This window comes from Miniopterus natalensis, chromosome 7 (genome assembly GCF_054644295.1).
Source record: "Miniopterus natalensis isolate mMinNat1 chromosome 7, mMinNat1.hap1, whole genome shotgun sequence".
Lineage (NCBI taxonomy): Eukaryota > Metazoa > Chordata > Mammalia > Chiroptera > Miniopteridae > Miniopterus > Miniopterus natalensis.
Window position 1 is genome coordinate 75,696,634 of NC_142087.1, and position 127,358 is coordinate 75,823,991.

At 49.0% G+C, this 127,358-nt stretch overlaps 1 protein-coding gene across 1 annotated transcript; it reads right to left on the reverse strand.

The window, feature by feature from the left end:
- Positions 1-37,087: 37,087 nt before the first annotated feature.
- NFATC2 (nuclear factor of activated T cells 2) lies at positions 37,088-107,003 on the reverse strand. Its single transcript, XM_016214417.2, has 7 exons — positions 106,813-107,003; positions 105,655-105,827; positions 91,963-92,103; positions 75,176-75,231; positions 74,655-74,781; positions 71,788-72,477; positions 37,088-37,810 (listed from the first exon to the last, which is right to left on the reverse strand). The coding sequence occupies exons 1-7, from the start codon at positions 107,001-107,003 to the stop codon at positions 37,755-37,757; spliced, it is 1,434 nt and encodes a 477-aa protein (XP_016069903.2). The 3' UTR covers positions 37,088-37,754.
- Between the last annotated feature and the right edge of the window lie 20,355 nt (positions 107,004-127,358).

Below are 127,358 nucleotides of genomic sequence, written 5' to 3' on the forward strand. Positions count from 1 at the left end.
GCTGGCCAGGAGCTGTACTCACAAACTTGACCAATTAAGGGCATGGCTTCCAGAGCCTTAGACACAGTTGACATTCAAAATGACACTTCACCTTGGGAAAGCAATGAGTCACAAGGCCCCAATGCCTGATGGCAGAGCTTCTGATCTCCGTGAGCCCCAGGGCGTTTCTGTCCTGAGAAAGTCCACTTGGCTGATGTTGGCTGCTTCTGCCAAAATGCAATGAGGCATCTTGTCCTGGGAGCTCACCTTGCTGGGGAGAGGTCAGCTTCCTGGGGATGACCTTGGGATGATATAGGCGCTTAGCATCTTGAATGGGTCTTGGCTGGTCCCAGGTGTGGGGTGCCCAGTGGACACTGGATCCATATATGAGAATAAATCTTGTTGGCATGCAAAGGTGAGGCCAGGGAGAAGCAGACAGCAGAGGGCCAGGAGGGATGGGGGGAGCCTACCTCTATTTCAACTTGTACCCGCCAACAATGGCACTAAGATTGGAACAGCCCCATTCCAGACTGAGCAGGAAAAAGCTCTGTTCCCTGTTTCTTCTCCCACACACACTAGATGTGTGGGTTTTCCATACATCCAACAATTCTTGACGGGTAGGGGCAAGAATTCTTTTCCTAAAAAATATGTTTTATTGATTTCAGAGAGAGGAAGAGAGAGGGAGAGAAACATCAATGATGAGAGTGAATTATGGATCGGCTGCCTCCTGCATTCCCCCTACTGGGGATCGAACCTGAAACCTGGGCATGTTCCCTGACCTGGAATTGAACCATGACCTCCTGGTTCATGGGTCGACACTCAACCACTGAGCCACACTAATTGGGCACATCCAACAATTCTTAACACCAGCTGGGTGTCCTGCAATTCCATTCAATTCTGACTCTAACCGGAGTTAATGCAGACCCCACAAGGTAAGGGCTCAGTCCCACAAGACCATCCTCCTTCAGTGCCAATCGCCACATCCAGGTTGTCACTTGTGCTTCTGACCGACCAACAATACATGGGGGTTCTCACAACCCCTCTTCAGGTTTGATAATTTACTAGAGCAGCTCAAAGTACCCAGGAAGACAGTTAAGTTACTATTTCCAATTTATTATAGAGGTTATTTTAAAGGGTATTAATGAATAGCCACATGAAGAGATAACATAGGATAGGCCCAGAAGGACCCTGAGTGCAGAGGCCTTGGTCCCCATGGAGTTGGGGTACACCACCCTGCTGGTACCTGGATGTTTTTGCTAACCCTTAAGCTCTCTGAATCTCATACTTTTGGGATTTTTTTTTCACTTTAAAAAATATATATTTTTATTGATTTCAGAGAGAGGAAGGGAAAGGGAGAGAGAAATAGAAACATCAATGATAAGAGTTATTGATGGGCTGCCTCCTGCATGGCCCCTGCTGGGGAATCGAGCTCACAACCTGGGCCTGGGCCCTGACCTGACCAGGAATCGAACTGCAATCTCTTGGATCATAGGTCGGTGCTCAACCACTGAGCCACGCCAGCTGGGCAAAAGCTTTCACTTTTGTACGCTGGCTACTACTAGGGGCTATCACCATATCTTGTGCTGTTATACTAGAATGGATGTACAGTAAGCCCTCACCTAGTGATAGGTTCTTCGACTATAAGTGAAATGATGTGTGGTGAAACCAACTCTACCATAGGCTAATTGATATAAACAAGTTAAGTTCCTCTGGCATCTCAATGTTATAATAAAATGTTGAATGAAACAATGTTATTCAAGGACCTTCTGTGAATCCTCTAATATCTGCAAAGTAGGACCCCAACTGCAATTCTCTTGTGTGTTACTTTTCCAAAAAGCACAGGATACATAAGGTCAGTGTAGCAGCTGCCACAGTCCCACGATATTTAGAAAAACTGATATTTAGCAGTTATCACAAACAAAGATGACATTCCCAGATTCCAGAACAATCCAAAACTATATTGCAATTGCCAGGAAGTTGGTTTAGGGTTATCTGAGGGTGGAGAAAAGCTTCTTGTCAGAGCTTGTTAGGACCTATCAAACTGTGCCAGTTGGCCATGGTCTGTGAATTAACCTCAACTGGGAAAATCTTTTGTAAAGAGGTTAGCTCTGTTCCCATGTGCTCCCAGGAATCTTTTATTTTTCTCCCCACCCACTTCCCCCTCCTCATCTTCCCTCTGAGATCCCTCAGTCTGTTCCATGCTTCTATGTCTCTGGATCCACTTTGTTCATCGGTTTATTTTGTTTATTATATTCCACATATAAGTGAGATCATGTGGTACTTGTTTTTCTCTGACTGACTATTTCACTCAGCATAATACTTTCTAGTTCCCTCCATGCTGTGCCAAAGGATAAAATATCCTTCTTTTTTACAGCTGCATAGTATTCCATGGTGTGAATGTCCCACAGCTTTTACCCATCATCTACTGATGGGCACTTGGGCTGTTTCCAGATCGTAGCTACTGTAAATTGTGTTGCTATGAACATAGGGGTGCATAAATTCTTTGTGACTGGTGTTTGGGGTTCCTTAGGATATATTCCTAGAAGTGGGATTACTGGGTCAAATGACAGGTTAATTTTTAACCTTCTGAGGAAACTCCATACTGCTTTCCATAGTGGCTGCACCAGTCTGCGTTCCCACCAGCAGGGTACCAGGGCTCCCTTTTCTCCACACCCTCGCCAGCACTTGTAGTTTGTTGATTTGTTGATGGAGCCATTCTGGCAGGTGTGAAGTGATACCTCATTGTGGCTTTAATTTGCATCTCTGATGATTAGCAACACTGAGCATTTTTTCATATGTCTCTTAGCCATTTGTATGTCCTCTTTGGAGAAGTGTCTATTCAGGTCCTTTGCCCATTTTTTAATTGGATTGTTTGTCTTCCTTTTGTTAAGTTGTATGAGTTCCTTATATATTTTGGATATTAACCCTTTATCCAATGTGTCATCGGCCAATACGTTCTCCCACACAGTGGGCTCCCTTTTTGTTTTGTTGCTGGTTTCCTTTGCTGTGTAGAAGCTTTTTCTTGTGATGCAGTCCCATGTGTTTATTTTCTCCTTAGTTTCTCTTGCCCTAGGAGATGTATCAGCAAACATATTGCTATGAGAAGTGTCTGAGATTTTGCTGCCTATGTTTTCCTCTAAGATTTTTATGGTTTCATGTCTTACATTTAAGTCTTTTATCCATTTTGAATTTACTTTTGCGTATGGTGTAAGTTGGTGGTCTAGTTTCATTTTTTTGCATGTATCTTTCCATTTTCCCAACACCATTTATTGAAAAGACTGTCTTTACTCCATTGTAGGTTCTTGCCTCCTTTGTCAAATATTAATTGACCATCATGTCATGGGTCAATTTCTGGGTTCTCTGTTCTGTTCCACTGATCTATATGTCTGTCCTTGTGTCAGTACCAGGCTGTTTTGATTACAGTGGCTTTGTAGTATAACTTGATATCTGGTATTGTGATCCCTCCAACTTTGTTCTTCTTTCTCAAGATTGCCATGGCTATTCGGGGTCTTTTTTGGTTCCATATAAATTTTCGAAGTGTTTGTTCTAGATCTGTGAAATATGCTGTTGGTATTTTAATAGGGATTGCATTGAATTTATAGATTGCTTTGAGTAATATGGACATAATGATGTTAATTCTTCCAATCCATGAACATGGTATATTTTTCCATTTGTTTATATCTTCTTCTATTTCTTTTTTCAGTGTCCTGTACATTTCTGAGTAAAGGTCTTTTACATCTTTGGTTAAGTTTATTCCTAGGGTATTTTATTTTTTTAGTTGCAATGGTAAATGGGATTGTTTTATCAGTTTCTCTTTTTTAGAATCTCGTACTTTTGGGATTTTTATAGAGACTTCCTCACTAGGTATAATCAACTATTAACTAATTTTCCAGCCCCTCTCCTCTCTCTGAGCAGGGATGGGGAACATATGGCCCATGAAATCATTTGATCTGGCCATGACAAGGTAACCATAGGCAGGACCCAAAATTCAATAAATCTAATAGCTTTTCTCATAGCTAATTTTTAAGTTGATCATTTTGTATGGCCCGCAAATTATGTTATAAATATCCAAATGGCCCTTGGCAGAAAAAAGGTCCCCCCCCCCCCCCACTCTAGAGGATGAGTATGGGGCTAAAAGTCCCAAGCCTCTAATCATGGCTTGGTCTTTCTGGTGACCAGCCCCCATCCAGGAGCCCACCCATAGCCACCTCATTCGAACAAAAATGCTCCTATCACCCAGAAAGTCCCAAGGGAGTTAGGATCTCTGTCAGGAACCAGGGTTAAAGACCAAACAGTAAAACAAAAGGTGTTTCTAGCAGCCCCAATCACAAGGGTTTTAGGAGCTCCAAGTCAGAAATCAGGGGAAGAGACCAACATATATCTTTTCTATTATTGCACACTATTAATAATCTTTTCTATTATTCCAACTCTACCTAAGCACTCTGCAAACCTCTCATCTCTCTCCAGAGGTGGAGAGAGAGGGAAAAGCAGGTGGATGGAGGAAACCCAGGCTGAAAACTGTATTCTCTAAGTTGTTAGGGGGCCTTGGGCAACTATAGCGATGACAATGACCACAGTAGTGATGACCCCACTCATTGAGCACATGGCCCATGGCACATGCCAGCGGCTGGGCTAATGACCTTGAACATGTTACTTAACCTTTGGCAGTTTGAAAAACAACCATTTATTTATTCATCTCATAAATCTGAATTCTGGGCAGGGCTCGGTGGAATATCTTATCTCTACGTGGTATCAGCAAAAGTAGTTTACAGGAAAGCTGGCATCCTCAAAGGCTCATTCACTCATAGTTGATGCAGATGCAGATGCAGATGCTGATACAGATGCAGAGCTGATGCAGATGGAGAGCTGAGGCAGCTGCAGATGCAGAAGCTGATGCAGATACAGAAGCAGAAGCTGATGCGAATGCTGGCTGCCAGCTCAAATAGCTGGGGCTCCTTGGCAGCTTTCTCTATCTCTGGGTGATCTCTTTTCATGGTATGTCCAGCCTGGTGGCTTTAGGGTGGCCAAATTTCTTATGTGGGAGCTCAGGGCTTCAAATTTCCTCTCTCATCCCAGTGCCTTTGGATGTCCTAATTTTGCTACACTACACATGCGTTATGAGTAAGAAAAGCAAGCATGTTATCAGGATCCACTTCATGGCTATGCAACTTATGCCATTGCTCATGTCCTCGTGCCCCCAAAAGGCTTTAACTTGGCACTCCCATCATCACGCGCCTGAGCAGAGGAGGTACACATGATAAGCACGCCTGTGATTCTTTGCCATCCTTTTGTGTGTAGCATTCTCTGTTCCCCACAACTCCAGAATTCCCGGATACCTGCCATGCATGGGAGCTCGGGGCCACTCAGCGCAAGTCCAAGGTGAGCGTGCTGCTTGTACCACTGAGTCGTAACCGGGCGCTGACGGCCCCGGGGGGCCAGGCTGTCTGTCAGAACCACAACTGGCTTTGAATGTAAGAAAAGGGCAACTGCAGGAAGAAACAGACACCACCAAGGAACCTGCCCTTACAGGCCTCGCTTCCCTGTGGCGGTCAACCGTCTACACAGCCTGCGATTCCTCCCCTTCCTACGCATCAGCAAGAGGACAGCGGTGTAGGTGCAACGGGCGCGTATCAAGAAGGGAAATGCAGAGAGTTCTGTTTGGCGTTCCTGCTGTCTGGTGAAGATGGAGTGCGTGGTCTGTACGAGACGAAATACAGTCGTGTGATTTTAGTGATTCTGTGTGTGGATCAAAGGCTCTCAGATTTGTATTTAAAATCAGAGTTGTGCAGCGCAAAGATGGACAGTACAAATGCATGCTAATAATTTATAATTTAAATTTTTCTATACTCGGGAAAACATTAAATAGCAAGTAAAAAAACCACCACAACCAGTCGAGAGAGATCGCGGAAGAAAGGAAGACACTTTATATTTTAGGACCTTCAGCCCCATTTTAGTCCTGCTTTTTGAAAAAGGACCCTGCGTTTTCATTTTGTGCTGGGCCCCACGGGTTAGGTAGCGAGTCCCGTGGACCCTGTAGAAAGAAACAAGAGAAGAAATGAGCAGGGCACTGAGTTGTGTTTGGCGAGGGAGGGGCTGGCTCTGCGCCCAGGCCTTGCCTCCTTCACCAATTTGCAGAGAGGAAGGAGCTGGGAGATTTGTTTGCACTCAGTTCAGTTAATCAAGTGGCCCGAGTAGGCATCAGCAGTAACTTAGACTTTATCACAATATTTTCTTTGGCTCCTGGCTTCACCTTGAAGGTGAAGTTTGGTTGTGGGGGGGAGGGGAGCAGCTGCTCTGAGCTCACTCCCCTGAGTCCTTCTGGAGGCCCAAGCACACAAAGAAAGCTCATTCTCTGCTCTTAAAAACAATCAGGCCCTTTCCCTCTCTTATTTATTTTTTCATTTTTAAGTCCAATTTAGAAAGGGCTGGGGGCCGTGACTCAGTCCTGCCTCGTGCCCCTCGGAGAGGCATCGAACGGGAGCAAGGGGCCCTGCTAATCTGCAGGAGCAATATTTATGACCCGCTGGGAGGTGAAGGCACACATTGCAGGTCTTCCTGTTGGAGCAGCCAGGAGCCGTGATGTGGGGGCCCCCACCACCGGGTGGCCCTGGGGTGGCCTGACACTCTCCCATAGGGACAGCCACACCATCACAGCTTAGCTTCTCCAAAAGGCTTCTAGGCTTCTAGGGCTGGTAAAGGTAGGAAGCCAGGGTGAGGGGTGGCCAGTGGCCTTTCCTGGGTCTGAGTGAGGGGTGGTGGCACCAGAACCCTTAGGCACCTTCCACTGTCATTGGCCCGAGGACCAGACTGCGAGAAGCATGCTCTGGAGGAAAGCTTTGTGCCTGGTGGACCCTCGGTGATCAGGAGGAAAGGAACTGTGGGGAGGGACTTATGGAGTTGACTCCTTGGGCCATTCTGAAGCTTTCCCTAGTACAGCCACCCAGCACGCAGGCGGAATGGGTGGGGAAAGGGCTTGGCTTCGCCATCACTTGGGGGTGAACTTGAATGCCAATTCAGTTTCTGACGCACCCCCCTCTTATGGCTGATGCGATAGAAGTGCTCAGTGCCTGTTCTACTCAAAATCAATGTGTACCAGAACCAAAAATCTCCTAATGTTTAAGTTTCAGTGTGTCAGAGACTGCTCTTTGTCCCCAAAATTGATAACAGTACTTCTGGACTACAGCTGGGCTTGTGGCTATACCAAATAAACTATACCTCCAGCAATTGCTTGTGGCCAAACGACCAAGCTCAGGCCTATGGGCTGAGCAGAAATGACGTAGGCAACTGCCAGGCCTTGTCCTCAAGAGACAGGCATGCCTGCCCTGCCCTTCTGCTGCTGGCTGAATGCAGACCCAGTCGACGTGATGGTGAGCCACCGTGGACCTCTGGAAGTAAAGGAGATAGCAAGAGGGAGGGAATCTGTGTCCCCAGCCCCATGGAGTTTCCACGTCCCCCTGCGTGTCCTCGAGCTGTTCTGGGAGAGAGATGTAAAATTATCTCTTCTTTAGGCTGCTGTTGTTTGGGGGGGGGGGGGGTCTCAGGTCATCAGCTGGACCTGGACCCTAACTAATTCCCCTGGCAACTATCTCAAGTTTTAAAATAATTATGTGGGCGACCCCCTGGTGTGCCAAATAAAACACATGAGTGGGCTAGGCACAATTTGTGGGACCACTAGCTTACAACCTTGGCCTTAGATTTGGAAACCTGACCTGAAAGCATGGCACAAGAAAGAAATCAATTTTGTTTGAGAGCATTAATGTATAATAGTAATAATAATTAAAAGCTCAATAATATGTTGTGAGCTGTGTATCCAAGACTGTACTCAGCCCTTTTCCTATGTTATCCAGTTGAATCCTCAAACAATCCTATGGGCAGGCACTTTTAAAGATGAGGGTACTAGGGTTTATGGCATTAAGTATGGACCAAGACATGCTTTGCCAGTCGTCAGTGAGAACCTCTGGGAACCTAGAGCCAGCAGGACGTCACAGGGGCCTCTGATATGATGTGTTCTAATTGTCCCCACCCCAGAGATGAGGCTGAGTCTGGGGATAGAGAGGAAAGATGGCCCGCCCCTGCACAGACACTCAGGTAGTGGCACCTCAGGAGAGACGGCACTGCAGGTAGAGAAGCAGAAAGGGAAACATGCAAGGGGTTCCTTCGCTCACAGGCTGGGTATGAGAACTCCCTCCAACTCCTTTGTGCATGGCCTTGACGGGAGAGATGCCCTAAACTTCCCCAGGGTGCGTTGGGATGGGGTGGGGAGCTTCTCAGGTTTAGAGGCGGCCCCCTTCTATGGCTTCTGGAGCATGGTTGCTTTGGGAAGTCCTGCCGCCCCAGGCCCCCATCAGTACCCCTGACTCATGTTCCGTCGCCCCAGGAGAGCTGTTCTCCCAAAGAAATCGAGGAGGCCTGCGGTGTTCTTATGGGCAGCCACAAATGAGGGGTCTCGGAGCCATCAAACTGTAGCAGAGCAAAGATTATTGTTTAACCAGAAGAGAGAGGCGTAGGGATTAGAAGTATATCCTGACACGTTGGAAAAAATAAGGCATTACTTCCCGTGGCATGGGTTTCACCCAACACTTCCCTTCGGAACCTTATAAGTTTTTGAAGACAGAGGCAGAAGAGCAATATGTAGGAACGTATCCTGGCTTCACTGCCACTTACTAGCTGTGCGACCTTGGACAAATTACATAACCTCTCTGAGCCTCAACCTCCTCATCTGTAAAATGGGAGTGATAGGAGTAGTTCCCTTGCAGGACTGTGAGGATTAAATGAATTATGCAAATAACTCATTTTCATTATGAATTTGCATTATGAATGTTCGACGAAACTGTAAATGGCTACTTCTATTTTCTTATGGGCAACATCCTTAGCTAGTGTATCTGTTTCCTATTGCCATTGTGACAGATTAACACAAACTTAATCACTTAAAACAACACACATTTAGCATCTTGAGTTCGAGAGTTCAGAAATCCCAAAGTCAGGGTGTCGTAAAGGCTGAGTTCCTTCTAGAGGCTTTTGGAGAGAATCCATCCCCTGGCTTTGTCCAGCTTCTAGAGGCCGCCTGCATTCCTTGGCTAATGGCTCCCTCCTTCATTTTTAAAACAAGCAGTGTCTTCAGATCTCTGTCTGACCTTTGCTTCTGTCCCCACATCTCCTTCTTTGACCCTATCTTTCCTGCTTCTCTCATAAAAGAACCCTTGTTTGTGTATCAGGCCCACCCATATAATCCAGGACCATTTTCCCATCTCAAAATCCTGCCATGTAAGGAAACGTGTTTATAGGTTCCAGGGATTAGAATGTGGATATCTTTAGGGGGCCATTATTCTGTCTGTGATAACCAGTGATTGAGATTTTTTTTTTTTTTTTAAATGGGCCTAAGAAGACATCTTAGGGTGGCTATTTGGACTGTCATTGTTTAAAATATATGCAACAAAGGCCCAAGTGACAGTGGCTGAAACAAGATAAATCTCTTTCTCCCAAAACTGGGCTGAAGTGGCCTGCCTAACCTTCTACCCGAGAAAAATGAACCCCTGGTTTGTTTAATCTTCTTTGCTTTAGCAATTTGGGGTCTCCCTGGCTGCCTGTTGGCTCTCTGCCCTGTACCCAATAGGGGGCCTTGCTGGTAGGTGTGCCCTGCCCAGGTATCCACAGTCCGTGGCTTGTCCCACCATTCCAAGGAGCCGCTGGTTGGAAGAGACCATATAAGTTACAGAAGAAACCTATGGCTCTTACAGATATTAACCAACTTGATCCTTTATTTGTAAGTGAGAAACAACATTCGAGGGATCTTAAGACACTGAGAGAAAACACACATCACAAAAGGAAAGGATCCAAGTGGAGAAACTGAATACTTTACTCTGGAATAAGCAGAGATAATTCAGGGAAGAGAAGAAAACTTATTTTCCCCTAGTTTGTATCCTCAGGAGGATTTGAGACTGTTGTATCAACAAGTGTAAGTTGTTGTGAAAACGGAATAGTCAGAGAAGAAGCAATCATTCTTGAGAATGAGAGCTATGATTGCATTTGAAAATTTCAATGAGTGGGCTGAGAAATAAAATAGATATGGCCGACGATAAAGTTAGTAATCTGGAAGACAGACTTAAAGAAATCTCCCAGAATGTAGAGACAAAGCAGGAAAATTAAAAAAAGTTGAGACAGAGAAGATAAATCCAGGGGTTCCCACTTCTGTAAAATGGAAATTTCAAAAGAAGAGAAGAGAGAGAATGAGCAGAGGAAATAATAAAAGAAACGAGAAGAACATTATGCCAGACATCAGGAAAGACAAGTCTTCACATTACATAGCTCCTGTTATGATGCATACCCACAGACATCAGGGGAAATTTTTAAACTTTTCAAATAAAGAGGCTGCCTTACACATTTTTGGAAATAATAATTTTGAAAGTGTTACACTACAAAAGACTGAGAAATCAGACTAACACCAGATTTGTCATCTACTCAGATGCCAGGAGATGATGGAGAATGTCTTCCCTGCTCTGAGGGTAACAGATTTTCAATCTAGGGTTCCTTATATAGCTAAACAAAACAAAGATGTCCTTAGACATTCAAGAATTCAACAATTCACTACCCATGTACTCTATATGACAAAAATTCCCAAGGGTCTATATTAACCTCCTGGAGAAGAATCTGAGAAAGGGAATGGCATACAGTTTTTTCAAAGTAGCAGTTGACAATTATACAGAAGAGGCAAAGAATACTGGAAAGAAATCAAGAGTATGTATTAGACGTGATACCTGGAAGATTCGCCTTTGAGCAGTGAGGGCCACTGACCGGGCTCACATTTCCTTCTCCCTGGGTCCATTCACCCTTAGTTCCTCAGTGGCTCCTCTTTACTTGGTCACATTGTAAGTGCTGTTGATTGGTTTTCATTTTTTCTAGTCAATCTATTAATAGTTCAAAGAAGACTTAGTTCTAAATTCTAGAACACAATCATGAGGAATAGTAGCTAACATTGATCGAGACTTCTTATATAGCGTAGCATGAATTAGGACATTTAATCCTCTGGCAACGTTATGAAGCAGAAACTGTCATTGTCTCCATTTGTACCAATGAGGAAACTGGAACACAGAGAGGTTAAGTAACTTACCCAAAGTTACACAGTAAGAAGTGGCATTTGAATTCAGACATACTAACCTCAGGGTCCATGAAGTAAAAATAATATAACTAACATTCGTGGGAGGCAAGGGGGAGAAGAGATAGAAGTCAGAGTAACTACACTCATATCCTATCTTCTAACGTTAGGAATCACTCGATACCATCAAAAGTTGATAAATCAAGTCTTAGGAGTAGGCATAGTAGGAAAGGTAAATGTTACCATGAGAAAAACTAGAAAAGCCAAACCGAGAATTGATACCATGGGCCAGTGGACTTGCAAGTACGCTGGTGGAAGACTTTGTATGTTATACTTTTATTATTGAAAAAAATGTTTTATCATGTGCATATATTATTGAAACCAATTCAATTTTCCAAAAAATTATTCTCTAAATGTGGCGAGTCATCCTGACAATCCTGAGCAGAAGTGACGCATTTTGGAATAGCGGCTATGATGGAGCCTGGAGCCTACCTCTAGCAGCCTGCTCAGCCTGCCCCTCAGCCTGTTCCGTCCAGCCTCCATCCAGCTCCTGGGAAAAGTCTATCTGGCAGAGTCTTCCAAGTTCAGAGCCTTGACAGACACCACATTCTGCAGGGAGCCCCGAGCTCCTGGGAAATGGCTGTCTGCCCTTCCCCCAGAGGCCAGCGGCGCTGGGTGATCGGGCCCTGGGGAAACCCCAAGGAGGCCTTACTGACATGGCCACTGGAATCATCACCGGGGTTATTCGGGACATTCGCGAACCCCTATCTAGGTCTGATAGCATCCTCCAGCTCCCTGGGAGATACTGTGGGGGCGGGCTTGCTCCAAATTTGGGGTGTCTTCCTGCTCACTCCTTGACTACCCCCTGGGTCTGCTCTCCGCAGGCCCCCCCAGTAATGCCAGGTTCCCAGAGGCCCTCCAGAGCCGTCGCCTCTGCCCCAGGCCCCTGGAGGGTCCCCCACTCCGCCTCCAGCGGCCACCTCTCCGTGGCCCTCGCCGTGAGTCATGGCGGGTGGCTGTGCCGTCGTCGCTATCTCGGAACCGGAGATCCCTTAATTCCCTCCAGCTGTGCCTCCGCGGCACTGAGGTCATCTGTTCTGGCGCGGGAGGAAAGCTGGGAGTTTGTTGTGTCTTTGTTTCATTCAAATGGTTTGGGTGATGACTCACTCCATTTCTTCTTTCTTTCTATTTAAACCAGGGCACCGTCTGGGAGTCGTTTTTGATTAGAAGTTGACCTCAGAAATATGCTCGCATCATTTTGAAAACATCTTCCAGCACCACAGAAACCGACTCTGCATGAAAAAGGGCGCAGTGGAGGCGGCCCGGCTGGGCGGGCGCCGCCCGGGTGCTCTCGGGGCAGCGCTGGCCCGAGCCCGAATTAGGACGCAGGACGCACACACGGACCGGGGCCAGCTGGCATCATGATGTCGTCATCGTCACCGGCCGTGACAGTAGCTAATACCATTGAGTACTCCTTATGGGCCATGTGGTTCCTAATGGAGTCACTTTGACTGAGCCCGGTTCATTCTCACAGCATCCTGTTTGAGGTCTGAGTGGCACTGTCTGGTTTGAGGTCTGAGTGGCACTGTCCGGTTTGAGGTCTGAGTGGCACTGTCTGGTTTGAGGTCTGAGTGGCACTGTCTGGTTTGAGGTCTGAGTGGCATTGTCTGCTACTGCTCAGGAGCTGGGAGGTTAGGGTGGAAGGTCAATGCCCTTGACCCACTGGGTCAGGACTGTGCAGTGGGTAGACTCAGAGATCTCGTTAGGAGCACGAAGCCCTGAGCAAGGCCTAGTCAGCCCTGAGAGAAGGTGTGACCTGGTGAGGGTGTGAGAGGGAGGTCAGAGGTGGTGAGCAGGGTGTCATGGGGTCAGAGGTCAGTGTTGATAGGAAAGGGGAGCAGGAGGTGGGCTTCACAGAGGCGGCGGGCAGCAGAAAGCTGCGGCTGACCAAGGACGTGGCTCCCCGTTTTCGTTATTTGCTACTCCAGGCCACGTGTGGAGACGAGACACGCGTGAAGTGTGCATTTCCCCAGGAGTCCACAGGCTATTGGAAGAGACAGGACTTGGAGAAGCAGAGTGGGAGAACTCCCTTCCAACCAGCCGATAAAGGAGGCGGCCTTGGAGCTGGGCTGGGTGGAGGGGAGCACCTGTGTGTTTAGGTGAGTTACACACCTGTGTGTCAGGGTGTCGCTCCAGTTGGCAGGGGTGTGAGCTGAGGGAAAGAGAATTCTAGGAAGTCCAAAAGGTAGGTTAGAACAGACAGTTAAAGTCTAACCATAGTGGCAGCGATGATGCTGGAAGAAAGGCCAGGTGCCCCTGCTCCTCCTCCTAGAACGGCTCATCGGATGGCGCCTCCTAGTGGCCTCTCGTGAGCCCTTTTGTGGGATGTTTGATTATTGATAAACCATCTGTGGCTGTCAATGTATGTTCCCCAGGGCTGCCATAAATTGCCACAAACTGAGTGACCTAAGACAACAGAAATTACTCTCTCACAGCTCTGGAGTGCAGAAGTTTGAAATCAAGGTGTTGGCAGGTCAGTGCTCCCCTCAAAGGCTCTGGGGAGGAATTTCCTTGCTTTTTCCAGCTTCTCTTCCACGGCTTGTGGCAGCAAACTCCAGTCTCTGCCTCTGTCTTCACATGGCTCCTCTGGGTCTGTATCTGTTCCTCTTCTAATAAGAACACTTATCATTGGGTTTAGGGCCCACCCAGATAATCCAGGATGACCTCATCTTGAGATCACCAATTTAATTACATCCCCCGAAGACACTCTTTCCAAAGAAGGTAACATTCAGTTTCCTAGGGCACATTTTTTGAGGAGGAGCCACCATCCAACCTACTACAGTCAATAAAGTCTGTTTCTCGCACTAAGTGGGAGCTTCTTGAGAACTGAAACAGTACATCTCCCTTCCTTCCTTCCTTCCTTCCTTCCTTCCTTCCTTCCTTCCTTCCTTCCTTCCTTCCCTCCTCCCTTCCTTCCTTCCTTCTTTCCTTCCTTCCTTCCTTCCTTCCTTCCTTCCTTCCTTCCTTCCTTCCTTCCTTCCTTCCTTCCTTCCTTCCTTCCTTCCTTCCTTCCTTTCTTCCCTCCTTCATTCATTTCACAAATATTCAGGGAGCACCTACCATGATCCAGGCACAGTGCTGGGCCCTGGGGATGCTGAAACAACCCCACAGATCCCATCCTGCCCTCACGGAGCTGACTTTGCAGGAGGGGAGGCAGACACAATGAAAAAGAACCACAGTTGCACATTGTGGGTGGAGCTGCAAGGAAACAAGGGAGGACCGAGACCAATAGGGTTAGGGGCAGGGTGGGTGGACCAGCTGTCCCTGAGGGACAAGGAAGGCTTCTCAGAAGATGTAACACACAAGCTGGGCCTTGGATGCTGAGAAGGACCAGGTTGGAACCTCCCCCTCCTCACTTCTTAGCTGTGTGATCTTAGGCAAGTTTCTTAATCTCTCTGTGCCTCTGTTTTCCCATACGTGAAACAGTGATGGGAACAATACTACAATCATAGAGCCCCCTGAGGACTTAGTGAGTGAGCCCATGGGGAGCCCTCAAAACTGCAGAGTTCCTATTACTTTGCCTTCAGCCCACAGTCGGGGGACCTGACTTGACCAGTGGGGCTCAGGGCCTCCTCTGACTTGGTGACTCAGCAGATGGACTGCGGTCAGGCTAACGTTGCCCTGGGGCCCTGTCCGGAGAGGGGCAAAGAGGTGCGGTAAGCTGCTCTTGCAAGGGTCCAGAGACAGCATCCCCAGCTGGCCTCTAGGGGGCAGTGAGGCTCCATTGAGAGTCCTTATCTGAGTCTCCCAGAGGCTGGGAAATGCCCCTCACCTTAAAAACACGCCTCAGCATTCAGCATAAAGGCAAATTTCTGCACAAACTTTGCCTTGGCTGGGCCCAGGGGCCAATCTTTCACATTCAGATGTTTGGGAGAGAAATGCTCATTGGGAAGGAAAGTATTTAGTGTCACAGGGACACAGGAATGTCTAAAAACAGAAGCCCAGCAGCTGTACCCACTTAGGGGGCCCTTTGGGGGTTCCAGCCATCACCCATCGGACTGGCCAGAGAAAGAAGTTGGATTTCTAGGGCTCCTAATATTCACATGGAGAAGACATGCATGTCCGCACTTGTGTTCATGGCCAGAGTCAGGGTTTTACACCCTAAAAACAAATCTCCATGACAGATTCTTCCTCACCCACCTTAGGGAGCATCTGCTCCCCCTCCTCTCTCTTGCTTGGCAATCAAGGGTGGCTCCTGGACTCGTCTTAGTGCAGCACTGTGACCCCAGACATCTGAGACTCAGGGCAGTGTCCTCTGTGGCCATGGGGTTCCCCTCCAGGGGCAAAGGGAGGGGTTATGAGTATATCTACTTTTGGCTCACACAGGCCTGGGTTCAATCCTAACTTTGCCAATTCATGTCCCGTGGTCATCAGCAAGGGTCTTCCCTGAGCCTCCCACCTCACCTGAAAAAATGAGAGAGACCTCCTCGTTTGCTGTGTGGCTGCGATTCCTAGACACGATTCCAGTGACATGATTCCTGGGACAGGCTTAGCATGGTGTAGGCATATCACAGAGACTCACTGTACCTGGGCCTGCCACCCCACCCCGCTCCCGCCCACCTTGCCTGTCCCACTCCTTCCACCCTGCCCAGCTACTTCCTAACATGGCACTTGTTACTTATCTCCTTCCGGCTTACTGTCTGCAGTCTGTCCTTTCTGCTGGAGCGTAAGCCTGGAGCTGTATCCAAAACACTCTGTTCTAGGCATATGTCGACATCAACAAATATTTGTGGAGGGCATGAGTGAATGAATGGGAGTTCTTATTGTAGCTACCTGGGCCTCAGTTTCCCCAGCTGTGCAATGGGATAATTGTATTAGAAGTATCAAAGATTGCTCTGAGTGGATTATATGAGCAAACTTGTATGAGAGCACCTGGCCCAGGCACTCAACAGATGTGAATTCATGTTCCTGGTTAGATTCTAAGGTTGTCCAAGGCTTTACAATGCAGTCAGGAGCATTGCCTCCCCAAGCCCTCGAGTACAGCTCAGAGCACCACCAGTCACATTTATACAGACTCAACCACTGAGGCCTGAGTGAGTTCTCTGCACCAGGCTCTCTCATGCTGGATCCTTCCAGATGTCAGGCCAGGAAGGTCCAGGTCAGGGAAGAGGGCCCAGAGGCTCAGAGAAGGGGAGTCACTCTCCTGTGTAAGTGGCAGCATGGAGCCTAGGACTGGCTCAGCTATTTCTCTTCTTGAAACAGCTGGGGGCTGTGAGTTTCCAAGGAGAGAGGTGGCCCATGGTGGTGACAGAGTACCCGTGGTGGCCACGGGAAGCTTCTGAGGCATGTGGGAGGATATGGGTGTGAGTCCCGGCTTGGCAACTTCCCTGCTGAGTGGCCTCTGGCAGGTGACTTCACACCTCTGAGCCTCAGCTTCTTGTAAAGTGGGGGTGATGACAGCCCTTCCTTCCCAGAGCTCTATGTGAGAATATAAGTGGCACAGTAGGTGGTCGTTGCTGTGCTGAGTTCAAAGTGGAGAGTAATGCCCCCCACAATCTCCATGCCCTAATCCTGGGAACCTGAGGATTTGTTATGTGGCAAGGGGGCATTAAGGTTGCAGATGGAATTAAGGGTGCTAATCAGCTGGCCTTAGGATGAGGAGACTAGCCTGGAGCATGCAGGTGGGTGCCCCGTGACCACGGGGGCCCTGAATAGTAGAAGAGGGCAGCGAGAAAGGCTCCATGAGAAAGGCTTGGCTGGCCACTGCTGGAGGAAGGGGCCACAAGCCAAGGAGTGAAGGCAGCTGCAGAAACTGGACAGGGCAGGGAAGCCCTAGAGCTTCCAGAAGGAGCACAGCCCTGCCCACACCTTGATTGGAGCCCAGAGATGCTTCCCAAATTGTAAGATGATAACTTTTAAAGTGCAAGGTTGTGGTGATGTGTTAGAACAGCCACAAGAAACTCCCACAGGAGGGCCGTATGAGGGCAATACTCCACCGGGGTCTCCCTCTGAAGAGCAGAATTTGGCAAAGTGAGGGGCAATCAGACCTGCTCACAGTGAATTAAAACTCAGAGAATCCTGGTCCTTTATAAATGGGAAGAGACCTTCAGGTTCATCTAACTCAGCACTTCAGAGTGGGATGTCGCCAAAAATAGCCCTAAACAACGTTCCAGACTATGGGCCAGTCAGTTAGGAAAGCTGCATTGGCTAGCCATGTTTTATTTTTTAATTTTTTTCTTCTTAATATCTTTATTGATTGCAGAGAGAGGAAGGAAGAGGGAAAGAGAGATAGAAACATCAATGATTAGAGAGTTATTGATCGGCTGCCTCCTGCACACCCCCTGCTGGGGATTGAGCCTGCAACCAGGAATCGAACCACGATCTCCTGGGTCCTCAGCCCCTGAGCCATGCCTGGCAGGGCGGATATCCATGTTTTAAACAGTCACAGTGTTCTTCAGCCTCTTAGAGGCTCTGAAAAGGCCTGCAGCCAAAAGCAAAAAAGGATCTCTAACTTTAACTCAGTAGTTCCAAACATACTGCATCATAAACCTACTTATCCCAACTCCCCCCGCCTATATAACACCTACTAACAACTCACAAAGCATGCATTTGGTGAAGGGACTGACCTCATCAAATCAATTTGTGTTACAAATGGAGAAACTGGAGAAGCAGTCGGCTTAATGGGAAGACGTAGGCATTAGAATCAGGAGACCTGGGTTCACAGCCTGACTCTCTTGCAGCCAGCCCCATGACCCTGGGGAAGGCATGCCACCTCCCAAAGCCTGTTTCCTAGTTGGTATAGATAATAAAAACTCCTTCTTTGCATGAATGGCTGTCTCAGTCCATTGGGCTGCCATAACAGGGTACCAGGGCTGGCTGGCCTACAAACAACAGAAATCCATTCTTCACAGTTCTGGGGGCTGGATGTCTGAGATCAGGGTGCCAGAGTGGGCAGATTCTGGTGAGGACCCCCTTCTCATTGTGCCCTTATGGGGTGGGGGGAGAGCTCTATGGGGCATCTTTTGTAAGGATACTAATCCCACTCATGAGAGTCCTACCCTCATGTCCTAATCACCTCCTCTAATACCATCACATTGGGGGTTAGGGTTTGAATATGAATTTTTAGTCCATAACAACAGCTGGCACCCACCTGGTAGTCAGGGAAAAGTATATATTACTATCAATATTTGTTTCCTATTACTGCCATAACAAGTCACCACAAACTCAATGGCTTAAAAAAACACATATTTATTATCTTACATTTCTGGAGGTCAGTTGTCCTAAAATGAAGATGTCTCAGGGCTGGCCTCCTGGAGGCTCTGGAGAACCATCTGTTCCCTGCCTTTTCCAGCTTCTAGCAGCTGCTCACGTTCCTTGGCTGACATCACTTTGTCCTCTGCTTCAGTCATCACATCTCCTCTAACCCTGACCCTCCTGTCTCCCTCATGTAATGACCTCTGTGGTTACATTGGGTCCACATGGAAAACTCAGGGTCATCTTATCTCATAGTTCTTCATTCCATTGCAGCTGCCAAGTCCCTTTTGCCCTGTAAGGTGACATATTTACAGGTGCCAGGAACTAGGATGTTAACACCTTTGGGGGCTTTTATTCAGCTGACCACACTATTCTTAGGATGCCTCCTTTCCTGGTACCCCTCCTGCTCCAGCCTGGACACCAAAGGAGTGATTTCCTTCTAATTTGGGGTTCTGGTTGGGTCAAGTGCAGGAAAGGTCAGCCTTTCTACCAGACATCCTCCATCATCCCCAGACCATCACCCTCAAACCATGCAGGTTGCAGCCAAGAATTCCAGGGAAAACCGATCGTAAAAATCATCCATTCTTTCATCAAATACTGGAGAGCCTCCTATATGCCTGGCCTTGGAGTCACTGTGGGTGCAGCCGTGGACTGAACGGACCAGGCCCTGCCCTCAAAGAGCTGACCTTCTCATGGGAGAGAAAGACAGGGGAGAGAGAGGTCATGTAATAGGCATGGAATAATAGCAGGTTATGGAGATGGAGGGTGGCAGAGGGGTGACCAGTTAGCCATATCAAGGCTGATCCAGGGGTTCTAGGTTTCACAGTGGGGTAGATGGTGATGTCATTTTCTGAGAGGGGTTCATAGGCAGAAAACATTTTGCAGGCATGGTGGTAGCTGGTGAGTTCCATTCTGGGTGTGACAGTGTGAAGGGCCTAAGATAGTTCCACATGGGGTTTCAGTGGGTCAGGCAAGATCGGGGCTGGAGCTGAGGAAAGTGCGATTATTAGTCTCAGGATGGGAATCAGAGCTATGGGTCCCCATGGATGAGAAAACGAAGGCCCAGGGCTGAGGCCTGGGGAGCTCCCATGTTAGCTAGAGAGGAAGAGGGGTCAGTGGGCAGAAACAGGGAAACAGGGTGTCCTGAAACCCAAGAAAAAGGGGACAGGTTCACTAAGAGAACTTGACAGGGCCAAGTGCTGCAGAGAAGTCCAGGGAGAGAAAGATGGGGAGGATTCCATTGATTCAGCTTGGGGGGTCTTGGAAGACTTGGGGTCAGCAGTGTGGTGGGGCATGGGGCAGGGGCTGAGGAGGGAGCTGGAGGAGAGAAGTGGGGCAAGACCTGTCAACAACTCTTCTAGAGCCTCACTGGGAGGAGCGGAGAGAGCCAGGCCAGTAGTTGGAGGTGGCAGTGGGGTCGGTGTCTTTTTCTATTTTTATTTATGGCCTATTTAGACAGGGGACCCCTAGCATGTTTGAATGTTGACAGTTGGGAGCCAGGAGGGTGAAGATAAAGTGGGAGAAGGGCTCCTCCGGAATTCTAAGGCGGGGGCAGGACCAAGGGATGAGATGGCGCTTCCTGGAGGAAGGACCTAGGTGCAGGGGGCCCATGAGCTAGTAGCAGTTGGTGACTCCTTGGGCCTGGCTTGTGCAGCAAACACTTGGGTACCAGCTCTGGGCAGAGCAGGGATGGGCAAGGCCTAGTTGTGGTGGCCCCGAGAGCCCCACGAAGGGATCATCCATCACGGGGCTTTAAATCTAAGATCAACAGGGTCTGATTCGAGCTTTAGAACCAATGTCTGGCAGCTGAGTGAATGGGTCGGGGAGGCGTGGAGACCAGCTCAGAGGCAGACGTGCAGGCCTGTTGGCCTGGTAAGAGCAGGTCTCACTGAGCATCCATCTGCTTTGTGGAAATTCTGGTGGAACTATTCATCTTAACTCAAGATGTAGAATATTCTGAAAGATGGTATGTTTTGCGTTTAAATAACAGAAGCTCTAGGGGACAGATTGGGCTTGGGTCCTGACTCCCTTCCAATTAGCTGTGTGATCTCAGGCTGGTTACTTGACTCTGTGTGTATTATAGTCATTGCTATTTAACAAATCACCTCCAAACTTAGCAGCTTAAAACAGCACATGTTTATGATCTCACAGTTTCTGTGAGCTGGGAATACAGGAGCAGCCTCATTGGGTCCCCTGTCAGGGTTTCTCATGGGGCTTTGATCAAGGTCTCAGCTGAGGCCAAAGTCCTCTGAAGGGTCCAATGATGTAGGACCCACTTCCAGGCAAGATAAGCAACTGCTAGCAGGATTCAGTCCCCCCTGGGCTGTTGTCTGAGGGTCTCAGTGCCTCACTGAGGAGTGTGCCAAGTAGACAGGTGGGTAACAGTGATACAGGCGTGGGATCCAGGCAGGTAGTAAAAATTTGGGACTCTTATGCATGTAGATGGTATTTAAAACCATGAGAGAGGATGAGATCACCAAGGAAATGTGTGCAGATAGAAAAGAGGTCCAAGGATGAGCTTGGGGTGTTCCAATGTTGGGGAGGTAAGAAGGGACCAGCAGCTGAGGGTGAGGAGAGGCCAGTGGGAAAGAAGAACCAGGGGCATGGGGGTCAATGGAAACCACGTAAAGCATACCCATCAAGAAAGGAGACAAAGATCTAGCTGGTTTTCTCAGTGGTTAGAGCGTCAGCCTGCAGACTGAAGGGTCCCAGGTTTAATTCCAGCCAGGAGCACGAACCTCGGTTGCAGGCTCCGTCTCCAGCCCTGGTCAGGGTGAGAGCAGGAGGCAACCAATGGATGTGTCTCTCACATCAATGTTCCTCTCTCTCTCCCTTCTACTCTCTCTGAAAAGCAATGGAAAGGATAGGATATTCTCTGGTGAGGGTTGAAAGAAAAAAAAAGAAGGGAGGAATGGAACCGGCTGCCACTGCTGATCAGTCCAGGGGGGCGACCACTGGATTTAACAATGACCTGGGGGTCATGGGTGACTTGACGAGGTGGTGTCAGGGGGCGTGGAAGCTGATGGGAGTGATTCAGGAGAGAATGGGAGGGGACAGGCATGGGAGAAAGTGGATACACAGCATTTCACCGGGGGGAGGGGCGGGGGGGGTTGCTGTAAAGGACAGAGAAACAAGCCAACAGCTGAAAGGGATTGTAGGCTCAGCAATTATTGTTAAGACAGGAGGAGTAATTGCACGTTTGTATGGTGATTGGAATTACCTGGTATAGAATGAAACACTGACGGGCCAGAAGAAAGAGGGAGAATGCTGGGTGATGTCTTGAGAAGGAGAGAGGGAATGGAGGGGGTGGCCTAAGACAGAGCAGGGCAATTACTGAGACTATCGGGAGGGAGGCGAAGCCGAGCACAGGGCCCCGATGCTGGTGGGGGCTCCCAGCCGTTCCCTCCTCATGAAGCAGGAAGCAAGGCCATCGGAGAGGCGCTGGGCGGGAGGAGGCGCTGGAGTTTACCGAGAAGGCACGAGGCATCCAGAAGGCGTTGAGAGGAGACGGACACGAGAAACGGGCCCTGGTGGCCAGGCAGTGACAGGAGCCCGTGCATCACGGGTGGCATGGGTGTACAGGGTGTCTATGGTTTTCTGCAGCCGCATCATGGGTGCAGGCGCAGAGGAAACAGCGTTGGCTTTGACCATCTTGGGCGAGATGCTAGTGCTTGGCTGTGGGACCTAAGCTGGGAAAGGGGCGGAGGGAGCTCGTCCAGCGAAAAGGCTGTAGGGGCAAAGGTGTGTGGCCACAGGGGGAGGTGCCATGATTGGAGCCAGGTGCTGGAGAGGTGGAAGATGGCATCAAAGAGTGAAGGGCTTGGAGGGGCTACAGTTATAGTCATTTCGAGGTCCAGGGCAACGGTTCTAGTGCTGCCCTGAAGCCAGGAGCCTGGGCTTCACCTGGGACCTTGGCAGAAATGCAGATCCTCTGGCCCCTCCCCGGACCTCCGGAATCAGCATCCCTGGGGGTGGGCCGGCAATCAGGGTTTTTACAAGCCCCTCAGCTTTCAGATACTACTGAGTTTGAGAGCCAGCGCCGTAGGGTATTATGGCTGCAGGAAGACAAAAACCACAGGGCAAGAAGAATTTAAGGAACTGAGAAGTCGGGATGTGGCAGATGAAACTGCGAAAAATTAAGACAGGTGTAAAGAAAACAATAAAGTGCCCTTGCCCAGAAGCTAAAATCACCAAGAAGTGACGCCAATGGCCGTGGGGTGGAGAACAGTCTAAAAGTGGGAAAAAGGAGCCAGGAAAACACCTAGCCCAGCCCCCCTCCCCTACATAGGGGCTGTGGGAGCCAGGCTGCCAGCTCCTGAGGGGCACAGTGGGCAGGACAGTGCCCCCATGTCCTCCTCTTAATCCCTGGCACTCGGGGATATGTTCCCTTCCTCGCAGGGACCGTGAAGGCGATTCCTAAGCCTCGGGTGGGAAGACTATCCTGGATCATCCAGGTGGGCCCAATGCTGAGAGGGAGGCCGAGCGAGTGAGCAGGAGCGGCAGAGGGGATGGGACGCCAGCAGCGGGGCCGGGAGGCGATTTCTGGCTTTGAAGACGGAGAAAGGACCCCGGGGCCAGGAAATGGAGCCTCCAGAAGGAACACAGCCCTGCGGACACCTTGATGACAGCGAGACTGTTTTGGATCTCCGAGGGGCAGAAGCCTAAGGTAATGAATTTCCGTTTGTGATGATTTACCGGCGCTGCGGGAAGCGGGGCCTCAGGGGTAGAGCCAAGGCGACAGGCCCCTGGGGGCAGCCTGAGGGGTGGGGGTTTGTTCGGGCGGGTGTGAGATGCAGGGGGCAGAAGGCGGGGCCTGAAGAGCCCCTGGCCTCGGGGTTGCGAGTGGAAGACGGGGCAAAAGGGGGCAGCCCTGAGGGCGAGGCGGTGGGCACGGAGGTGGGGAGGAGTGGAGTCTGGGACCCCCACTTCACCGCCCTGAGGGGGCCTGGACCTACTCCGGGCAGTGTTGGTCTAAGTAGGAAGCCAGGGCAGGTGCCATGGTGTAGGTGCCATGGTGTAGGTGCCATGGTGTAGGTGTCAGAAGGCCTTTCTGCAAGCCCTGTGCAGGGACATGAGTGGCTACCAGAGGGCGCCCCACCTGCAGGATCAGTGGGGGGACTGAGGGGCTGGGGGTGTATCTGGGGAGGACAGATGGAGAGGAGTCGGCTGTTAACACAATATAACGTGGCCAGAGGGCACACACTCCCGTCACTCACCTTGTCAGGCAGACTCCCCAAAGTCTCAGTTGCGTCACATTTGGCTTGTAAATGGCAGCTGGCCCGCCGCCCTTCTCTCACCTGTCCCCCAGGGGCCGTTGAGCCAGGGCAGCAAGATTTTCCAGGCAGGAGGGCCACGGGTGCCTGCAGGGCGCCTGGAAGCAGCCAGCCTGGCAGGCTCCAGGGTTCTAGGGCGGTCTGGCCTTTATTGCTATTTGCGACAAGGGGAACCTGCTGTTTGTAGAGACGGGCCGGAGTGCACTGCTGTGTCATTCGAAGTGGGTAAGCTGAGCCATGTGGGACAGAAGAAAGGTCTCTCTCGAGTCCGGTGTTTGGCTTCAAAAATGTGTTAAATATGAGGAAGTGATTAATTTTCCGTGCATCCGGATGAACCTGCTGTTCTCAATGTCGCTTGTGCTTATGAAACTTAGACACCTTGTGCATTCGACACACAGCTCCGGGGGCCTACTGTGCGTGCAGGGTCTGGGCGTGGGCCCTGAGCAAAGGCAAATACTGTCCTTGCCCTCACGGAATCGACAGGGGTGGGAGACAGACCGCGAACAAGCGATGGTTATCCAGACTGGAGGATTTTATGTCTGATGGGTATACGGGTGGGGGTGGATCCCACATTGCAGCTGGCGCTCAGGGACGCTCTCTGAGGCTGGCATGTTTGATTGGCTCCCGGGAGAATGAGGAGACCAGGTCTGCGAAGCCCTGGGGCGGGAGCATTTCCCGTATTAGGAGAGCAGAGGCAGGGGGGCAAGGGTTTGGCCTGGGCAAGGAACAGAAGAGAGGCCAGGGTGGGTCGTCCAGAAGTGAGTCTAGAGAGTGGAAGGCAGGGAAGATGGCCGGGAGCCTTGCTGAAATCTGGGTCATGCTAAATGCAGAGGGAGGCCTGTGACCAGCAGGACTCTGAGGCTCGTGCACTGCCGCGGACAGAGAGGCAGAGCTGCCTGCTCCAGGTTTGAAATTAAAAAGAAAAGTGATGTCTGCAAGATAGTGGACAGTTTTCTACTGTCTTTCCCTCACAGAATATTGATTTTTTTCCAGCTTTATCAAGGTATAATTGACCCAAAATGGAAGATATTTAAAGTGTTCGTTGTGATGAGCTGGTACAGGTAGAAGCTGTGGAAAGATTTCCTCAGCTAATCAACACATCCATTTCTTCACATATTGATGTACTTTTTAAATTACTTTTAAAATTTTTTTTGGTTTTTTTGATTTTATCTTTATTGTTGAGAGTATTACAGGTGTCCCGTTCCCGCCCCCAATTGACCTCCTCCACTTTGCTCCCACCCCCTCCCCAGGCCTTCACCCCATTATTGACTGTTGTCCATGGGTTATGCATATATGCATATAACTTACTTGGTTAATCTCTTCCCACCCTCCACCCCCCTTCCCTCTTTCCTCTGAAATATGATCGTCTGTTGCATGAGTCAGTGTCTCTGGATCTATTTAGTTCATCAGATTCTTTTGTTCATTAGCTTCTTCTTAAAGAAGACCCTTCAAATTTTCCTGTAGTGCTGGCCTGGTGGTGATGAACTCCTTTAGCTTTTTCTTATCTGTGAAGCTCTTTATCTGACCTTCAATTCTAAGTGATAGCTTTGCTGGGTAGACCAATCTTGGTTGTAGTTCCATGTTTTTCATCACTTTGAATATTTCTTGCCACTCCCTTCTGGCCTGCAAAGTTTCTGTTTAGAAATCAGCTGACAGTCATATGGGTGCTCCCTTGTAGGTAACTAACTGCTTTGCTCTTGCTGCTTTTAAGATTCTCTTTGTCTTTAACCTTTGGCATTTTAATTATGATGTGTCTTGCTGTGGGCCTCTTTGGGTTCCTCTTGTTTGGGACTCTCTGTGCTTCCTGGACTTGTAAGTCTATTTCTTTCCCCAGGTAGGGGAAGTTTTCTGTAATTCTTTTTTCAAATAGGTTTTCAATTTGTTGGTCTCTTTCTTCCCCTCCTAGCACCCCAATAATACAAATGTTGGGCCTCTTGAAGTTGTCCCAGAGGCTCCTTATACTATCTTCATATTTCTGGATTCTTTTTTGTTTTTGCTCTTCTGTTGATTCCCTGTAAACTATTCTTCATTCCAGTTCCTGTAGCCTTCATTTCAAATTAGTACTTTATTATGTTATTGATTTTCTCAGTTATTTCCGTAATAGTCTGCTTAAACATCCTTACAAACAAAATTCTGAACCCTGTATCTGTTAGCTTTTTTGGATCTATTTCATTTAGTTCCTCTTCTAGAGATTTCTTCTGTTCTTTCCTTTGTGACATGTTTCCTTGCCTCCACATTTTGGCTGCTTCCAGGTGTTTGTTTCTATGTATTGGGTAGAGCTGCTATGTCTCCTGGAATTTGTAGAGTGGCTTTGTGTAGTAGGTGTCCTGTAGGGTGCAGTGGCTCAGCCTCCCCAGTCACCTGAGCTGGGCCTTCTAGGTGTCCCCCTGTGGGCTGTGTGCACTGTCCTGTTGTAGTTGAGCCTTGGTTGCTGTTGGCCTCACTGGGAGGAATTGACCCCCAGGCCAATCGGCTGTGAGGACCAGCTGCAACTACAGCCAGAGAGCTGCTGTGCTGGAGACACCCCTATGGAGCAGGATTTACTTCAGTGGAGCTTTGGTGTTCACCAAGTGTGCGCCTTGAGTGTGTCACTTGTGGATATGGTAGGGTCATAGTCCAGCATGGTCGAGTTTGACCACCAGGTGCACTGTCTCTGGGGCCCCTGGGAGGTGCAAAGTCAGCCTGTGCCAGTGCCTTGCCCAGGGCCACCCAGCATGAGCCACACAGGAAACCGTAGTTGGCTGCTACTTGTGCTGGGCTTGGAGGTGTCCAGGAGAGAAAAGCTATGAACCAATGCAGCTGCCGCTAGTGCTGGGCCTGGGGCCACTTATCAAGCCATATGGGGCATGCTGAGGCCAGCTGCTGCTTGTTGGAGAGATTTTAGGAAAGTCCTAAGCATGAGGCTTGAGAGGCCACTTGCACAGAAAAGCCCCTGGAAATGGCCTGGATGAGCTGCAGGTGGGGAGGGCGGGGCCTCCGGGAATCACGGGGCGGGGCCAACGGTGTGAGTCAGGTGCTGGGGATTCAAACATGGCGCCCGCCTGCGGGCTGTGTGGGGGGAGGACTCGCCACAGGAGCCATGGCCTCCGCCAGCTCTTCTGCCCGGGAGGAAGCCGCCCCTCCACCTCTCGCCCGGCTCCAGGCAGGTTAGTTCCTCCCGAGTGTCCCGGGTCCTTTCCGGCTGCTCCCGGCGCTGGGCTCAGAGGGAGCGTCCGAGTGAGTCTGTGTCGGGCCCTTTAGGAGGAGCTGCTGGGGCTCCCGCAGCCTCCGCGACCCTCAGGACAGTCCCCGCTGGTTTCACAGCCCGAGGTTGTGGGAATTTCTCTTCCCGGCCCAGGAGCCCTGGGTTGGGGGCCTGCTGTGAGCTGGGACCCTCACTCCTTCAGGAAACCCCCCCGTCGAGATTCCCTCCCGGGTTTACCCTGCGGCACCGAGTGTGGGCCCGCGGCCTCGTCTCAGGGATCCAGCCCCGACCCGCCCGCGTCTCCGCCCCTCCTCCCGCTCTCGGTGCTGCTTCAGTTCCCTGGTCGTGGGGCTTCTGTTCAGCCAGATCTCAGGAGGCTCTGAGCGACGGTGGTTCTGTATTTTAGTTGTAATTTTGATGTGGTTGGGGAGGCGGCGGGCGCGGCTGTGACCTACGCCGCCAGCTTGTCTCTCCGGCGATGTTTTCATGTGTGTGTGAGCATTTACGTTGTACAATTAGCAATTTTACTTAGAGTGGACCCTAGAACAACATGGGTTTGAGCTGTGCAGCTCCACTTTTACGCGAATTTGTTTTCAATAAATACTATAAATGTATTTTCCTTATGATTTTCTTCATAACACTTTCTTTTCTCTAGCTTACTTTATTGTAAAAATATGGTATATAAAGCATATAACATACAAAACATGTGATAATCGACTATGTTACCAGTAAGGCTTCTAGTCAACAGAAGGCCATCGGTAAAATTTTGGAGGAGTCAGAGTTAATATACAGATTGCAAGGGGCTCAGCACACCTAAAGCCCCCGTTGTTCAAGGGTCAAATGCACACAACAGGGTTATCAACTATGGTAACCATGTTATACATTAGATTCTCAGGACTTATTCATCTTATAGCTCAACATTTGTACCCTTTTACCAAACTCCCCCAATCCCTAGTAACCACTTTTCTACAGTTTCTGTGGGTTTGACTTTTTCCCCTTAGATTCCACATATAAGTGGTACCCTGCAGTATCTGTCTTCCTATATCTGGCTTATTTCACTCAGCATAATGCCCTCAAGGTCTGTCCACGTATCACAAATGGCAGAATATCTTTCTTTCTCAGGGCTGAATATCTTATTGTCTATACAGGGTGTCCCCCCAAAATGTATACACACTTTGAATGATTATAAAGTCAGCATTGATTAACATACAACTCATTTTCAAAATTTAAAAGAATCTACAGAAATGAATAATTTTTTTTTTTGTCAACACCTGTTTGCAAACTGATAACCGTTCTGGTCCAGGCACTGCTGATAACGTGAAGCAATGGAATCGCAAACATCAAAAATTATTTAGTTCTGTATTTGTGCGCCCTCGATTTGTCAACTATTGTTAGTTTTTTACCGTAAACTTTATCTTTTATGTATCCCCATAAAAAAAGTCCAGTGGCACTTTAGCATAAATTTTCTTTGTTCAAAGCTTAGTCTGGCTTCATCCATTTTTTCAAATCAGTTAAACCTGAAAAGAAGTAAAAATTAAGTGAGTTATCAGCTGTTAAAGTGTGTGTACATTTTGGGGGGGAATACTCAGGCTGTCTCTGTGTCTTGGCTACTGTGACCAATGCTGCAATGAACACGAGAGTGCAGCTATCCCTTCGAAATCCTGTTTTCATCACCTTAAATATATACCCAAAGGTGGGATTGCTGCGTCATGTGGTAGTTCTATTTTGAATTTTTTGAGGAACCTCCATACTGTTTTCCATACTGGCTGCACAAATTTGCATTCCCACATCCTCACCAACACTTAGCTCTTGTCTTTTTTTTATAAAAGGCATCCTATCAGGTTCCAGACAATATGTCAGTGCGGTTTTGATTTGCATTTCTCTCATGATTAGTGAAGCGGAGCACCTTTTTGTATACTTGTTGACCACTTGTATGTCTTTTTTGGGAATACGTATATTCAGTTCTTTTGCCCATTAAAAAAAAAAAATCCAATTGTTTGGGTATTTTCGTTTGTTTGTTTTTGCTATTGAGTTTTGAGTCATTTATATATTTTGGATGTTAAACCCTTGTCGGATTTGCAGATATATTCTATTTTATAGCTTGCCTTTTCATTTTGTTGATGGTTCCCTTTGCTGTGCAGAAGCTTTTTGAGTTTGATGTGGTCCCACTTGTAGACTGCTTTTTGTTTATTTTTTCGCTTTTGTGGCCTGTGCTTTTTGTGTCATTCATGAAACCACTGCCAAATCACTGCCAAGGCTGATGTCAAGGAGCTTACCTATATTTTGTTCTGAGATGTTCATGGTTTCAGGTCTTGTGTGTAAGTCTTCAATCCATTTTGAATCGAGCTTTGTGGATGGTGTAAGATAAGAGTCCAGCTTCCCCACCACCATTTTTTGAGGAGACTGTCCTTCCCGCATTGTAACCTTGGCTCCTTTGTCATAAATTAATTGACTACATACACATGAGTTTATTTCTGGGCTCTCTGTTCTTTTCCATTGATTGTGTCTGTCTGCACGGCTGTACAATACTGTTCCGATCGCTATGGCTTTTGTAACGCAACTTGAAACCAGGAAGGGCGATGCGTTCAGCTTTGTTGCTCTAGCTCAAGATCGCTTTGGCTCTCTGGGGTCTGGGGGCTGCATACCAGTTTCAGGATTGTTTTTCTGTTTCTGAGAAATGCCATTGAAATTTTGATAGGGATCCTATTAAATCTGTAGATCACTTTATGGCAGTGCTTTTTACAATGTGGATGAACCTGGAGGGCATTATGCTAAGTGAAATAAACCAGACAGAGAAAGACAAATACTGCAGGGTGTCACTTATATGAGGAATCTAAAAAAGTCAAACTTGTAGTAACAGAGAGCAGAATGGCGGTTACTGGGGATGGGCCTGGTGGAAATAGGGAGATTTTGGTCAAATGGTACAAACTTTCAGTTATGAGAACAATGAGCTCTGGGAACCTAATGTCCATCATGGTGACTAGAGTTAATAATGTATATTTGAAAGTTGCTAAGAGAGTAGATCTCAAGTGTCCTCACCACACGCACATATAGCGCACACACACACACACACACACACACACACACACACACACACACAGGTAACCATGCAAGGTGATATATGTTAAATAGCTTGATTTTGGTAATAATTTTATAATTTTTTCATATAACAAGGTACCATGCTGTATACCTTAAATATATAGTTTTTATTTGCCTATTATACCTAGATAAAGTGTGGGGGGGGGATGAATGTAAAGGGAAGCTATTGGCAGTCTTTAAGTATAGGGGTAATGTGATCTGAATTTTCTTTAAGCCCAACCTGGCTGCTATGAGGCCAGGAGGGAACCAGGGCAGCAGAGGGCCACTCTGTCATCCAGGCAGAAGATAAAGGTGGTCCAGTGAGCAGGAGGCCAGGAGGTGAGATTTCAGAGGTGGACCCACCAAGACTTGCTGGTGTGTGGGGCCTGGGGACAGGTTATTGACTAAGCAACTGCTTAGATGGTGTTGCCAAATGGGGAGACAGGGTGTGTTTGGGGGGGGGGGGTGAGGAGACTGGGAATTAAGAAGACTGGGGGCATTTTGAGCTAGAAATGGCTTATGGCAACCAGAGAAGTCACACAGGCAGGTGCCTATGAGCCTGCAGAGTGTATACGTGAAAGTGTATGTAAGACTGTCCTATGAATGCTTTCACTGAAGGGTCGTCCTCATGGCATTAGTGGCAGAGGGCTCTTGATCCCATCTCCATAGCTGTCCTCTGATACTTTGGGGACCAGAAGCAATGGGGTGCTTTTTGGGAAGTTTCATCAGTATCTCATAGAAGGCTGTGATCTCCTCTGCCCTCTCCGCTTAAAAAAAAAAAAAAAAAAGGTTAGGATCAGATTATCACTGTACCTTGTATCCAGAGTTCAGTGCCGAGCTTCAGAGTTTGAAATTTCTAGTAAAGCAAGAATTCCTGGAAATTGTGGCCTAGGGCAGGGATTTTCATCTCTTGGTGGTAACTCCGACTTTTAAATCTACCAGGAGGGTGAAGGGAGAGACTGTTTGGTGCAGAAAGCCCTTTCTGCAGGTTTGGTCCAACCCCACTCATCTTTGTGCCATAAAATGACCTAAAGTTGGCAGCAAACTCATCTAGCTGCTGACGGCTACCAGGGTTCCTCAAACCAAAGGAACATCTTGGCTTTCATTTCATTTGATCCCTCTTGTCTGTGCCTTCTCCTCACTGTTACTTTACATTCAACCAGCTCCTGCCAAAAAACCCAGTTTCCTTCCAATGTACAAACCTGAAAAGGCTGTACAGGAGCCAGCATTTTGTTCTCTCTTGTAGATCTCATTGCTTCTCAAAGTCCCCTCGTTACTAACCCAGTGTCCTACCTCAGCTCCAGTACGAAACTGCTGTTGCACAGAGCGAGCAAGGGATGATCTCAGATTTGCAAAAAAGCCCCAGGCTGGAGAGGTTTCCCTTTCCATTCAGGATTTGAAAACTGGATAAGCTCACATTTTTGTCTTGAACAATCTGGTTACAAAAATCCAATACCTGTTGTCAGAGCTCTGAATCTTTACTTCAGATACTGGGAAAAGGAACTCCAGCCTTGGATGAATCTTAAATCCATTTGCTAAATGATGGGGTATCAGATCAATAGTTAACGTTCGTTATTAAACACTCTATACCTGTGAGGTGGGACCACTCTTATTCTCATTTTACATCTGGGGAAACTGAGGCACGGGCTGGGTTTGATTGTGTTTACCAAGTGTGGCTCACATATAAATGTTGAACACAGACTTGTTATCTAAACGGCTGCATAGTTGTATCCTTGTTTCCTGTTTAAGATGATTCTGGGTTTCTGCCCGGCCGGGCGTGGCTCAGCGGTTGAGCATTGACCTAGGAACAAGGCGATTGGGGTTCGATTCCCGGTCAGGACACATGCCCGGGTTGCAGGCTCGATCCCCAGTCAGGGGTGTGCAGGAAGCAGCCGGTCAATGACTCTCATCATTGATGTTTCTGTCTCTCTTTCTCCCTCTCCTTTCCTCTCTCTGAAATCAATAAAGATATTAAACAAAAAATTTAAAAAAAGATGGTTCTGGGTTTCTAGTCAGGAAAAGCGGCATAAGGTTTTAAGAAAGTGAGTTAATTTAAAGAAAATCCATTGTACGCAGAGGCAAATATTTGTGTGGGGCTCCTATCTACATAAGCCATTTGAGGCATCCTCAGATTGGCGTCTCAGCCCCATTCTGGCTGCCCCAGTTTCCCATGACACCCCCCCCCCACACACACACACACAAATAAGTGAGAGTACAGTGGTACCTCGGTTTTCGAACGTCTCTATTGACGAACATTTTGGGTTACAAACGCCGTAAACCCAGAAGGAAATGCTTTGGTTTTCGAACACACCTCGGAAGTCAAACATGCCACAGGGCTTCCGCTGAGGGCAAGATCCTGAGGCCCAGCTGTCGGCTGTGGATCCCTCGGTTTTCCAATGTTTCAGAACTGGAACGGTCTTCTGGAATGGAGTACCTTCGAAAACCAGGGACCACTGTACTTATGAGCTGGCCATCAGGAGCACTCTGCTCACCAGGAAGCTCTTCTGGAACCCGGCTTGGACCCTTTAGGTGTAGGTTCTGGAGTTCTTTGGGGCATCTGGTTGACCTTCTGCCCTGAAGGGAAGCATGGGAGCTAGCTGGTCCCAGCCACCAGAGGGGACTCGGGGCCTTTCAAGGTAGGTGCTTCTAGCAGCCAGCACCTATGCATAACCCTGTATGTGCTTTGGACACCCCACCCATATGGGAACGCTGGCTGCAGACATTGGAGGGGGGCTTGGAAAATCCCCAAGAAGGCATTCCAAGAGTAGGGTCAAGTGGTCCCAGAGGCACAGGGTCTGGGGCAGGCACCCTGCTTGCCTGGGGTTTAAGGGTAGCACTGAAGAGTGGGATGAAGGTTGAACAATATTGTGTTAAGACATAAGTAGCAATGCATTTCAAACCTCTTAGGTGCTTTAGCTATAAGGCAGGGGTGTGTGTGTGCTATTGTTTAGGAGTAAGCCACTGGAAAGTTTTAGTCTTTGGAATATCTGTTTGTGGGTGGACAATAGAAGCTATCCCTCCCCCCCTCCTTTGGAACTTTGGAAGATGTTCCAGCAGATGCCTGCTTTTGCCTCCCGAGTGGCCAGCTCAGCCCAGCTGGCTGTAAATGCTCTGAGACCCTCTATGAGGTGCCACCAGGACAGATATTATCAATCTAAGTTACCTGGGTGCTCCTTCTAAAGAGGTCTAGACACTCGGTGATGGCCCGGCTGCAGGGGACAGAGCAAGAATCAGACAAAGGCAGGTTGACCGCATGGTTCTGTCACGTTGGGCAAGTGGCCTCTGAGCCCTAGTGTGAGATGAGCAATGAACGATCCCCCCACCTCACAGGGCTGAGATGAGGTGTGTGCACCCAGAAAAGGCTCCCTGCTGTATGAACTCCACACGGAAAGGGGATATTTGAGCAGCCCACCCTGCTAGAGAAAAAAATACACCAAAGCAGCCCGTGCTTTCAACTGTTTTATTGCTAAACTATCATGATACAAGCTGTATAAAAATACTTTACATATAGCAAAAATAAACTACAGTAAATGGGAGGTTAAAAACATTTTGCATAGGAATGTGATGTATTCAAACTCCTTTAACAGTCAAGATTTTCAAACCCTAAGCCTCCCAGCACCACGCAGTTGGAGAGACGTGGGTTTGCGGTGGATCTCGTTAGGGCTTTCTCACCGTTCTCTCCCGTCAGGGCAGCAGAGCAGCCGGGGCAAGTGAGGTTCCCTGACAATATGTGCAGGACGCTAGACTCTGCCCAGCCACAGCCCATCAGAATGCTGGAGGCACCTTCTCCCGCGGAAGCAGCAGCATTTGCATCCAGTTCACGCAAACCCTGAACGAGGCAGGTGGAGTTCGGCCTCCTCGGGCAATAGCTGCACCAAGGCAGGGTGCTCAGCCTTCCTTCCGGCACCCTACACCCTGTCTCAGTTTTAGGGGGGCTTGTTTAGGGAGCACCTCTAGCGCACGAGGCACCAGGAAAGTTTGTTTTTGAACAAACTGAGTTAAGACAGTGATGTTGGCTATAACTCAAGGCACATGGGAAAGCTGGGGGAGGAGATTGGTGCTCGCCATCCCGTTTTCTGTGGTGCTTCCGTTTTGCTTAAGTATTTAATTGGGATGCAGGAAAACACGGGCATTGGCTGGTTGGGCTCCAGGAGACCGAATGCCCAAGCCTCAAGCTTGGAAGACCCCAAGGTTAAGAAGTGATGGGTACCTGCTAAAGGGCTGTCCCTCCAAAAAAAAAAAAAAAAAAAAAAAGTTTGGGAAAGTTTATACCCCCACTTGTCAAGAATGTCACAACCCCATGCTTCTTGTAAACTCGAAGTGAGCAGTTGTTAACCGGACCCCAGACATCCTTTCAATTTTGAACGACAGAAAGCTCTTGGGAAGTATCTTTTGATGTGAAAATAAACAAATTCTGCCTCCCTTTAGTCCAGAGTGACAATTAGAAACACATCGGCTTCCGATCTGTCTCGATGTGACAGCTGCCGCACTGGCTGAGGCTGGCTTCCTGGGACAGCTGTAAACAGGAAAGGCTACTCTAGCGCTTCCCAGTTCTTAGAAGGAATCAACTTGTTTCATCCTAGGCTGCGTCTGTGCTGGAAAAGTCTGGGTGTCCTTTGGATAATGTGTGTGTGGGGGGGGTTATCTATCAGGATTCAGTCAGCTCTGTAAACAGCCTGCACTTAGGTTTCTGTGAACACAAACGCTTCTAGAATCCCATTACAACACAGGCAGGATTTTTTATACCACCTACTTATTGGGGATCTAAACACTTGACAATTCTCCTCGGTGACAAGATCGAGGCTCAGAGCTAAAGTCAGGCAGCATCAGTCTCAAGCAAGAAATACGTGGTTCCTTCTGCCACAAAGCCATGCCCCCCCGTGCCCGTTCTCCAGAGAGGCTTCGTCTAGGAAACAGGTGACTGACCAACAGGCTCTGCGGTGGGATTTTGCTTTGTTTTCTGGAATGATTGACACATTTTCAAGAATACATCATTTCTCTTAGGGGGGGAAATATCAACATATATGTTAAAAGAGACACCTGAAAAAGACTTCTGACCATTTATAAATATTCTTCCAATTCCAACAGGGGTGTGATACTTTGAGGACAGATAAAAAGCATAAAAATACAGATAAGAAAATAAAATTTAATAACATACTAATTAATTTGGATTGCTATTATATATTATCAAGCAGCAGTATTTTTGTACAATGCAGGAAGACTGGCAAACGTTGGAAACAGACTACATTCAGCAACACGGTAGGCTTCTGGTGGAGGTGCTACATGCGGGGAATTGACCTTGGATGTAGCAAGTGCAAACCTCCACCTAACCGAGGTCCTTCTAACACATGTGCAACACACACCTTCACCACTTAGACGTCCTGGCTTTCTACTTCTCTCGGAGGATTTGGTGGCCTCTTCCCATCCTGAAAATAGTTCATGGGCATTCACTCCTGGCAAAATCTCCTCCGGCATTTGTAACTGACAAACTTTCTCATAGCTGTCGGTTCCTAATTAACATGTTCTCTTGACTGTTTATGTCTTGGAATGAATGCCTTTGTTTCTCTTTCCTTTGCCATTTGGTATAGTTGTTTTATGGAAGTGCTTCCTATAATATCCAGCTAAGATGTCTTAGAAAAAGAGGGTTTGGGTGCGTATTACACACACACACACACACACACACACACACACACACACACACACACGGACAGATACACATACAGGAGTTTGAACTCACAGGAGGCCCTTGTAGCTAACATGGTTAGAAGATGGATGGAAAATGCATTAGCCCTTTTTCACCCCATGCTCAATGAAGCCGAGCGACTTCGCTACAATAGCAGGAAGGCACTTGGGTAAAACATTCAGATAACTGAGGAAAGGCCAAATTCCCTCATGTGCAAAAAAATGGCTCCTAGCCAGGTCAAGCGAGAACAAATCACTTGCCAAACACTTGAACGCTTCCCTGGTGACGTCAGTATGGCTGGAGAGAAAGGTCTTTGGGTAAAGCTGCTTGTTGAAGGAACTTTTTATTAGGGAGAATTTTGCATCCCTGAAGCTTTGCAGCAGTGGTCACCTTACTGGCATTCTGTTTGTTTAAAAGAATTTTTGCTAAACTCTGTGCTTGAGTGGATGGAGGAGAGGGCCCCTGTCAGGGAAAAACAGTTGCTAGATCTTGGGCAAAAGGTTATAGACAGGAGAGTGCAAAGGCCCCAACCTGGGCACACTGTCCTCTATCTGGGACACCAAACACACCAGGGCGTGGTCACCAAGTGCTGCGCCCTGGCCCGGCTCTCAGGGAGGGTTTACTTCTGGGTAACCTTGATGAAAAAGCCAGCACTTAGAAAAGCCACAGTGGACCCTTAACTGCCATGATTCCCTTCCTAGTCTTTCTGCCTAGCAGACTTGATCAGAAACCACTGGATGTGCAGCCTCCCGCAGAGTGTGAGGCATCCTTACACTCTGTTCACTACTGAATGGCTGAAAATGAACCCCTAGCTTATCCTGGGGTGTCTGCAGCAAATGCAAACAAAACACATCTTTGTGAGAAAAACTCACCTGCTAAGAACTTTGAGGGTTTTGTTGGCAAAAATTGCACCAAAGGAGGGAAGTTCTGGAGGACGCTGGGTGGGCTCAGTGGAGAGAAACAAGTGGGGGGATCACACATACCACTTACGGGGTGCACCTGTGGGTGGACCTGCTCCTATTCAGATGAGTCCTGTGCTGGACAAGGCAGCTAATGCAGAAGGGTCTTTGGGGCTGAGCAGGGCTTTCAGTCGGTTCAGATAAAAATAACCAATGACCTTTAGGACCAAATCCTGAGCTTGAGTATCCCATTTTGAGTCTAGGCCAGAAAGAGGGAATTCAGCCCTTTTCCCCTGCTGGGGGGAGCCCACCCACAGAAACACTTAGGCCTGGCAATTGCCTCATTTCACAACCACTTAACAAAAATACCTGTACTGTTGTCTGGGGGGCTGGGAGGGGGGCACTGCTTTAGCCTTCTGCCATTCCTTCTGAAAATGCAATGCACATGCTTGGGATTCTTAACTACTTTACAGAAAAGCGCTCTGGCTGTTAGGAAGCAAGCAAGCAGGAACATCGCAAGCCGTCAGGTTGTGGGCTGCAGCCAAGGAGCTCACTCCGCAGCCTGGGTCACCTTCTCCAGTCCGCTACCACGTGCTGCGGGGTGGGGAGCAGCTGGCCAAGAAGGCTCTGCCTCCAGCCGCCTTGGCCAGCTTTCCAAAGCAGGAAAAAAAGTGAATACATGTCATAACTTAACACCAAGAAATTTTACCAGGGGATCGTGTGTGGGCCAGACAGTTTTGCTTCCCGATGAGAATTCCGAAATGACTGTTAGGTGGGGTCCCACCGTGGCAGGACCAGGTGATCCGGAAGGACAATGGTCTGGCCTCTCTGTGTTCCTTCAGCCTGTGAGCTAGACTCTTTGCTTGCTCTGCCTGGAAACTCTGTTCCTTCAGAAGGTGCCCGAACCGGGAAAATGACCGAGGTCTGGGGTTTATTCCCAGGGCTTTGTCTTCCATCGTCCACCCAGCCCGTGCCCAGAGCTGCCATCACCCTGCTCTCAGGTGTGTTCCAGAGTGCTGTCTTGATCAGAATATAGTTTTGGTCAGCAGGCACTTACGGTTTGGATGGGACACCATGAAAGTCCACCGAGATGCTCTTTGGGATTTAAAACAAAAAAATCAAAAGGCAGAGTGTCCTCGCTGGTGTTTCCAGAGAGAGGTGGCAAGCTCCTGGATGTAGAGTCAGCTATCTGCCAGAACACTGCCCCGTGTGTGGGCTCCGGGCTGGGACAGGTACAGTCAGGAAAACAGGCGAGGGGCAGTGGAAGGCTCCGAGGGGACAGGTATGGAAGGTGTCTTGCTAATGGCTTCTTCTACGTCTGATTTCTGGTGGGAGGTCCTGAAAACTCCTTCCTGATGATTTCATTAACTACAAAAAAGAGAGAGTAGGGGCGAGTGAGTGGGCACCAAAAACACAGATCAGATTTGCTTTCTAGAACCTAAAACAATCGGGCTTTCTCCCCCCACCCCCCAAAAAAACCACATTTCTGTTCTCTGCATAGAGATAATACGTTTGACAGTTTTTAGCATAAGAAACACCTTCTTATGGATGTGTTGGTGAAAGTTGTCCAAATGGTAACCTAAAAAAAAAAAAATCATGGCAGGAATGGAGTTGGTCCATGTGGCATGTTTTCAGTAAGTGTCTGTCCTCCTGTCTTTTTATTTAATGCACTGTAGGCTCTCTACTGTATACCAAGCTCCTCCCATTATTACAACATCCAGAAAATGCCTACTACATGTCTAAAATACAGTTCCTTGACCTGCAAAATGGACAGCTCTCAAAAGAGGCCTTTAAAAGGACAGTAGGTAGGAACACCACAGACAAAGACTAGCCACCAATGTAAACATAATCTCTGTTTCCTTCAGCATAACCAGGACCCCCACCCACCGGCACCGTGTGAGTCTTCTGAAGTAGGTGGTGTCCTCAGAGGGGCCTTGGAAGAGTTGGTTGCCTCTTTCTCCAGGAAGACGTGTGGAATTCCTAGCAGGGAACCAAGATTGCAATGCCAGCCACTGGCAGCAAGCGCTAGCTCTCCTCTCCCATTTTGGCCTCTTATCTGGGACTCTAGTTCCTGGAACCAACGTAGCGAGGTCTTAGAATAGCGGGCCCTGTGGAAAGGCTTCCTTCAACATTCTTAGAAAGCAGCAGCTGCCATCAACAGTGGCCCACAGGCCCAGACACAGGGAGTGCACCTGCCCTAAGGTGTGTGCACACCTGCGGGTTGGCAGCTGAACTGTGTTGTCTGGTCTCAGGGGCTGGTCCCATCACAGGTACATGAACCTGCCCTCTCCTGGTTCTGACACTGAATCCTTCCCACAGCCGCCTCCTATTTTCTCATCTTAGCCTTATCTACAGTTAGAGATGGAAAACTCACAGTGAGGATCACTGTGGAGATTTGCTCAAAGTGTCTCCCTGTGCAAGCTGGGTCCTCCTAGATCCAGGCTGTTTTTCCCAGGAAAACCCTGCCTGGATGAGTCTACAACCCCCGTAATAAGAGAGAGACTATAAGCTGTGTTAGAACTGGACAAGCCAAGCGTGACTCTCAGCTCCCTCACGAAACTGGCCGTGTGACTTTACCTCTCTGTGCCTTGGTTTTCTCATCTGTAAAGGGGGGATCACAATGGTGTGTGCCCTTCAGAGCTGTTGTGAGGATGAGAGGCCGCGGCAGACATACAAGCTCCTAGCTCATGCCTGGTGAAGTGGACTCTATCACTGCTGCCTGGGAGGGTTGGCAATACCCCTGTGCTCTTTGCTGGACTCTGGACTGGTGCTTTCTTTTGAGCCAGCAACCAGTCCGGCAGGGCTCGCTGTTCTTCAGAGGGACACTGAGAGCATGTGTGAGGTGACGGTCCAGGTTCTAGAGCCTGACAGCCAGGGTTAGAGTCCCACCTCTGCCTCTCCCTCGCTTGCTGAACCTTGCCTGAGCGATACAAGTGCTCTGTGCCAGTTTCCCCATCTCTAAATTGTGTATAAAAATGTTACCTTCCTTCTAGGGTTTGTTAAGGAGCTTGGATGAGATAATACAAGTGACGAAGTTACCACAGTGCCCAGTGTCTGGCAGGTGTTGGTTTGTAGAGCAGTAGGTATGTATGTGATATGTATGTATCTATTCAAATGATACATGTATGCTAATGTATGTATTAGAATAACAAACATTTCCAAAGTATGGAAAGAGATCCATGGGGTGGGAACTCAAGAGGATGGACAGATTCAGCTAACCAGTATTAACTGGGCACCTACTGTGTGCCAGGTGCCAGTGGATTCCTGGGGGCTCTAAACCAGGAACCAATGGCGACCGGCTGCCGAGCCCCGCCCCGCGAGCCCTGTGGGGCCTGGTAAGCCAGGGCCTTTGTGAGGCCCTGAAAGCTGACTGCCAGGGGAGGTGGGGTCAGCGCAGCTTCAGCAAAGCTTTTCAAAGCCCGGATTCTGAAGGGCTTCCTGTTTTCTCAACCTAGGAAACGAGAGGAGTCGATCCTCAGTGGAAACTTTCCACCGCCTTGGCTTTCTAAAAATAGCCGTAGGCAGAGCCGTTGGCATCAGGGCACTCACAAAGGGTCGTTTCCCTTGTCAGAACACAGGCTTGGTGGGGCCAGGGCAGGGGGTGGGCGTTGGGAGACAGGGCGGCTTCCCCTCCTGCTGTCTGAGAGCCACCTTCAGGTGGAAGCTCCTAGTTGCATCTGGAAAGTTCAGCGAGCTTGGTGCTCTTACTTAGACCGTCCCGCCGTTGGGGCGGAAGGTGGCTGTGCAGTGAGGCCCACTCAAACCCCACCGAAACCTCCTGGGTAGAGGAGCCTTCTCTCTGAAACCTCAGAGCTTGTCCCCTGGCTGTGAAGGAGGGGACGTTCTAGCTGGGTGGTAGCAACGACTGTGCGGGACATGTCAGTCTGAAAACTAGGGCTCGGAGCACTGAGAGAGGGTCTCTGCGTGACCACTTCATCTTGTCTGCAGGAGCCCCACCTTTGCAGACTCGGGTATCCCAGTAGAAAGGAACAGAGAGAGGGAGATGTCACTGCCCTCTGCATCAACTCCCCGATGTCCACCTGGTATCTCTCCCTTTGTCTTTCCTGCCTTTTGTCCTTTGGGAAAGTGAGGGTCCTCTTTCTCAGCCCTGCTGTCGCCTCATTCTCACATCTTTAGTCTCATTCCCTGGCTCTGAGCCTGGCCTCCCCGCCTCCCTGCAGGCCTGTGATCTGGCCCCTGCCCCCCCCCGCACGCCAACCACACCAGCTTCCTGTGTTCTGCGCTCGCTCGGCCATAGCCAAGTGGTGCCTCAGAGCCTCTGCCCTGGCTGGTTGTCCCGCCGCCTCCAGTGCTTTTCTTCCTCACTTCATTTCATTCAAGGCTCTGCTTGAACTGTCTTCTGAGAGCCTGCCCTGGTGTTGGCCTGCGGTCCCTGTGCCCCCTCGCCCCCCATTGTGCTGTGCCCTTATCTCCTCCATTTATCAGTTCCTGGTAATTCTCTAGTGGTTTATATTCTGCCTCTCCCCCCCCCCCCCATGTATCCCTAGCTCTTCAACAGTGCCTAGGCACACAGGAATACTCACATTTATTAATGAATGAGAATAGTTAAGCTTAGAGAAGTTAAGTAGCCTCAGGTCACACTGGGCTTTGCCCCCAGGTCTGACTCTGAGGTCTGAGTCCAGAACCACTTTTCCATGTCATTGCCATCAGCATTTCATTTACTCAATAAATGTTTTGAGCATCTATCCTAAGCCAACCTTTCCTCCCAGCTCTTCCTAAATTGGCCACATGCAGTTCTCTGACTAGCCCCTCTCCTTGTCCAAAAATCCTAACTTCTCCTGCCAGGCCCTACAGGCCATCTCACATTCCTACCATGGAGCCCTCACTCCCTCCAGAAGCAAGTACAGTTTACCCTTGAACAACACGGGTTTGGAGCACCGACCCCCTGCGCAGGTGAAAATCCACATATAACTTTAACTCTCCCCAAAATTAAGTACTAATAGCCTACTGTTGACCAGAAGCCTTACTGAATAAGTTAATTAACACATTTTGTAAGCTGTATGTATTGTATATACCCTATTCTTACAATAAAGTAAGCTGGAGAAAATAAAATGTTATTAAGAACATCATAAGGAACAGACAATACATTTACAGTATTTATTGAAAAAAATCCACATAGTTCAATCCCGTGTTATTCAAGGATCAGCTGTATTGAATTCTCAGAATGCTTTGTGTGCCTCTCCTCTGCCAGGTTATTGGAGTCACCTGCATCCCTGCTGTACTATGCACACAGCAGGTGCCTAATGCATGTGTCTTAGCCCACCACACGGACCCCACACCATCAGCCTAGCTCACTTGTTTTAGGGAAGCTGATTTTCCTTTGTCATCCAATTGACAAGTAGGTTGCCTGTCTGTGACTTGTCTGACCCCTTTTCTCTACAAAATAATATAAGTCATCACACTTATTGAGGGCTGTGTGCCAGGTACTGTTCTAAGGGTTATTTCTCACACCAAACCTAGTAATGCAATCATGCTTGTTTAACAGATGGGGAAATGGAGACAGGCAGTCCCCTGCCATAGCAGGTGAAGGGAAGGGATCAGAATCTGAACCCAGGGCCCATTTTTATGAACAGGTACACTACCTGGAGGGTGGTACAGAGATTGTGCTATTAAGCTCAGAAATCATCACCTTGCTTATGGGGCCCTGGAGTCATTAGTGTCTTTTGTGTGAGTCAACAGCAGAGAAAGCCTTGTGCTGAGTGGTTAAGGTGGTCACTAAGTATCACTTTCTCAGAACAGAATTGAGGCCAGCGGTGTTGGGTCTGCCACAAGCACCCCTGACCTTTTATCACCCTTAGAGGCACCGTGATGAAAACACTGAGGAGGAATGTGTCTACAACCTCAGAGTGACTGCTAAGCCTGACACTTGAGGCTGAAGCCAGAAAGGAAAAGACAGACAGATGTGAGTACATACAAGTTATACATTTTTCTCTTGAAAGTTCCAAATATTTTCAGTATGTGACAAAAAGTCATTCATATATAAAGAGGTGTAACAAATCAACAAGAAAATATATGAGGGGTCACCAAACTTTTTCTGTAAAAGGCTGGATAAAAATATTTTTAAGGGGCCATAGGGCCCCTTAACTCCTCAGCTTTGCTGTTGGAGCTTGAAAGCAGCCCTAGCCATAGACAGTTGTGTGAGCAAATGGGCATGGATGGCTGTGTGCCAATAAAACTTTATTTACCAAAACAGGCCGGGGGTCAGATTTGGCCCGAGTTGTCGTTTAATGACCCCTAGTATATACCAATGGCAAAGAAGAAAGGAAAGCAGTGTTTTCTTCACCTTCTTTTGGGGGAGCCAATGCCTCTTCCCAGTATTGTACATCAAGCAATTCTGGGTTGGCTGAGGGTTAAATTTCTAAAAAGGGAATGGGTTTCTGTGAGCATCCTGCTCTGCCCCAGGAATGTTCTGGTTCACTGGAAGGCCCAGACACCTGCATGCTGACTTCCTTCTTTTAGCTGAGCCCAGAGGCTCTCAGCCTTCAGCTTGCAGGGGAATGGCCGTGTAGAGCTGCATACAGAAAACCACACACATGAACTTTTAGGTACACTTGAAGAGACTTACAAGGGTAATTTTGACTATAGGCTTTTTCCCCTTAACTGCTGACTTTGGAACTTAATCCCCTGAGAAAGAAGCAACAGGAAGGGAGTGGACAGACCCCATCCTGCTTCTCTCCCAAACCTCAGGCATGTTTTCTGAAATCTGGTTAGACCATGTGAGTACCCAAGAGAGCTTGGGGCCAGCCACAAAGGCCACGGCCAGAAAGACACTGGAGCTTGGGTGGGAATCGAGGCGGCTGCACACTCTGGGCCAAATCAAAGAGTCCAAGAGCCAACATGGGTGCAAGGCCTGCCCACTGCCCTTCTGCAGCACCTTGCTGAATTCACTCCCAAAACCCATGCATGGGGCAAGATGCGATGGAGGAACCAGAAAGCACAGGGAATGTTCTCTGGGTGCTCCTGCCTTTTGTTTCAGCTGCTTGTGGGTAAAGCTACTCTGAAGGCCAAGGGCCAGCTCCAGGCCTGTTTCCCCCATGAGCAGGTGGAAAGGGGCTTTGGGCCCTCCTCTGCGACTTTGGTTTCAAAAGTGAAATGATCTGTTCCCTCCCAGCAATCTCTACGTGCTCTGGGGACACTTGGGAAGGTAGCTTTCCAGAGGGGCCAGACTTTTGAGGCTCAGTGGAAAGCACAAACAGCCCTTGGTAAGCCTGGAGCCCTGAGCTATAGGTGGGGTCTGAGGAGCAGCTCTTCGCTGGAGAACCCTCTCTAAGCCTATGCGCAGCAGACCTGCCGGCCAAAGTCCCCAAGCCCCTGCCAGTCAGAAGCATCGTCAAGTGCTAACACCAGGGAGGGAAAACACACTTTTTAAAAAGGCCTGTTTTTTTACTTCTCTAAGTGGCTACACTCTCAGCACTAATATTTCAGTTGCATTTTTGTCGCCCTGACTCCTCGGATATGAAGTCCTCGGGAGGGAGTCTGGCACCTGGTGGGTACCCAGCCAAGGAGCACTGGTGTTGATGTTGCCTGTTGACAGAATTTGATAGTCACAGTTGGGGATGTGCCAGAGAAAATGCCCTTCTGACTCAGGATTCACACTGCCTTTGGTATCACAGCAGGTCCCACACTCTGGGGAACAGGGTCCTAGGCTGTTACCTCCCCTGCATGTGCTAGTAAGCGTGGCATCTGAGAGTTGTTTTTACTGTTTTTGAGCGTGGGCCACTGGCGTGCTGCTGCTGAGGACTTCTGGGTCTGGCCTGTGAAATCACGAACCCACTTTCACTGACAAAGGGACCATTTAAAAGCCACAGCCCGGCAAGCCAGCAGATGTCAGGAGCACGGAACCCCAGTGCTGAGGCCGGCTGACTTCCGGTGAGTGCTTACCATGTGCTGGGCACTGCGCACTAACGGTCTGATCAGAATGGGCTGGGGATTAACTAACAGCAATAGCATCTGGAAGCTGAGGCACAGAGAGGTAAAGCAACGTCCTTACTGTCCCACGTGGGCTCTATCCCCACAGAGCCTCTGCCACCTGCCTCATGAAGTCTGTTAGCTGCCAGGCTCTTCTGTGTAGGCCCAGGATCCAAAGTCGACTAAAGTGAATCCATAGCTTAAAGCTCAATGAGGGGCTGTGCTGAGCTCAGTAGGAAAACCACAGCTCTGCTGTGGACTGAGCAGCCAGTTAAACTGATGAGATCAAGACTGGAAACAGCCTGAGCGTGGTGAGAGAGTAGTTGCCTGGGTTTTCTTATATACCTGCCCTTTCTCTTTACCCAACGCCGAACACTCCACCGCTGATGGAGAGCCTGCCTAACTGGATACACCAAGCGAAGCAGACAAAACCCGAAAGGAGGTGGCAAAGTACAGGAGCAGAAATTTCAAATAGGAACATGACATAGCTGCATTCCCCTGGGATAGGGTGATGGGGCCCCTGGGAGAGCATGCAAATTCCCAGAGCCTCATCTCCCTCCTTCCCGCCCCAACCTCGAGCTCCAGCCTCACAGACCCAGAGCATCCCAGGGGTGTCCCCCAGGAGGATCCCCTTACGAAGTGGTGGGGCCAGCCCTTAAGAGCAGGAAATGGTGTCTGTGAGGATGGACTTCAGGCTGTAAAGTTTTCTTTTATTCAAGTTAAGGAAACACACAGCTGGAAAACAAAAGGAGAGGCAGAAGATATGAATTACCTTTAACTTTGATTTCTCGGATCAAAGATCACAGTCATTCTGTTTCATAATATGTTTTGTATCCAGCTAAGGTTTGTGTCTATCAGCTCTGAAAAAGATTTGCAAAACCATTTTTGAGAAGAAGAAAAAACGTCATCTTCGACCTCTATTATGCTTCCAACTCATGCTCACATCAGCCATTTAATGAGTCTCTCTTAAACTAGGGCCGCGTGGAACCCAGGATAGGACTTAACCCTCTGCCCAAATTCAGTGTCATCTTAACATTGGTGCCAGAATTAACCCCAAACCAAGGTAACAGTCACTGAGATGAGGGACTTTGCGCAAAGAAATGGGGATCTCTAGATCAAAGTTCATGAGCAAGGTTATGGCATTTTGTTTGTTGAGCTAGACCAAGCAACCCTGCTGCGGGTTATGTCATGGAGTTTCAAATCATGGCCAACTAATGAGGTACAATTTTAGAAGCTAGCTTCTGCTGCACAGAATGTCAGAATTTCATGAGGGATGTACTCAAACGTAACCCTCCTTCAGGTTCTCATATATGCTAAACTGGATCCCTGCTTTCTTCTTAGTGGTGATATACCCTCCGTGGGCATGCAGATTTCTTCCTGTTGCTTTGGTCGACAATATTTTTAAAAGTGACTATTTTCTAGCCCCTGCCCAATCCGAGCACTGAAGGCACTTAAAAAGGAGTGATGAGCAGTCTACTTTATAAACCATTCCATTATATTACATTTTCTCTTCATTTTTTAAATCACAGTAAACTCCCCTCTATAGCTGTATAATGCCTACAGCTTTCAGAACATTTATTCTCTCAATCCCCTTTCAATGGCCAAATTACAAGGCCAGGATCCATCCTGAGTGCTGGATTTAGAAATAGTTTCTGTGATTAATTTCTCCAGGGACTGATCCAGCTTTTACTAGATGCCTGTTTATTAGCATCGTGAGATAAACCAGGATGTCTTTCAAGGAGAGGCACTTCAACACATTGAACACTCAATTAGCTCTTTTCTGCAGTTAGAGGCCTAAACTCCCAGATGTTAGGCCCCAAGAAGGTTTGTTTGGGGTTCCTCACAGCTGCTGCAGCCCAGGACAAAATAACTACCTCCCTTCCCTCCTTAGTAGCTGCTGTAAACACAGTTTGGGCCATGCAGCTCAGGCCATCTCCTGAAGCAAAAAGATCCCACTCTCCAAAATTCCAGGTGCCTGTGGCCCTAAGGCAGCGCGCTCACTGTACTCCCTGCCTCTGCTACACGTTGGTTTCTTCCAACCCCAAGGGCAGAAGGCACCGCGAGATCGTTCAGAGCCTTAAAATACCACCTGTATCCTGGCAATGATCAAATGGATGTTTTTCAGCCCAGACCTCACACCTAACTTCAGACTCAGACACCTAACTGTCCACTGGGCCTCTCAGATATGCCCCAAACCAATCTCCTGACTCACTACCACCCCATGGCCCCCCTAAAGAACAGCCCTGTTCTACTTGTCCCCATTATAGGAAACACTCCCTACTTCCGGTTGCTCGGGCCAATCTTGGTCACAGCCCACATCCCCATCATATACAAATGTTTCTGGATCTACCCTCAAAATGCATCCGGAAACGAAAACCTCCACCACCTCCTGTGTACATCACAGGTTCCTCACCAGTCTCCCTGCCTCTGTGCTGGGACCCCTGGCCTCTGCCCAACGGCAGGGTGGATCCCATTGGAATTTAAAGTAGAGCATTTGGCTCAGCTGTTACTCCTAGAAAAATCAGCTCCAAGGTGCTATAATGGCCAAGACGTTTTCACTTTGCCCATATGTGCCCGTTCAGGAAGCACTGAGCAGGGATCAGGTGCCAGGCACATTCCACGGTCACAGCCGGTGGCCTGTACATGGGTGCTTTGAGGGGGAGTCTCAGTGGACTCAGAAGACTGGTCCTCAAGGAGCAGAGACTGATCTGTCTCCACTCCCCACCCCTCGGCACCAGAGTGCAGAGAATTTACAAAGCATCAAACCCATCAGTTCGTCTGTGGCCTTTTGGGGTGCAGCTTCCTGTTTAGTCATGAAGTTTCACTCTTTAGTTGCCTGTCTCTTGGTAGAAGACAGCAACAAGAGCCAGAGGAAGGGATTGTTTTAATTCAACTAAGACTCAAAATTCAACTCAAGACTCAGACCCCACCAACCACTCCTCATGGCCATCTCGGGGTTGGTGGTGCAATGCCTATTTCTCAGGTCAACTTGCTGAGGCAGAGAGAGATGAAGTGACTTGTCCATGAGCAGCCCTCTGGTGCTGAGCAGAGCCAAGATCAGGTCCCAGCTCCACAGCACCCCAGTGTTTGGAGTTACCATATGCCACCTAGGTGATGAGACAAACCCTCCCAAAGACGGGGAGGGAGGCCTCTGGTCCTAGAATCTCTGCCCTACTTGGTGGTGGTTCCCAAAGCTGAAGACCTATCTAGTGAGGTTGCATTTTTACAACCCTAGGCATAGACTGGTGACTCATCCCACTAGTCTTGGGGATGAATTTAGGATACAGATTAGAAGAGGTTCACAGATTAATCAGTAATGATAATTAACAGGAAAGCATAAGGTATCAACGGATAAAGCCTTTACACACGAAACACAGACCCCAGAATCTGTCACCTTGACTAATTATACAACTAGCAGTCCTTTGAAGGCACGGGCATGGATGGGATTAGAGGGGGACACCTGTGCGCACCTGTGTCATGGAGCTCATGGGACTCAGAGACTGGCCTAAGGGACATCCCATTTGATGGTTCTACACTGAAAACACCGATCTCCCTCTCAACCAGTATTGAGTGTGCTACCATCTTAACCACTGCCCACTTTTTTCATAATTACACATCGGCTTAAATCAAGGGAGAAACAACTTGGACTTTCTCCAAGCTACGCTGCCCTGCAAGGAAGGACTAACCAACTGTGTAAACTCAGACCGGAGCCGAGCCTACCCCTCTGCCCAGTCCTTTTCTCCAGTTCAGCAGAATTTCTGATTACATGCAGCTTAAGCTGCACCTCTTGATCAGGCAACCACAGCTCTAAGCGGCGACCACAGGCAGGAAAGCAGTCTACACACACTGCTGCTTGCTTCCTTGGTCTTCAGCCACCTCACCAATGCCTCGACCCCAAGCCTCTGCCGGGAGGCCTCAGCTGCAAAGCAAGTACTGCAAAATAAGTTGTTGGCCTTTTTATTTTTTTTTTAACAAAACAGAAACAAAAGAAAAGTACTTATTACTACACCCAGTTGCCATTCTGGAAAGAAACAGTGATCCAAACCCACAGAGCGGCCTGTGACCACAAATGAGATGATAAAATAAATACCTAATTGTTTGGGAAGCCATCTTTGTCTTTGGGGATTGGAGGAGTGAACCAAACATTTGTGTTCTGACATTTGAGTTTACTTATCTTTGCTCAGGCGTGAAAGAGGGAGCCGAGGCAGGGGAAGGCAGCTCAGAACCCCAGGTGCTTTAGCATGTGGAAACCGGGAGCAGCAAGGTCCTTTTCCATCCTGAGCTGCTTTCCTACATCACAGAGTCACACGTAACGGCCTCGTGGCCTCTGGGATGAGATCCAAACCCCTCCTGCCCCAAGAGACCTTTCCTTCAAAAACCGCCATGGGCCCTGCTGCTTGGCAACGGTTCACCGGGTATTTATTGAAACTTCCAGCCCAGCCTCCACCTCACCCTCCCATAAGTTCGCCTTCCAGATCATTCTATGTCCTTCCACGTGTCCTGGCCAGACCAGCTAAGCACACACACACCCTTCCTAAGTCCAGCGTGAGCCCGTCCCGGAAGGAAGCATCCTGACCCCTTCCCATCTGTCTTATGCACTGTCTACAATTCCCCTGCTCCTGAAAGGTTACAACCATGTCTGCCCCCTCCCGAGGCCCTTGGGTGTGAAAACCGATAGACCTGCAGACTGCCTGGGAGTATAGGCTGTTCCCACATGTACTTGGTAAGACCTCACCATGGGGTCCAACCCTGGATAAGCCAACCCACCCACCTGCCTGGGGGGAGAGGGAAAGGTCAAGTGCAGGGCCAAGCACCCTCCACCTTTCTTGGTCAGCCAAGAGCCTGTGAGGAGACAGAAGATAAAGCAGGAACCCCTCTGGCCACCCAACCTGTGCTTCCAGGAAAGAAATTCCACCAGGACCAAGCAGGGACCAGGTCCCAGCAGGGATCAGACCTCATTGTAAATTTCTCCAAGTGAGACTCATAGGTCTGACCCCTGACACTTACTGCTCTCAACTCAAAGGCTGCCCAGAGTGACCGACAAGGACTGAATGTGAGTGATACTACACCAGGTGTCCCTAAGATACAGGAACTCTCCCAGGACATGCAGACAGAGCCTCAGCTCCTGACTCATCCCCTTGATCAAACCTTTCACCTGCACAGTCCCTGCTGTGGACCCAATTGTGTTCCCCAAGTTGCTGTTTAAGCCCTGTCCCCCAATGTGATGATATTTGGAGACAAGGCCTTTGGGAGGTGATCAGGGTTAGATCCCGCCTCACAGATGGGGCCCTGATGATGGTGCCCTTTTAAGAAGAGACACCAGAGAACTGGTTAGAGCTCTCTCTGCCATGTGAGGGCACAGCGGGAAGGTGTCGATCTGTAGAGGGCTCTCACCAGAACCTGACCCTGCTGGTACCCTCATCTCGGACTTCCGGCCTCCAGAACTGTGAGAAAATGAATCCTACTTCTGTGTTCACATCCAGCCTCAAATGCTGCCTGGGTTCCTCCAGCCAGCACCCCTTCTCTGCCTTCCACTGATCTCACAAACAGCCTTTCTGTGTCTGCTAAGATTGTACGTCTCTGAGGGTGGGGGCCACAGATGGCTCAGTGCAGGGGATAAGCTCAGTGGGGGGGAGGGGGGCTCCCCCACCCTTGGAGGGCGCAGAGTCGCAGAGAAACGCACTGTTGGGAGCCAGGCTGCTGGGATCCAAATCCTAGCAAGACAAGTCCCACTGTTGAGGCAAGCCTGACGCCTCTGCACCTCCCCTGTCAAAGTCAGACAATGATTGTTCCTGACAATTTGAGGGGATGTCAACAACTTGAGGAAATCAGTAAGTCAACACATGACAGGTGCTTCTGACAGTGTCTGGCACCTAGTAAGTATGCCATGTGTATTGAGGGGATGTGAGCCAATCATTGGACTCTTTGAGCCTCAGTTTTCTCATCTGTAAAACGGGAATAATAGCATCTCAGATGCAATAGATGCAGCTGGCACAATGCCAAGCTAACAAAAATCGTATCAGCAGCTGCTCCTGTTCTCTTGGTTAAAGCATATTAAGCCAATCACAGAGAGAACAGTTGGTTAACAGACTGAATTGATTAGATGGCCAGGTCACCCTCCTTCACCAAAGCACTTTCACCTTGAAAGCTATTTCTGCATTTTCAGAGTGGGTGGGCCTGAGGTCGGCCAAGCTCTTGGGTGTGTTTTCACATCCTGGGGAGGGGCCCCTCCCCGGCCACCCTGCACAGTGCACTGGCTGCCCTCTGAGTCACCGACACACTACAAACCAGAGGCCTCCGGAAGCCAGCCCAGGCAGCAGGCCCGCACAGCACCCAGCCACCCAGACATCTTACTAGCAAAACCTATGAGTTTACGAGAAAAATGTACCACGTCGTGTTCCAAACTGTCCCCAGCTCTCGGGATGAGTAAACATGGCAGTTCTGAGGCTCTGGTTTCGAGTAAGAAGCCGAGGTGTTAACTGGGAGGAGGGCATGTAATTGGCAGGTGGGGAGGGCAGGTCAACTTGCAGCCAAGAAGGTGGCAAGAGGAGGTCACCTGCTCTGAGCTAACCTCCAGGGACATGTGTTTATCTTACTCTGGTTAAGCAACACAAGATAGGCCACATCCCCAAACACAGCTTCCTGGGGCCATATCCAGCATCTTCGCCCAGACCTGCCCTCCACCATTAGCCCTCAGGGTTCAGAACTCCCAATCCACATACACCCTGACACTGTGGAGGGGCTGAGAGAGCGGTGCCTGAGGGCAGGAAGCAGAGAGCTGCTCAAGGCCCCGGCAGGGATGCTACTTGGAAAGACAGGAGGCAGGTAGCTAGGTCCACAGTTTCTAAAGGCCGTGTGTGTACAGGCCAAGGAAGCGACATTTAGTGGGAGCCTTCTATGCTCTCACATATATTATCTCATTTATGAGGCACTGACAATATTCACAGGAGCTTAGCATTAGATGGACCAGGGCAAACCCCAAAAGTACACTAGTATAGGCACAGCGCACGGTTACCATGGCAATGGATCCTGGGTTTTGGGAGGGGGTAGCATGGCTCAGGCTATAAGGATCCTATATTGTTGGGTAGTAATAGCCCAGCGAGGGCGTGAAGGAACCTCATCTCTCATTCATCAACACATCACCAGCACCCAGGACAGAGTCCAGCACATAGTAGGTGCTCAGTAAAAATTTCATGGAAGGATGATTGAACGAATGAATGATGAAACAGGTAGAGAGAGATTAAGTCAAACCCCCAGGGGAGACAGCCACCAAGTAGCAGAACCTGGTTCAAACCTCATAGTTGGGCTCCAGCTCCTTGAAGATGGGGATTCTTTTGCAGTTATCATCTGGCAACCAAACCCTGCTTCTTTGAATGCAACTCTGAACAGACTGGTCCTTGGGAGGCCCACCTTGTATCAGGGTTACACAGGAGAAATCACCCATGTAGCATGTGAGCTAACACACGTGCTGCTCACTCTACTTACCTAGGGGATGAGACTGAAGAAGCAAAGAGCAGCTTGGCCCCGTTGGGACCATGAGCCAGGCCTGGGGTACATACCTAAGAGGTGAGGTGGTGCTAGTGCCTCATGAGACTTGGAACAGAGCCAAGGCTGGGGTTCAGCGAGAGATGGTGGCCCCCAGGTATGACGGGTGGCCTCCCAGCTCTCTCCCGTCGGCAACATTCTCCAGAAGAGGAAAGTTCAAGTTCGTGCTCTACCAAAGCACCAGCAGCCTGTTTCTAGACCCAGGGGAACCCGCCCTTTCTGTAGTGTCCACCTGGTTCTGGCTTGGGGTATGGGGCTCTGGTGGCCATCTGCAGAGCACACGGGCACCCTCTCTCCAAAGGAAATGTAACCATCTTGGTCTCCATAGTCAGGGGCCTGTCTCATAGGGAAACCAGGTTATCCCAGAGGGTGACAGGGGTTAATGGCTGCTAGACCACAACATCGGTCTCCTACTCAAAGTCCCATTTTGATGGACCAGCCAGCACAACCCACTGCTGGGACCCAGGGATCCCACTTGGCCTTGGGAAAGGAACTCCTTTAAAATGGACGCTTATGTACTTCTCTTCCTCACTATCCTCTAGACGCTCCCACGAGCCTTCCTTCCTACTCTCTATAAACACCACCAAGCATACTCGCACCCCAGGGCCTTTGCACTTGCTGTTCTAGCTATATTGTTCTTTCCTTGGATATTGGCAAGGCCTTCTCGTGGAGAGCTCTGCTCAGATGTCACCTCCTCTGGGGTGCTTCCCTCACCAGAACAGCAGGGCTCCACAGCCCCCACCACCACCCACTGCTGACTTCATCGTGGCAACACGTGGAGTTCCGTAACACTGGTCTCACAGAGCCGATCCAAGAGAAACGGTGGGAAATCATGCTCTGCTGTCATGAGGGAGAAACCAGGACCTCTGAGCTTCTGGGTACACTGTCATCTGCCTGCGTTCTTCTCTGGCTCGAGAAATCCTGGCTGCAAAGTGTCCCCCAAATCACTGAGCATGGAGCAGGGCACATGGCGGCACATTAAACCACAGGGGAGGACTGTGGACTCTGCAACCCTAAACCTTGGTTTCCAGCTCAGCTCGACTGAAAGGAGGAGAAATCATTTCTCCTCCTCTGTCCTGAGCCCATTTCACACGCCAACTGGATGTGGCTAGAAATTACCCATGAAGACGTCCGCAGGAGGCAGGTTTTAAGAGTAGTCCTCACGCAACCAGGGACGCTTAGAGATGGGAGGATCCGCTTTTCCAAAGAAAGCCCCATCACCCCAACCCCGAGCGTGCATCCAGGGGGCAGCCAGGCATCGAGGGGGAGACGGTTGCGGGGCCATCATGGTTCTTCAGGTGCATCCCAGCCCACACAGCAGGGTTGGTGGTGGCAATGACAGCAAGTCCCTGTGTGAGGTGGCTTATCTGTATTTCTGTTATGACAGATGACCTTGAGCAGGTTTTAGAAAAACCCACAAAAAGTTAATATTGTACAACGTCTGTTTTCCCCCATTTGAGAGAGATTCAGCGATCTAAAGTTGAGATAAAGACTCGACACCCTTCTGTGGGCCTGAGAGCTGACTCCAACGTGTCCCCAGAAAAGCAAAAAGCTGAGAACATCCAAGACACTTCTGGGGAACAAGCTGGAGACTGCACCGCCCAGGCATCAAGAATAGCTACAAAGCTGTTGTAATTAAGAACTGTTGCTGGGGACAGAAAAACTCATCTGTGGAATGAAGCCGAGAGACCGGGAAGGGGCCCACAGGTCTGTGGAAAGGATATTTCCAACACCGGTGGGTTATAGGCCCCTGGGGTAAGGAAGGACTTCTTAATAGGTGGCCTGGGGCCGTGCGTGAGCCATGCGGAAAGCAATGAAATGAGAACCCTACCTCACACTGGACACACAAGATCAGCTCCAGGCAGGTTAGAGCCTTGGCGTGAAAGGCAAGACTGTAATGTATTTGGAAGGTGATATAGGAGACGCTCTTTATGACACCAGGGTAGAAAAAAGATTTCCAAAACCAATACTTGACCTGAGGCCATCAACTCACCAGGAGGGCTTGTGAAAGTGCAGATTCCTGGGCCCAACCCCTGGCATTTCTGCTTCAAAATATACCATTTCACACATGAACTACACAAAACAATTAAAAAATCTCCCAGCACCCAATGTGGGGAGGGTGGAGAGCCAGGCGGTGACTTCGGTGTTGCTGATGGGTGTGTAAACAGGTACAGCTACTTTGGGAGACAATCTTGTACTGTCTACTAAACGGCGGACGTGGACGCCCAGAGACCAAGCACCTCCACCTGTAGGTACAACCCTACAGAAACTCCTCCGAGGTGTGTGTACACCAGGAGACAGAGAAAGAACATTCTAGAAAGCACTGTCTGTAACAGCTAAGGGGAAAGGCCTGGAAACAATCAGTAGCTGTCAATTTACCTGGCAGGTCGCAGGTGTGGGTAAATAACGCTGGCGGCTGGTGCCAGGTCCCGTCCCAGGAACTCTGCGAGCATTAACCACCCTATGTTCACGTTTTGCAGTTCAGTAGACCAAGGCTCAGGGAGCTGAGGGGACTTGCTCAGAGTCACATAGCCAGCAGGTGGCCAAGCCAGAATTTAAATGCAGGTGCGGAGTCCAGGGTGCGGACTTAAAACCACTTTCCCTGCTCTCTTGCCTTGGCAGTGAACACTGGTTTGATGGTAAAGACAGAAGCTTTTCGTTCAGGCCTAAAATAGTCAGTTAACCACTGAAGTTCAAGGAGAACCTGATTAGGCCAAATTATTTCTCCTGCCCATACCAGGGGCTGGCTGTGTGTGTGTGTGTGTGTGTGTGCACCCAGTGCCACATTGCAAACCACAATGCAAGTTACTAAATCAATGCTTTCTCTTGTTTTCTGCCTGGCACACAGTAGGCACTCAGCAAATGTGCTGAGCGGAACTGACTGAAGTGCAAAAAATTAGAGCCAGGATGCCAAACTTCACCAAAACAGAAACGAGAGTTGCCAAGTCCAAGTGACAATATCCCATTCCATTTCTCCCCGAGACTCGCTGGCAGGAACAGTGCCTCTTGGAAATTCAAAGCACCCACGGGAGGGACGCCAGTCTTATCAGCCACTCTCATTCCAACTGAGATTACCTTAAACAGGTTGCTTTCCTTCCTGCCCTTCTGCTGACGCCAGCCACACAGAAGGGACCCTGGAAGGCTAAGAACTCCCCAGGGTTATCATCTAGAGTTTGAATCTAGGAGACTTTCCAGGGTAGGCCCGCCACAGTCAGGCGGCAAGAGGCTGTCTTGAGGTGAACCCCTGAACTCGAGCTCTTGCACCAAGCAGCTGGGGGATTGGGTTGGGAAGGGGCCGGTGACCAACAGGGTGACAACTGTAGAAGGGGCAAAAGTCCATCCCTACAACCTTCTCCCTAATCAGACCAGGAAGCCAGTGTGGAGGGAGCGGGTAGCCCTTTCTCTGAAGGGAGGCAGGGGTGGGCAGAAGAGGGAGTTCTAGTTCCTGGGCTGAGGCCTGAATTTCTCAGAAGCCTGCCCGGCAGCTTGGAAAACACAGGGCTGGTTTCTGTTTTCTGGCCCCCAGAAATGCCTGGACCACAGCAGGAGGGGGACCCTGCTGGCCAGGAGGGAGAGCTCTGGCAAGGCCTGGGGTGCAAACACCGTGCTGTTTAACAAAGCCGGGCCAGCTTGGGTGCCCACTCCCGGAGTCCCCGGCCACCTCCCGCTCTCCACCAGCGGGGCCCAAGCAGACACTATCTTCAGGAGGAACAGGGAGCTGGAAGGCAGCAGCCAGAATGGGGGGGGGGGGTGCCAGCTGTGCTGGCCTCTTGGCATGAAAAGGGGGAGCAAGCTTGCAGGTCTCCCTGCAAAAGGAGCGCCTCTGGGTCCAAAGTGAGCCTTGCCAAGCATAACAGAATAACGGGGAATGGGAGTAGAAACAGAATGAACACCGAGCTGAGCAGAGAGCCTGCCCTGCTCTCCAGGCAGCCTGCTCCTGGGGTTGCACAACCGTTTCCATGGCACTTGGTTTTGCTGTCACAACAACCTCAGGATGGCCGGGCCCCGGGCAGTGCTGCTGGCTGGAGGTGAGAAACTGATTTTCGAGTGGGCCCAGCGGCCAGCACATCCGAGGCCTGAAGAGCATGGCATTGAGAGGAGCCCAGGGACCAGCTGGAGCTTCCCTGCGCCATTCAGATGGGGATGCGCACCCTTCACTGCGACCTGCGGGGCTTTCAAGGCACCCAGCACTTTTACTTTTGGGAACTCCAGGCCAGGTCATGCCAAGCAGCTAACATGCCCCCATTGCTCGCAGTAAATATAATTTAAGTATTGCTGTAAAGGTTGAAGGGGACTGGATGGCATTTCATTAAACACTATCACTTCAGCCTTACAATTCTCTTCCTGGAGTTAGAAGTTTATCTGTGCAGCCCTGCACCCATACCCTATGTCTCTCAAGCTTATTTTTGAAAAGCTCACAGCCCTAGGTTCCACAGCTGCCCTGCTGAAGCCTGAATCCTAGGCCCAGGAAACAGGCTGTCCCCAGGTTTTATATGTTATCAAACCTTGCTAGCAGGTGCTACACGGTGTGTTTTTTAATTTTGTACTCCTGAACTCCAAAAGAAATGTCTGGCATCTTTCCTCAAAAAACAAACAAACAAACAAACAAACAAAATACCCTAGGTAAAGAGTATCTACAAATTTACTCACTGGCTGTGTGACCTTGGACCAGTTACTTAACCTCTCTGGGCTACCATTTCCTCATCTATAAAATGGGAATAATAACAGTACTTGCCCCATGAGGCTGTTATGAGGATTAAAAGGGTTAAATGCATTAAAACAGTAAAGTCTTAGAAGAGTGCCACCTGAGTGTTAGCTGCTATTACTAATGTTAAAAATAAGTATTATTGATGTTGTGTGATGATGAATAGCTTTAAATCATTTAAACTCTAGGTGGTATATGATCTCCATTTCATTCTTGGATAGTCATACAACCCCACAAAGATGTGGTGAGCATCTTGTGTGCAGGGAACTGGGCCAGGCTTTTAGCCAAGGGGGACATTAGCAAATGTTGTCAAGGGCCTACTAGGTGCAAAGTCAGCCCAGGGGCACTGGCGGCACAGACAAGTCAGAGGCATTAGTCCTTGCCACCCAGAGACTTGGACTTGAAAGAGGGAAGAAAAAAATAGAAACCCCTGAAAGCCATATGTGAGAAACAGCCACTTTGAGAAACCGTGTGTCCAGGACTCAGAGAAGAGAAAAGCCCTCTGGCTGCAGAGAGAAGGGAGCTTGTCAGAGCCTTGGAACATTAGCCAGACTTCAGAAGGCTGGAGAGGGAGGGGATGGCGCTGCAGGTGGAGGTGAAGGCCTGGGCAAAGGTTCAGAGGCAAGACAATCTCAGCACAGCTACATGTCTCCCTCCTGTCAAAGCTGAGAGGGGTGGGAGCAAGAACAAATACATCTGAATGGTGGGAAACACTCCCCTAAGCAAAACTGAAAGCTTTCTTTTTCTACACCCCCATTTTTTATACTAGCCTCTACGATAATTTCTAGAAGCTGACGTGTCCTTTTAAAAATGTATATTTCAAATAATGTGTGCAATGGCAAAGAAGCAAAGAAAATCCAAAATGTATAAAAACACAAGTAGGAAAAGGTCCCCTTCCACTCCTGTCCCCAGCTGCTCAGTACTCCCTTGTGTGGCTGTATTGATTAACATTTAGGTCGCTACTGGGCGTCTGCTGGTCCCAACAAGTCTGCGTCAACATCCCGCCCCCCACACGCGGCCGGGCATCTGGATGGCCCAGCCAGGGTCCTGAGCAAAGGGCCTCAGGCTAGGACTGGTGAGAAGGTATTGAAGAAGGGTTGTCACACCCCAAATGCAGAGACTGACATTTTCTCGGCCCTGGACAGCTGAAGATGATGCTGAGGAAGGCACTCAAGCTGACAGGCACTCTGTGGCGTGCTTAATATGTGGCCGACTCTGTCATACACATGTTCCATGTTTTGTTTCATTTAAATCTGAAGCACTGCTATTCTCCCTATTTGCAGGTGGGGAAACTGAGGTCACAGACATTAACTTGCCTAAGGCCACACCCCCAAGTTCCTTAGGCAGCTGTGCAGAGAAGGGGGATGGGAACAGAGCAGGGGGGCAAGGAGTTCACAGTAGCACCAGCTGAACTGGAGATGCCCAGGGGCAGGAGTGAAAACCCATTTTTTGGAGACTCATCAGACAGACGGAGGGAAAGGACCCAAGATAAGTGCTCTGTTCTGTTTACCACTTGAATCTAGATGACGTTCTCCACGTGCCTCTAACAGCTCAGCCTGCGGGCCTCTAGCTCTGTGACCCGAGACAGTCGCTGCCTCTCGGCCTGACTTCATGGCTGTGACCTGCGGTAATTAGTCTCTGCCTTCCACAGGTGCTCATTAAGGGGAAGGGACTCTTGTTATAATTAGTTCCTGCGCTTGCTGGCCTGGCAACCATACTCCCCAAACTGCAACCTTCCACCTGCCGGCCGCTTCCCCTCCTTCCCCGCAGTGAACCCAAACCTCTCGCTGAGGCCTGTGAGGCCCTCTGAGGTCCGGCCTGCCCTCCAATCCTCCCTTCCACTCATTCCCGGTCATACCAGGGAATTCTCGGCAACACCAGACCTCGTCCTGTCCCTCCACACTGGCTTCTCCCCAGCTCTGGCCCTTTGCACACGCTGTTCCCTCTGCCTGGAATTCCGCCCCCTGCCTCCCGCCTCCTCCTTCAGGTCTCAGAGCCAGGTGACCTCCTCAGGAGGCCAGCCCGGGCTGTGACCTCTGATGTTCCTCCCCGACCACCACATTGTTTATTTCATTCAGCGCCCTGAGCACCATCTGAAATTCTGACTATTTATTGGCTGACTTCTAATTAACAGCTTTTCCACCCTAGAGAGCTTTGTCGGGAAGAGGCCTGGTCCACTGGATTCACTGCTGTGTCCAGGCACCTGGCACAAGGCCCAGCACACAGTAGGTGTGCAGTGAATATCTGTTCTAAGAAGGGATGCATGCATGGGCACCAGGCGATCAGAAGCAAATCAGGAAGACAAACTGTGCAAAAAGGACGCCTCCTGGCAGTTCGCTGGGGCAGCCAGCGCGCCAAGGCCTTGCTGAAGGAGCTGCGGCCACGCTGCCAGCCCTCCCAGCGTTTGTGGGGCGCCTGACAATGGACAGATCCCTTTTCACAAGCACCTCACCCAAGGCCACCGGTAAGCAAGAGGCAACGCGAGGCCCCAAGTCCAGCTTCCTCTCACAGCCTCGCATGGGCATCTTTTCACCCTGAAGCCACCGCCCTAGGCACTCGCCAGGGAACACACAGTGCACAGCAAGAAACTAGCTTCTGGTGGCTTCACACAGCCAGAGAGTTCTAAGAATTGTCCAGTCTGCAAATAACAGGCCTTTTTCTGAGGTGGACACCCGCCCTGTTCCCCAACAGTCAGATAGTCTGGTTACCGCTCAATGTTATGAAGCTGCTGTTTTCACCAGAGCCAGGCACTAAGTCCTTCAGAATAGTGGCCTTTACCTCATGGCGCTTCTTCCCCCCAGGGGACATTTGGCAATATCTGGAGACATTTTTGGTTGTCACAACTGGGGTGGGGGTAGGGGGTGCTATTGGCATCTGGTAGGTGGAGGCCAGAGACACTGCTAAACATCCTACAGGACACAGCACAGCCCCCGGGACAGAGAATTCGCCGGCCCCAACTGTCAGTAGTGCCAAGGTTGAGAAACCCTGCTTCAGGGAAAAGAGTAAGAAAATGGAGAATCAGCAATAACTGGCCATTTAAGGCCTTTTAGATTTTCCTCATGGTGCTATTACCATCTGGCATTATATATATATATATATATACACATACACACACACACACACACACACTTTGCTGTTTGATAAGCTAGGAGGTAAGCTCCTTGAAGGCAAGGACCTCACCTGTTTCATTTACCGCTGTGTCCCCAGGACCTAAAAGTTATACTTGGTACATGGGACACACCAGATAATACTTGTGGAATAGGTAAGGAAACTCCTAAGAACATTCAAGAATACAAAATAGCCGACCGACCTCCTTTTGGAGCTACTCTCCCATTCTGCTCATGCTTCCTGCGCAGAGGCCCAAATCCATTTTCGCTGTCTTCTGTAAGAACAGGTTTAACTCTGCACGTGGCTGGGTCAAGTAAATACATAAATTACATTTCTTAGGCTCCTTTGCAGCTCAGTGTGATCACAGGACAAGGCCTGGCCAGTGAGGTCTCAGATGAGGAGATAAGTGTGATTAGACCCTTAGAGGCCAGGGGCATCCCCTGCTCCCACCCAGGAGCCACTCTGGACAGTGCAGGTGAAGGCGCCGCCCTAAGAAGGGTGGACAGTATACCAATGCTGGGGGCTTACGCCTGCACTGTTACAGGAGAAATAAATCCCCTGTCTAGCTTTAAGATACTGCTACTTTGGGGTTCAGTTTGAGCAGCCCCCTACATCCTAATCAATACATAACTTTCCCCTGCCCTGCAAACTCCAACTATTGTTAAATCACTTAAAGATTCCTTGATGTTATAGGTACACATGTAGAATCTTCTCCCCTGAAGCCTCAGAACATCTAAGTGATATTCTAAGTGAAAAGAAAGAAGTCATAGTATTTAGATCCATCCAATGATAATGACAAATGGAACCGCCAAAAAAAAAGTCCATCAAAATCTTAAAACATCAATTATGCTTAAATCTATGAGTTCATAACAGTACCAAAAGCTGAAAATAAAAACCCTAACTGATCACCACTGGAGGATGTTAATGAACCAACCCATTATTTTAAAAGCTGGTAAATAAAGGGAAAGAATCACGCATTCATCCTGCTTTTTCTATATGAATTCTGCCATTGTTGATGAAGGGAAGTCTCTCTTTATAGAAGTTTTCCAGCAAGCAGAGGAAGCGAAGACAGAATTAGAATAAAATACCACCATTTTGCAATTAATGCACCATTGAATTAATGGAACTAGGCATTGACTGTCAACAGACGTCACCCGGAGAGGTAACGTGACATCATAGGCTACCTGACAGAAGGAAATGTCACCACCTATAAGCAGTCTGCCCAAAGAGAATTAAACCTGAGTCAGTTATGCATCTAGAACAGTGATTTGCAGCCTTTTCCAACTCATGGCACATAAACTAATTACTAAAATTCTGGGCACATCAAAAAACATAATTTTTGCTGATCTCACACAAAAATGGGTGTAATCTTGTTTCATTCTCACTGGGTGGCTGTTGTCATTTTTTTACTTGACAATCTAAGGGAAAGGAGGTCAGTGCCCCTGACTAAACAGTCAGGTGCTGCACGTTTTACAAATTCTTGTGGCACACTGGTTAAGAATGGCTGCTCTAGGATCAACTGCCAATTTAGAGGAAATACAGAGGACAGAGGGACAAGCTAAACCTCACCGTGGGGACTAAGTGGTAAAAGCCAGAGTGTGACAAGTTTTACAGGATAAATAACCTGCTTTCTTCAACACATAAACTGCAAAATAACATTAATAATGATAAAACAAAAGAAAGATTATGCTGTTTCATCTAGAGGGTGCACCTCCAGATTAAAACAGACTCAGAAACCAAGCATCCACTTACAGTGTGCGGGCCTGGTCTGAATCTTGATTCAAACTGCAGATCAATAAAAACAAAACAGAGAAGGCAAAGTCTTTATTATATGTTTAAGATGTGGAAACTTCAACAGGGTATTTCACGGGAAATCTAGTTCCATGAGTAGTTGAAATACTATTTCTTAATATTAAGGAATTTTCATTTAGTTTCATGCATGCTCATGGTATGAGTATTTTCTGAATCCATTTTTTTACACATGAAATGATATGGTTTTGATAGCTAAGATTTTTGGTGTCTAGGATTTGCTTTGAAATATGACTGTGAAATGGAGGTGACAGATGATGGAGGTATAGAAAAAACGAAATTGGCAGGGAGTTGACAACGGTTGAAGCTGGGTGGTGGGTACATGGGTATATTGTGCTACTCTATATATATATTCAAAATATTTCATAATAAAAGGTTTTTATAAATCTTACTCCTGGCCACCAGGATGGGGGAGGAAGAAAGGTAGGAGGAGCTAACACCTCCAAAGCCCCCACTGTGTGCCTGGTGCTGGCTTAGGCAGCTGTGGATGTGAGCGACACTTCCAGAAGAGAGATCCCAAGTGCAAATGCCTAACAGGTCCAGATAGAAACCTTGACTGTGTGAGGTGAGCCAGTACAAGGGGAACAACAGCCTGAGCATGGTGGGAAATAACAATGGACCCCCATCCATCTCCAGGAGACCACAGGGAGTGGTGGGGACAAGGCCAGGCATGTGCTCTGTCTGAGGAAGTGGTCTCTACACGGGGCCAGCCTTGACTTCGACTCCTGGTAGCCACTCTGCAGAACGTGGGGCCCAGGGAAGCCAGATCCTTGGACTTTCCAAGGAAAGCCGGAAATCTGTATTTTTATGTGCAATCTCTTGGTTTTTAAACACTGGCACTTAGTCCAAATATTTTTTAAAATACTGTGTGGGCCAAACAAAATATCTGCAGGCTAAACGCAGCCCGTGGAACACCCGTTGGCCACCCCTGTTCCAAGTACTGAAGCCGACCACAACTCAATCCATCTGTAAGAAGCAGAGAGGGTGCATTAATCAACTTGGGGTCAATTCTTTTTTAGGCAGCCAGTAAAGCTGAGAATTCAAAAGGCACCATCAACTTCCAGAAATCTATAAGAACCGGCTGCTGCACATTTCAAACGAGTCCTCCACGTTGTCGGCTTATGCAACAGAACCTCCACTCCGTCTCGAGTTTTGGAAACTAACCACCAGGGAGTGTCCTCTCAGCTTTCCGGGATGGTGGAACTAACGGGCTTCAGATGAAACCCATTTGTTGGTGTGCAGAGTGCCTGGGACTTAAGACCAAACCGCCCGCAACAGACAACCTCGTCATAAAATCAAGTTGGGGTGTTCAACACCCGCTGTAAAATGACCGGAGAGCCCTCCACTTTGGTTGCCTGGCCACAGATCTGATTTCATGGCAGTTCAGAGGAATGAGGCAGGTGTCATCCTGAAACCTGAAGGACTCCTTCAAATTTAAGTCTCACTCTGCCTTTGACTTCACCCGAGAAAGACTCTGGACACCCTGGATGGGCAAAGCAGGCCTCAGCCCCCCTTCATAGACACAGTCTCAGCCTAGCCAGATCCTCGTCAATAACAAATTAAAGAGGTGTCAAGAATGCAGGGAGAAGAGCCAGAGAAATGGTTTCATCATTCCCCAAGAACAAAGCCTCTCTTTTTTCATTTTTCTGAAAAGGTAGAAAGTAAAGGAAAATCCATGCTAAAAGCAAGTTAAATAGGCTCAGGGCAAGAAAAGAGACCAAAACGATACTCAAAGGTGACAAAATGCACTCAGTTCTCAACTCTATAGAATAGAGTAGAACCAGGGCTATTTCATAAAAAGTGTGTGTTTTCTTCTGGAAAGTAAAGCTTCCCTGTTTATCCAAAATGGGTTTATTGGTGGGGGAGAAAGATCTAGTATTGAAGTAAGGTCTGATTCACTGTTCCCCATTTACTTCATTGCCTCAAATAACTAAATTGCTTCTCAAATTCTACTTTCCTAAAGAGAAAAATATTGCCCTGGCGTGAGAGTCAGCCTCTGCACTGAGAGGTCGCCAGTTCCACTCCGTCAGGGCACATGCCCAGGTTTAGGGCTCAATCCCCGGTAAGGGGGCACGCGGGAGGCAGCCCACTGATGGTCCTCTCTCACCGATGTTTCTCTCTCCCCCCCTTCTCTCTCTCTAAAATCAATAAAATGTATTTAAAATAAATAAAATAAAGGCCAGTGACAAGCTGATTCTATGTAATCAATATCACTGTATTATTTAAAAAGAGGGAGAGAGAGAAATTACAGCTAGAGCTGATATTAGGAAGTTATATATTTTTTACATAACTTTGGGTCAATTCTTTTTTAGGAATTCTTTTGGGTCATGTGTGGGATGAGTGAGGGCCCATTACAACTACAGTCCTGCACCCACTTGCAAGTCACCCTGAAAGAGCGACATCCCCAGCTCGTCCAGGTCGCTCACTAAGGAAGTGAGTGTCAGCATGCCTGTGCTCCGTGCTTGTAAGAATGAACACACAGGGCCTTTAAGGAAGGTTTGGATGCTCACCTACCCGTGAATCTTGTTTCAGGGGTCCCCTTATTCCTTCACAAGGACAGTCACTTGTTACCACAGGGGATAACTTCATCGGGAGGTGGAAACTGGATGCAGCGCACATGACTCAGAGTAGCTAAAAGCACAGGTTTTGGTGAGTGACTGTGGGGCCGTTGGATGACACCAAATGATGTCTCTCTTGGTCGTTTATTGGGCCCTGTCTGCTCTTTGTGGCTCAGATGCTGCTCTGGAATGAGGGCTGAGTGGACAGCAAGTCTGAGAATGGACTTTCTTGTGGTTTGGTAGCTTCTGACCTCAAAATGCAAGAGCACATTCCTTTGGGAACATCTGCTTTGCATAATTTAAAAAGATGGCTGAGCATTTATGGGTCTGGAGTCGGCTGGAAGGGGGCTCCTTATAGTTAACATACGCCAGCAACGCAGAGTACAAGTGCTTGGGGTGAAAGGACTGCTGAGCAGCGCAGCTAGAAAGTGAGGTTCTCCGAGGGCAGGAAAACACCAAGAGGGGCAAGATAAAGATGCCCCTAGAGACAGACACCTACCTGCTGCACAAGGGCTGCTGTGACAGCGAGGGATGCCCACGTCCCCACCCAAGGGGGCCTGTGTGTACAGTATCCTGTGCGATGTTTTGTAGAAGGAAGGGGGGGAGTAAGAATATATCTATTTGCATCTGTCTCACTGGGGGTGGTACCACCCCTCACTCAAGGGGTGAAAGCTGATTCTCCGGGGTGAAATTCTTACAGCAGATCTCTGGGGCTGACATTTCATGGGACATTGTTGCGTTTTTTTGACCAGGTGGACGTGTTGCCTATAGAAAATGAAACACTTTCAAATGAACTTTCAAACCGAATGCTGACCAAAGCCCTCAGCAGGGGCCTGGACTCTGCGGGTGCCCACTGAAGGCGGCACTGGCGGTTCCACACAGCCCCACACTCTGATGCCCGGATTGCGCTCTCCAGGTGCCCATGGCCTCTGGGCTGCTCGGCCAGGCAACCACTTCACTTGGTTCTCATCACAATGGAGAACCCCTGAGTTTCACCCTATATGAATGCCACTGTCCCCAGTCCCCAGGGAGGCTGCCAGGAGGCCAAGCCACATAGAGCCGATGTGGCAGCTGGGCACATGAGTGGCCTTCAGTGGCAGCCGGGCTGTCCGTGGGCTTTGCACGCCTCACCCAACAGGAGCTGCTTTGTCACAGGCTTGCCGTGGGCACTGCGCAGCCCAAATGAAAGATTCCTGACCTGCCAAGCAAAGCCGTGCTGGCCGCAGAATGCTGTTCCCTCCTCGGTTCCTCTCCCCCTTCCTGTGCATTGGAGGGTGTGCCCTTCTGTCCATTCTTCCCTGGCCTGACTCTCACGCACTGGCACATCCAGCTTCTGGGTAAAGAGGCTTTTCAAAGGACACCCTTGGCCCCGCTGCCAAGAGCACAACCAGCAAAACTTGGGCCACTGTCCACGATCTGCCAGGGGAGCACAGCAGGGGACACGCTCGCTGGACTTCCCAGCTGTCCCTGGGCCAAGGGCATCATCTCTTGTGCAGGTGAACATCCGAAAGGGCTGGAAGGAAGCGTGGGAAGGGAGTGTGGGCCTGTGCTCTGGGGCTTTGCCCTACACTTGTGCCCACATGGAAGACACAGAGCATGGAGATGAGTGGTCCCCATCTCCAAAGACCAAAAGAGCCCATTTTTTTATTCTCCTATAAAACTATATTTTAAAAATTTGAACCACACCCTACAAGAAGTCAAGTCAATTAAACTCATAAACAAACAAATATCGTAGCCAACATTTATGGAGGATACTTTGTGCCAAGCACTGTTCTAAGTGTGTGATTTGCAATCACTCATTTCATGCTTTCCACAGCCCATGAGAGAGGAGCTAGAATCATCTCCTCTCTACGGATGGGGAAACGGAGGCCCAGCAAGGCTAGTAACCTGCCCAAGGTCACAGGTAAGTGGGGCAGCCGACACTTAAGGCTAATGTCTTACGTCTTAGGGAGACACGGTGAGTAAATACTGAGAACTGAGGCAAGGGGAAGATTAAAACAAGACCAAGGGGAAAGGGCATGCATCGGGCCAGGCCACCACGCTGAACCGCACTGTCTCACGCAGAGGCCTGAACCTCTGCTCGAGCTGCCAGGCGGCCCAAGGCAGCTGGCCGCCCCCATGGAAATTCCACGTGGTGGGGTCAGCTCTTCCAAGGATGGAGAGAAAGCTCTCTGCTGCCACCCACCCTCCCTGGGCGACCTCGGTGGTGTTCATTTAACCTGCTGGTTCTTTCACTGGCAGAAAGAACACTGGCATCGGGGACGGGAAACGGGCTTGTTTTGGCCCCAAGCTGAACAGAACACGCACCCTGCTTCTTTGCTGCCTGAAAACCAGTCCCTGTGAGTCACAGATCAGTTCCTCTCTGGGGCTCTTTCCTACTTAATTTTCACAGAGAGTATTCTTGTCAAATAAAAAAGCCCAAAGTCTTGCCTGGCCAGAGTGGCTCAGCCTTGGTCGAGAGTCGTCCTGTGCACCAAGGGCTGCCAGTTCGATTCCCAGTCAGGGCACGTGCCCAGGTTAAAGGTTTGATCCCTGGTATGGAAGGCAGCCAACTGATGTTTGTTTCTCACATTAATGTCTCTCTTTCTCTCTCATCATGTCCTCGAATGAGGATTTAATAATAATAATAATAATAATAAAATGCTCAAAGTCTTAAAATAAAGGTCAAGTCCAGAGAAAGCACCACAACAAACTTGAAGGGAAGTAGGGTCTTATGGTCATCATGGTTATTACCAATGGAGCAAGTATTAATTGTGGAACATCTCTGAGGAGCCTTATGTTCTTGGCTGGCATCTCCAAGTTCAGTTCTTAATACGTCTTCAGCAGTTTGAGTGTCTGAACGGGAGGTATAGTTTTCAGTGGGGAGAAGACAGGGGCCTAGAGAGTTCAGGTAGGTGGCCCAGGCAGGGATCAGAGCAGCTCATACCCAAACAGCTTGCTGCCCCCTGGGTCTGCTGCCAGGATGCCCCGTAACTAGGCACATTTCTTAGACACGACGGCAGGTCCCAAGGTCAGAAGATATGAAATGAACTACACTTAAAACTACTTTGCATGACTCCCATGCACTGGCCCGTGGGCATGTGCACTGACACCGACACCCACCTGGGTCCCCTGCTCCTCAGCACCTCTCCCGCTGGCCTGGGCCCTGCACAGCACAAACACTCCTACCTGCTCGATCAAGGCACCCCGGGCCATCAAAGGCATAGTTGCCCTTCATTCCAGGCAACAGAAGTGACAAGAACTAACTACCTGTGGGTGGACCCCACTGTGGCAACTGCAGCCACATTTGAAATCACCGTGCTAGTGAAAGGGTGTACCTTATAAAATGTACTAACCCTCTAGCACATTCCTGCAGCAGGACTCACACACTTCAGACCTGACTTGGTCTAAAAAGAGGTCAACTCCTTCTTTTCCAACTCTTGCCTCCCTATAGTCCATTTTCCAAACGCAGCCAGAGCGATCTTTTCAAAGGGTAAATCAAATCACACAGGGCTGCAGTCAAAAATCCGCCAATGCTAGCCCTCTCCTCTGGCCTCCTAGCCTTCACGTGGGGCTGCTGTTCCCTGTCCCTAAAACACCCTTCCCTCAGATCTTCCCCAAGCACACCGCCTCAGAGCGGCCTTGCTGTGCACTTGGCCTGTGGGGGCCAACACCACTCTGTCCGCCACGCTCCAGCTCCTAGCCTCGCGTAACTGCCCTCAGTGCTTCCATTCCATCTGAAACACGCTCATCACCTTCCATACTGTCTCGCTCTACAAACAATACCCCAGGAGAGCAAGGATTTCGCTTGACTGGTGCACTGCTGTGACCCTGATCCCAGAACAGTGCTGGGCACAGAAGGCAGCCAGTGAATAAATACCTGTGGGTGAGAGGCGGGGTGGGCAGGACTAAGGACAGGGAGGGGTGGAGGAGAGAGGAGTGCAGGGAGGAAGGGAGAAGGGGAGAATCCATTTACAGAACCATGGGACTGCTAGGAGCCCTTGGTGTTTCCCAGGTGTAACCAGCAGCTAAATTTAGAAAGCATTAGTGACAGAAGGGGACAAGGGAGCAGAAGAAAGCCGAGTGAGTGTGTGCACAAAGCATACATTTCAGAACCAAGAAAAAGTGCCTGATTTGGGGTGGGCGGAGGAGCACAGGAGGCGGGAGTGAGGGTGCACGCTGCCCTGGAATATCACTTATTTTACTAGTTCAAAAAGAAGACTTTTTGAAAATGTCTCCAGCCCTTGGCGTGGAGAAAGCAGAAGTTGCATTTTGGAGTTCCAAGGGAAAACGGAGCCCAGACAGACAGCGTCTGTGCGCAGGAATGCAGTTTGGGGCGAGGAGAGAGAGATGAAAAGCAGACGGAACAGAGTGCAGCCAGGTGGGACCCCCAGACAAGACACTGGGCCGTTAGCAAAGGGCCAGGAAAAGATAACCAAACACCGGGGCTTCCCGGGACCACAGCCGAGCTTCATGGTCAACTTCTAAGACACCTGTTTGCATTTGGGCTGCGTCTGCTGGTGACCCTTCCTTTCCCATCTGTGGAACTCTCCCTGGGCCCTCGAAACACTAGTCCCAGCTCTCACAAAGTTTCCAAGGAAAGTCTACTTTGCCAAAATCCTAAGGCAAATGAATGGCACCTGAGAAATACTGACAAGCTAGAAGTATGCTGTGCTGGAGCTGGCGCAGCCAAATACGTATCTTTGGGGGAGACCGCCTTTGGAGTAATCATGACAGGGACAGAAAAGGATCTGACAAACCTAGGATGTCTCCCAACCAGGCTAGAGAAATGACCCACGAATTCACAGTTTACCTGTCAGCAATACACACTAAACAAACTGAGCAGTCGGAGTCCCCACCCATAAAGCCTACAGTGGAATCGGAGACTATCCCAGGGCAGCCAGGCCTGTTAGGGGGCCTGAATTCCAGCAGTTAGGAGACAAGGCTGCACCCACCTCTTCCTGGTGGCTACTGGGTGGTGCGGCTGGGCACTTACCACTGGGCACGACCAGCCATATGGGAACTCCCATAGTGTAGGGTCTTGCGTTGGGCAGAGCCTTGGGGACAATGCTGGCCATCTAACCAGCAGCCACACTGCTGCCCCTTGGGGGCCCCAGGATTCAGCATGAAGCCCAAGAACTGAGGAGCCTGCATATGACATATGGGATGGGGCAGTTCTGGGTGTCAGACTCTGACATTCCTTCACAGTCTTTCTCCCAGATGTTGGGGGAGGGGTGTTCCAGGCCCCAGTGGTACACAGCTCCAGGGCTCCCACTATGCGGGGTACAACACCATGTGAGTAGGACCCCTGGAGTCGTGCACTCTCTTACCTGTGATGAACTCATTTTGGAAAGTGTCACGTCCCCTTATTTTGGAGATTTACAATGTCCACTAGTATAGTAAAGGTCCTGAGAAGTCCCGCAGTACATGAGGTATTTTTAAAACTTGGTGTAAATGAGTTTTTTCAGAGTTTTAAATATAGCATAGGGGATATAGTCAATAATATTGTAATAACTGTGTGCGGTGCTTGGTAAAATATTGGGGAGATCACTTTGTAAAGTATATGATTGTCTAACCACTATGTTGTACACCTGAAACTAATATAAAATAATACCAAGTACCAACTGGAACTAAAAAATAAAATTTAAACTTAAACATGCCATGGAACCCTCACTTCAGACAACGGGGCTTGTGCAGAATGTGCTTAAGAAAAGGCTCCACTGGGGGAAGCGATTTCACTACACTCGGCTCTCTGAGACATACTTAAGGCCCACGCGTGCTCTTGACCTGCCGGGAGCTCCCTCTCACCATGACTTTGAAGCTGCCTTTGTTCAGAAAGACACTTAGGAGGCCTTTGAAGTTCTCCCTTCTCAGCTGCTTTCTCTACAACACAGGCTTCTGTGGAAATGGAAAGCACCTCTGTGGTCTGGGGCCAGGATGGACACGCAAAGGTGACTCCTGACCACCTCAGGCCCCGTGGATACTGGTGCGTCACGGAGAGCCAGGGCAGACTGACCGCCTCCTGCGCCCTCCCCAAGCTGCTCGCTGTCTTTCCTGTGGGAAGAGGGACAGGGTGGCAGGGCGGGCACGTCTCTCGCTCTGGACACCGAACCAACACCAGACACAGAGTCAGCAGGGGAAAGTTACCTGCCCGGCTCAGGCACTCATTTATTTATAAAGCACCTCAGCCCTGATACATGCCCCCGCCCGCACGTGGGGAGAGGTCCGGTTACAGCCACATTTCATTTATCCGATCGCAACAGGCACGCGTATCAGTTTAACTCTCTACGTGATGGTCTCCTTTAAAACAGGCATCAGACATTTATCTTAACCATTTTGGGTGTAAACTGTTCAAGAGTGGGTGGCACCTGGATCTGCCTTTCAAGGCCGAGCCTGGTGGCCCTGACCACCTGTGCCTGATTACTCGGGATTAGGCGGATCAATTATTAATGCAGCGAAACCCTGGGGTCGACCTTGGGAGGCACATGGGGCGGTCTGACCCTATACTAAGTGGCCCTCGAGATCTTTGCTGGATGCATCTGGGGGAAGTTTTTGATAGATAGTTTTACTAGAGAGAAGACACGGAAACTGCTAGAAGTCACAATATCCCCAGACAACTCATATCATTAAAACTTTGCATAAAGTAAGTCTTTTTGAGTAAGCACCAAAAAATTCCTGCCACTCAAGTGTCTGATACCTCGTACCTGGTCTCTGTATCTCTTCTGGCCATTTTGAAGCTTTCTGCCTTACTCCGTACTCCTTGGCTGGGTTCCTGAGAGTAAATTTTCCTAAATTATTGAGGTCTCGGGGCGTATCAGATGCTACTGTCCCTGAAGCGTGAGGCTGGAGCTGTGGATGGCAGCCAGCGGTGTAGCTTTTCCTGTTCCTGTTCATAAACCCCAACCACCTGTTCCCCTGTTTCTGGAGCCCCCAGGGGAAGGCCGCTCTGCCTGCCCCACCCTCTCCATCCTTCGGCGGCACCCGACCGATCCCAGGTGAGTGTCAAAGACCAACGTCACATACACAGCCGCTCCAACTAGACTACCCTCCAGCCGGGCCCCCGCCAATACACCCGGCACCTACAGCCTCACACAAAGCCGCCTCTGCACTTGTCCTTGGCCCAACCACAACGGAAGCCCACTGTTCCCCTCCCATCAATGTGCTTCTCTGTTCCACCAGCACATGGCAGAGAGATGCCCGCAGCCTGCCTGCAAGCCCCATTCATGCTCCCCTCTCACAGAGCCACTTTTCAGTGAACCTCTCCTTCCCTTTTCTCTACCCCCTAAATACACAAAAGAGGGCTATAAAGTGGGTTTCTTTTTCCTCTCTCTACAGAAATAAAAGGTTAGTTTTCCTTCCTTTCTGTTTTCCTATCCTTGGTCTAAATTTGGCAAATGGAAAGCTAGTGGAAGCAGTTAAACTGACCCAGTTCATGACCCCGGGATAATCCTGTGGCCAGAACATTTGCTCTTTCTCTTATGATGGTTATAGGGGGGCATCGAAAACTCCTACCACCCACCCCAAAAGTCCTGCTGGGAAACGATTCATGCACAGACTTGGGTGAGGCCTTAAGGGGCATCTTATTCAATCCCGGAAATTACAGAAGGGACACTGAGGCCCAAAGGGGTAAAGGAAGATCCCCAGGCCATACAGTGAATAGGGGACGCTTTGGGCACCGTCCTTAGGGACAATCAGAAAAACGAGCCTCTTACCGTCATCCAAGTAGGTCTGATCCAAGTTCTGCTCCTGTTTAATTGTCACTCCTGTGGGTAATACTTCCTTTTGGTCACTGGCCGGGGGTCCGTTTTTGGCGGCTCTTTGGCTTGTGGCATTCTGCTGCTGAATGACCGTGGGGTAGGACCCCGGGCTCAGCCGCTGACCTTGACTGACGGGGGGCGGGCCAGGCCTGGTGGCGCCCGGCGCGAAGTTCTCGCAGTACATGATGTGCTGGAACTCCTGGTGGCTCCCACAGCGCAGCTGCTGGTTGGTAGGCGAGTAGTGGATCACCGGCGAGGCCTGCTGACTGGCCGGAGAGGAGTGGAGCAGGGCTGAGCTTTGGCCCTGGGAGCCGGCATGTACCAGCACAGAGCGGTGGGCCTCAGCGAGGGACAGGGGGGCGGCCATGAGGGCCGGCTGCTGGTAGCCCAGCAGGCTGGGGCTCAGGCTCTTGCTCCGTTGGTACAGGACAGCCGCTGGGTTCTGCTGCTGGTAGCGGGCATCGGGGGACGAGAGCCCTGAGCGGAATTGCTGGCAGGGAGCCATGGTGGCCACGAGGCAGGAGGGTGACTCGGCCACCCTGGGGTGCTGTGGGTAGTAAGGCTGGCTCCCCAGGCCCCCATGGGCGGGACTGCAGATCAAGGTGGGGTCATATTCATCCGTGGGCTCTGTCTTGATGGCTGGGACTGCGAGAAAAGCACACGGGATGCACCGTTCTTAGTGAGCTGCAGATGTGCAGAGGGTTAGCCATTGGGAACATGGCCTTGGGAGTCAGAATGGGTGGATCAAACAGGCAGGCTCTGTCATTTGTTAGCCTTGCGCAATGGTCTTAGGTCAAAAACCTAACCCTGGGCAATGATTTGGAACTACAGGTCTAATAGCGGAAAGGTGGTCTGTGGACAGCAGGTCTGTCTCAGCCCTGGGACACTTGCAGCCTCTTTCCCCAGGAGAAGAGCTCAGAGAAGAATGTTTTTTTAAAACCACGCCTCTCCCTCCTCCCTTTGCCCTGCTGGTGCCTGTCCCCCTTCCCTGCTTGTTGCCCTTCATAATACATATCACCACCTGAAATACTCTGTATATTTTACATGCTTATTTATCTGAACACCTCCCACTAAAATGTCAGTTCCTCAAAGGGAGGGTTTTCAGTTTGCTTTTGTTTTTTTGTCTGTTTTGTTCAATGCTGGGTCCCTAGCACCTGAAACAGTGTCTGGAATTTAATTGACACTCAGATATCTTCTGGACAAGAAATGGCCAAATGGTGACTGTCACCCTCCTTAGTTCTACAGTACTTTGGGGGAATGAGACCTGCTGTCTTGGGCCTCAGTTTCCCCATCTGTTACTTGGCAGTAATTAGCACAGTTACCCTGTGGGGTTGTTGAGAGAGGATTAAGTGAGCCGTGTGTGCAAAGTACAACAGTAACTGGCCTACAGTAAGTGCTCAATGCCTCTCTTGTTGCTATATTATTATTATTATTACTAGTACTACTACTACTATTAGTGGTATTGTGGTTACTGTTCCTCTCTCCCCACCTAAGAGAGTCACCAGAATTTCTCCTGAGGAATCAGCTTTCTTTTCACTGGAGTATATGAATTGGTGACAGGGCAGTAATCACGTGTTAGGGGTTGGAGGAGGCAAGGAGGTCCAGCACTTAAAGCAAATACACAGCTTTGACACCAACCAGAGAAACCATTTCTCAAGATGCCATTCAAAGACCCTCCAATCCTGGCCCGACTGGGGGACTGAGTCCTGCTTCGGTCACGTTCAGACAAGTGCGTGCCAACCAGGCCCAAGGAGGCCTCACTACCACACGAGAGGTAAGAACATCCTGAAACATAACTGCAAACCTCTACATCAGCAAGGATCATGGCGAAGCAGCCTACTGCCCTCCCACAGATGGTCTCCACAGTTCTAGGTCCCATTAGGACATTGCCGCTCATGGCATGGCACGTCGGTCCTGGGCTGGGGCCACAAAGACCTGTGGACATACCCCCCAAAGCAGAACACCCCAAGGCCAGACTCTCAGGATTGCCTCTCAGGTTCATGCAGCCCAGAGACTCCCTGTGAAACTGTCTTAGGACAGAAATTGCACCCCGGGTGATAGTCTCAGATGATAGGTTTCCAGTCCTGGAGAGGTGGCTGGTGGGCCTGCCTCGAGCCTTGGCAAGCTGGGGGCCTGCTTCTGCAGCCCCTATTATCCCAGTCAGACATATCAGCAATATCAATACCACTTATTATGTGAGCCCCCTCTCTTAGGGCATCAGCTCCTCGAGGGCGGGGCTTTTTACCTGTTTTGTTCATTGCTGTGTCTCAAGCTCAGACCAGTACCTGGCACTCAGATATTTTCTGAACAAATGAATGAATGAAAAATGGCACTTGTCACCCTTCCTGGGACTGCAGTACTTTGTGGGAATGGACCTCCTGGCCCAGTTATCCACCCAGGAACTCCACCTGGCCACAGGGTAACTACTCACAGTGGGGTCAACTAAAGATGCCACAGGTTTTAGGGCACCTCTGCCACTCTGCCACTATCATGATCAAATCTAAGATAGTGACAGGAGTGACCAGCTTTGCAGCCTTGTGCTGAACAAATCCACACAGCCTCTCCCCTGTTCCACCCTCCCAAGGGAAAACATTAGTAACAATAACAGCGCATATCACCGGTATAAGTTTACTGTGCTAAGCTCTTTGGGAACATTTGATTTCTGTGACTCTCATAAGGAAGGTACCATTTGCCAGATGAGGAAACTGGGCTGGTTGAGTCACCGGCCCAAGGTCGCCCAGCTGGCAGCAGACGTCACGTGTCCTCCCCCACATGCTCCTGCTGCCTCTCCCACCACAGGGCCTTCAGGGAGAGCTCCTTACCTGGGTGGTAGGTAAAGTGCTGAGGCTGACTTCGTTTTCTTTTCCCATTAATGACGTAAAAGTTCACCTTCACCGACGTGCGAATGTGCTTGTTCCGGTATTCGGGGATCTCAACGAAAAGCATGTTCTGGAAGGAAGGAGTTGTCATTAATGTCCCCGCAACGATATCTAAATTCCCCTCCAAGGCCCCAGGCTCGTGAAGCCAGCCCGTCTACACGGAGTCATGACCTGTTCTGTACGTTTACAGGTGAAATTCCACTTAAAGGGAATTTGACTTTTCAGCCACGGCAAAGAAAGGACTGCCACTTACTCTATCAAAGTATATTAAGATGTCACCATTACAAATCAGAGGGCCTGGTGCTCATGGAATGTTTAATTCATTTGTCACTTCAATACCTACTGAGGGCCTGTTGGTCCAAAGCCCTGGGACTTTGGAGAAGAAAAGGAGAAAAGGAGAGAGAGCAGGGGGGAGGTGGCAGGAAACATGTCGGGGCACTAGGCCGCCTGGTCCGGGTGCTTACAGGTTGGCTCTTGTCTTTATCCACTGTGGCCTCCATCTCCCAAATCTGCTGCCCATCTGAAAAATTAAAAATGACAGACTTTGAAGGAACTAATAGAAACCAAAGACTTAAGTCCAAAGCTCACCAACTTCTATTTATCTTGGTTTTTCTATGACATTTCAGTACAGTGTACACGTATGTTTGTGTTACATATGTATATATGTGCACATATGTATTTTATTTTCATATATGTATATTTCTTTTTGCAAAGGAAATGCATGGTGACAACAGAAAACTTAGCGACAAGAGAAAATAAGGGGGGAAAATGCCCATCATTCCATCACCATTATTTTTCTCTACATCTGAATGCCTATATATCTTTCGTTCTTTCAAAATAAAAGTATTGTTATACATTATACTTTACTATATGCTTTGTTCCACCAAAGACTATTTCCAAAATGCCTTCTTGGTTGTCTGAGAAGACAGGTGGCTCACACAGTCTGTCCTAAGATGTCCTGGCTTATGAGTCACAGGAGAGAATGGAAACATAGGATCCCGCCCTCCACTTTTCAGTCAACAGACAGGCTGGATTTCACACAGCTCATTGCAACAGTCGATGAGAGGTTTTGCTCAATAGTAAACTCTCCTTCCTTGGAGCACAGCACTAGCTCCCCAGTTTGGGGCCAACAAGCCAGGCCAAATAAAACTCTGCATTTGCAAATAATAGATTTCTTTTGCTGACCACCTACATTGGCAGTTGGGCAGTTTTCAGCTCAAATAAACCATTTCCACCCGTGTTTCCAGGGTTTTTTGTGGAACACTGGCTCTGAAGATTATTAAATGGGTTTACGAGAATGAAAAACAAATTCTACAAGCTAATAAGCATTTGGAAAATGCCAAGTCAAAGTCAAATGGGTTTCTTTGTTGCAGGACTTCTCAGAGCCTTTAACCTACTCATGTGAAGCTTAATTCTCCAAGGTGGGCTGGGGTATGTACCATGTCCCAACATTTGGTGAAAACACCCTCCCCCCTTACAAAATTATATAAGTTTCAGGTGTACAACATTATAATTCAACATCTGCATATACTACAGAGTGGTCACCCCAAAAGTCTAGTTACCATCCATCACCATACAATTGCCCCTCCCCCACTTTCACCCACCTCCCAACCCCCTTCCCCTCGGTTAACCACCAATCTGTTCTCTGTATCTATGAGTTTGTTTTTGTTTTGTTTTGCTTGTTCATTTGGTTTTTTTGGGTTTTTTTTAAGATTCCAAAATGGTTTTTGTCTTTTTCTTTCTGACTTATTTCATTTAGCATTATACCCTCAAGTTCCCTCCCTAGACCCCCTTTATAAAGCACAGCTATTAGCATCTGTGATAGGTTAGCTTTGAACCAATATAGTCTTGGCTCTTAAGGGTCAACCAACGAAATCTGGTGTCAGTGTCTTATCTGGACTTAGTAGTATAGGACATATTCCCCAAAATAGTAACTAATAAAAAGCCTGTGAGTGCTACCAAAGCTGATGCAATCTAGATGATCTTAACAAGGAACAAGCAAAGACCAGCTAGAGCTTCTGTCCCAAGTCAGTCTGTGAGTCTTGGCCTGACAGTTCTATTAGGTGCAATTCCTGAAATGACTGAGGAAACTGTGGGTTTGTGTCAAATGGGAGAAGGAAAGGGTGATTAAAGCACTGGCTTTCACTGGTGTGTAAGAGCCCTGTGGGAGGGACCAAGTTATATCATCACCATCTCCCCAACGCCCAATGAACTGTAGGTGCCTAGTAAACGTCTCATGTCTGAGTAACAAAAGTGTCAGCAGTTCCAAAGCCTGTGATGGGGCCAAGAAAAAGCCAGAAGGTAACTTCAGTCACTGCTTAGAAAGAAGCAAGAAAAGATAGATAGATGATAGATAGATGATAGATAGATGATAGATAGAAATAGAGATAGATAGATAGATAGATAGATAGATAGATAGATAGATAGATAGATAGATAGATAGATAGATGATAGATAGATATAGATAGAAATAGATAGATTGATAGATATAGATAGATAGATGATAGATGATAGATAGATAGAGATAGATGATAGATAGATGATAGATAGATAGATAGATAGATAGATAGATAGATAGATAGATAGATAGATGATAGATAGATAGATACAGATAGATGGATGGATATCAAGGAATTTGAAGTCATAAACATGGTACTTTCTATGTCAGAGAAAATCCTTATTCCTTTGTCAAAAACAGGCCAAAGGTTATCCAGCAGAGACACGTGTGCCCCCCAGGCGGCTGCACCAGCTGGGGCTGGGTCCCTGTCAGAGCGCGCACGCATCCACTCAGGGCCATGTGAGCTCTAGGTCGGAAGATGACGTAGGAAAGGGGCAGAGGAAACGAGCGCCGTGCTGTGTCTGCGGCCCTGCCTCCTCCTCAACCTCTCCTTGGCTGCATCGAGTTCCCCACCGTTGGCACCACAGCCCCTTCGGTTGGCCCACTGTCCTGAGTCTGACCTGCTCTGCAAAGGAAGGACTGCTTGCAGAAGTCTCAGACCTCGGAGGAAAGGGAGAAGCACCCGGAAAGGTGATCGGGGAGCATGAAGCTGGGGCCATAAAGCCCCACCCCCAGCTCTCTGCCTTGACTCATGCCGGTAATGGGAGACGAAGCACAGAAAATCAAAACAACGGTGTGATGACAAGGGTGTCACCAAGAGCCGAGTTCTCATGGTCTAGGGACCAAGAGAAATGGGAGGAAACCCTTCTCCCTAAACGTTGCCCTTTTCTCCGTCTCTGCGCCTATATAAGCAAAACTCCACCCACCAACAACCTGAATTCCAGCGCCCAGCTGTTGGAGAGAATAGAAAAGAGCCAGCCCAACACCGCCAGATGGGGAAACTGAGGCCCAGAGAAGGAGCGGGGGCTGTACACAGGCATGCTGTGGACAGTTGTCACAGTCCTTAAGGAAGGCCTGGCACAGCCCAATAAGGAGATAGAGAATCTCAAGGTTATTTAGCAGAAAGACGATGAGCGGCTTCCTGGGAAGCTGGAGTAAGGTCCCACATATGCAGGGTCTTTCTAGGGTCACGGCCATCACGAAGGTTCATGCACATCTCCTCAAGCCCTTCCCTGTTCCCCAGCCTCCAGATACCACCAAGCTCCACAGTGGCCTTGAAGGCCCTGCACAGCCTGGCTGCTGCCTCTGTTCCAGCCTTTCCAGGCACCATCCTCACCTCTGCCAGTAAAAATGACAGCTCTCGCCTACAAGCGCTCACTATGTGTGAAGCAGGACTCGAAGCACCTCGCAGGAAGGACCTGTTTAATCTAGACGCCAACCCTAGGTCACAGGTCGGAATATCACCACCACCTGACAGGTGAGGATGTTCAGGCACAGAGAGGCAAAGGCACTGGCCCCAGGACACACCGCTAATGGGGAAGGAAGCTCAATCTGAGCCCAGGCACCTGGCTTTACAGCCAGCACGCCTTATCCCACCAACATGGTGTGGTTTCAGGTTCCTAGGCCGTGCAGCTCCTCTGCCAAGTTCATGAGGGAGGCGGGCAGGCGTTCCAGGTGGCTCGTCCTTCAAGGCTCAGCTGTGGTCTCCAGTTAGACCAAGTCTGTCCCCTCAGGGCTCGCATAGCACCCTGGGTACCCCACCATGGCTCTCACTGTCTCTCCGTTGTCTAGGACATTCTCAGAGGCTGTCTACCTCCTTGCATACCCTGGTGCTCAACCATTTGTCAACACGATTAGAATGAAAATCCCTGAAATCAGATATAGTCCCAGTCTAAGTGGTGGCCGGGGCAGGAGAGTGCTCCTTCAAAGAAAGCAGAGGGCCACTGGGTGGAAGTGGGCCAAGCGCCCATCAGCAGATGAATGGATAAACAAAATGTGGTCTAGACACACAAAGGAATATTATTCAGCCTTAAAAGGGAAGGAAATTCTGACACAGGCTACAACATGGATAGACCCTGAAACATTATGTTAAGTGAAATAAGCCAGACACAAAGGACAAATACTGTATGTTTTGTCCTACACAAGGTGCCCAGAATGGGCCAATTCAGACACAGGAAGAAGGGTAAGGTTACCAGGGCCTTGACGGAGGAGCGAGGGGAGTTAGGGTCTAATGGGTACAGAGCTTCTGTTTCAAAGATGAAAACATTCTGAACACAGATAGTGGTGATGGTTACACAACTGTGAGTGTACTTAATGCCGCTGCATTAGATCCTTACAAATGGTTAAGACGATCAATAGTATATTATGAGTATTTTACCACATTTTTTTTACAAAAAAAAACAAACAATTGGCCTCACCCCCAGAGGCCTGGCTTGTTTGGTGGCCTGCAGATTGGCTTAGAGGTCTTTTTGATTAGTTGCTGCCATTTCAAAATGAGTTTTCACCTAAAAATGCGGATTTTGCTCTTGAAAAAATTTCAGACAATCTGGCCATTCTGGGCACCCACACAGGAACTTGACTGTGGCAGCATCTTCAGACAGTGCCTGATCCCCACTTTACCATGGCACCCCCATCCTGACATGCACAGCTGTGTGCCCTGCCTCGGTGGGCCTCTGAGGGATGGAGACAGGCACCGCCTCCCGCAACCTGGTAAGGAGGACCGGTCAGGTTTCTGCAGGTTCTCTCAATTGGAACGGGCCTGATGCTATTCTCATGATTGCAGGACATCTGACCCCAGGCCAGCTCGGTCAGTGTCCTACCCTGCTGGCCGCCCCCCAACCCCAAACCAAGGACCCCTGGCCTGGCCCTCTGTCAGGACCAGAAACAACTCGTATTCCTTTCTCCTGGGGGAGGCCCCCTGCTCCCAGGACCTGACCCTTCCTTCTCTTCAGAAACACAGTCCCGTGCCCTGGAAAAGCTCCTGAGACACCACGCAGCTCAGCCTCCTCTGTGGGCCCCATTGTGCCCACAGGGGCCTCCCTACACTGCCACTCACTTAGAAACCCTCCCTTCCTCCCAACCCTCCTCCGGGCTCCAGCAGGGCAAACAGGACCTGCCAGGCAGTGCTTCCTCAGGATGCCCACTGCTCCCAGGGGCCCCAGGTCAGAAGAAGACGGTGGGGTTGGAGGAAATGCCTGCTCAGCCCTGTGTTCTCGCAGGCCTTCGGCGGCCTGTTTGCTGTATTTGCTGTAACCCTGAGCCTCCTTGGGCATGTTCTGCAGTCAGAACGAACTTCCCTCTGTGTGCCACCACAGTGCTCACCATTTCATTCCTGTGTACCCCAACTCTGGAGCAACAGACATGCTCCAAATCCCTGTTTTGCCCCCAATTAACTGTGTGAGCTTGGGTAAGATACTTCATTCACTTCTCTTGGCCTCTTATCCAAAATATGGGGAAAATCATAGTACCTATACCTCAGGGGGGTCATTCCAAGATAAAAGACACTCAGCAGAAAATAATGTTGAGTAGACATTGGCTAGTGGTGACAGATTATTGAAATACTACCTTTTTCATCTTTTTTGCACATATACCAAAGCATTGGAATAAAATGTTGGAAAAAAATCACAAGCATTTTTTTAATAAAAAAATAACATCCATTCTTGTGATTATAAATACTTTTGCCTGCGGGCATGGGCTAAGGGGAATTTACAAAGGGATAGTGTCTAATACAGAAGACAGGTGGCAGAGTGCCTGCTTTTCTTTCCTTTCAAAAATGGGTCCTGTTGCCCTAGCCAATTTGGCTCAGTGGTTAGAGAATTGGCCCTCAGACTGAAGGGTCCCGTGTTCGATTCCAGTCAAGGGCCGTACCTCGGTTGCAGGCTCCAGCCCTGGCCCTTGTCAGGTGAGTGTGGGAGGCAACCAATAGATGTGTCTCCCCCACATCAGTGTTTCTCTCTGCCTCCCTCTCTCTCTCCCTTCCACTCTCTCTGAAAAGCAATGGAAAAAATGTCCTCAGTGAGGATTAAAAAACAAAAACAACAAAAACATGGGTGTTATTACTATTATCGAGAGAGAGAGAGAGGGGTGGGGGGAGGGGAGCTCTCACAGGAATAAGAAATCAGAGCCTAACCCATGAGCTAAAGCCAAGGATCATCTCCTCTGTTTTGCATCCTTAGGCAGCAGAGCCCAAAGGGCAGCTTGGGGGGCCCAGCCTGGCTGTGCCTCTCACGAGGGTCTGCACTCAATTCTGAACAAACAAGTCCCCAATGGGAAATGAGAGCTGACATCACTGTCCTCAATTTCATGTACCATGTGGAAGATACACTCAAGGGGTCTGGTCTCCAAGGGGAAGTGTGTGATTTGCATCTTCCTGGACTCCTCCTCCTTTCCCCCACCCTGCATCCCCCAGCACCCAAGTCCTGGGGTTCCACCAGCAGAACACACTAATCCTAGCCTCTGGATTCAGCTCCCAGGAGGCGACAGAATTCACAGTAAATGTTGGCATGACTGCCTCAGCCTGATGTCCTGCGGTCTGGGTTAGAGTCTTCTTGTCGCCATTTACTAGCTGTGTGGCCTTTGAGTGGTAGCTTAACCTCTCTGTGCCTCAGTTTCCTCATAGCAAATAATAAAGCTAATTTGCTGACTTCAAAAGAGTTTGGCAAGTCTTCAAATAGAAATCATCTGTAAAACGCTTAGAGAAATGCCCAGCCCATAGTGAGCGCTGGTCTCAGTGTTACTGTTTGAGAATTTGGTGTTTCACATGGGCCTGACTCTAGGGAGAAAGAACTGGCTGGCCATCTGACCCAGGCGTTCTGGTGGCCATCACAGTTTCTTGCTCATTTCATTGTATAACATCTCTCGCTGCCAGTGAATAAACTGACCGTTGAAAGTATTCACTGGGGAGGAGGGGGGCGCAATGTGAATTAATTACGGGCCAACTATACTCGGTATGAACTAGCAGGTATATTTGGTACAGGCAGCCCTTAGAATAAGGAAGGTCATATTTTCTGACCTGGAAATGTGTCCCTGTGATATTAAAAGGCAGAATTTTAAGTGTTGCAAACCAGTATGTGCAGTGCTATGCAACTCTGTGAGTCTATGAATATGTCTGCTTAAACCTAGGGAGCCTGGTCTAAGCTACTCATAGGGCTACAGCCCTGCGGCTGGGCCTGGATGGGTGAGGTGAGGCCCTCGCACCTTCCTTCGTGGGCTTCAAGCACCGTGGTACGACTATGGGAAGTTTTAACTCGTGTGCCTTTTTTAGTGTTTTTTAAAATAAAGTTTTTCTCTTATGAAAAGAGTGTATTGCAACCGCCTGTCTCCCAGGAGCCCTTGGGGCCACAATCTTAGACGGAGGCCGGGCACAGGCCACAGGCACTCATTAAGCTCCGACTGCCCTGCAGGCCCTATGTGGGCTGTTGGGGCCACTGTGCCAGCCACGCATGCATTCTTGTGCTCAAGGTCCCCAGACAAAAGGCAGGGCCCTATGTCCCACCAGAACGCAAAAGAGAAATGATTCAAGGCCCCTCACCTTGACTGGGAAGGGGACCCTGCCTCCTTCCTCAGCCTCCCTCCTCTGACTTAGCTCCAGCCACCCTGGCCTTCTCTGCCCCTCCACCCACCACACTTGCTCTTCTCCAGACCTCACCAGCACCAGCTCCTTCCAGTCCTTTAGGTCCAGCTCAGGGAGGTCCCCCCTGACCTGTCCCCTACTCTCTGTCATTTTCTGTGCCTACCTTCCACTCTGACATCTTTTACCTGCCTACTGGTTCTCTCTCTCTCCCCTGCTAAGCTATGAGCTCCCTGCAGGCAGGACCATGCATCTGTCTGGCTCTTTAGCCCCAGCACTATGTGCCTGGCACATAATAGATGCTCAATAAACAAACTGACCTCAGGACTCGCCAGTGCTTGACCCACAGCCAGAGCTCAGGAAATGTGACCACTGACCTCTCCAGCAAAAAGACCCCACAAAAGACAAATCGCTGAGGGCTGACGGAAGGATCCTTTTGGGAACTGACTCAGAGAAGGAGCCTGTAATATGTGTGCAGACAAGGAATCAAATGCAACCAGAGACACCCAGCCCCAAGTTCTGCATAAACCCACCTCCCATCCCACACCCAGGTCTGAGCATCAGGGAAAACCTGCCCAGAACAGAGGAGGCCCGAGAAGATCAAGTACGCTTCTACTGCTCTGGGAGGAGATGAAATAAAGGACTTTGGTCTCTTGAGCAGATGTTTGGGCAAACTTTCCCCATCCTAAATTAACAGGGACTGGCAGCCAGCACGAAAACGGCCCTTCCAAGTCTTACTCAGAGGGGAAGAGAAAAGAGCCAACTTCTTTGGGCAAAGAGGTTGGGTCTAGAGAAGACTTAGCAAGAATCTGCAAGAAAACAAAAAACAAAAAACAGAGTAGGGGGCGTGCCTGGCTCGATTAACATCATAGCCTTCATTGTCACTTGGCTACAGGGCCAGATGATCGCGCCCCGATAACCAGCGCATGGGGGCGGGCGGCCGCTACACTTCAGCCAGTTCCACGGCTTCTCTTCGGAGCCCACGTCGGAGCAAAGTGTCAGGAAGCAGCAGGGTGCGGGGTGTCTGAGTCTTAGTCGGCCCGATGAGCCAGGGCTGGTGTGGGCATCACAGGAGGATCAAGGGGGCCTCAGGAGGAGGAAAACAGGTGGGTCCTCATGTGGGCCACAAGCATGCCACTGGGCTCCAGGCACAAGGAAGGGGGTCGGAAGGTCAGTTAGGGCTGGGAGGCCGGGTGTGATGCGCCCCAGTCCTGGCCTCTAAAAATTAGCTAAATGAAGAGGGTGGAAGTCATTTGGTCTGCTTTATGACCTCTAACCAGCAGAAAAACGTGCGCTCCCTGGATGCACGAGCTTAATGAGCCGAGCGGATGGGGGGATCGGGAGGGTCCCCTTAGCTTAGGAGTTCACCCATCTGAATGGTACAACTGCCCAAACGTGCTCAGTGAGATCTAGAGAGGGTCTTGGTCCCCAACGCATCCCCTCTCTCCTCCTGCCCCACCATGTTCTCCGTGGGCTCACCGACCCCCTTCTACACCTGGACAACTGCAGGGGCTGCTACTCACCTCCCAGCTTCCTCCACCAAAGTCCATTCTTTATCTAGATTGCAAGACCAATCTTTAAAATATAAATTAGATCATGTCGCTTCTCTGCTTAAAACCTCCAATAGCTACTCATTGCTTTTGGAATAAAATCCAAGGTCCTCACCATGCCTACAGGCCCCGGCATGATCCGATCCTCCCCCCAGTCATCTCACACTGCACAGCGGCCTTGGCCTGCTTTCGGTTCCTTAAACACCCCAAGCTCATCCCCACCTTGGGGCTGTGGCACTGGGCCATCCCTTCTGCCTGTGACATTCTTCCTACAGTCCACCAGCTCCCTCTTCCCCGCCTTTACGGTTCTGTTCAAAGCCACCTCCTCAGGGAGGCCCTCCCTGACCACGCTCTCTAGAGTTGCCAGATTTAACAAATGAAAATACAGGATATCCAGTAAAATTGGAATTTCAGAAAACAACACATACTTTTTTTTACTACATGTCACAAATTCTGTGCCATTGCATAGGACATACTCATACTAAAGAAATTCATTGTCTGAGATTTGAATTGAACTAAACATCCTATATTCTCCCCCTACCTCAGACCCTTTGCTGTTACACCTTTGACCTGGTTTCACTGTCTTCACAGCACCTTCCCCATCTCAAGTGACCTGCTTATAAACAAGTTTGAGGCTGTCCACTTCCTGAGGGCAGGGACTTCAACCACCATATGTCCCCAGTGCCTGGCATAGCACCTGCACATAGTAGGTGTTCAATAAATATCTGGGGAATGACAATGGAAGCCCTGGGGCTGAGTGAGCAGAGCAAAGCTAAAAGGGCATCGCTTAGTCATGTTACATAGAGGCTGGTCCCACCCCAGGCATGACTCCTCTACGTGAGGAGCTGTCATCTATAGATGACCTACACCAGCTTCATATAGCCAGTCACTCTGGGAATCCAGCCCTCTACTGAGGCTCTGTCACCTCCAGCAAGTCAGTCAACCTCACTCTGTGAGACAGTTTTCCCATCCGCAAAGTAGGGGCGGGGGCAGGACATTAGTCAAACTCCCTCCAGCTCCGGCCATGATGGCAGGAACCCAACGGCTTGGGTGACAGGTGGGAAGGAGCTCATCTGTGCCAGGAAGGACTCTTCTCCCAGACAAGAAGCCAACATGACCCTGCCTTCCTGACACTGTTAAGTAAACTGAGTTCCCAGGGGACACATGGAAAGTCAGCTGACATTTTTTGAGCACCTACTATGTGCATGACACTTTCAGATCCCTGATCTTCTTTAATCGCTATGATACTACCAACCCCATTTTAGAGATGGGGAACTTGAGTCCCAAAGCATGAAATATGAGGCTGATCCAGGCTTCAAGCCAAGACTGCCCATGACCCCAAATCCAGCTTGCTTACACCTTAAATATAGTCTCAAAAATACAGAAAAAATAGAAAAGGGTGTGGGACAGCTAATTAATGAATATTATTATTTCCTTGGGGGGTGGGGGCTGAGGGGGATTCCAAACTGCTAATTGCAAATTACACAATGTCCTGTGGAAATGCTAGGACCCAAGAGGACTCATTTCTCTGTGCCCTTCTTCAAAGGCATCCAAACAGAATGAACTGCAGGATTCTTTCATTCAACACAACAGTCTGTTCTCACATGCAATAGACTAAAGTTTGGGCAGATATTCAGCTCCCTGAAAAAGACCATTTTCTCCATCCCCAGCGGGGCTTCAGAGTGGTGATCTGGCCCCTGTCTGCGGAGGAAAGCTTCGAGCCCCAGCCAGCTGTAAGTGGTGGGCTCCAGCCCAGGGGTGGCTGATGACACTGTAGACGTGAGTCACTCAGGGCAAAGGTCTGCAGAGCCTTAGTCATGCCCCAGCCCAGCCTGGGTCTGACCTTTCCCAGAGGGAAACCCAATCCCAAGTCTATTGTTTCAGAAAATGCCACACCAGGCGTCCACAGAGACTGACAGGTGGAAGGGGGAGGTACCTTCTCTAAGGTGGTTCCAATTTTTCCAGGACACTAATTCATGGAAAAATACTTAATTTAGCGAAAACCTTTTTTTATTTTAAGCAAATGTATTTCTATTTATTAAATGAAGCTCAAAATACAACCTTTGGGAACCTCCAAGTAATAAAATGACTCATTAGGATATGATGACTCAGTGGGAAAGGGAATTCCACCGCCCACGCCTCCTCTCTAAAAAATCAATTTGCCCTCTCAACAGGTGATGGGAGCCTCCGCCATCAGACTGTTCCAAGAAAACCGTTCAACAAAACAAAACACAAATTCTCTTCAAACAATTTAAGTTTCAAAGCTGAGTAAGCCGATGCAGGCAAGTTTCCAACCTACACCCCCGCAGGATAGACAGCCAGGGAGCTACTTGGTGGGGGCCGAGGGGGGGGCGAATTAAGAAAGATTTACCAGCTGAAAAATTCCAAAACTCTGTGTCATGTGGAGGAAGCTTCCAAAACATTGGATCCCACCCAGGCGCAGGGAGTCACCCAAAGCCATGGCAACCCCGTTTCCGCTGCCACATCACTTTTATTTTTGTGTCCTTAGATTTTTTCCTGTTTTGCAATGTTTTGCTGGGACCCCCGACTCCGCCTGAGGCCTGGGTGGCCGGGGGCCAGAGTGACCAGCTGAAGTTAGGGAACAGCCTGGACTTCCCGGCGTGAACTTTGCCTGAAAGGTTACACATTTTTTAAATTTCAGAGAATATATAAGGGCTTTTCAGCCATCAGTGAGAGTGATAAATAGGAAATACCCTGGTGCTTCTGTTTGGTTTCTCTTGTCCTCTTGGATGTGATTAGAGAGATTACTCAGGGGGTTGATGACAAATGTTGCTTGGGATTCCAGCTCTGTCTCCAGCTGGGGGTTCACCTGGGGCCCATAACCTGACCTCTACAAGCCTCAGTTACCTCATCTGTAAACTGGGAATAATGCTGCCTGCCTTTCAGGGCTGGTGTGACAATGAAAAGAGATGACACATTCATTCAGCAATATGTGTGAGCGCCTACTATGTGCCAGGGACTATTCTAAATGCCGCAGATACCCTAGCAAACACCAAGCCCCTGCCCTCAAGGGACTAAGGGCCTAACACGGGAGACCAGATAGTAAGTGAGTGCTCGAACAGACAGGGTCATTTCAGTAGTACTAAGTGCCACCGAGAAAACAGAGCAGGACGTTGGGACAGGAACTGACAGGTTGTGGGGGAGGATGGCCGACTTCAGAGCAGATGGTCAAGGAGGGGTGGGACCTGAAGGAACAGGAGGAGGCAGCTTCATAAAGAAATGGCGGGAGAGCGTTCTCAGAAGAAAGAGCGAAAGCAAGGATCCTGAGACAGAAACGAGTATGGGGTGTTTGGGGACAGAATGAGGCCGGTGCAGCAATAGCCAAGTAAGCGAGGGGGACAGGCAAGAAAGCTGAAATCAGAGGTGAGGGGCAAGGGCCAGGTCATACAGGCTTTTGGAAGTCCTGAAAATAATTAAAATTAATAATAAAAATCATCAGCGTTATTATTACTGATGCTATAAATAAGAAGCCTTTCTCCAAAACACCAAGCTTTTCTAACTTGAGGAACACCATGCTGCCCCTCGCCTCCTGTTTTTCCACCGTCCTCCAATTTGTCATCCCGCTGGAGTGGAAACCATCAATTCCACTTCGGTCCACAGCTATAAAAAGAACGCTGGAGCTGGTGATGCCGATGACCCAACGTGGGGGCTAAGATTAGCCCAGGAGGCTGTCACCTTTCCTTAATGTGAGAACCAGCTGGGGTTCCCCTTCCTTGGAAAACTTCAGCTGTTCCACTCCACCCCACCCCGCCCCGCAGCGCCTTTGCCGGCCAAGCTGTCCATGGAGATGGGAACAGGGATGCATTTTGGAAAAAAGAAGTTGAGCAACAGGGATTCCCCCTGTAGAAGGCAGCCCTGCGCTGGGAAGCGAGTTCTTGGGGTCAGAAGAGCAGAACCAGCTCCCTGCAAACCCAAGGCAAGCTCCCTGTCCGTCACAGCCACCAGGAGCCAGGCATCCTACCAGGGAAGCCCACCGCTCCTGGGGGCAGGGAGTTCAGGGGCATGTCAGATACCCCTGCTTGTCTGCTGGCATCATTCCAGGAACCACATTCATCCGGGATTCTTTAGTTGGACATGAAAGGGTTAGAACTGCATCCCCTCGACCCCAGAGACCCACTGCAGAAGTCAATACTTAATCTCACCACAAAATGATCCAAGTCAGAGGCTCAGAGCAGCTGAAAGGTCATCAGCCAAATTAACCTGGTTCTAAATTTTTTTCAGAGCAGAACAGCTAACAGTCAAGGGTGCAGACTCTGGAGCCAGGCTGGCTAGGGCCAAACCCACCACTGCCATTTGCCAGCTGTGTAATCTTCACCAAGTTACTTAACCTCTCTGTGCTCAGTTTCTCATTAGTAAAACTGGCAGAGCAGTAGCTATCTCATAGGACTGTGGTGAGGAATCAGATTAGTTAATACATATAAAATGCTTAGGACAAGGCTTGGCGCATTGTTTATTATTGTTACTTATTGTTTTTCAATGTTTCTTGGTTCCATGAGCTAAAATCATATCTTTGTCCTTCTACAGACTAAATATAATGATAATAATAGAAGCTAACATTTAATGAGCATCTACAATGTGCCAAGCTCTATGACCTCATTTAATCTTCTCATCTCTCAAGAGAAGTAAATCATCTCTATTTTACAAAAGAGAAAATGTTGGCTCAGAGAGGTGAAGTGACTTGCCCAGGATGCCAAAGCTACTAAATGTAGACCATAGATTCAAACTCAGGCTGTCTGACCTCAGAGTCTGTGTCTAACCACCACAGCATGCAGCCCCAAAGCTTGCCCAGCCAAGGCCAGTGCCAGGGGCAGTGTGTGTAGAATAAACCATGTGTACAGACTGAGTTATGATAATGCTGGAGAGACCATAATATAATAACAGACTTTCAGTGAGTGTTCCCTACGCACTAAGAACACGCTGCTCATTCATGCATTGAACTCCAGGAGGAAAGGACTGTTTCTATCCTATTTTACAGAGACGGAAATTGAGGCCTAGGGAGGTTGAAAAAATGAAGAATGCTGGGTATGATCTCAGGCAAGTCCCCAGACTTCTCCTTTGCCGTCTGCCTCCCACAGGTCCTGGGTTAGAGAGAATAACATGCAGAGAGTGGCAGGCAAAAGGTCCACCCACAGATGGGTTCAATCACATGGAGCTATTAATATTTCTCTTCTTGTTAACACACAACTTTTTCAAGTTGAAATAGGCTCTGAGTTTTCCTCCCTTCAAGAGGTAAACTGTGAAATTTCCTCCAAGGCCAAGAAAAGAAAAGCTAGAGAGTACATATATTCATTCATTCATTCATTCATTCATTCATTCATTCATTCATTCATTCAACAAACACTTAATTGATCTCATTGAGTAGCTTAATGAGAACATGAGCTCTCTGGACAACTGAAAGCTGTCTGGCTCCTAACTCCATGGGGAACTTGGCAGGACCTGGCCTCCGAGTCATCTCTACATGGTTCCGTTGCCCCCCTCTCCACAGAAACTGACAACATGGGCATGGATAACAAGACCTCTGTATACTACTAGCATTTTCCTCTCTACTAATAAGGCATTTTGAAGCCATACACTTCTTGTGAAAGTCAGCAGAAGGCTAATAGGATGGCTTCCTGGTACAGGAGATGCATCAAAACTGAAGAGGCTAATTTCATAGCACTCTCCTGCTCAAGAACCCATCATGACTCTCTATTATATTATCCATGCGCAGAACAACCAAGGTTATGTCTCTGCCTGCCACTGGAAGACCTCTGTGTTCTGGCCTCTGACTACTCATCAAAGCATTTCCCCTTGTTAAACAGCCTCTACGTCAGCATATTGGCTTGCTCTCTGACTCAGAGCCTCACAATTCTTGCTGTAGAAAATATTTTACATTTTTCCACCACCTGAAAAATAAGCCTCCCCAGAACACTTAAAAACATGAATGCCCTTTTGAATCCACTACACCACATACAGGAAATAACTAAAACAAATAGCATTAACTCATATATCAAGCACTTACTCTACACCAAGCATTTTATAAGTACTGAGCATGTATGAACTCTTACCCTCATGACCACCCTATTAGGTAACACTGTCATCATCCTCACTGTACAGATGAGGAAACTATTGCCCAGAGAGGGTAAATAACTTGTCCAAGGTCACACAGCTAGAAAGCAGTAGAGCTGGGTTTTGAACACAAGCAGACTGGCTAGATGGCGAGTTCTTGTCTAGCTGACAGAATGAACGCAGATGTTCATCACTGAGTTACCTATAACAGCACAGAGCTGGAAGCAGCCCAATGCCCAATAAAAGGGGAATCGTTAAATGAAGTGCTGGACAAACGTATAATAGAATGGAATCATCCATTTCAATGTCTGCGTTCCTAACTCTTCTCTGCACCACCACTGACCGACCGTGTGCCTTCCAAACCACTCCCAAACCCATCCATCCGTCTCCAACCCCCCTGCCATAGCCTGACTTAATACTGCCTTTTTCAGTTCTGCCTTCTGTAGGGCCCATCCCAAGAGGAAGCTCTGTGTGAAAGAAGCATCCCTCCCCCAGACACTCTGCTTCCTCCTGTCTGCAGGAGTCTTAGTAGTACCCAGATCCATGATGCATCCAGCTGGAAAGGCAGCCTGCAGAGGGGGTGCCCTTGGGCGGTGCACAAGCCCACGACCAGACAACCTGCCTGCTGCATTCTCCGCATCATCCCAAAGGCAGTAAACAGAGAAACAAACGCCAATACCCCTTTGAATTAACCTACTGAAATCATGACTGTTAGAAAAAAAACTAGGTCTAGCATCCATAACTATTCAATAATTGCATAACCTGACATGCTTCCCTTGCTGCCTCCTCATGAGCAAAACATATTACCAGACCGTGAGTGCAAGAAAGACTACAACGCGGCCAATAAATAGAAACGTTAGACTTCTCAGAGCAAAGGAATGCAAAGTAAAAAGAGGTACCAATTCGGCAAATGGCACTTCTGGGGAGAGGTGAAACCAGACATGGGACTGGTAGAAGTTTCAGTCTGTAGATTTCTGGAAGGTAATTTAGCAATCTGTATTTAAAACCCCCCAAATGACTCTCCAGAATCCCACTGCTAGGAATACATGGTAAATAAACAAATAAGATGCACATGGAGATTCATGTTGAAAAGATTAATCTTAAAAGTATAAGGAGATTAATCACAACGCGATTTATAATAAAGATATAAGTAGCCAATGTTTATAGGCTTACAAAATACCTGGTGCTGTTATAATTACTCAGCATGTAGTAACACATTGAACCTTGTCACAGTCCTCTTGCTATTATCATTGTATACATAAGGCAATGGAGGCACAGAGAGGTTAGGTAATTTGCTTAAGATCACACAGCAAGGAAGTAGCAGAGCCAGATGCGATCGGAGGATATCCAGGCCCAGAGCAGACACACTTAATCACCATGCTGTCTGGCTTCCCTTCTAGATAATAGTAAGAAGGTGAAAAAGTTGCCGTCTCTATGTGAAAAAATAATTTTTAAAAAAAGAGTTGGGGTTGGGAGGGGCCAACGTTATCATCCAATGAAACAACCCAGATCAGCTAAGACGCTTTATGGCACATTCATGCGATAGCGAACTGTGCTGACATCAAAATCACTAGAGACGTGGGAAACTTGTCACAGCGAGGAAAAAGGGTGGAATATGAAACTCTACACAACAGATCTACCTCCAAATCAATGCTGCTCAGAACCAAAAGATGGTGGTTTTCGTAAGGCGCCAGGGGACACAAAAGAGCTGAAAAGCACCCTGACCTGTGGTCTTCTCCGTGAACACGACTTTGGACTCGGCCGTGAAGTTCTGGCCCGTGAGAATCATCTGCTGGCCGCCGTAGACCAGGCAGCTGTCGATGTCTTGTCTTTCCACCATGGGCAGCTCGTGGGCGGATCGCTGGGCTGAGGACAGAGAACAAGAAGTCACCGTGAGGACACTTGAGAGAGGCTTTCAGGTTTCTCAGTGACGAGCTAGGACACGCTCTGCCCACCTGTCACCTGTCGTCATCGCTAAATGTAGAACCAGCACCCCTGCCAACTCGACTCTGCAAATGTTATGTTCTTGTAAGTGTGCCCCAAGTCATTTGGGTGAATTGTCTCCTAACAACGTATTTGTTTTCCTAAATCAAGGGACGGGCCTGTCCTCCTTATAGAAGGGAAAGGCGAATGAGAACTTGATTACTGTATTTGTTATGAAAGGATGGACAAACCGACTTTTCCACGAGAGACGACCTCAGCCAACACCACAAGGGCGCACACAGGTGACACATTAGGACTCAGTCCCTGAAGGGTTTAGATAGATTCGCTTTGAAATTCATTCGCAATTCTGGGCACGGTCTTCAAGACACCCCTGATCCGCCCCCGCCATCTCTGAGCTCATCCCCTAGAGCTCCCCCGTGCTGATGCTGTCCCAGCCATATTTCTAGAACATTCTGTCTCTCAAGCACACTCAACACACTCCTATCTCTGAGCGTTTGCACTTCCAAGTGCCTGTCTCTGGAAGCTTCTCCCCTGATGACCCGCATGGCTCCCTCCCTCACGTCTTGCAGGTTTCTATTCAGATGTCACCACCCCGAGGCTTCCTTACCCTCCTCCCTCACAGTTAAAACAGTGGTGTCCTGACTGTCTGTCTGTATGTATGTATGTCTCTCCCTCTCTTGCCTGTATCCTGCTTTACCCTGCTTTATTTTTCTCCAAAGAACTTTCCACTTACAGATGCTCTACATGGAATTTTATTGGTTCAGGTCTTTCTCTCCAACCACTAGAATGTAGTCCCCCCTGGGGGGAGGGGAACCTTTGCTTTTTGTTCCAACTATAAGCCCAGGGCTGGGACAGTGCCTAGGATTTGGGAGGAAGTGCTTAAGAGGAAGGGAGGGAGGGAGAGAGGGATGGACGGATGGACGGACATAGATGTGGGTATATCTCAATATATCTTGGCACACGTATCTCTCTCTCTCCGTATCTCTACATATCTGTATTCTCACCCATATCGCCAGTAATGAAAGAAGGAAGGATGGGCAGGCCTGTGCTGAGAGCTTTACTGCAATGATATACTCGAATGCTCACAGCCACCTTCAGAGGAAGTACTAAAATTACGCACATTTGACTGGGAGAAAATTAAAGTTAAGAGAAGTCAGGTCACCACGTGGCCAAGGTTATGTGGCAAGGCTTAGATGAACCCTCAAAAGCTGCTTTGTCCAGCTTGAGAGCCCCATCCCTTAGCCACTCCAGCCGGCCACTGAGTCTTTCCCAGGGGAAAGAACGAAGACCCTCTCCAGCCACCTTCCCAGGGCAGGGGGAGAACGGGGTCCCCGCCAGCATGAGGGGCCCATCTGCTCAGGCCTTGCCTTGGCAGCGTGGGCCCAAAAGGCCGGCCCTCCGCTCGGTGAGTCAGCCTGAGTCCTGGCCTGCCTCCCGGAGCCCGGGAACTGGGCGGAGCGCCAGCCCTTTCCGTGCCAGGGCCCGTAGACCTCCCGTCCGGGAGCCGGGCAGCAGCCATGTGGGGCCCGAGGCCCAAACCTAACGCTCCCCTCCTGGCCGGCCTGAGCCTCCAGGTGGGGAGCATCCCCCCCTCCCCAGAGCTACGTTAAAACCGGCTCCTTCAGGAGCAACCATGCACTTGGCAGCATTTAAGGAATCTGCTGTGGACCAGCCAGAGGCTCCCAGACACTTCACTTTGAACGTGCAACCCGACGACTCCCAGTGATCCTGATGGTCTCCCCCTACCTGCTCAGCCCAGGCTCTCTGTTCCCAGGGACCAGCCGGCCAGCGCTGTTCCAGGGGGCTGCCAGTTAAGAGTATATATTAAAAAGGCCTGTCCACAGAAGCTAATTTCTCCCACATGGGCTGGGTTATTAATCCTTTCTTTCAATATACTCGTTTTGTATGACTTCCTAATTGAGTAGCTACAAATGCAGGTTTATTAGCAGTGAAAAAACCAGCAGCCTGGAAAAATGGTCCCAGCTTTTAAGTTAGGACTTTGATGAAGTTGGGGAGAAGGGGGCTACTGGGGGTCTGGCCCCAGGGCTGGGTGGGGAGGTGGTAAGAGCCATCTGTCCCATTTTTCAGGTGGAAAGCCTGAGTCATTGCTACTGGGCAGGCTGGCCAGGGGCTCTCAGCCAGCCAGGCCAGGGGCTGGACGAGGCTGCGAGCTCTGGGCGCAGGGCGGGAGGCTGGCCCGGCCAGCTGCTCTGTGAATCACCGTGCAGAGCTGTGAACACAACTTGTCTGTTTCCTAAAGCAACCTCACTGCTGCTCCCTTCAAAGTCTCACAGTTCCAAGCAACCACTGATTCTTTGCCAAACTTGCCCTTCCCTTCCCTTCTCCTTACCTGAAGGAAAACTATCTTTTTCATGAAAAATTTAGAGAACAACCTGAGTCCAGTCCGGCTTGGGTAAGCTTTTATCTGTCCTCCAGTCTGGCAACCTAGAGTGAGGGCTGTGAGCGTCAGCACCAGTGGGAGCTTGTTAGAAATGCTGAACCTTGGGCCCCCACCCCAGACCTATTAAGCCCAAATCTGCAGCTTAACAAGGAATCCAAGCAATGCTCGGGCACCATCAAGATCGAGAAGCGCTGCTGGGCTCTGGCTGCACATCAGAATCAGCTGGGGAGCTTTAACAATGCTGACCCTCTCCCCAGCCCTAATTCTAGAGCAGGGATTCTCAACCTGAGCACTGACATTTGGGCTGGATCATTCTGTGGGTGGGGGCACCTGTGCACCGTAAGATATTGAGCAGCATCCCTGGCCTCTACCCACTAGATGCCAGTAGCACCCCTTCCCGTGGACAGCCGAAATTGCCTCTGGGCACAGCTGATGTGCTCCAGGGAGAAGGCAGCCAAAACCGTCCCTGGTTGAAACAAGGGTCTGCGGGGAGGACCGCAGTATAATTTTTTTTAAAACAATCCTTAATGTTCCAATGGGCCACCCCAGGTTTGATCTGAAGTGCCCTAGAAGCCACAGGAGAATTCCTGGTTACTGCTGCTTGAGTTCTGGGGTCACAAAGCCATGGTTGGAGTCCTACCTCTGCCAACTCCCTGCTGTGTGACCCTGGGTAAGTCACTTCCCCTCCCTTCGTCACGGATGCCTTCTCTGAAATCCTAACAGGTTGCCAGCGGGGAGGGGAGTGGGGGGAAGCAGAATACAGGTGAAGGGGAATAAGAGGTACAAGCCTCTAGTTATTAAAAAGACACCTCACAGGGATGTAATGTACAGCATAGGGAAATAATTGATACTATCGTAACCACTTTGCACAGTGACAGATGGTGACTACACTTATTGTGATCACACCATAAGGAACATAAATGTTGCATCATGATGTCGTACGCCTGAAACTAATAAAAACTGTACGTCAACTATACTTTAATAAAAAAGAAAAAAAATTAGAATATTGGGAGGCAAAACATTAGTACAATAATATTTTCAATGTACTTAAAGGAAATATCGACTGTGGACCAAGACAAAATAGTTTTTGAGAATAAAGATAAAATAAAGATATCATAGAGAGAAAACTAATAATAAATAAAATCCTACCAGTGCCCGCCCTCTTGGGCCCTCCTGCAGGCAATAGGAGATGCTGCTATAAACAGGTAAACGTGGTCAGAATATAATTGGTAAAACATCTAATGCCAATAACCCAAATGTCCATCGATGGATGAATGGATTAAAAAAATGTGGTCTATCACTCAGAAATATTACTCCACCACAAAAAGGAGTGAAGTACCGATACAGGATACAGCAGGGATGAACCCTGAAGACATTATGCTGAGGGGCAGGAGCCAGACACAAAAGGACACATGTGAATCGATTAATATGAAATGTTCAGAACAGGCAAATCCGTAGAGACAGAAAGTAGGCTGGTGGGTGCCGGGGTCTGGGGAGGGTCTGCTAATCATGGGTATGGGGTTTCTTTCTGGGGTGGGAAAAAAGTTCTGGAACCAGATCATGGTGGCAGCTGCACAACGTTGTGAATGTACTTATCAATGCCACTGAACTGTACATTTAAAAATGGTTAAAATGGTAAATTTTGTGTTATGTGTATTTTACCAGAATTAAATACACACACACACACACACACAGAGTGGTCCCCGGGTTTTCTAATGCAATCCGTTCTGGAAGCCCGTTCGAGTTCTGAAACGTTGGAAAACCGAGGGATCCGCAGCCGACAGATGGGCCTCAGGGTCTTGCCCTCAGTGGACGCCGTGGGGCGGGTTCAACTCCCGAGGCGGGTTCAAGAACCAAAGCATTTCCTTCCGAGTTTACCGCGGTCATAACCCGAAATGATCACCGATGGAGACGGTCGAAAACCAAGGTACCGCTGTGTATGGTGTGTGTGTATGTGGCTCATGTAAGACAAAAACATAGTCACCACTCAAGAAACTAGTCTTTACTCTTGTTAACTTTCAAAATGCCTCTTTCTTGCTCATTTTCAAAATGTTCGTTGCTTGGTATCTTTTTAAATGCTTAATCAAGGAAAATGCGATTAATGTCCTTTCACAGGCAGAAAAGAGATGCTCAGAACTCGGCTTCTTCAGGGCAGCTCCAGCCACCTCAAGTCCCCCGCAAGGTGATCCTTGGATGGGGCTTCCCAGCTCTAAACCTCAGTGTTCCCATCTGAAAAATGGGGCTGTTAACAGACCCATCTCATAGGTTGTGGATTAAAAGGGAGAATTCACAAAAAGTGTGTTTGGCTCATTAAGTATGGGCCAGCAAGTTCAACCAGACCAAAAGCTGTTGTATCTGGAGCAGGTTCTATGTGCTGGGCATCGGCTAAGCACTGTCGTCTTATATTGCATATTTCACCAAACACGCGCTGACCATATCCACGCATTTATGCACATTACTGCTCTTGCCATTCTTGTTCTTGGTAGATCCCAAACCATAGCCCAGGTTTCTTGACCCAATTGTTAGTGTTTCTCAAAGTGAGGTTTCCAGGCCACCGTAAGCAGAATCACCTGGTTGGGGAAGGTGCTCAATAAAAACACGGACACCCAGGCCACTCCCCTGACACACTGCTCTCGAATCTCCTAGAGGAGGCTGGACATTTGTATTTGCATTTTAACAATCTTTCCAGGTGACTTGTTACCCACATTTGTTTGAGAGCCAAATTCCACACTTAAAAGGCCACCTGAGGACAAGGGGACCTCCTCCTGGGGAGGCCCTGGCATCCTGAGAGAGCCAAGAGGCAAAGCAAACGAACCCAATTAGCCACCGAAAGAGGAACCGAGGAGAGGCAAACAGCAACCAAAATTACCCTCCTGGGGTCCACTTCCCTCTCTCTCTGATGCAGCCTTTAACACCTATGATTGCTAATTGGGGTGACACCATCCAGGGCCTATGGGAGGGCTCTCAGGCAACCACTGGGCCTCCCAGGCCTCTGCCACCAACCCCATCAGTGCCCACCAGCATCCATTCAGCTTGTCAGCTGTCAGAGATTCCAGCCCATGGAGCCCCCATCCCCTGCAATGTTCTCACCAAACCTGGGGCTGCCATTTAAAGGCATCCTGAGGGCCCAGGGCTCACCCGTGGGGCAGTCTAGACCCTCTGCTCCAGCTTAAGCTTCGAGGTGGCCCTCGCCAAGAGATTTCCCCAGGCTTCCCGCCTGCCCCCGGATTCTGGCACGTCATAAAGTGGCCTGGGGTTCCTGTGTTTTATGAGCTCTGAATCAACAGGGCGCTGTTGGTTTAACCAGTTTGGGTGTTTACTTTCACTGGCAACAGTGGCTGATGGGGAACAGAGCCGCAGTGGCCAGGGCTCCCAGAGGGAAAGTCACACCGGCGCGGGGTCCTCCGGGTTGGCCTGAGCCGGCCTGGAAATGGGACATTACTGCCTGTCTGCAATCCTCTCAGTCACAGGGATGCATGGCCAAGAATTACAATCTACCCAAGAACCTCAGGAGAGATGGGAGAGACCGGCCGGGAAAATTCACTTATGCAGAGTGGGTGGGTTCTGTGAATAACAGCAAATACTTACAGCCACCATAGAGAGGCCTTAGAGCCCAGGCACCTCACACATACATATCTGTTTATATTACAAAACACGCACATGATGGAGGCAATTTCGGGGGGTGGTAAGGGTATGGATGCTGCCATGTAACCGGCTGAGTTCAAAGCCCAGCTCAGTGATATCCTAGCTTTGGGACCTGGGCAAATCACCTAATCTGTGCCTATTCCTTTTTCATCTATAAAATGGGGAAAGTCATGGTTTCAACCTCAGAGGGCTGTTTGCAGATTAAGTGAGCTAATGCATAGGAAGTGTGTGGCACCTTGTCAGGGCTCAATGACGGTTATGTTTATTTTTATTGCTAAACTTCAGGTCACAAAGCAGGAATTATTACCACTTGGAGTTGCATTTCCCAGAAGACAAAGGATATGTCTGAGAGCTCGGGCCAAAAGGCAGAATTTCAACCCAGGCGGTGGGATTCCACTCCCTCAAGGGGCCCCTTTTTAGTAAAACGGAGAAGGACCCAGTGGGAAAGCGGCGGCCAGCCCAGGCAAGAAGGGTCCTCCCATCGGTCTCATTCTGGCTCACGCACTCACCACCCCTGGCCGTGGCGCTCCAGCTGCTGTAAACCTGTCTTGTCTCTTCATCAGGCCCCTGGCCTTGGCTGCGAGCCTGGCCCGCTGAGCCTGGCCTGGCCCAGACAGCGGTGCTGACTCAGGCCTCGCCTGGGAGGGGCAGGGAGCATGGCCGGCAGACCAGCCCGAGGCCCTCACCCCCACCCTGGCCATTCCTGGGTCTTCCCTGGAAGCAGGAGGTTGGGATGGAGGAATCCTACTCTCCCCAAGTGTGGGGTTCACCGCTATGAGGGTGACCATGGGGTGGGGGGTGGTGTGCATAAATGCATGGATTCTGCAGTGCACGAGACCACCTGCTAGCTCTGGGCTTCGTGGGACCTCAGCTTCCATGGAAAGTGGAGCAGTAACACCTACCCGGCCAGACTGGCTGGTCATCGCATCCAGTCCACACAGCACCAGGTCCCGAGCAGAAGCTATTATTTCTCTCTCTGGATCAGAGAATTACTATGCCACTCCAACATGCTAGCGGGCAGCCCCTTCAGAACAGTCCCACCTATCTCCATATAACAGCCCTTCCTGAGGGCTCCACAAAGCCCCATCTGACTGATGAGCTGCCAGGGAGCCCCAGCAGCCTGGACAGAGGCCAGGATATGGGCTTTAACCCCAGCTCTCGGCTCTGTCCCTGACCAGCTGTGTGACTGAAACAAATCACCTAACCTTTCCGAACCTCCACCTGCTGGAATGGAAGCTCCAAGAAGGCAGCATTTCACGCCCCAAACACATTCGCACAAGTTGATGCCCCATAAACATTTGTGAGTGAATGGATGAGTCTTCTGAGACTTACGATGAAGATGGAACGGGCTAATATATGTGACAGTGAGGCACACCACAGGGCTGCTATAAAGGGTGGCTCTGCCTTCCCTGCCCCTAGTTAGCTCAGCAAAGGGCCATAACCATATGATCAGGTAACCATATCAATCAGACGGAAAGCCACCCCAAAAAAGCCACCCCAAAACAGAAAACCCTTGGTTTCCCTCAAACCCAACTTCCCTGCAATCGTCTGCAGCCAACCCCCTGCATGAGCCAGATAACCATCTAGATTCCTTCTTAGCAGCAGGACGTGCTGCTAGCTGCCAGCTCACTTGAAACAATCAGTGTTTGTTAAACTCCCACACCTGCCTACTGCTGCCTGCCCTGGCCTCTCAGCAGTGACACAGTGGCTGCCAGAGTCTGCTTTGCAGAGCTACTAGAGGTCTGCAAGCAGGAAAGTCTGAGACACGCCACAAGAGAGGTTATTCTATTGGGATGAGACAGGTCCTGTTACTATTCTCATTTTATAGATGAGGAAACGGAGGCCCAGAGTATTAAGGAACTTCCCTAGGACTAAACAGCTAATAAGTGGCAGGATCAGGATTTGAACCCAGGCTCACACTACCAATCACCATCCTAAACAATGGACCTTGCCCCTACCTCACACCATATACAAAAATTAATCTGAGTCGAATTGTATCCCTAAACCTAAGAGCCAGAATCAAAAAGCTTCTAGAAGGAAATGTACGAGAATATCTTTGCTACATTCAGATAGGTGGAGATTTCTGGGGGGGACACAAAGAGCATTAATCCCAAAAGAAAATGACAAACTAGACTTCATCAAAATAAATATTGATGCTCCTAATAAGACACAATTAAGAAAATGAATAGGCAAGCCACAGACTGGGGGAAATGTTCATTATACATACATCTGACAAAGTACTCATATCCAAAATACATGAACTACTGTGTGTCAACAATTAAAATAACAGTAACTCAACAGAAAATGGGCAAAACTCTAAACTGACACCTTTCCAAAGAAGACTCATAGACAGCCAATGAGTGCACAAATCGGACCTCAGAATCATTAGTCATTAGAGAAATGCAAATTATGCCTTATGCACAAGGAGATACGGTTTTACACTCACTAGAATTACTACGACTAAAAAGACTATGAAAATCAAGTAATAGGGAGCATGTAGAACTCTGACATACTCTTGCACAGTGAAAATATAAAAACTGAAACACACACTTTCCCTATGACCCAGCCGTTCCAAGAGAAAGGAAAGCGTTTGTCCACAAAAGGTCTTGAATCAGATGGTTCATAGCAGCCTTATCTGTAGTACTCAGACCCCAGAAACAACCAAAATGCCCATCAAGGGTAAATCAACAATTGTTACATTCATACAATCCAATATTGTTCACCCGGCAACAGCGGCGGATCGCAAAGACATTGGGCTGAACGTAAACAGCCGAACACAAGAGAGCACATACTGTATAATTCCATTATATGAAGTTCTAGAACAGGGAAAGCTGATCTATGGCTATAGAAATCAGAACAGTGGTGAGCTGTGGCAGGGGGTGCGGGGTGTGGGGAGGTGGCCCTGACCGAGGGTACGAGGGAGCCTTCAGGGGGTGAAGGACAGTCTCTGACTTGTTTTGAGTGCTGTTTACACAGGCGTATACATTTGTCCAAAACCACTGAACTGAAGGCTTGCAGCCTGTGCAATTTATTGTATCTTAATTATCCCTCAGTGAAACATATTTATGTGGAAAGATTGAAAAGACCATGTGAGAAATCCATTTTCTAGCCCACACCCCAGACCTGCCCCCCGATTCTTGCAAAATGCGAGAGTGAATTCACATGCTGTGCCTGGAGCGGCAGGGCTTGGTGGGAAATTGCTCCAGGTGTTTTCTGAAATGCGATGAACACAGAGACCCCTTTGCACGAGCCCCCGAGGGAAGGTTCTCACGGACAAGATGTCTGCACTACGGACATCTCCGTCACAGCTCATCGCTGCCTTTCTGTTCCACCAGGCAGCCTGGAGATGTTTGTTTTCATGCTTGCACTATTTTCGACAAACATTCTAGAGGCAGCTGCTATGTGCCAGGCCCTGGCTAACACCAGCTGGTCCCTACCCTGGGCGGTCAGGGCTAGCTTCCTCCTGGAGGGGCCATCCACCCAGGGACCTTGGATGAGGCTTAGTTACCAGTGATGGAAGGAGGGGTAGGGCAGAGAGGCGGGGGAAGACCAGGGCAGTGGGTCTTAAACTTTGCCACACCTCAAAATCCCTGAGGGCCTCTCAAAGTGTCCATGCAGACCACCCAGATCAGAGGCTCTGCTGCAGAACTGGGGCATCGTAACTTTCAAAACTCACCAGGTGATTCCAAGTTTGAGAACCAGTGTTCCGCATGGAGGTGACAAGAGTCGTTGAAAGCCTACAAGTCTCAGAAAGATGCCAGTGGATTTGGGAACAGAGAGGAAAGTGAAGTCAAGAAATGTTGCTGAGGAGATGTAGTATGAGTAGAGCCCCTGCCAAAACTTCCTGTCCACCCCAAACCTCAGATATGACCTCTTTTATAAACAGGGTCTTTGAAGATGTAAACAAGGTAGGAATGGAGATGAAGTCATGGGGATCAGGGTGGGCCCTGAATCCAATCAGAGTGTCCTTAGAAGACACGGAAAGGGACACACTGAGAAGTCCGTGCGAACACAGAGGTGGGTGGAGATTGGGTGATGTGGCTACAAGCCAAGTGACACCAGGGAATGTGGGCCACTGCCAGGACCTACGAGAGGGGCCTGGATCAAATTCTCCCTGAGCCTCCAGAAGAAACCAACCCTGCCCACACCTTGATTTCGGGCTTCTGGCCTCCAGACTGGTGACAGAACAAACTTCTGTTGTTTTAAGCCTCCCAGCTGGTAGCAGTTGGTTATGCCAGCCCTGGGCCACTCATACAAGAGGGAAGCAAGGGCTCAGCCACCACAGGGAACTTGGAGCTGAAGCTGAGGAGCCCAATGCAAGGAGGAGGAGTGTCCCATTTCAAGGCGACCGAGTGAGGAAAGGCCCACAGCTGCGATGCGTGGGTAGGCTTGCTGTTGGGGAAGATGAGGGTGTGCCCTTCTGACCTCTCCTGCGTTCTTGGAGAAGCGAGAGGCATGGTTATCTGCCTGGAGTAGAAATGGGGTGAAGGCGGCGTCCAGAGCCTAGGAGACTGGAGCAGGCTCAAAATAGTCTCTACTGACAATAAGGGAAGGGACTAAAAGTAACTCCTTGGCCAACACTGAAGATCTAGTGGAAACAGAAGACTAGAGACATATGAGGCGCCCGCCTGTGCACAGGTGAGAGCTGACCTCTGGCACGGAGACCTGCAAATATATATAAAGAATCTGTACATCTAGCAAATACGTCTACCTTCCAGACAGTGGCCTCCAGTAGTTTGTTCAAGTTTTTTCTACTAGAATCTGAGAACTTACCCTTGATCCCTCAGATATTACATAAAAGTTACCTCCAAAGTAAACAAGTTAGCCCTGCAAATAAGTCCCAGCCCACTGAGTGTTTGTCCTACCCACTCACCCTCCCCCAGGGCTGCACAGGAAGTTAGTCAATAAAGAGTTCTTGTACACATACTGTGCCAATACGTGTGATCAACTAATTGTCAATAAATATTTATTGACTATATCCTGAAGGATCACACGGTAAGTCAATTAGTCAATAAATATTTATAGAACTACTAGGCAGTGGTCTAGGATTTTAGAACAAAGAAGGAAATAAAAATACCAGAAGATTCTGGGTGAGAGAGATAGTAGCTAATTGGTAGCTCAATTTGGTATTGCAAAAAAAAGCAGTGTTATAGAAACCAAACGAAGGAGGTATTTCCTAGAACTAGAAGGCTGGAGACTGGATTTGCTCCATACTAAATAAAAATGAGTGAATCACTTTACCAAGAAAGTTTCTGTTTCCTTATCTATCAAACAAGGTAGTTGAATCAGCCAAATGCTTTCTTAAAAGGAAAGAAAAAACCCTACATTCAAGGTTCAAACAACTTTATAGTGCCCAGAAGGTCTCGCTGGAGGTGCTTGTGGTTCGGTGATGATCCTTAAAGTCTCAGATCGATGTGCGATAAGTTGACTTGAGGGACTCAAAGATGGAGAGGAACATGGGCTCCTGTGTATGGTCCTTCCTGAGGCCTCCTGTTTCCCACCTTGCTGCTAACCACAGCCCCATCCTGGAGAGTGAGTCACTTGCCAGAAAGGGGAGACCATATCTTCTCAAAACTCCCCAAATCACAGAGGAAGAGCCCGAGTTTCCTTCCCAAAACATCTTCAGATGTTCAAAACCAAGACCAGGGTGGGGCGGCCACCGTGACTAGCACTCAGAGACAGGGGTTGAGTTCGCTGGGTAAAGAAGGGGAATTCCAGTGTTTCTGAGATACTGTTTTACAACACTTGTCTTCCCCTGTGGCCTACTGTCTTCTAACATCAGAGCGCAAACTCACCACCACATTCGGCCCAATCCGCATTTTGATTCCCAGGCTGGAAGAAATCATTTCCATTCATTCATCCATTTCCAAAGACCAGCCAAGACCAAGTTCTGGCTTCTCTCCCAAAGACAGCCCTCTCTCGTTGCTGGCTTCTAATCTTAAGGGCCAGTCTTTCTCAACCCTTTCTGTATAAAATATTCATGCTTGCCCTTTATTCATTAGTATCAGATTAAGGCTACCTATGATTCATCAAAGCCACGGGCAGGTTTTGTCTGATCCATGCAGTATTTTAAATTTGTCGCTGCTTTTTAAAAATCAGGAGACTTTGGTTTATCTTAAAAAGTCAGACGATGTGTCCACACTGAGTCTACATTCCCACATGGATATACTGGCTAGAGTTGATCAACAACAGCCCATTTAGATGGGATTGTGGCATTCTGGACGCCAGTCTCTACCACTCCCTATTGCTGCCCACCCAATCCACTTCACTCATTTCCATGACCTCCCTGGCCTCTGCAGGAAACTGATTTTGTGACACCTAGTTATGGTAAAATGAGCCAATAAAAAGGAAAAAAATCCTGAAACATAACTGAATATGAAACATGATTATAGCAACATAAAAAAAAAAAAAAATTCTCAGAAGAGGCTAAAAAAATAATATAAACAGCTTTTGTTTCTGAAATAATGTTTGCTTTGTTTCTTCTTTATGCTTTTAAAAATTATTTCTAAACTCTCAAAAACTGAACAGACAATAAGCTTTGTCCCATCTAATTGCAGAACCAATAACAAAACTTGCAAAAAGTACCTAAGAATGAGCTCAAAGCAGTTGCTTCTTTCAAATCCTGCTAGAAATGGGCCAAGTTTCTGCCCGGAATCCTTCGAAATGGCAGATCTTAGCCACTGCATACTGGATTCTGAAAACCTTTTGCATCTTTGCTTGGGTATCTTTATGTCCACCAGACTGTAAGCTTGTTGAGGACAGAGAAAATGCCTTGCTCATTGGCAGATCCCTGGCACAGCACCGGCCACCAAGCGGATTCTCAGTGAACACACAGGGATGGGCTGAGGGTGCCGGGGAAGCACGCGCCTGGGTGCCAAAGCCCCCGTCAGATCCCCACCCTGCCACTTTTAGGTTGTGTTCCCCTGCCCCTCATCTCTCTCCCTCCTCTCTGTAAAGTGGGCACCGTGACACCAGCTCTTAGCAAGGGTTGTGGTGGGTATGCGACACGCTCAATAAGCAGAGCCACTGTGATATCATTGTTATTCTTACTGAAAGGAAAACAGAGGAAAAGAAATCGAGGACACGACGTACAGTGAACTCACTCTAGCTCCGTCTACCCGTTTCAAAAGCCAGAACAACATTTTATGCATCTCCGATCTTCTAAACAAAGCTGTAGGCTACTCATTAGCTGTATTATTTTTTAATTTCCTGTGAGGCCGCAAAACCCTCCACAAGTAAATAGAAGCAGAGAGAAACCCTTAAAAGTGCTCTGGCTCGGGCCCCTTTGGTCGTATGGAGCTCACTCTGGATCCTTGTGGGTCCCGCGTATTTTTGCCGGGTACCTGGCCCAGGGTGCCTCGCCGGGAGGTGGGAGGTCACAAAGAGCCCACTTTCCAAACACCAACCCTGCCCAGAGCCCAACTTACAGCACTCGATGGGGTTCGATGCAGTCTGCAAGGAGACGATCCTGCCGCTGGCCTCCGGAATGTGCACCCGGAAAACCAGCCTCACCCGCGTGTTCTTCCTCCCGATGTCCGTCTCGCCTTTGCGCAGCTCAATGTCAGCATTCCTCAGCTTCAGGATGCCTGCGCAGTCGATGCTGCCGGAGGGGAAAGCTCCATTGGTGACCGAGCATCGCGGCCAGCGGGAGGGGTCACCCCGAAACCACCTCGGTCAGTTCGATAAAAGAATTCTACAGCCAGACACTGGGAGAAACTGCAGTCCACTGATAACTATTTCAGCCAGGGGTTTATACCGAGAGGGGAGAAAAACACTTACAAAGGAATCAGTGAAATTGCCCGGTGGAAATGATTTCTCCAGGGAGATTTTTCATGCCAACTTTTCAATCCTCAAAAGTATCTAAAAAACTCAAATAAGCAACTGACGAGATTGCTTCTGGACTTTCCAATAGGTAAGAGTCATGTATCGATATTAACATCTTGAATTTGACCAGCGTGCTTTGGTCATGTAAGAATGTATTCTTCTCAGGATATGCACGTGGAAGTATTAAAAAAGTCAAAAGGCATGATTTCTACAACTAACTCTCAAATGGTTCAGGAAAAAATGGTGAGAGTGATAAAGCAAATATGAAAAATGTTAACAATTGGCAAATCTGAGTGAACACTATACAGGAGTTCTTTGTATGATTCTTGCAGTTTTTCTGTATGTTTGAGATTTTTTTTTTCCCTAGCAAAAAGTTTTTTCAACTCCAATACATGGGTTCAATGATTCCAAAATTTTAGCCACATGCAAATGACTTGGTGAGTTCTGACCTATCATTACTTAATAATTTTCTTTAGGTCAGATAAATTTTTAAAATGTAAATGAATCTAGTCTCATCCCAGCTAAGTTAACCCAAAGATGCATACGTATTTTTCCTCCCAATACACATGAAAAATATGTAGGTAAAGAGCTTTTAAAATAGAAACTTTTAAAACAGTAATCTCTCTGGGTCCATCATAGATTGGGAACCACCATCCGCAGCTGCTTCCATCAACTCCATGAAGTCTCCTCTCCCAAATCCCTGCCACCTTGGTCCCACTCATTCCCCATAGAGACCCACTGCCCTCAGCCCCAGCCCTTACGTTGCCCTCATGTTGTTTTTTGGCTCCAGCGGGATCTCCAGGACTTTGGTGTTGCCCACGATCTTCTCATAGCTGGTGGTGGTGACAGTTTTCCCTGTGATCCGGTGCACCTGGTAGAAGGCGTGGGGCTTAAGGATCCGCTCATCGGCTGTCCCAATGAAGATCTGAAGCCCCAGGGGCTTATTTTCCATGTAGCCATGGAGCTGGGGGAGAGAAAACACAATCAGATTATTACAGCACCACTAACAGGCAGAGTGTGGCGGCTGCGATCTGACAAACAAAAAGATCGGAGAAACTCCTGGGCCAACAGAAAGAGCGCAGGCCTGCTGCTTCCTTCGTCTGGAGGAATGGAGATCTGGCAGCCACCTAGATGTCCAGCCAGAGGGGACTGCTTCAGTAAGTCACAGGGATCTTCTCTAAATTAGAATATGAAGCAGCCATAAGCAAGAACATGGTAGATCAGAATTGCATTTATGAAGAAACAGCCAGAAACTATGCTTAAGTGGCAGTTGGGGGACTGGGAGAGGCTGTTGCGTAGTGGTGGGGATAATTAATAGAGATAAACCAGAGTTCTTGACAATGGTTGTCTGGGAAGACCAGAAGGGGCTCTCCCTTTTTACATGTCTGTGTTACAACGAACAAGTTTTATTTTGCCATTTTTACAAAAGAATGAGCGTGGAAAGGGACCATGATCTAAGTCAAAAGAAAATGAAAGACTGGAAGGAAATACGTGCAGCACACAACAGACAAGAGGACTGTTCGCAGAATATATAAAGGATGCCTACGAGTGCGTAAGTCAGGGACAAGCTTCCTGGCCATCCTGTTGGGAACCCAGTCCCACCGCAGTGGCTCTCCCTGTTGCCTTTTCCTTTCTCTTATCCCATCTAACGTATGATACATCCCCTCGGTTCCTTTTGCTTATGTCTTTCCCCCACACCTAGACTATCACCTCTCTGAGGGCGGGAGTCTATTTCTTCAACTTGCCACAAAATCCCTCACACCTAAAATAATGCTGGGCACATGGTGGACATCCCAGCATCTATTTGCTGAATGAATAAAACTACCCAACAGAAGAAATGAACAAGATATTTGAACAGGCAATTCACAGAAAAACAAACAGCCATTAGCAGAGAAAAGATGTTCAATTTGACTTGTAAACAGGAAAATGCAAATTAAACAACCACGAGATGCCGTTTTCACCTATTAGACTGGCACGCATGTAGTTATTTGATCATATCAGGTGTTTTGCAGACTATGGGGACACAGGCACTGCCACACAGCTGGTAGGAACATAAACTAGTATAGCTATTTAAAGTGTATTAGAGTAATAGCTACTAAAATTAAAAATACATATTCCCTATAACCCAGTAATTTCATTTCTCAGTATGTACCCTAGAAGAAATACTGTGCATGCAGGAGATATGCACAAACATGTTTACTGAAAAAAATGGAACAACAAGCAATTAGTCATATAAAAGGCTTATGAGGAGTATGACACATCCAGGCTATGAAAGACTATAGCAATTAAAAATACATGTATAAGGTAGAGATCTCTGCACTGATCCAAAAAGATCTAAGCACACTGTTAAGAGAAAAAAGCCATTTGTAGAAAAATATGGATAATGTGATACAACTTATTTTTAAAATGCTGCATGTTTTCAATTTACCTATTTATATACATGTAAATGGAATAGGAAAAGATGTAGAAGGATGCACTCCAAACTGACCACACCATGATCACTTCTCAGGATGGAGGCGGCGGCCAGGATTGAGAAGGTGTTCAGAGGGCTTTAAATGTATTCACAATGTTATAGGAAGAAAGTATTTCTGGAAACTTGTGAGAATTAACATGGGTTTTAAAAAATACCAAAAGAAAAAAGCCTATTAAGCTGAGAGTTTGAAGATGGGTTCCATCTTGCCACTCCCCAGCTGAGAAATGCTGGGACAATCATTTAATCCTTCTATGCCTCTGTTCCTTTCTGTACAAACTGAGGGAGACTATGACAAGTGACAAGTCACTATGATCCTACCCTTCCATAACATTCTACAAAATTTCAGTAGGATCTCCAATCAACTGCCAAAAAATAAAGGTCCAATGGACGATTACACATGGTCTAGAACTGTGCTGTCCAGTACAAAAATAAAACAAAACTGAAAATTCAGTTTCTCAGTTGCACTAGCCACACGTCAGCTGGTCAACAGCCACAAGTGGCCAGTGGCCACAGTAGTGAACAGAACAGACACAGAATATGTCCATCATCGAGAAAGTTCTATTGGATAATGCCGGTCTAGAAAGACAGAATTCTCTCATCCCCATCTAAAAACTATACAAAGAGACAGGCTGGAAATGGAGCAGAGCCAGATGACAACCTTTTTCATAATCTGCTAGCCGGACACCCATTACATTCACATATGTGTCTGATACATAGCCAAGAGGCACCCTCAGGCAAAGAGGGAAATTCAAGTCAGGGCCATTTATCTTTCTCCCCCATGCAAACTGAAGAACAGGGCATTGTTCTCACAGACAAAAATCAAAGGAAAAAGGGCAGTGTTGAGAAGAGATTTTGTTTTTGCTTTGCATTTGGAGCCAAGATAAATCTATTTCCTCATCGTGCCTCCTGGATTTATCAGGTGGTGGTAAACACAGCATCACGTAGGGAGGAGAAAGTAGGTAGACAGAGAGTGCGACCTGATGGTCTGAGGTTCCTTCCTCCTGTGATGACAGAGGAGCAGAAATTGCAGACACAGTGTATTCCTGGTAACACCCAGGGAACACCTGCAGATAAAAGCTTCCTGTCCCCACAGCTCCACCTGAATCCAGCTACCTCTGCCACATGGTCCAAGCCACCACATGGTCCCTGGAGTGACCACCACTGCCCCCTAACTGGCCTCTTGCTGGTCTTTCACAGAAAAGCCCAATGGTCTTTTAAAAATGCAAATCAGACCAAGGTGCTCCCCAGCCTACAACCCTCCAAAGACTTCCTGTGGCCTTAGAATAAAATTGAAACTTGGTGCCATGTTCTGTGAGGCTTCCAACAGCTTAGCCTCTGCCTTCTCCTCCCTCTACTGCATTAGGCTCCTGCCAACACCAGCCATCCTTCTGTTCCCCAAGCACATCAAGCTCTTTCTGACCTCAGGGCCTTTGCACAGCCATCTTCTCTGCTTGGAATATTCTCCCACCAATACATTTAGTTCTCAGATCTTCAGGTCTTTCCAGAACCACTTTATTTACATACACCCAGGGCTAGAGTCAGCTCTTTCAGCCTTGCAAGAGACAACTGTTAAATTTTTAAGAATTTTAAGAGCCAACTGACGTCACTTTGGTAGCTTGAAATCAGCCACTGTGGGAATATTTACACCACAAAAAATGGCAAATGCTAAAAATTGGGCTCATTTTTCCCCCAAGGTTTGGATGTTAAGCATTCATTAGCACACCACTGGAATGGTTGCTTCATTGACATCTGAAATTTTCTTGTTGTTTATTTGCTTAGTATCTCTCTCCCACCTGAGCATGAGGTCCATGGTAGTAGAGACCTTGTTTATTTTGGTCAATGTGATCAATATATGTGAACGATCACCGTCAACAACAATGCAGCAGCTAAATGCGCACTTCCCTCAGGCCAGGCCCTGTACTCAATGTTATGCAAGTGTCCCAACAACTCTAGGTAGGGTGGGCCAATTTTATAGGGGAGGAAACTGAGGCTTGCAAAGGTCGGGCAACTTGTCCCAGTCAATACTGTTAGAAGAGGGGGGAAAGGGCAGTGTTGAGGTGTGGCCAGGATGTGAACAACAGGCCACCAGGCTCTAAGTCCACTCCCTTATCCGACATGTCCCCGGCACGTGCTCTATGTTCCTGCTCTATGATCTATGACTGCAGGTCAGAAAGTGTAGATCAAGTCCTCATAGGAAACGCAAGAAGTGCCAAATGATAAGATCAAAAATGTTCTTCCTGCTGACAAGAGAGAAAAGGGGAAATGGAGGGAGAAAAAGAAACAATAGCAACCAAAATGAACAAATGAGGTCGCCCCTTGGGAGAGAAACCCTCTTCTTGATAAAGCACCTCCCTGCAAGGGAGCCCTCATTCCCTGCTGGTGGGAATGCAGACTGGTACAGCCACTACAGAAAGCAGTCTGGGGGTTCCTCAAAAAATTAAGACTAGAGCTACCGTACGACCCAGCAGCCCCTCTCCTGGGCATATACGCAAAAAAACTCAAAAACATGATATATGCACCCTATGTTCATTGCAGCATTATTCATGGGGGCCAAGACACAGAGGCCACCCAAGTGTCCTGCAATAGGGGACTGGATACAGAAGGTGTGGGACATGTACACGATGCAACACTACTCGGCCGTGAGAAAGGGTGAGATGCTGCCATTTGCCGCAGCATGGATGGACCTTGAGATAGTGGGCTAAGCGAAATAAGTCGGACAGAAAAAGCTAAACATGATTTCACTCATATGTGGCATATAAAACTGAAACTCATGGACACAGACAACAGTGTGGTGGTTACCAGAGGAAAAGGGGTGAGGGTGGGAGTAAAAGGGGCCTAATATATGGTGACAAAAGGTGTTTGATTTTGGGTGGTGGGCACACAATGCAATACACGGATCTTGTATCACAGAAATGTACACTTGAAACCTATATGATCCTATTAACCAATGCCACCCCAATATGTTTCATGAAAAATAAACAAACAAACAAACAAACAAAATAAAAGAAGGAGCTCTCTGGGTCCCAGAGCAGCCCCTGGTTGAGCTGAACTAGCTGATACAAGGTGAGCTAATGAAACCTGCCTCACCTTGGTGAGTGTCGCCTCCCCAGGGAACACCAGAGGTGGGTGTGGGGCAGTAGAAAGAAGAATGTCCTTCTCGTTTGGTCAGATGTATGTGAATCTCAGTCCTGGCTCTGCTTCTTAGTAGCTGTGTATCTCTGGAGCAGTGGCCCCATCCCTCTGAGTTTCCATTTGCTCATATAAAATGGGGACATCACCTCCTACACCCCAGGGCTCTTTTGAAGGCTAAGGAAGACAATCTTTGAAGGGCCCCAAAGCATAACACCCAGCAGGTGCCCATGAAACAAGAATTTTCCTTGTCATCATCAGAGGGTGATGCAAATCAATACGAGGAGGTGAGATTACAGAACTGCATGGGAAGGCACAGAATGAATGTGACACAGCGGGAAAAACCACCAGAAACATCCTCGTGGGTGCGAAACCCAGGCACTAACTAGGGTCTTTACTGAGGGCTGAGCAGATGCTGGCACGCCATGCTGGCTGAAGGAGGGGCCGGGACAAGACCTTGCCATGCTGCATGAGAACACTGCCCCCACTCTCCACCTCTCCTGCCCCAGAATGTGCTGGAAGGTGCCCAGACTCTGACTGTTCAGTGTGATTATGAAAGAGCCTCCAGCTCTCCGGAGGATTGGTGCGAAGAGCACAGAGCTAATTACTTCTCCAAAAAATGAGTGATTTGGGTCTCGTAAATACCACTTGATGTCTTGGGATGGCATGAACTGCCCTCGAGGGCCCAAACGCCCTGTTGTCCCCATTTTAGGGAGACCTTGGTCACAGGGCCTCTCTCCAGTCTTCTCCAAAGCTCAGGTCTTCTCAAGAGAGTGGGAAAGGAGGGTCGCCTTCCAGCCACAGCAGACAGCTGCTGCAACCTACAAGCTCAAGGTCAGCCGGTCTCCACAGCAAAAGAGGCTCCACTTCCTGCGGCCGAGATGAGAGGGAAAGTTTTCTGCTGCTTGTAATTTCCCAGGCTGCCGACAAGGTTCCAGGAAGTAGGGGTGTTTCTGGTGCAGATCATGAGGGCTGATGCCCGCGCAGGGAGGGCCGGACTGATTTAATCTGCACAGCTATACTCAGAGAGAAGCAGGGTGAACTCTCCTCTGGGTAAGAAAGCTGAGGCTCTGCAGGGTGAAGAGCCTTGCTCATGACCCAGCTCGAAAGCCATCAGTGGGTCCCCAGGGATGAGGGGATATCGCTTCTTCTGTGTCACAGCTGGCCCGATTCAGAAAAAGGCCAGCTCTCCTGAATCTAAACTGTGCATGTTAAGACAGGCAGGTCCATCCCTCCAGCTCAGCAAGAGCAACCCAGGGGCGAGCATCTCAGAGACCAGCAGTGTCACAAAGCTGATCAGACCCACCCACCCCCAACTTCAAGCTAGGCCCACTCTTAACCTGATGCACAGATAAAAGGGCATCAGTGCCTGTTCATTCTTGCTTTGCCTCTGTCTTGTTATCAAGTTAACGAGGGTTCATTCATTATAGGAAAAATTGACAATATAAAAATACAGAAGATATGAAGAAAATACTCCCTCAAAATAAGTATATTAGTGGATGTCTTTCCATATTTTTCTTCTAGGCACATGGATAAACATATTTGGGATTCTATTTTACATACTGTTTCCACTTAAAAATATAGTAGGCCCATTTCCCCTTCCCATTAAGTCTTGTTTTATGAGACAATCTCAAATGACAGCCTAGTACTTCCCAGGGCTCAGACTAGCAGAAGGTGAGTGAGGTGGCCTTGGTGCATGATTTAAAGAGGCACTGGCTCTCAGGGTCATGGAAATGCAAGGCGGGCACCTGAGCGCAAGTGCTGCCTTCAATTTTGCCCCCTCCTCCCTCGGCTACCTGCCCACCCCCACTGTGCCTCACTTGCCTCACCCAGGTCCCAGTCCTGGCATTTCCATCCTATGTCTGGACCACAGTTTTAATTTACCCCTACAGTTGGGCATGTAGGTTGTTTCAAACTTCCCCCGTTATAAACACTGCAATGAGAACTCATGTAAGTGACACTTCCTTGAAAACAATTTCTCTATCAACTCTGCTCAGAGCGTTTTAAACACTCTCAGATGGACAGGGCTGCCACCAAATCCAAAAATGTGGGATTGATTTTCAAAATGGCAACGGGCCAAAGAAACTGTTTTGAATTTTACTAAAATCAAACTTTAACAATGTTAAGTAGCATTTTTTTGTGTGTTGAATTTGGAATATTAGGAAATTGGTATCATCCTCAAAGATTTCACTCTGAAAGAAGAGAAAAGCCCGTGGGCGTGTTTTATTGCGGCTCCCCACTGCCACATGGCACGTGGGCAGAGGATCTGTACAAATACACATGGGTCCCAGATTCAGCCTGCATTTGGGGGGATGCAAAAGTCACAGAACATACCTGACGCCCCAACCCCAGGCTTCCCCCTCACACACGTGTGCACATGCGCGCAGGCGCACTCACCCTCTCCTCCCCCCATCTAATGAGCACGAGTTAATAATTGCATTAAAAATCCTAATTCTCTATCCCTCCCGCTGCCTCGTCGCCACACGGGATCCACCTCAGTCCCGCCCATTCCGTTGCCTAAAGCCCACTCAAATCCGCCACGCTCTCCTCCTCCATCGCTTCTTCCATCGCAAAAGCGCGATGCTCCAAAGGACCACCTTTTGGGAAGAGTGGCCCTGCATCCCCTCCAGGCCCCACTCAGGACCTTTTATAAACTTCAGCTGGCTGTCAATCACTCACGCTCAGCTCCCATTGGCTCCAAGGCCCTGCGTGACGTGGCCCCGCCCCACCTCGCGCCCCCACCCCCTTTCCACATTCTTGCCCTTGTCTGGGTTTGCAGGAGCCCTCCCCACCCCCACTGCACCTCCTCTCCCGCCTCTGTCCTCGTTCATTTCCAGTTAACGCTGAAGAGAACGTGGCCCAGATATAATTTCACAAGAAAATCTTTCCTTGCTTCCCAGATGAGGCAGGGCCTCCCAGTATTTCTTCGTTGCGTTTATCATCACTGCCAGAGATAACTAGTTACCCAATGAGGCGCTGCACATCCGCCTTTGCATTCTCTTACAGTTCTATGACTTTTTCAGCTGCCCTTTACAGAAGAGGAAACTGAGGCTCAAACCCACCAGGCGAGCAGCAGAGCAGGGGCTTGAAGCCGGGTGGGACTGCAGGAGGAATGCTTCCTTCCTCGGCTCTGTGGGACTGATGTAAGTAAAGGACAGAACCCGGGTGCCGCCCAGGCAAAACTTGACCTGGCTGAAATATGGAAACGCAAGAGCAGAGTCTTCAGAAATAGGGTGCGCCCAGATCTGTGGTAGGCAATCTTGCAGTTACCTTTCAAATTTACAAATGCACCCCTCCCTTGGATGTTGTGATTCCACTATAAGTGAGTGGGTTATTTCATGGATGCCCTGGCAGGTGTGCAAAGAAACTAAGGGCAAGGTTAGTCAATGCAGCACTCTAAGACAGCAGAAAATCGGGAACAACCTGAAAGCCGTCAAAAGAGTCCTGGTTACGTTCCTAGTAGTATATTACGGGAGATAATGCTGTTATAAAAAAGAACGCATACGTTCCCAAATATGTCATAACCATGAGAACAAAGATACCTATTTATGTTAAGGGGTGTGGGGAGGGGGGTTGCATGTGTGTCTAACCCAAAATAAAATTAAAAAGTAGAAATCAGGCCCTATTTTAAAATGTCCACTGGATTTTGATCATTCGCAGGGAGGGGCTCATGGTTGTAGTTCCCTGGGCTACGACACAAAAAGTATCCTTCAACACAAAAATTATTTTCTGAATGTGTAGCATTAAAAAACAAAGCCAAAACATTCATTTCAAGACAGAGACCCTCCTCTGCTTTTCTCTTTGTGAATCTTGACATTTCGCTAAAGGCCACAGGAAAAGAAAACTAAAGCGGTGAAGGTACAAATGCACGTGCAGTGTCCCATCCCATTCCGAAAGGAAAGGGAAGACCCAGGGCCCACCCACCAAAGCCCCAAGAGCAGGAGTCCAAGGTGGAGGCCTTCAGCAAAGCAGGGGCAGGCAGAGGGGGCAGCAGGCTCCCTTCGAGTTCGGGGTATGGAGCCTACGCCAAGAGAGGAGCAAACCACACACCACATCCAGTCGCGTAGCAAGTCTTGGTGCCTCAGTGTTCAGAATCCACCCAGAGTCGAACTGCTCTCCCCAGCCTTATTACCACCAATTTGGCCTGAGCTACCTCACCTCTTCCCTGACTGTTGCATTAGACCCTTCAGTGGGCCCATCTCCTGCCTGGACCGGTGCAGTGGCCTCCTTCCTGGTCTCCCTGCTTCCATCCTTGCCCACCCTGCCCCCTCCACCTGCACACAGTCTTCTCCACACAGCAGCTAAAATGATCTTTTAAAATGTTAGGTCTTATTGTTCCTCTGCTCAAACCCCCCAAGAGCAAACATCTTACTCAGATCAAAAAGTCAACCTCTTATATGATCTGGCCCCCTCTTCTCCGTCTCCAGCCCACCCTCTCCCTCCTTCAACTGCGGCCACACTGGCCTTGTCCTCAAACACTCACCAGGCACGCTCCTGCCTCAGGGTCTCAAAACAAAATGTTCCCTCTGCTCGAAATGTTCTTCCTCGTATCCACAGGGCTCATCCCTCTCCCCATTCAAACCTCCCCTCAGGTGACCCCTTATCAGAGCGGCCATCCCCAACCGTGACCCTGCTATGGCACCGACACCCTTTCACTCTCCATCCGCCCACCCCGCTTTACGCTCCATCAGCCGTTAATCACCATCTGACACTGCAGATATATTTATTTCATTTGTTTCTGCCCCCCCACTAGAACATCAGCAGCTTATCTGTCTGTTCGCTAAGGCACCTGGAGTGTCTGGAATGCCATGCAGGTGCTCAATGTGTGGGAACCCTAGAACCCAACAGCAGGGTTGAGTGGCTGCGATTCCACCCGACCCTCCCCTGCTCCATCACAAAGGGCGGTTATGCTGCCCCACTGGCTCTCTCCAGCTCAGGCAATTATCTTCCTGGCCCACAGCGACCATCGTGTCGTGCCCAGCACGGGAAGGCCTTGGTTGGGTGAACAACTAGTGCCCGAACTGCCCTGTTCCAGAGGTGACAGCCTCTGCAGGGTGTGATGACAAAGGAGCCCCATGTGTGCTCTCTGACCCAAGCTGGGATCTCGCTGACCAGATGTGCCTTTGGCCTGGCAAGAGACCTCTGTGACCAGCAATAACAGATTCCCACGCCCCATCAAACAGGGCCATGTTTTGAAATCGCACAGTGAGCCATCAAAAGAGAATTAGACATTTTGCACGGGCTTGAAAACAAAACAAGTCAGCCTCTCTCGGTATTCTAAATTAAGAATCAAATATTCTATATTTCTCACATCACTGGAAATTAAAAACAGACATATCTACCGCATAGCAAGCACGCTCACTGAAGAGACGCCGATGGCCTGAAACATGCTAAATTTGTTTCCAATTACCATGTCCACATTTGAAACCCGGAGGAAGCCAGAGAGAACGGTGTGGAGAGATCAGAGGCAAGGCCCATTAGCCTAATGGGATTCAGGACCGAAGGCTGCACCCTGCTCCCCTTTCCCCACAGCCTCCCCCAGGGGTCCTTGAACAAAGAAACTGGGTCATTCGGCCGCCCCTTCCTCCAGTCAGAGGTCCAAGACACCAACTTTCCCTTCTCTGCTCCCACCCACCCCTCTTCACTCTCCACCCCCAGCTTCTGGTCCACGAGGCAGAAATGTCAGCCCAGCTATGGCTCCCCACCAGCATCCCTGTCCTGACCAACTATCTCTGCAGGCCAAGGAGCGACTGAGTCATCTCGGAGACGCGTCTGGAAGTCCCGGGCTGGAATATGCAAGCCTTCTCTGAGTTGACCTTTGGAAGGAGTTGTGTGTTTTTGTTTTTTTAAGAAGCCAAACAAGCACTCTTTACATCTTCTCTGTGTACCCCTCCTTGAGTAGGGCCAGTGTTTTAAGCCCTGGAGCCAGACCACCTGGGGTTAGAAGCTGGCACCGGCGCTTGCTCTGTCCTGATAAGGAAGCTAGTTTACGTCTCCGGGCCTCAGTTTCTTCACCATGACGCTACACACTCACCAAGCTGCTGGGAGGACCAAGCGGGTCACGTATAAAGCATGCGACTAGCACTCAGTGCATGTTCGCATAATGCTGTTCATCCACCTGTGGCTGGGTGACACTTGACAATTAGATTCCTCTTCTCTCTGCCCTAGCTGGTGTGGCTCAGTGGTTAAAGCATTGGCCTGCGCACCGAAGCATCTCGGATTTGATTCCCAGCCAAGGGCACATACCTGGGTTGCAGGTTCAATCCCTGCCCCAACTGGGGCACATGCAGGAGGCAACCGAACAATGTGTCTCTCTCACACTGGTGTTTCTCTTCCTCCCTCCTTCTCCCCCCCCCAAAAATTAGTGGGAAAAAATATCCTCGGGTGAAGATTAACAAACAAACAAACAAACAAACAAATTCCTCTTCTCTAGTCTCAATTCTTGGAAGAAAATCTTCAAGGTTGTCTCTCAGCTCTAAAATACATGGATCCTCAAGTACATTTAGAATAAAATCCAAACTCCTCATCACAGCCTACACAACCCTGCCTGATCTGGCCCTTGCCCATGTCCCAACTTCATCTCCCCACTCTGGTCCAGGCACACGGGTCCCCTTGCTGCTCCTTAATGAAGCCAAGTTTGTTCCTACCTCAGGGCCTTTGCACTTTTGTTCCCTCAGCCTAAAATACTCTTCCCCAGGTCTTCCCAGGGCTGGTGCCTCCAGATTCTTCAGGTGTCAGCCTAAATTCAGAGCCTTCCCTGAGCAGTCTGGCTACAGTAGAGCCTCCCCAACACCTTCCTGTTGAGTCCCTTCCTGACAGTGATGAGTGTTATCTTTTGGGTTTGCTTATTGTTTGTTTCCCCCACGAGAATGAAAGTTTGCTCAGTACTGTGCCCCAGCACCTTGAACAGTACCTGGCATATAGTAGATGTTCAATAAATATTTTCTGAATAAATAAATGAACAGATTAATTCTCAGGTCCCTATGTGGCTCAACACATTGCAAAGTGAGTCATCTCCCAGTGACCGTGAGCAAGGAGACTTATTCATGTCTGGAAGAGAATCCCCACGTTTGGAGTCTGCCTAAGTTCACTACCATTTGAGCCAGTCTGCAGGAATGTGTCTCACCATGAAAGAGACATATTATTCCAGGCCAATTCCACTGGAAGTCAATGAGGAGACAAACTTGGGCTGGAAAAATAAAATGTGCAATCTCTTCTCCAGGCAGATTTAGGGATCAACACAGAGAGAGACTGAGTCGAAAGTGCAGTGACTTGGCAGCCTCGTGGAGAAGGCGAGGAGAGGGCAACGCCCCCTGCTGCCTGTGTTCACCCAAAGGCCAGGCGACAAGAGACAGCACGCTTCAAAAACACTTCTCCAGGAGTCTGTCGCTCAGGGCACCGCCCTGATACTGAGGAACGAAGTGTCTGCTGTCTGCAGGGTCCCGGGCTCTGGGGGAAGCAGGGTTGAGGAGGAAGACTGAGTCGCCCTGCAGGGGGTAGCTGAGGCCTGAAGGCAGCTCATGAAAACTCTGTCCACCTACTCGACCCTGACCAGCGGTACCCAACAGGGCAGCGTGAACACCCCAAGGATGCCCAGAAGAGAATGCTGGCATGAGAACCCCACAGCGCCAGCCCCGATGGCAGCCCCCTCAGTACACTTCAATAAAACATCCCCAAGAAACTGTATTTCGGCTTCACGTAAATGTTCCACCACAGACAGGGACTCTGGGCGAGGCAAGAGCTATGGCCCTTCCTCCCTCACAGCGGCCAAAACTGAAAAAGAATCCTGAGATGGGTGGGAAAAGGCAGGTCTTATGACATGCGAGAGCTGGCTGAGCCCGCCGAGGCATTAAAAAGTTGCGTTATCCCCAAATTGTAGCCCCCGCCCCCAACTCAAGGGCCGGGCAGGTCTGCCTGGATCCTGACCAAGAATTCTGAGTCACTTTTGCCACAAGGGGGGAGAAAGGGAGAAGGCAGACGTGATGTGTACCTTTCCGCCTGCTATTTTGGGATTTTAAGATCCAATTTCTTTCATTTCAAAGGGTGGGTTTTTGGAGGGCTCTGCACAGCTCCTGTGCCCTGCACGCGGCGAGACGGCCCTGAGACGGGCCTCTGGCAGTGACCTGCGAGGCGGGGCCTTTTGGCAGCTCAACAAACCCCATCATCCAGGAACAAGGAGCCCGTTCTTGTGCGGAGCCACCCGGGGCCTGGCTTTCATAACGTGATGGAAGCCCGTGGGCCCGTCCAGTGTGACTCACCTCTTCGAGCAGGCCGGTCCTCGATCATTCACTCATTCAGTCATTCATTCATTCGGCCGAGGCAGGCTGAGCTGGAAGCTGCCCGTCAGAGCAGTAACCACAGGCGCCTTAGGTGAAGACTCCGCTACCTCTCTAGATGGATGGTAACCTCCGGGATTATCATTGTCCCACAATTTATTTAAGACATGGGGTAAAATACTAGTGAATTGGGATTTCTCAGCCTCGGCACTACTGACCAAGGTTGACTGTTGATTTGGGGGCCAGACCACCCTCTGCTGTGGGGCCGTCCTGTGCACTGTAGCATGTTTAGCAGCATCTCTGGTCTCTACCTACCAGATGCCAGTAACCTGCCCCACTGCACCCCCCAATCCAGTTGTATTGATGAAAAATGTCTCTGGATGTTGTCAAATGTCCCTTGAGGGACAAAATCACTCCACTGAGAGCCACTCTTCCAATAAGTTGACATGTGTGGGGAGGGGGATCTTCCTGCAGAAAGTCTGCCCCTCTCCATCAGAAAGAGCTCCTGGCAGGCCCCCAGAGCTCAGCTCCAACCCTCTACTTCTCACCTGCTCCTCCACCTCCCTGGTCCCACCACCACTATCTCTTGCCCATAGCACAGCACCGCCCCCCCCCCCTTGATGATCTCCCTGCTCTTCATCCTAAATAGATTCTCCACAAGCAGTCAGAGGGATCTTTTTATAGCAAATCAGATCACACCACTCCTCCATTTAATACCCACCAGTGGCTTCCCGGTGCATAAAAAAATTAAATTCTAATTCCGCACCTTGCAAAGTCCAGCCTCATCTGATTCCTCCTCTCTCCAGCTTTATCTCCTGCTGCTCCTTCCTACACCCACAGCCACATGGGCCCCTCATCATTCCTCAAACACCCGAGCTCTGCTGCCTCAGGGCCTTGGTACCTGCCCTTCTCTCTATCTGGAATGCTTTTTCCCCAATTCTCCTCTGCCTGGTTCCATACTGTCATTCAGATACCAGGTTTAATGAACCCATCCCTGGAAAGGAATCCCCTAACTACCTCAGTATAAAGTAAACCACCACCCCAGGGCTTCTCTCCTATAACCCTTAAAACACTTCGTTGTGATCCGAAATCACCCCATTTATGGTTTAACCTGCTCAGTGTGAAAGGAACACCTCACCTTCTCCTTCACCTGGACTCAGAGATGAGCACTTAGTAGGTACCTAATGAGTAATTAATGAAGAGTAATCTGTATATTCTAAATATTCTACAATAACCGTATATTACCTTTGTTATTTAAAAAAACTTATTAAAAAGTAATCATAGCTACACCTTGCCCAGCATTTTGAGCACTGACTTCTAAAGGCCCCTGGTACCTGCCATCGCCATGGCTCCTTAGAATAGAGATTTTCCGCCTTTTTCATCTCATGGCACATAAACTAATTACTAAAATTCTGCAGCATGTCAAAAGAATATATTATACTTTTTGCTGATCTGACAAAACATAGGCATAATTTTGATTCATTTATACCAGATGACTATTGTTGTGCTGGCTGTTGTCATATTTTTTTTATCTGACAATCTAATGGAAAGGGGGTCAGTGCTCCTGACTCAATAGTCAGGTATTGCATGTTTTAAAATTTTTTGAGGCACACGGTTGAAAATCACTGCCTTAGAACATTTCTAAGTATAAAGGCCAGAAGGACCAGGGCGCCCATCTGGAATGTACAGGCTCAGGTTCACTTACTCTTTTACTGACTATAGGGAAAGTGTCTACCATGTGCCACACCCACTTCTAGGTGCTGGAAACTCAGCACTTAAACAGACAGTACTAGCCGGAGGGGAGGTTGGGGGTTTTGACGTTTGGGCACAAGCTCTCAAAACAGAATCTCAAAGGACCTTGGGGACCATCCTTTCATCTGAGGGCATCTCCATGGACTTGTCCCATAGCCCTGTCACATCTACAAGTTTAATATTCACCTCTCTAGACCACAGGCTATGGAAAATCAGTTAACAGATGAAGGACCACAGCTCTCAAAACTTTAAAATTGTATTCTAAAAACGGTGTTACAATATATTTTTTCAAGGCCACTGTGGCAGAGGCCACTTGCTCTCTGTTATCCATTTTCCCTTCCTTAGTTAACAGGATCCCAATAATCTCAATGAAAGCAGTAAGAGTGTAGCTACACGTCCCAGCCTCCTTTGCAGGTGAACGGTTTGAGTTCAGTGAGATGTATGCAAAAGTACGGGGAGGACTTGCAGAAAGGTCCCTGAGAGGAAGCTAACCTAGCTGGGGAGCCCCTTTTGCCCTGTCTTCTTTCGTCCTTAGAATTCCACTGCTAGAAATATGGATGTGATGGCAGCAGCTCCAGCAATCATTTTGGACCATGAGGTAACCTTGAATGGAACAGGAAGAGAGAAAAAGCCTGTATTCCTGACGACATCCTAGTCCTTTGGGTGACCAATCTCTAGACTTTCCACGTAGGAGAATACATTTTTGAGTGTTCAAGCAACTGTTATTTTGGGTTTTAGATGCAACTACACGTAAGCCTAACTGAAAGACCTATCATCCCACCACTATAACATCATTTCCTCCATGCTTTCATGTTCCCCTCCACTGTATCTCAATGAGAGTAGGATGACCATGCTTACTTAGGTAAGCCTCCGTTTTTAAAAACTCAAGGTGCAAACAGTAGCTATATCAGTGTACAAGTTTGCTTTCCAAGAGGCTTCATAAAAAATGATTTCTCTGAAGAGCCAGCACTGAAAGTGAAGCCAAAAGAAACTGCCACATACAAAAAGTCTAATGATCCAACTGCTCAGAGACATATTGGGTAGTGACACCCAAGTCAGTCTATGAGTCTCCTCGCCCTCTTACAAATGGTCTGAATGAGCGTCTAGAAAGGTATCCCCAAAAGGGGAGGTGAATGGGGAACAGGCGGCTGTCTGCCACACGCAGGAGTGACGATGCTGCTCGCTAGAAATAAAACTGCTGCTTACTTTCTGTCTGGTTTCCGAAATGCTTTTTCCTGGTTGAAAGGTGCCAGGCCTGGCAGCTTTCTAAAAACTTAAAATTCAACTCAAGTCAACAAATATTTGTTGAGCACTGCCTAGTCACAAAGCAAGCCATCCTCGGGGAGATTTGCATAGCAGGGGGATGCTATAATTAATCATAACAATGACAATGACAGTAACAGCTAAGGCTGTACTGAGTGCTTGCTAAACACTGGGCACTGTTCTGAGTGCTGATATCTATCAACTCATTCATGACAACCCTGTGAGGTAGGTATTATTATTTCATTATACAAGAGGGAACTGGGGCAGAGAGAGGTTAGGCACTTGGTTCAAGGTCACACAGCCAGGAAGGAAGAAGTCAGGGTCGCAACCTGGGCAGATCTAGTGCCAAGGCCCATTTTCTTGACCACTGCATGATCATTCTATTCCTGTTGCCCCAAAAGGGGGGAGAAAGCACACCCACAGTGGCCCCCAAACCTCAGTCCTTCTCTAGCCATGTTCCTGATCTATTACTGGACTACTGGTTACTGGATCTTGCTCTTTCAGGTTTAACTCATACTTTTATTTATAGAAATGTATTTTCAAAGCAACTTTATGGCACTACCATAAATAGGAAACCAGGATCACCAGTTGGAAGTGAAAGATGCATATAAATGCACAACAAAAAAAAGTGCCAATAAAATAATTATAAATGTTTTAAAACGCTGACTAAACACCATAAAAGTCATCTATGTTCTCCTCAGGGAACCACAGTTTGCAAACACTGACATACAAAGCCTGTCACAGCGGGTGCTAGGGAACAGCACAGTGGGGATGTGGGCCCTGGGCTGGCAGCCAGTAGATCTTGAAGTTAATAGAACTACCTGGGGCGGTGCCCAGACACAGGAGAGGCCCGGCACACCTGTGCTCAAGGTGCGGAGAAGATCTGCTAAGGCCTTAACCCTGAGAAGAAAAACCACTACTGCCCTGCCATGTGCTAGGAGAAGGGTCCTGTGCAGAGGAGGGAGTGGAAAGAAAAATCAATCAACATAAAAACTTTGATGCGTTTTCCTGAAACGAAAAGCCATTCGTTCAGGCAGCCACCAACCTGCCTCTCTGCCTGTCTTCCTTGGTCTGTGGGGTATATACAGTGGGCTGGTGAAGGTTTGGCAACCGCTTCTTCAAGGGGAAAAGCCTGATTTGCAGTGTTTCCCAATTTCTGTGGTGTAAATAACCCCACCGTGGCTGATTTCAAGCTACCAACATGTCACTGGGAAGAGATGTGCAGAGCTCACCATTACTTACTATTTCTGCCACACAATTCAATGGATGTGAATAACCTCAGGGTTATGCATTATAGGAAAATGTGGTAGAACACCTGACATTTTAACAGTCAGCTGCCATGAGCCAGCAGATACTGGCTCAAGCGCACCATGGGGTATACATGGGTCTCTGTGCACATCTGTTTATGTGAATATCTACTTGTGTATCAGTCTGTCCATTTCTCTCTCTCTCTCTCCTCCCATTGATCGAGTGTTCACACATGTGCACACATACGTCCTTGCCCCTGGCCCCACTGCATGATAGGTGTCAGGTTCTTGCTGTGGTCTGGTCTCCTCTCCACTTGCACATCTCGATCACTACTGCTCCTCCTGTCCCGAGTCCTCCAGCAGTGCCACAGACGCCCCTGCGTTCACCAGCCCAGGCTCCCCTCAGCCCAGGGAAAGCCGTATTCCTGGCCCCAAAGCTCCAGGCTCCTTCTCACCCCAGCAGGAGCTAGAGCCTGGTCTTTAAATCCAATCACACACATCTTCCTGTCTAGACATGGCCACTGGCTGCCAGGGCCCTGGAGTGAATGAATTCACAGCCCTGCACACCCTGCCACTGCTGTGCTCATCCCGTCACCCCCCGCCGGGCTCCCGGCAGAGCTCCGAGGGCTGACCTGGGGGCCAGGGCGCCCGCTCAGCCACGGCCCGGCCCTCGGCTCGGCCCAGAGCCACCGGAGGCAGCTCAACTGTCAGGGGAAAGTGTGCGTGTGTGTGAGCGTGGCATGGCGTGTGGAGTGCCACCCCTAGGGAGCTGGGCGCCAGCGTCGCTGAGAGTCATCCATCATTTTTTTTGTTGAAAAGTGGGAAAACAAACAACAAAAATGCAGCCTGGCCTCATTTAATGTGAACCAAATACAGAGCCACAGGAGAAAGCCTTTCCTCTCTGTGCTTCCCTTTTCCGGCCCAGAAACACCAACAGGCCAAGATAAGGGCGGTGTGAGGCCCTCTGGACCCCTTCAAAGGGTTGGCACCACCCCCCCCAGGCCCACTCCTGCCCGCTGATGGCCCGCTAGAGCCTGCGGTGGGAGCGGGAGGCAGCTGAGGCTCCGTGCCAGGGACTTGGAAGGGGTTTAAGGCTCACGCAACAGAAGGGAGGAAGCTTGGCCTGTCAAGAGGGTGATAAAGCAGCTCCTTATCGGAAGCTTTCCTTTCAACTGCCTCCAAGTGAGCGCCAGGCTGGGCCCCTGTCAAGGCCGAGAGTGTTCCTTTCATGTCGCCCTGTCCCCCCACCCCACCCCTCACCCCCACCCCCGCCTCCGGTCACCGACGCGCAGGCCTGCGCACAGAATGGCAGAGTGGATGCTGGAATTAGCAGCTTGGGGCCAGCATCTCAAAGAGGACGTGATAATGTACCTCCAAGCCTGGGCCTCCGGTTAGTGACGTGGCATCTGCAAAGTCACCCAGACCATCTGGGCCCTGGTTTTGCCATCAGGAAACCAGAGGAAGAGATTTCAAAGCAGTAGAGCCACACAGTGCAGACCAGGGGCTTGGGAGTTGGTGAATCCAAGTCCCAGCTGCTGAACTCACTGGTTGTTGACCTTGGGCGAGTCACCTAGACCCTCCAAAAATGCTTCCTCATGTGTCAAGTGGAAGCAGCAATGTACCCCGAGGATAAATGAATTGTCACACATGCAGTTCTCAGGACAGTGCCAGAACATAGTAAGTACTCAAGAAACATTACCCACCATTCTCACTGCAGTAATTCTTACGTTCTCATGGGGCCACTGTGGACATGAAATGAGGTTCAGTGGCATCAGATCAGGTCTGCATGAGGTGAAATTGATGTTATATCTGAGAAATAGTTTGGATCTTATAGGCAATTCGCCCACATGGTGAAGCTATGTTCTCCTGGGGTGAGAGAGCCTCTTGTTATTTGATTATAATTTGCGAGGGCCTGGACATAGCCAGCGCCTCCATCTAAGGTGGCTCTGAAGCAGCAGCAGCCTGGCCCAATGCTGTAGGACAACCCAGCTGTGCCACTTCCCCAAGAGGCCACGGTGCTCTGAGACAGGGACACAGTCCAGCAGACTGAAGGCAGCTTGGTCCGTGCATGGTTCCCTCACTGTGCCGATGTCAAGACCATGGCCACGAACCATATGCTCTCCCACTGGCATGGGTAGAAACACCTAGCAAAGAGCCTGGCCCGGGACATGGTGGCTCTGACTTGGCATGTTTCAGAGCTAAGATTTGTCAGTGCTGTAAAGTACTGGCCCCCATCTGCACAAAGGGGACAATAACAGGTACCCACTGCATGGGCTATGGTGAGGATAGATAATATAATACATGGAAAGAGCTTAGAATGGTGCCTGACACATAGCAAGTGCTCAATAAATATTAGCAGTTACCATCAGCAGCAGCAGCATCATTAATTTCAATCATCATTAGTTTATCTGGTCTATTAGTCCTCCTCAGAATATGGGACATAGAGAAAGGATGGGGTCCAGCCTCCCCCCGCCCCCATGCCAAGCTCTGCACCAGGTTAAATCTGCCAGCTCAGGGAGGCTAAGTAAGCTGCCTGAGGCGCCCAGCTCAGAAGGCATGCAACTGGAAATCAAAAACAAGTCCAGTGGCTTCCTCAGCCTGTTGCTCTTCTGCTACACCTGCTCCTACTTCCTTTTTGTTTAAAAGTTTTCCTTTTACTTTCAAGTAGAGATGCAGCACACGTGGGTGATTCGCTCACACTTCACTCTTGAGAGGTTTGTGGGCCTCCCCCACCTTACTTAATGCCCCAAAGCCCTGTTCCTTGGCTACTGTTTTCAGATCTTTGTTCATTCCATTGAACACGGCTCCATCCGAGTTCTGAGACTCAGGACCCACAATGTTGAAGGGGCTGGACCTTGGCTGCCATAAATGAGGCCCTGCGGGCTCTTTCCACAGCAGTGAGTTCTCGCCTCGCATGGCAGGATGCTGAGAGGCTGAGAAGACGCCGTTTGCCAAGAATTTTTTGAAGGAAAGGGAAATGAAGTTTGTTGTAAGAAGGAAAAGCTCACTCTAACTCCTTAAGGATTAGCGAGGCCCAGGTGGCCGCCCAAACTCTGACATCCTCTGTTAGCTGAGAAAGACAGCTATCGAGATGGCAGCCACATGCTGTACTGTGAATGTGCCTGCATGTGCCCACCTTTGCGTGTCACCCTCACTTGGAAATGAGG

Excerpts from the sequence above, each read along its gene's own strand:
- NFATC2 (XM_016214417.2), bottom strand. The coding sequence starts at position 107,003 with ATGGAAAATAAGCCCCTGGGGCTTCAGATCTTCATTGGGACAGCCGAT. Across the intron at positions 105,828-106,812 it reads AAAAACAACATGAGGGCAAC|CATCGACTGCGCAGGCATCC; the intron begins GTAAGGGCTGGG and ends CCCCTCCGGCAG. Across the intron at positions 74,782-75,175 it reads ATAAAGACAAGAGCCAACCT|AACATGCTTTTCGTTGAGAT; the intron begins GTAAGCACCCGG and ends CCTTCCTTCCAG.